We start from the raw sequence: 122,410 nt of genomic DNA, 5'->3' as shown, positions 1-122,410 counted from the left end.
TCTAGTTTATAAACTGGGTCAGTCCCCCACACAGACCATTTTTACATCTCAGGCATCACACTGACAGTAGAGCCTGCCTCTTTATCCACCTAAAAAGGTAAAACATCAGAGCATATGACCTGCACTAGATATTAGGGTGAGAAAAAAAAGCTTTCTAAGCTAAAGGAGAGGTGAGCATCATGACAGACTGCCCAGGGAGGTTTCTACAAGCAGGTTAGACACATATTCCTCAGGTAAAACTAATGGCAAATTGCCCCTGACCAGGAGCAGGGCAGACCAGATCCCAGACAAGGTATTTTCCCCTCTTGTGCCAAGGACTTTGTGCATATCCTTTGACAGCAACATGGTGAAAGGGTTTGCTTACAAAACATTTTCAGAAACAAAACTGTTCAATGTATAAAAACCTCTCTGAGGAAATGATTAAAAGGAAAGCAGCTTCTTCTGACAGCTGATTAGACATCAGAAGGGTTGAAGCCTGAGTCAGTGACTACTCCTAGTCTACTAAAACTAAGATATTTTTATTTAATTTACAGAGTGAGAAAGAGACATTTGCTCCTGCAAATGTCACCGGTCCTCCGTGAGCTAAAGACACCTTCCAGTACATAAGAAATTTAATGTTCCTGGTCCTCTTTCAGTGCTCACTGCCACAACCTATTGCACAGATGCGATGGATTTTTGAACACAAGATCTATTATGTTTCCTGCCAGAGGCTCGAATGCGAACAGGCATTGAAAACGTGTTGCCAGGTAGTTACTTTTTATACTGACTCAGTATTTGCTGGAAGTCGCTGCCAAGCATTACTTGACTCTTACCGATAGGTTGGAAAGTCAGCACTGCTAATTCTTCTTGTTATCTGAAAGATCATCTTTCCCCATCCCAGAGTAAAATTCGAGTGATTCTCACACTCAAAGACCTATCCCAAGGCAAATTCTTACCCCAAGGAATTTGTGATACCCAAGGCAGAACTGGCATTACCATTCTACATCCCTCCTGTCCTGCACAGCATTTGTTCTGCAAAATCCTGCTGGACTGGAGCTGCCTGATGGCCCCACAGGGGAATTCATCCCCTTATTGCCCCCACCTTGGAGAGCTTTCGACACTTTTCAGTCCAAGCACTCTCAGCACGACCTTGGGAAGGAAAATGGCACCGTCTCGTTCCCATCTTGTGCCAGCCAGGAAACCCAGCGCCTGCCAAGCGCCGGCCAGACACCGCAGAACATCACAAAGTGCAAGGGAAGTTCTTCCCTCCCAAAGCCAAAGCAGCCATTTGATAATTAACCACGGGGACCGAGCCAGACGAGCCCCGAGGCCGGGGTGAAGCTGGCGGGGCTCTCAGCAGGAGCTGCACCCCGCGGGGAGGCTGGGGCTGACCCCGGCCCCTGCTCCAGACACGGTGGCAGATGTGCCGGGCTTCCCCACGGTCTCCCCCTTGCCTGGCAGATGCCGGCCTCTCTGGGAAAGCGCTAAATGGATTCTGCTGAATCACTGCAGCAGATGGTTCGTAACACCACCTGGATAGCACAGAAGAGAGAGAGAGATAAAGAAGGTTGGGGAACAGAGAGTACCTAGTGTGTGGGCTGAGTTATCCCCAGGGATAAGTAACCTGTGGATAAGGTCGGCATTTGAACTTTTGTTTTCTCAAATTCCTGTGTTATTAAGATTGAGAACATCAATTTCCTAGAAATTCTATCCTGACATCTACAACGTATATTGTTTAAAACCTCCTTGGGAAAAGCCTTCAAAAGCCCCTGGGATGCCAGAGCCCAGCCTTTGCCACTGGGAAACCCTGGCAGCACTGCCTGGCCCAGGTTGATTTGCTGGTGGGAGCATCAGCCTTCATCCCTGCCTGTACCAAGCTCCTCTAGAGATGGGGTAGGGCACAGAGGAGACTGATGTGTTGGAGGCCAAAGAATATTAAGGATTTAGGAGAAGTTGTTGGATTTTCGTTGTTTGAAGGGTTTTTTAGAGCCAGGTTGGCAAATACTTCAGTTTTCTGCAACAGATCATTTTGAAAGGGTAGTGGAGCCAGCTGTGTACAGAAGCAAGCAGCTGTACAAAAGAGAACAACAAACAGGAAGCAGGTAACAATAACCAACGTGTTTGCTCACTCTCCTCCTGTTAAACAGCAATTTATTTATTTTTTTTTTAATTGGATGAAAAGAGCATGTGAGGAAGAATGGAGGGCTACAGCACATACACAGAGGGTGCCTGTTTGGAAAGCACTTGGCATCCCTCTGCAGTGTCATCCCACCTCTGAAAAGTAAGAACCTGGGATCCCTTGGTCTGATTGTTAGGAGACATCACTGCACAAAGCTGCTCAACCTGCAGCACTTCCAGCTGGGTGTCTCCGGCACAAAACACCAAGACATTTGAGATAAAGTGCTCTTCAGGCAGTCAGTCACAGCTCCACTCATGATTCCTCCTCCCAGGACAAGACGTTTTCACACACCAACTGCACTGTAGGCTTGACTCCATTTCAGTCGAGCCCAGCTTTGTCCTACATAGGCTGTTTTTGCTGGGTCACACCTGCCATTGATTCCCTCAGAAAACAGCTGCTGTTTCATGTTCTGCTGTTCACCTTGCTCAGCACAACAGTGCAGAAAGACACTCATGGGCAAAGCTCAGGGTGGCATGATCTGACCTCGAGCACAGTAGAACCTGGAAGGTGACAGCACTGCCAACCAGCTGGGCAATAATACAAAGATACCTCTCCCCCAATTACTTCGCATGGGGGACCTCCCTCATTAAATTCATGCAAGAATTTAATTAATTTAAGCAATAAGTAAGATCCATCCTCATAGTGCTTCCCCACAATGTAGAATCCAACAGCACCAGGGAAACTCTTATGGGTCAACACGAACTCTCCCCATGCTTTGGAGGCACTTGGTCCAAACCTAGACCCCATCACCTGAGCCAGTAAAAAGACATTTCTCTGTGGTCTTCAGCTGCAGGGCAGCATTTGGTGACATGTGGCCAGATGCCCCTGGAGAGCCACAGCCACCTCTGTGCCTATCAAGGCCAGACCACTTCCAGAAGGCACTCAGACTTCAAAACAAAAGCTAAAAATAAACAAAATCATTTCCCAACACTCATCCCAAGGAGAACCAGGCTTTGCAAGGATGGCACAAACCCAAGTTGCTGGCATGGGCATGGCTGACCCTTGCCAACCTAAGGAGCCCATGACGTGCTGTCATGGAAGATGACAGCATTTGCAGCATGGAATTAGGACAGCAGATGCTCCTGGGGGTCACCCCCTTTCCTGTAGGTCACAGGACCACTGGAAAGGGAATCCAGCCTAGAGCAACCCCATTGCTTATTTGGTACATACACAGCCTGCACACCCCCCTTCCCAGTATCCGCTTAGTGGCCTGGTTTCTTCTCAAAGCTTTTTATATTTCACATTCCTAAGATTTAATTATGTTATCAGAACAACAGGCATCGGGATTTGGAGTGCCAGAACTCACATTAGCAATTGCTATCAACAAAGAAAATGGGCACAGCATGCCCATGCCAGAGGAGATGTGGGCTGCTCTCCTCAATCTACTCACGGTTATTTATAGCCTGTTTGCAAGCCATCCACCTCCCAGGTTTAGCTTCAAGCTTGCTTCTTTCTCAGCACCCTCTCTCTCAAAGAAAAGCCTTTTGCCTCCTCCTTCCCCAGCACCACACTTAGATTTGGGCAAATTTATTTAATTTTTTGGGGGGGCAAAGGCGAGCTAAAACACCTTTGAATGTTCTTGCATACATCCACAACAGCAGAAAAGACTGGAAACAGAGTGCCACAAATAAGCAGCTGCAGGGATACCCAATTTTCAGCGGCAGAAATTAAAAAAAAAACACCAAAACTAAAAATATATATATATTTATAGTTTTTAACACTTCACCACATTGCAGCAGATCACCACGTATCTTCAGCAGCTTTCAGCCCTCCCCAGAGATGGGGATGCAGGCATAGGATCTCTAAGGAAGGACACATGTTCGAAGGCAAGAAAATACCCACCCATTTTGAGATGATTGTGAAGAAAGCACTACCTGGGAGCAGAAGGGGAGCGATAGCTGTGCCTCCACACCAGCATTAACTAAAACCTGCTCATCCTTTAGCCAGCACCACTTTGAGGCAGTCCCATTCTGCCAGGATCTTCTGCTTCCCAATAATTAACAAAGACAAGACACTGTGCTTATGGCACAGGTGCAAAGCTTCCCACCAGCTTACTGCCCTCCCCTGAGCAGCACCCTGCACGGACAGCTTGTGCCTTTTCCTCCCAGTCCCAGCTCCTGCTAAACTCAGCCCAAGAGCTGAGGCAGGTGTTAAGAGCAGTGGTCAGAGCTCAGCTCCCCAAGGCTGGGAGAGATCCTGCACTTAAACGAGAATCCTCATTCCAGTTAGCCAGCGCTGTGCTGGCTCAGCCCGAGGCTGCCAGGCTGTCCCTGCACACCACGTCACCCCTGTGCTCACAGGTTTGTCACCTGGCCACCGGCCCCTGCCTGTGGCTGCCACCAGCATCACTGGCCCACAGTTCCCCCAGGGAGCCCTAAGCTCCTGAAAACAGCCCCAAAACCCTGGTCAAAATGCAGAAGTGGCGCTGGGTTAGGTCCAGCCCAGTCACTAAGGAAATGCTCAGTCAGGCTCTGACTGAGACACGGCAGCTCCTTACATGCCTAAAATTCCAGATGGCCCTGAAAAAGAAAGGAATTATTAGAGGATATAGTAATAAAGTTTTTCAAAGCGGCAAATTATAAAATACTTGCAATTAAAGGAATCATTATTAATACATAATAAATCCCAAACACCACACCCCTTCTGCTAAAGGGGAGAGGAGGCTCAAGCTTACAATTCTAGCACGTTTTATTTCATGTAAATTTATAAAGACAACAATCCTAGTCACGATTGTCACATTGTACAGCACATACCAATACAGTTGCAAACAGAACTCCACGCAAAACTAAGCGCTAACAGTAGCCTGAATCACTCTTCCTGCGATTGTCAAATCTAGACTAACAGTATTACACTAACACTGAAGGAAAAATAGTTCACTATAAAACAGTGATAGAACATTTTTATAAAATATATTCCATTCCAATAGCTTTTCTACATACTGTATACTATAAAACTCTCCCACAAAAATTAGTGTCTTTAAATATACATATTTAATCTGAACTGCACCAAGATTAAAAACAATTAAAAATATCAATGATTTTTTTTTACATTAACTTCACAGTATTTGTTTGTAGTAGAAGACAAATCCAGTGTTTAAAACGCAGAGCAGGACTGTTCCCTATGGAGACAGCAATTGCCCCACCGAGAAATAGTTTATGAAGAGACAAGTGTTACGTGTGCCATGTTTTAGTACTTCTCTGTAGAGCCATGAACCATTTTGAAAACACGTTCCGAGCTATTGCAACTTAAAAATAAGAGACACACAGAGAAATAGCCAAAAAAAAAGTCACCTTAAGAAAAAAATAAGTGCAAACATTTCTTTACTTTAGAAATTCAAGCTAAGAGGAGTGGGAACACAAATACCAGACTATGAGAACAGTGTGTTCATGATGTAGTCAAGGATGAGAAAGTCTTTTTCTTTCCTTATTAAAAAAAAACCAAAACAAAAACAACTTTTGCCCCATATTCACTGCAGCACAGAGCATGCTCATAGCATCAGTTTAATGAATTATTTCTATTCTAAGATCAGACAAAATCTTGTTTCAACTTTTCCCTGCTCCATACGCTAATGATGTTCTTATGGCACATCCTATTTTATGATCTTCTAAAAAAAAATAAAAACAAACAATAATTGAAGACTGAAATGCAAACAGAAGTGTCACAAGAATACAAAATTAAGATTACCAGCTTCGGTAATGCTGACTCTACATTAAACTCTTTACATGTTGCTCAACATGCAAAACCCACTGTTATAAAATTTAAAGTGTAAATTAACTAGTTTTGAAATAGATTAACAGTAATAATTCCACTTCAAAAACAAAACAAAAAAATCTAATAAATACTATATCAAGTATCTTCAGGAGAAAAAAATAACTTAATTTTAGTAGAAAGAAAAATAACTTAATTTTACTAGATTTTGTTCAGTGCTATTTCCAATCACAGCAAAAATAAAAAAAGAAACAAAAAAGAAAAAACTGATTAAGTAGAATAAGACCACAGTACCAAAGCCACTTATGTTCAAGATACAGTACTCTCCCACAACTTTCATATGTAACAGGTTCAGCAAAAATATTTTACAGTTGAGAAATTAAACTGAAAACAAACCCCAAAACTATAAATAAAAGCAAAATTTCACATTACATGTACATTCATAGTTTAAGAGATGAATAATAAGAGGCTGTAACAAGTATATCCTGATTTTCTTTAAGGAGGAAGTACTTATTTAAAAAAAAAAAAGTCAATCCCATATTATTTATGTAGGTAGTGCTCAGTTTTTGGACCAGAGGGGGAAAGGCATTGGGAAGATTTTTCTTCATAAGATGCAATACAGTATTTTAAGCACAACTTTAAAAAATAATCTAACTCAGTGCTTCAAATTAATTTTAAAACACACGCTTAAGTTTCACCAAACAACTCCAGGAGTGTCATGAAAGCTGGTGAAGCAATGCTAATGCAGCAGAAGGACATTCACAGGCCTCAGATATTATTATCATATTTCAGTCCCATGTACATGTACCTTGAATGGGTAATTTGACTGGAAGGGAACAAAGTGATATCCACCGACATGCACAGACCAAATGATGCTCTAATAGGCAAGAAACTGAATCATGTGGAGTAAAACTGGCTATAGTTACAGGCAGCCTCAGTTTACAAATAAACAAACAAAAAATTACCCCAAGAACTTTCCCTGAAAAGGTGGGAATTGGGGAAAAAGTCAGGCCATGCTTTCCCTCCCAGCGGTTCACCTTTGTGCTGACTCTTGGGAACACCAGCAATTGCACACAATTCATCTCTGAGGGAATTGCCAACTTCATAAAAATAAAATAAAATATAATTTCACGCTGCTGGTTTTAGCATGGCAACAAACTTTTCAGGCAAGACAGCAGGGCATCTCCTAATGCACAAGGCATGAGTTACCTTGAACTACAAAACCCCAAAAACCTGATATCAGGAGGGGTATTTGGCCACTTTATAGCTGCTGTCCCCTCCAAGGGGGATGGGATCAGCCTCTGGATGTTGGTATGGGAATGAAAATATTCACACATTATACTATTTTTTTGTATGTCCTAGCGTGCATCCTTCAACATTTCGGGAGTGAATATGCTGCAGACAGAAAGTGTTTTTTCCATCCACATTTTATGCTCAAAAGCAGCTTTTCAGCAGGTCAGCCCAGTGAGGAGGATGGGTGTGAAGGAAAATTTAAGTCAAGTCCCAAGGCAAAAACTTCTCATTTAGACTTTAGGACCAACTGCAGAACAGTATTAATGGAATAAAGGGAATAAAAAATAACCAGTACCAAAGACAAAGCCAGGAATCCTCAACCCCTTAAAATTTGGGCCAATTCAATGTCTCAACTAGCTCTATAAAATAAAAGTATATCTGCCCACTCTGCAGCACGTGGACAGGTTTCTCTCCACCAAAATGTATTTAAATCATAGGTCATCTCTTCCAATGTTTCTCTGCAAAACACGCAGGGCATTTAGGGAGCTTAATGGAAGCCGAATTTTTCTCCAGAATTTGATGATAATCTTTCTTCAAAATAAAAAGGTTAAAAAAAAAAAAAGGAAAATAAAAACCAAGCCAACAAAACCCTGACCACAAAGCAAGTACTTCCAGTGTGAAAACTGACACTAAATCATTGCAAAATTACTTAAGATCATTTCACATTAATAATGTAACATGGGTGCACAAGAGAAGACCTAAAGGACTGTGCTAGGAAGGGAAGGTGGCAGGGGAAGGGGAGAGATGGAGAGGTGGAAGGAGTGCATTAGAAGGCCTCTGGAGTGTATACCGCTGCATCTTTTAAAGATTATATACCTGAAGTGAATATCACCAAAACAAAATAAAGGAAAGGGAGCAGAAAAACAAAACTAAAATTCAGATGCTGCCTTTTTTTTTTTTTTCCTGTTTTGTTTTAAAAGGGTTGGGGGGGGTTGTAGATATTTATAAAAAAAAAAAAAAAAAAAAAAAAAAACAACCAAACCAAACAAAACAAAAGTCACACGTCTCAAACAACCAAGGACTTTACAAGGCCACAATGAAATTTGCGGATATGTCTGTACAAATCCCCGGACTGCGTGAAGCGTCTCTCGCACCACTTGCACCCGTGGGGTTTCTCCCTGGTGTGCACGACCGCGTGGCGGCTCAGGTTGTGGGAATACTGGAAGCTCTTCCCACACTGGCCGCAGGTGTAGGGCTTCTCCCCCGAGTGAGTCCTCTCGTGCCTCTTTAGCGTGTACATGCAGGAAAAAGTCTTTCCGCAGAGGGTGCAAGTGGGGACCGACCCGTCGGGGGACAGGCGGGTCCGGGAGCCGTCCTTGTCACGGAAGTGAGAGCTCAGGTGCAGCTGAAGGATGTGCGGGCTCGGGAACACCTTGCTACAGAGGGGACAAATGCAGATATGCCCAGGAGGCACGAGGACACCCGAGGAGATGTCCGACGAATCCATGTCGTCCTCGCTCTCGTCTCGCTCTTGATCTATATCCTCCTCTCGGGCATGAGAGCTGCCATTCCCCGCGAACATGTGTCCTAACCCTGTCACTAGGCTTTTGGCTGAATTCCCAAAATGCTGACTCTCTGGACTCCTGGCTTCGCTGTCCTCCTGATCTGACAGCAAGTCTTGTTCATCTTTAACAAGTGGCTCGGTACCCTGCTGCTGGCTGTCGGAAGCCAGCTGTCCAAAGACATAGGAGGGGTGTAAGGAATCTCTCCCCGGCACGGGCTTGAAAGACAAATCCAGCGCGCAGTCCACATCACTCGAAGCCAGGGGATGGTTAACAGACCTTTGGGACAAAGGTCCTGTGGAACTATTGACATTAGCCTTTGTTTTTCCAGCTGCTGCGGCGCACGGTTCTGCCTCTGTCGGCACAGAGCTGACACTTATATGATCAGAGGACCAGGCGGGGTGACTGCTGACCTTTTCTTTGCCTGCTGCTCTCTCGTATTCTGCAACGCTGAATTTTTGTTTGTTTCCTGGGTCAAACTCGTGGACCAGGGGCACTCCGGCATCTAGAAAATGCTCCGCTTTCTCCAAACTAGCCGCCTCATCATTAATCTTCTCTTCCGAACATAATTCTTTATCTTTCAACTTGCCCTTGCAGACTTTCACAATGTCATACATGTGAAGGTAGCTCGCCGCAGCCAGCACATCTTCCACTGGGAGACTGTTGAATTCCAGCTTTCCCTCGTACATGAATTCGAGCAGCAGGCTGAAGGCAGGGGCTGTGACAATGTCACTGTTCAGATGCACAATATCCCTTTTGTCTAACTGGTCCCTGTAGAAAAGATGGAAGTACATACTGCAAGAGGCAAGAACGGCTCTGTGAGCTCTGAATTGAGCTTCTCCAACTAAAACAGTACAGTCACACAGGAAGCCCTGGTGACGCTGCTGACTCAGACACTGCAGCAACTGGCGGCTATGGTCTGGAAACTCCATTCTTCCTTCATAACCTGTTCAAAACAGGAAAAACTTGAATGCTACTGTAAACTAAAGCCTCCTAGCAGCTGTAACAAACAGATCGGCTTTTTGGTAACCCAAGCCAAAGAAACAGCCTTGGAGATAACATTTACTGTTAATTGTCTGTAATAGTTTTATTAAGGGGGGGGGGAAGAAAAAAAAAAACCCAACACAACATGCTTCTCATCCTTTCGCACCTGCTCCGAACAGGAAAAACTTGATTGTAAGTAAACAAAAGCTAGTAAAGCAGCAGCCCCTCCAACCTTTGTTTCTCCCACTAAGCACTTTAATAAAATTAAGCAGAGGAAAGCGCACGCACACCCCCGAAAAGAAAAAAAGCATCAACTCCCAGGTTGTCTTCCCAGCAACGCTAACTTGGGGCATCTTTTAATAAAGCATATTCCCCGCGTCACGCACGCACACACACACACGCACACACACACATTTAAACTTTATCCTCAGTCGTTATGCACCGAATCACAACAAAACAGCGGCGGCTGGCGCTGGGGGAGCGGCGGCTCTGCGGGGAGGGGGGCGCGGGGCAGAGGGGGGAGAGGCCCCGGCCCCCGCAAGCGAGAAGGGCGGGGGGGATCAAGGGGGGAGGAAAAAAAAAGTTTCCCTTGAAGTTATTAAAAGGGAAGGAGGAAAATAAGCGGCGGAAGGCTGGCGGGAGAGCAGGACTGAGGCTGCAGCCGGCTGCGTGCCGCGGCCGGGCGCTTACCTTGCGCGGGGCGCGGCGGGGCCGGCCGCGGGCGCGGAGCCGGGCGGGCAGGAGGGAGCGCGGTGCGAGTGCGACCGAGGCGCGGCGGGAGGGAGGGAGGGGGAGAGAGAGCGAGAGAGAGAGGCAGGCGGGAGGGAGGAGGAGGGAGGGAAGGAGGAGTGCTCGGTTTGCTAATTACACCGCAAGCTGGAGAGTCAGCTGCTCTGACTTCACTGCGATGGAAATGCTACCTCCAGCTGTGCGCCTTTTAATGCCATATGTTACTCCAAATCTCGCTACCAGCCAACCACAGCTTGCTGCCTTTTAAAGTTCCAGCAGCCCCATTTATAGCCCGCGATTAAATCCCACAAACTTGCCCCGAGCCCGCCCCCCCCCACGACACTCTCGCCACCACCAGCCCCCGGCCCGGACCCCACCTCCCGCCGCAAAGTTGCTCCCCGCAGCCCGCCGCGGTGACCTTCGCCGGTGCCCGGCTCCGCGCCGCGCTGGGGGGGCCGGCGGGGGGAAGCACCGCGGAGCCGCTTTCGGGATCTCCCCCCTGCACAGCCGCGCTCCCCAACTTTGCGGGGAGGACTTTCCCCTGCCGGGGTGTGGCGTGGCCGCGAGTTTCCCCCCGCGTTTCGGCGCTCCGCGGGTCTCCCCGCGCTACTCACCGGCGGGCGGCGGCGCTCGGCGTCCGCATGTGCGCGGCGGCGGCGCGGGCGCTCCGCGGGCGCGGCGCGGGGCTGTGGCGGAGCAGGTTGTTCGCCGGCCGCTCTCGCGATACTTTCGCTGCTGCGAGCCGCGGGTGCGGGCGAGGGTGCGGTAGCGAGCGGCCGTGTCCCCGTCTGGAGCACACAATGGCCCCGCCGCCCCGGCCAGCCCCGCCGCCGCCGGCCGGTGCGCGCTGCCGGCTGCGCCCTCCCCCTCGCCTCCTCCTCCTCCTCCTCCTCCTCCTCCTGCTGCTGCTGCCGCTGCCGCCCTCCCCTCCCGGCCGCTGCATTGGCAGCGCCGCCGTCCCGCTCCCAACTCCGCTGCGCCGCCGCGGACAGGGCGCGCCCGCCCGCCCGCTGCAGCCCGACGTGCCGCGGAGCCGGGGCCGGGGCAGCGCGGCCGCGGGAGCTGCGCGGGGCCGGCCCCGCCGGGAGATGGGGCGAGGGGCGCGGCGCTTCCCCCCCTACACACACGCACACACACGGGTTTATCTGTAGTTGCGCGCCAGCTGATAAATACCAAATGCCGACGGATTTTTCAAGATGACCTTTTCGATAGTTGATTTGAATTTTAAATTTTAATTAGCTGTAATCGCATCAAAAGTGAGCGCCCTGCGAGGAGCGGGGTTCCCGCCGGGGTTCCCACCCAGTTTGGACCCGGCAGACGCCGCCGAATCCCGCTGGGAAGCTGCGGCTGCCGGAGCCCCGGTGCCGCTCCGACCCCGCTGGAAACCGCCCGGGATTGTCGCTGCTCTGGGCTGTCCCAGAGCCTCGGGGCTGCAGCAGCGCCGGGAGGGGAGGCAGGGGGCTGTGGATTGAGGCTCCGGGTCGAGGGGGATGTTGAGATTTTTGAGGAATGAATATGAGAATGCTGGAGGGTAAGGGAGAGTGTAGGGTTAGCGGAGCACCGAGGGCACTTCAGAGCTCCCCTGCGAACACCCTGCGTGGTGCCAGCTGGAGTCTCCAGACTGTGCTTTAGCCTCCAACAAGTACAGCAGGGAAACTCCTTTCCCTTTCCTTCCTCTAGGTTGCCTTGCCCAGATTGTAATATCTGCAAAATAGCGACTTTTTAAAAATCTCTGTTCCCCCACATTTTTCTACAATGGTATCATTAGCACCTTAAAACATCAGGTTTAATTTGGATTTAATCTAACTTGATTTGGATCTCTGATATATTAAGGCTCTTTGTCACAGGAGCTGGGGTCTGCATCGCCAACACCACTTTTCTCCCAGGAGCCTCAACTGTTTAACTCCATTGGCAATGAATGCCAGGATATTTGGGTGGGTTTGAGCATTAATGATTGCATTGTCACAAAGCCCTTCAGTATTTGGTAATACTGTCAGCTGGAAGATTCAAATTGGAAAACTCCAGCCCAGAATGTGAAGATGCCCAGCTCCAGGAAAGAGTTAAAGGTCCTGGGGTTAAATCTGTCACCCTTCAGTAAAGCTGAGAGCTTTATCTATTTGTCCACCATGGCAGACAGGGCTGGGGAGCGCCGTCCTTTTAAAGACAGTGTCATCCTGCAGTCACAGCCTGCACAGGCCCTACCAAAAGTGGAGCAATTTCTTCCCCAAAGTGCAAGTGCAATCTCCATGAAGTTGCTCTACGGATCTGCTAACTTGTGGAGTTTTATTGTCTTTGAACATTGGAAATGTTAGGCAGAATCTTGTACTCATATGAATTAGGCTTCTTGGCAGAAATATCTTGTTTCGTGTAAGTAATAATTCACATTACCCTCTCCCCTTTAATAAATAAATTGAGAAAGAACAAGATTACAAAAAGAACCCAGGTTTTAATTCCTATTTGGGTGCTTTAAGTTAGGTATAATTGTCTACAATCTAGCAGCGTCTTATTTTTAGGAAGCCAATTACAATTTCACAGTAAGTCTGTGGTCATTATCGAGTTTGAAGTGTCAGAAAATACAACAGCATTCCCATTTCCTCTAAGTATCCATTTGGCATGTTGCTGGCTTGCTTTTTCAGGACTCAGAAATACTATACTCACCTTCACACCAAGGCAACGCTGGGTACAATGCAGGTGTTGTACTGATTTAGCTACGGTTGTATAAAATACTGGTAGTACAACTCACTAATGTAAACAAGCACAAAGTCATTACTGGAAGCAAGGCAACAGGAAGAACTGCCCCAGAAACTTTATTCCAAGAGCTCCTGCATTTCTGACAGCCCTCATGAGAGCACGACAGGGTGAGCAAACTATCTGCTGTCCTCTCCCTGGCCCCTGAGCCCTTCTCAGGCTGAGGGCTCCCCTCCCACCAAGCCCAGAGAAGGCTCCGTTTTCAGTCCTTCCTCAATGGAGCAGAGCCAGGCAGAGCTGCTTGGCCAATACAGAGCTTTGTGTCTGGTGCCTGTGCTCAGAGGAGGTCACAACCATCGTGCCACCAAACATCAGGATGGCTGAATATGGATGGGGGCTGATGGAAGCTGTTGGGAGTGACCATGCTGGGCATCCTTGTGCAGCTGCGTGCATTCCTGGGTCTGGCTAAAACCCTTCCGGGCTCCAACAAGCCTTTTGCTGCCTATAGAGCTTTCCAGAGTTGAGCAGAAAGCCTGGCTATAGGGCAAAGAGAGTAAAAATCAGTGGTGCTGGCAGGGCTTCCACTTGCCAGGCAAGGCTAGCCCTGCTCCTGGTTGTTTTTGCTGCCTGGACACCAGCCAAAGCCCACAGAAATTAGTAGAAAAACCAACTGGATCAGGTCCATAAAGCCTGAGGACTCGCTTCCATTCTTACCCCTTTGATCCAACAAGAGTAGGTATTTACTGAGTGGGGCCTCTCTAGCCCTCTTTGTTGGCCAGATGCAGAAGCGGTAGCAACAGGTTTTTCATGCGATTTAATCATTTTCTCTCTCACCGCATTGGGCAGAAGCCTCTTTGTGTTTGTTTCTACATGATTTCAGTGCTTTTATGTTCTTTTTTCTTAATAGGACATCTTCTTTGTGATAGTCCAGTTGCATTTCAGAGGGAGAGTCAGGGCCTGAGACTGTCTAATACTTGCAGAATTGAAGCTATTTTAAGTGCATTGGTCATAGTGAGGTTTATTTGCAGAAGTTCTTCCAAACTTTTTCAAAGGCTGTTTTATCCCTTGCAGACAGCAGTGAGCATTAGAAGGACTGAATGCTTCGTTCCCTCCTGTGAAACAGGGAGGAATTTAACCCCAAAAGATGCAGAGCTGGTGGTGGTAAGACAAGGAGCTGCCCTTGGCATCCACAGGACTTCCCCAATTAGCAATCTCCTCCAGCACTTACCCTGCAGTCAAATCCAAGGTCAGTGTTTGGGGGGTTGTTCAGTTTGCAGTCAAGTCATAAAAGTGGACACGACTTTCCCAAAGATCTTTTCAAGCATGTCATCCAAGACTCCAGAAAGCATTAACTTGCACTGCTGCCATTCCAGACATTAATCAGAGCATATATTGCAGACAGTCTCCTCAGCAGTGTGCTTATGTGAGTCGTATTTGTTTTATGGCTGTCCTGCTGATTTCTCCCCGATAACGAGACCCTGCGTGTGCTGCAGTATTTGTGAGTGTATATTGGAGCAGCCAGGGCCGTTGTCAAATCATCCTATCAAATGGAGAGGCTGGTGGCACTAAGCTGCATATATAAATTACATATTGTTCTATTTGCCATAACGTGGCTGTCAATAAGAGTGCATCAATCTAGCAACACGCATTAAAATCAAAAAGGACTCTGCAGAGGTACCACTGGCACAGGTCACATTTGACTCTGCAGTGAGAGCTTACAACATCCCTGTCCGAGCCAGCCCAGCATTTAATGTCACACCTGTACCTTGGCTCCCCTCTCAGCATCTGGGAGGCAGCTTTCACTTAGTTATTCATCTTCTGTAGTTTCACTCAGCTTGTCTAACCCTTAACTTTTGTTGTTTTTTTTTTTAAGTTTGCTATGTTCTGTTTTTCTAGAAATGGTACATGAAGGTACCTTTTCAGCCTTTATAAAGCCATTGGTTTTTCAGTAAAGAGAGCATGCTTTTTGCTTTGCAATGGTGAAGGAAATTTGCATGGCATTGACAAGGCACACTCTTCTTCCAAAATTTTTTTCCTCTTTCATTCTTGTTCATCACCCTGGCAGCTGTATTTTAACATTGCTTGGGTTTTCTTTGCCAAATTAATTTAAATGTTCAAATACAATTAAGCATGTTCCTTCCTTTTTAATATTTGTTTTATTTATTTATCAATGCCCAGGAAGGAACCTGAAAACCCACATTATAAAATAACAGGTGTATAGAAGTTCATAGCAGGATGTATAGAGAAGGACAGTGAAAGGCCTTAATACCAGTGGACAGTAAGGGACAAAACTGGTGTCTGCTTTGGGACCAGACATTAAATTTATCAGACCCAGACAAAAGTCTTTAAACCAGGAGCTGCTGTATCCTCAACAAGGGTCCAGTGTAGAGTTACTAATTTCTTATTAAAGGAGAGAATTTAATTGGCGTTGCTCTATTTGTAAGCAAATAATGCACTGTGTTAACAATGCAATTTATTTTGGTAACTCCCAGAAGAGACCTTAATACTGCAGAAGTGTTTTGCTAGATTAGGACTGAGAAATCTCAGGATGAAAACACTTGCTAAGCAAAAAATATAACCTGGAATAAAGGGCTTCATTCAAAAGATGTTCTCATACAACTTTTGCAGCAGTTCCTCAGAAAACACTTCATCCCAGGACAAATCAATATTACCTCAAACTACTGCCCTGAGCTTTGTAAGGCAGAGATCTGGCATATTTATCCACTATCTGCAAAAGGTCTCTTAAGCAGGATCCATTCCTCTCCTGGGACTTGTGGGGTTGGCTGAACGTGTTCTTAGAGCAAGTGTTGGGTTCCTCATTAGATAAATCAGCAATCTCAGGGCATAAAGGACACTGTCTTTTCTCGCATGTGGAATATATTATATCAGTCCTCTCTTTTACTTTTCCATGGGGTTTCCAAATCAACCTGGCCTGAGTACAAACAAACAAGTATCCCAGGTGCCTGTTAAAATAAGAAAATCCCAAACATCTCATTTTTTCTCCACTGCCCATACTAAAACCTCCCTGTGTTACACAGTTCAGACTGTCACTGCTACAATATCTATTGGTGGCCTCAGTGATATCCACTCCTGCCCTCCCAAACACGTCCCCATAGCTGCAGCAATCACCTCTACCATTCCTTTATCCTTTTATCAGGTACTGAATCAAAACCAAGCTGCCTGTTCCCACCTCCAAGACCCTCTGTAACTTGGAGTGCTCACACTGACATCATCTTCTAACCCTATTTCTTCCCCTCCTAGGATGTTTTCCTCTTCCCTCACCTTCGTATCCTTTTTGTGCTGGCCCCTTCAGCAAAGGCAACTCTTGCTCTTTGCCGTGCCTCAACCTTGCCTTGATGTTGCTCACAATGTAGTCAGAGGAGCTGGGGATGAAGATTTTGGTGCCACTGGAGAGGAAGGATTTTGGGGTGGCTTAGGGAGCTCTGTGCAGAGAAAAGCTGGGCTCAGTGGGCTGTCTCTGCTTAACTCCTTTGGGAGCCTGAATTCTAAACCCGTGCCTCTGAGAGCATCCCAGCCCCAGGTATGGAGAGAGAAATAGGAAGCTGGGGATGAGGAGAGCAAGACAGACTTTTTTCTAGTCAAAATGAGCTGCTTTTTTCTCAGGGCTGTACAGTAGCCATCACACTGGTTCCTCCACTTCCCTCTGATGTATTCCAGGTGCAGGGGAAGTCCAGAGAATGTCATGTAAGAAATGCAAATAAAAATGTCTTTCTAGACTTCCTTCTCTTGTATACTGTCTGCCAGAACCTTCTTTCCCTCTTTTACTGTTTTGCCTATGGATGCATTTTATGCTCTTATGTTGCTCTTCTGGTAAAAGAAGAATTACTTGCTGTGAGTTTACATAACTTGCCTTTTACTGCTCTGGAAATGAATGTGGGACTTCAGTCTTAATTAGACTTTCAGTGTAAGTCCTGCTTTAACGAATCACTGAAAGATGTGAATAACATTAAGCTTCAGAATGTGGCTGCAGATTTGGATACCTGAAGCTGGTCACCCGACTGGGTCTGTGGGAGGACCAGCAACTTAGTACCGAGGTGAAGGTGCAGTGAGGGGGAACAAACTCCCTGAAATCTGAGTGAGTTTGAATTTAGCTGCAGGTAGACCCCTGCCTATGGAAGAGTTTTGATTTCAGAGCCTGTACTCAACACTTTGCTCCTGCATCGTGGCTTCACAACAAAGCAGCAGACCTCACTGCATCAGGAAGTTCAGGCTGCAGATCCAGGCTATCACATTACCGAGTTCCTCTTGCAACACAGCGACCAGCCTGAGCTCCACCTGCACCCAGCAAGGAGAAGGATTTCAGTAGTTTACTCCTGGAAATAAAGAGGGGTGGTAGAGATGTCAGAAAATGTACAAAGCCTCTGGAAAAAAGCATTAAGCTGTACTCCCGATGCTTAAGGTGTCAGTCTGATCTGGTGAACCTGGTGACGCTAAAGAGCAAAAGACACTCAGCGCCACACTTAGCCTGGAGGCCAGCCCACACCAGTTACTAAGTGAAAGGAGCAACCTGGAATGGTGATCACCTGCCGGGGACCTGCGGGTGTCGCTGGTAGGATGTCACCTGGTCGCAGCAGAGCGGGATGAATGGAGCACTGTCCTGGAAATGGTGCTGGTGACTGTAGACAAAGGGGTTTTGTAGAAGCTGGCACCACAATGAAAGGCTGCTTTGCAGAAGACAAAGAAGGGGCCAAACTAAAAGTAAAACTAAATGGACTGGGAGAGTTGCAGAAGTAGCAGTGGGTCAAAACCCTGTGGTTTTTACATCTCCCTTTTTTATCTGACCTTCATGACCCGGACTTGATGATGTGCCTAGGGGTCTGTTGGGCTGGGGTGACTGTAGCACCCAAGGTTTTTGTAGCCAGCAGTGTACATGGTGTGATGTGCTGCTTGCTGCTCATGCCTGCCTTTAATTCCATAGTCCAAAAGGCTAAGTACTTATTCTCAGCCGAGGGAAGTAGAGATAGCCTCCAGCTCTAGTCCAGAGCAACGTTCAAACTACACCTTTGTAATCAGGATACTCTCAGGCTCTCTGCTGCATCTTAGTGATGAATATGGGAGACGATTTGTGGCTACGTGCATTTAGACCAGACTCCAAAGAAGGCAGGGACAGAAAAGGATAGGTCCTTTTAAGATCAGTTCTAACAAAAATTTAATTAAAGAGGAAATTTTTAAAAATCTGGTTATGGAGACTTATCTGAACTCCCCCAGCTCTTCCAGCACTGCATTTGATGCGGAGTCAATACTGAGAAGATCAGCTCTGATGCAGAAACTGAAATCCAAACAATTTCTCTCTACTAATTTGGAGATCAGATTGCCCATTTGATTCATATGTACAGGTAAGGTGAGCAAAAGTAGTAAAATTTATATAGAGCAGAGACGAGAAAGAAAGGAATTGCAAGGCAAATGATGTTTGGAATCATAGAGAACTCTGGGGAAATAAGCAAACGCCAAGGAACAGTGAAAGGATAAAAATGGCAAAAAAAATTAAATTTTATTTACTGGAAAAATAAGATGGGTAAAGGCTAAATCCCACAATCCTTTACTCATGCAAGGATTCCTGTCGACTTAAATACTTGTGTAGAAGTATTTCTCTGGGTAAAGGATTTGTTGGACTGTGTCCAAAACCGGGTTAAGGTTGACGTTTTCACAGAGGCAGCAGTCTTTCCTATGCCACCCTGGGCAGTAAAGGACAGTCATGGGACACGTCCTACAGGACACACCAAACAAATGAACAAGCAAGCAAAAAAAGCAACCTCTGCTGAAGTGCCTGGGAGGTTTGGGGTGGCGGGGGGCTGGCAGGAAGGTGACTCAGTGGCCTGGGAGGAAGGGTCGGGGGTGCCGGCGGCGAGCGCGGACCCTCGGCCGGAGGACGCGGCTGCCAGCACAAACTCACACAAGTTGTTCTGGCGCCTGGCCTAGAACAACACGGGGCTGTTTTTTCCCTTTTGTGCTCAACTCTGTTGCACTGGGACAATGTGAGATTTTTAATTTTATATGCAGAAGGAAGAAAGAATTCGACCTTTTCCTTTTTTCCTTTTTCCTCTTTTTTTTTTTTTTTTTTACTTTTCTGTTTCTCCACTGTACTTATCTTTATGTGTGGTGGTGTTACAAGGCCAGGTCAGCAAATACTTTATTCCAGTGACAAGTTTTTTGTGCAAAGGTCACAAGGGCTGGCTGTGAGTGATCAGGGCCTGTGTAATAGTCACAGACAGATGTGCTGCTCCCACCTTTAATTTTCTGCTTCTTCTGTGGGCTGCCAGGCCCAGCTGATGCAGAAAGAGGGAGAGAACGAGTAGAGCAGTAGAAGGGAGGAGTTTGGTGCTTAAAGCCTGACAGACAAATGAGATGAAAAGTCCTGTCTTCCTTGTGCCCTGCTCTTGGCACCAGTGACTCAGGGAGCCACATTTTAATCCTTGCACTTGTCCAAGTGTGCCTTGATGGAGATGCTGAACTCTGGCCAGCCACAGCTCTTCCCACATCTTCAGTAGAGCCATCAGAGTAAGCCTGCATGTACCTGCCCAGCAGCACCAGGAAAGGCTCCACTTTGCCAACAGGAGCCCTGAGGAAGAGCTGCTCATCACCCTTATCCTCCCCCAGGACTTTGCATTAGGTGCCATGAATATGCACAGCCCCGGTGTCATTGAGGCTTAACTCTAGGCAGGTGCTCCCTGGCCCAGGACCTAAATGGTTAATTTTCAAGTGGCTTCTTAGAGCAGATGTTCCCATGTGTATCCCCTCCTTCCTTCTTCTGACACATTTCCTACACAAACAGCAGATTGCATTGCTGCTGTCCTTTTGATCTGCGGGAGGGGGAGGAAAATCCCACACAAATGATATTAGTTCTCTTTTCAGGCAGGCTGGTGACGGTGGGTACGGGCATGTGCCTCCCTCCCACCTCACCCTGCCCAGATGCTTTTTCTGGGACTTTCTTCTTTAGTGCCTGCCCACTTCTGGAGCTGCTTTTAAGGTTGCTTACCTTAAAGTCTGGAAAGAAAGAGGAGTTAAGGTTGGGCAAATTGTGGAATATTTGTGGTTGCAAAACATTGCTATCTGTCTAAATATATCCAGAGGCTGGGTACCATGGCTGCTGCCATGCTGCTGGCTCTTGTGCCAGGCACTTGGCTACCTGCACTCCTGGTGGGCACTGATGAATTAAGCCACACTGCCTGGGTGAGGCTTAAGTTCTTACCAGTCACAAGACTCTCTTTGAGCTTGTGTCTAGATCATTCCCAATCCCAAACTTACTGTCCAGCCATGGCCACAAAGTCTCAGGCTGGTTGCAGAGGGACAGCTCTTGCAGCCTCTGGTGAGAGGTGACACAGGGTGGGGTGACAGGAGACAGGAGGATCAGATCATTATGAGGAGATCAGTCCTTCCCTCCTTCTTCCAGGATAAGAGCCAGGAACAGGAGACAAACTCGGCAAGATTGTGGGTTCAGGATGAATTAAAGAGGTAATTATGGGATTGTAGTTAAGGTATGCATCTGCTTGATACAGCACCTCCAGGGTGTCAAGACTGCAGGGTTTGGAAGACCATGAGAATTTCACGGTTAATGAATTCATCAAAAGGTGTTAAATGCAATGCATAGATCTGGGCTGATAAAGCCACACAGTGCTGACAGCATAAAGAATATTCTAGGGCAGCAACACTGATTGCTTACTCCATTCTTGCATTCATCTGACCACATCACTGCTGTTCTTTTTTGGAGAGAAGACACTTGATATACCTCTTGTCTGTCCCAGGATGGCTTTTTTTACATTATTATCATGAGACAGAGAAGAAAGCTTGCTGTCTCTCTGCTATGGGTAGCAGTTGCAGAAGCCCTCTAGATGTGTGATGGAATTGATGGAGTCAAGGTGTGGTGGCCGCTAATTTTTCTAGCATCATCCACCTGTGACTTGATTGGGGTGAAAAAGACAAACAGTTGTGCCTGAATTCCTTCCCAGAAAGACCAGAAATCGCTGGTCAAGAGGAGTCTCTGGAACGTCTGGGAGGCTTAACATTGCCAGTGTCCCTGGCCTTGCCACAGCAGCAATGTGGGTGCACTGACACAAGGCAGGATGCACATGTAAAGTAGCCTAGCACGGAGCTGCCTGCTGCTGAGACATCTAAAGGTAGCTGAGTTTTGGAAATCAGATATTTTTATTTAATTTTGTCTTTTTCCCCCTCCTTTAGCATCATCCTCATTTCTAACCCTCAGCAGTGGGCTTATAGCATCAGTGCTCTCTCCTGTTGTCTTTGGAGGCTTCCATAACAAACACCTGATTATAATGAGGATGATGTTTCTGGAGGCAGGCGATGGGAAGCCTCAAACGTGACACTGTGACCAGCCAAAACAGCAAGGCAGGGAGTGACTGATTGAAATGCTCTAAATAACAAATTCTTTTAAACCAAAACCAATTCCAAAGAGACTCAGCATATTTGCAGATGTTATTCATATAGAAGGAGAATCAAATATCATCAAATAACCCACTAAGCCTGACTTGCTCACTGGCTTAGATAGGATATGCCAAGCTTTGCATGTTACTTCACTATTTCTTGAGCTTGTAACCAGAACCAGGCAGTTTGCAGCATGTTCAATTCAGCTCCTTCTTCTGTAGCTAAATTTATTAAAATTGCCCAAGAATGTGCACTGAAGCCATCTCCACGTGGCTGTTCACTAGAATTTCGGCAGACACATGAAGTCCACCAGGATCCTGGAGGGTTGAGTGTGTGGGGGAGGGTGTGTGCAGCGATGGGGGCTGGCCCGGGCACTGCCAGCACCTCTGCTTTCCCGGAACATCTGGGAAAGCTCCAGAACATCTGCCCCTGGCACAGGCCACTGGCTTCAAGAAGTGCTGCTCTTGCAATTGCTCTCACAGCAACAGGCAGTAGAGGGGAAAGGGAAGAACAGACTCGTCACACTCCTGCAAGGAAAAGTGCAGGCTGCTTTTCTTTCATGGTGTTTCCCATGCAGCAGCTTTCACAGTTGCATTTGGGATGTTTCCTAGATGGTGTTTTATGGATATCTTTGAATTTCACAAACGTCTGATGTTTAGTGTTTCACACTGTCTGCAGGGAAAAAAATAACTTGCCCAGTTCTTTGTTTTCCTCATTTACATTTTTTCATTATTATTCCACTGCAACCCATCAAGTGAGCTCTCATTTCAAAAAGTATGGGGATAGAAAAGCTACAGTTTGCTGTATTTTCGTTTCCCTGAAACTTTTTTGAAGTTCATGAAATGATGAGAAGTTAGAGACTGCAAAGAAAAAGCAGCCAGAAAAATGGGGACAAGTGAATCCCTCCCACTCGTCACCCTGGCATCACCCCAACATCTTTCATTTTATTTTGTTCAGCAATAACAATAATAGGAAACAGACTTTTTTATCAAGTTATCAAGTGTCCTTTGTGAATACTCAAAAAGGTAACTGTTTTTTTAGTTTATTACCATAAGCATTTGGCTTCATTGCTCAACATTTGGAAATGGAAGAGCTAAAAAGAAAAGCAGGTCATGGTAGGCACAGTCCCAGACACCAGGGGCTCAGATTGAACATGGGAGACAAGGATTCCCCCACAAATATCAGAACCCTGAGGTCTCCACAGGCCATGAGGGTTCACTTGCTCTTAGACATTCCGTCCATCAGACCATATTGGCTCTATAATATCAGTAAAAGCTGAAAGCAATTTCTTTGTGCCTTTCCCAAAGTTGCCAGCATCCCTCGGTCCCACCCAGCATCTGTCCTGTGGTACAAGCTCTCCTTCTCTGATGCTTTCACAGGTTATCAGAGCTTAGGGCTTAGGTGGTTGCCCTTCACATCAGGAGATTGTATGATGCATTTCAGCACTTAAAAAGATAAATTTATCAGTTTCATTGCCTTGTGTGTAATATATGTTTAGGAAGAATGTGTCCATACAATTTCTACCACTAAATTTTCAACCCTGTGGCAGCCCTTAGTAGCCTTAGATGCAGCAAGAATCAAATTCTTTCCCTTTAACATCAAATTGTTCCTTATTGTGCGATTTATTCAAAGACTGCAGCGTGGAAAGTAAGAAATGCCCTTTGTTGCCAATAATATAATCACATGTGGGGCTTAATCCTGTAAACATGCACAAGGAAAGTTACTTATATATCTAAGTCTTTGGTGCAAGCAGCCATTTGAATAAACTCCTCAGCCTGAACATGCATCTGTACAGTATTTAACATGTAGGGTTTGAGCCAGCCTGGGGTCTTTGTGCTAAATATATAATAATTATTATAATGAGGGTATTAATGATTTGTTTGTGTGCTGTTCTTACATCTAGTGCCAAATATTATACAGAATGTGAATCTGGGAAGAATTTAGCCCTTCACATTTTATATCTGTAATAATCCATGACTGAATTGCTGGATTCCATCTCATTTGTATATGCCATATTTTTTCCAGAACATCTGTTTAAACCCACACTGGATAGCTGCCAGATTAGTGGAAAGGATATGGTATAAAGAAGACTTTTGTTTCCTCTGAGCAAAGAGAAAAAATAAGTTACAAGTTGGTGCATATTGCCGAGAAGAAGCAACTTTTTCTCTCCAGAAGCAGATGTCCTGTAGTGTTTGAAAATGAAATGTTTTTGTGTCTTGCAGGCAAAGGTTCTGTGCTTCAACAATATTGATTGTCAGTTAGTGCAGGCTGTCAGCCTGCCGTGGTTAACCTACCAGTTGTTGGAGAGACAATCATGAGCAATTAAGAATCACATTTTGCAGTTTCAAATGCATCCATATTGCTACTTTATTCAAAATCCCTTTTTTTTTTTTCATGTTGGAAAGTACATTGGTGAGAGAGAGAAGAGTTTTCTTTTTTCCTCCTGCCAACCATATTTTCATTGCTGGCCAAATTAAGAGAGATATATAATGCTCATAAAGTTGCTGCAGTTTCTTGATTAAAATCTTACATCCAGCACTCCTTTCAACATCAATCTATATTAATAAGGAGGGAGCACATTGCATTACATGTCTCCGTGTTGTGCCTTAGACACAAAGCACCAGGGAAGCATCAAGGAAAGATTCAGCTGCAGAACAAGCAGTAGACAAAGAGGAAAGAACTGTTCTTCATGAGGCCGGACCTTTGTGATTTGAAACATGAAAATGGATAGGAAGATTGAAACCAAGAAGAGCCAAGGGCTTAGCAGCTGAAATTACAACAGTGCTGGCTATGCAGCATTATGGGAATGGCTGATAGAGTCAAGGTAGCAAAGTGCTGAAGTCAGCCTGATACACTGAGAAAAACGGAGTACTACACATTCCCAAAATCAGCAGTGCCTGGAAAGCCTGTGGCTCTTGCCACCCCTCTGCCAAGCATCCTTCAGAGCTTTGGTAGCTGGTGGCCCTTTAAAGAGAAATATCAGAGGCACTGGGTCTGGGCACTCTCTTACCATAACTCAATTTGTCACAAAGCCTGTGCCAGGCACGATGCACATTATGTTGTGACAAATTGTGCATAGTGTTACCTTAGCTGGTGATTTCATTCCAAACACCTGGGAACCATCTCAACATCATAAACCAGCATGACTTAGAAGGACTTCAGGCAAAGACCAATCCTGCCTCCTTTTCCAGAACTTTTCCATACAAAATAATTTCCTAAAAGCAGAAAAAAATCCATCAGTTCTTCCAAGACAACACACCACACACAGCCTCAAAAGATGTTTCTGACCATCAGATGGCTCCCACCGTGGGATTCCTCTGCATCCCCAACCTCAGAAGCCCTTCTGAAGCCTCTGTAACCCACCTTTCATGAAAGCCATGTGTTGTGTACAATGCTTGGGGGAATGGGACTGAGAGCAGCACTTACAGCTTTTGTTGGTGAAAATATGCCCCTTGCAGACACATGGGGTTCTGCCTCATACATAGGGAGGGCAAGGAAATGTCAAGTTTTAAGCAAACCATATCATTCAGAGATTGTCAAGAGCAACCAGTAGAAAATGTCAGCACATGCTTCACAGCTCAGAGGATCAGAAAAACGAGTTGGCTGTGACCCTGTCCTTGGGAGGGCTTTTTCCCACCTTGCACTCACTTCCATCAGCATTACAAGCCCCCCCCCTCCCCAAACACAGAGCAGCATTGAAACAGATAAAACCAGCAATGGAATTGAGCTGAGTCCCACAGAGCTGCTGTGGCATTGCAGCACTGATGGACTAATCCACTGAAATCTTCATGGTTTAGGATCTCAGTAGAAGTATTTCAGAAAGGATGGGCAATTTGGGTCAGCAGTACTGCAAATGGGAGATGCTCAAACTGGGGAATCCAAAGAAAAAAGGGAAATTATGCAGCTGAATAATATTGAGAAATCATCTCCTACATGCAAATGTATACAGGTTCTGATACCAAGGCTGATATGAGTATAAAAAGTGAAGAGTTTCATCTTTAGTAAGACTTTGTCAATTCAAAACTTAGATTAAAGGGATTTCTGTGCAGTAGCTCTCTGACCATCTTCACCTCTTTGTACAAAACACAAGTTTGTGGTTTTACAATCACATTTTCCTATTTTTAAAACATGTTTTCTCTGCTGTCTTGCTCTGTGAGAAAGACATTGAAACTGCAAGAGAAACTGTCTCAACAGAGGAAACTGAAATGGTTTTGTGCATGACATGTGAACAAGGGAACAAAGTAAACACCGACGAAAATAGAAAGCAGTGCTTTCTCTCTGATCTTTCATTTTTAGGGGATATTTGTGATTACAGAGAACTTCCAACATTTCAGGCAAATGGGAAATTTTTAAACAACTGAGGTAATAGAGAGTTTAGGTGTTAGCATGCGATGAAACAATATCTTATTCTTACTGACAGCAGGATACAAAGATTGTTTGTATTTAGGACTCTTCCTGCACTGAGCAAGAACAGTGGATAAATGGCTTTATATGGACTGCAGATTTTCATAGCACACTCCATAACTCAGATAGCCCTGTATCTTTGATTCTTCTAGGGATAAGCATTCAAGAAAACTAAACATGATTTCCCCCCACTTCTTGTATGTCTGTCTTTGAGCTGAGAAAGAGTTTTCTATCAAGTGATTCAAGCTGTGGAAAAATACCCTGACCATCTCACTGTTATTTATGATCCCCAAAATCTTGCTTCTGGTACCAGAGATGAGAAACTTGGATGCACATTGAGAAAATCACTTGGTCTTATGCTAATCTCGATCAAACTGTTGACACTGACATTAAGCAAACATACTGGGGTGTAATTACATTTCACACTGATCTATGAAATATTCATGTAATAATAACGAATACATACATGCAATCATACAATATCATCATCATAAACTGTGGTCAAATACCTATGATATTTGCAATGCTTATACCTTGTTCATATAAATAAATATTCATTAGAACTGAAGCTAATTACTGCATGGTTGATGACAGCTGAGAATATTAAGCACCACTACTGAATTATGCCTTCAAAGGCAATGAAATGACATTCATTTTTAAGTTGGGTCAGTTTATTTGTCCAGCTATGATAATATTTTTTTTCCAATGGAAAGAATAATATTTATACTAATTGTCATGAGAATGTCTAAGCATTTTCTGTGACTAGTAATCAAATTAGGGAGCTGCAAGTGTCTGTAACTACACCAATGTTAGTCTATTTTCATATTTAAAATTGGCCTTTCCCACAGCTCATTCAAGTTTATGTTCTAGCCACATGTCCCACAGATAAATAAACAGATGCTCTATATAAAGAGTTAGATCATATTCTGAATGAGTGAGGAACATATGTCATCATTAAGGGAAGCTTCAGTGCCAACGCTGGCATTAAGGTAGAGGAAAGAAAACAAGGAAGAACTTGAAATAGAGCAACATAATCCCAAGGAAGTTGTCAAAACCAGAAGAGAGGTTATTTGTGCTAGAGTTGGCAAGAAAATGTTGTTCGGCAGTTTTTACTGAAAAACAAAAGAATAGCTAGAGGAAATTTTGATTTTTAATTAAAAAACATCCTCTGCTGTTGGTAGTTCTGGCCTGAAACCAAAGAGTATGTTTTTTACCTTAACAAGCCAAATCCTATGTTTTGTTTGCACTGAACTTTTTCTGCGGTGTTTGAGATGTCCAGTTTTCCAGTGAAAACAAAAAGCAAATAAAACTTAAATTTCCCAAGAATATTTCTCTTTGTTGGAAATTTAATTTTTTTTCAAGTGAGAAATTTTCATGTAAGTTTTTTTTTACATGCTGCTGATGAAAAGAGGATATCCAGATATAGCTGATGATAGATCTTTGCTGTCTGAATGCAACCAGATGACATTGCTTTTATTGTTACTGTAGTGTTGTGTGCTTCATAAATAGAGACTGGAAAGACAGTTCATGCCCAAGAGATCATTGTAATCTAAATATAAGTCTAGAGGCTTTATTTATAAAATGTACAGAATCAGGGGTTTTTAATTGCATGCAGAAATATTGTTCAGAGAAAAGTACTATGCACACATAAAAAGAATTTTAGTTCTGAAGTTTTGAGAAAATCGTAAGTGAAAACTCATGCTACAAGAGACAACAACAGAAAAAAAAAATTATCTGCAAATACCCTAAGGATTTAACTGGAATTCAATCATAGCAAATGAGCAGAGGACTGACACAGAAAACCTGGAAAAGACCAAAGATCTCCCTGAAGAACCAAAAGAGGGGGGTGAAGCCTGTGACGGGAAGAGATCACTGATGCAATCAGAGGGTTTATGCAGGATATTGATCCAGGTGATGGTTGATTTCCCTAAATAACAATCTTTCTAAGATATATCCAAAGGTGTGGTGAATAACAATGCACAAAGCATTGCAAGGACAGAGCTGCTGCTACTCCGATTTTTATTGCTAAATTCCCTAAAAGAGGGTTAATTTTTTGTAAGGAATCCACAAGAATTAGGGCATCCAAGGGTGGGAAGAGAGACACTGTCTAGAGGAAAAGGGAAGACCCAGTTCACTGCTACCAGCATAGCACGAGGAGATGAGGATCAGGAAATTGGGGGCCAGGCTGGGGAGCCTCTGGCTGATGGCACACGGGGAGGAGAGGAGGGACGTTCTGCATCTGCACATTGTGCACCACCTCCGGAGGAGGCTGCTGCATTTAGCAGCCACTTTTGGCTGCCAGTTGCATTGGTCAGTGGCAGAGTGTAAGGGTTTGGCAGTACACAGCCGGATCTGTGTGAGACTTGGCTGCCTGCACCATCTTTTTATGCACTTAATTTGAGAAATGAGTGCACGACAGAAATTTCTCATGGCCTGACGCGACAGAAAACATCCAGTGCTTTGTAAGCTGAAAACCTCCCATAAAGCCCCAGATCCAGGAAACACCCCGCCTGGCACTCTGGATTTGGAAAAGAAACTTTACAGGAAAGTTGTTGAAAGGCTGTTTGGAGCAGGATCATTCATACCAACAAGCTTTGTGCTATTTCTTATCCATGGCTGTGCAACTGCCCTTCTGTCCAGGTGTCCAGCATTGCCACTAAATGAGTCTGCACCAACCAGCCCCTGCTAACAGGTACTGAACTCCTGAAAAGGGAGTGAGGGAAAGGGCAGTCTAGAACAGGGTGGCCACTGTAAGTGTCTGTTCACAGTTGTTGTGGCCATCACCACCTGCTCTGGGTCCCTTGGATGGGCCAGTCCTCTGAGGCTGACTGGAAGAAGAGCAGAGCCATAGGTTGCCAAACACAGTCAGCAGGCACTGGCAGGCAGTTGGCAATCAGGTGTATTCCTACCTTGCTCCAGCTATTTCATTTATGCGACCATTTGGGGGAAACATCTGGCACAACATCTGACTGACACATATCCAGCTACAGAAAGCTGAGAAAAACCAAAGCAGCCATCAGAGATAACAAAATGCATTTTTATGCATCTTAAGTCTCATTCTCTTCTCTCAGCCACCAGGAGTGAGCCAGAAGTAACTCAGCTGAGGTCAGTGAAGGACAGGCTAAAGATGGTATGAGTTTTGGTTAAAATGTTCCCACCTGATGAGACAATCTCTTGAACCAAGCCATCCAAATTTCCCCATTTGTACCACCACTGATTTTGTGTAGGATCTGGGATAGTAATTTGTTATTCGCTCACCTCAGTTTCTCTCTAAATGAGGGAAACAAAAGGCTGCTGTGGTCACAAAGGTTGATATCTGCCAGTGCATTCTAGAAGAGTTAGACATAAGTACAGCCATTCTGGCTCCATTGATGATTGCATGTAACTTTTGATGAACATCTAACAACCAAAGGTAAAACAGGATCGGGAGCTGGAAAGTGAAACACTTGCAGTTTAGCCTGACTGTAAAAAGCATGTTTTCAGGACAAATGATGAACCACCACAACAGCTTCCCAGAAACCATGCTGGACTCTCCGTGCAGAGTATTTACAGGCTGCCTAACTTCTTTTCTGACATTAAAGATAGAGGATCTAGAAATGTGTTTTAGCATTTAGCTTTCCTGTACCCAACAGCTGTTGTCCTCCCTACTTTAAATTACAGCTCATACTACGATGTGAGGGAAGCCCAGGTCTCTGTGGGGCTCAGACGCACAATCCAGCTGCTGCGAGCGAACAAGCTATCTCATGTCAGCTGAGATGTGGTAACTCTGTGGGTGCTTGCTCCTACAAGCCATAACAATAGCTCCCTACAGCAACTGTAGTGTGCTGTCTCAGCCCTGCTTTCCCCACAAGCAAGTGCCATTCTGCTGCCTTTACGGGAGGCAAAGCGAGCCCATGGTCACGACAGTCGCCCCACTCGGTTGGGCTGACAGGCAGCAGCTTGTCAGACGGCAGGAACTCGATTGAGAGCTCTCCAGAGATGTGGTCATTCTTCAGACGTCTTAAAAGTGAATTGTGGCTGTGCAGTGGCAAAGTTCAAACAGGAAGCCCACAATCTTCTCCTCAGGTCTACGTGAAGTTCTACAGCTTCACAAGCAGTCACTGCTGCTGCTATCCAAAGTAAATGCTTAAAATACTTTTTGCTGTTGGAATACGCCAGAACAGCCCTCCTCCCACATCCAGCCCCCATATAGAACGATCTAAATGCAAAAGAAATTACTAAAAGAGTGTTTTTGGAAATAATTAGGTCAATTAGAATGTAACAAGGAGAGTGGTCTAGACATAGAGAGCATTTAAATTAGCAACAAACTGCTCCATTTGGGTTCTTCAGTTCAATCAGCTATTTAATCATCAATTCATCTATGTGAATTCCTAGCAAATTAGGGAATTTGCTAATTTAATGTACCCTCAAGGTGGTGACTAAATTATGTATCAATGTCACTGATGCCTGCTCTGTCTAAATCATGAGAAACACAGTCAAGCTCTTCAGAGTGGGGCTTTGGTGTCACACACTCTCCAGGGATCACGCAAACTGATGTGTTTTAGAAAGGTCTGTAAGGTTAAAAAAAACACTTTGGTTTTGCATTAGCCAATCTGAATTTAGTTTAATGTTTCCTTTCCCAAACCTTAAGCCTAAGCACAAAGCTGCTAATAAATGAGAGAGAACTGGAATGAATTTGTTTCCCAGCGTGTCCTGTACTCTAAAGTGGCAGGTGGCCATTTTTGAAGCCAAAGGTAATGAACAATAATCACTTTTACAACTGATACAGTATAAGCAGATCTAAAAGTGGAAGGTGATATAGGAAACCACAGCATCCTCTTACATGATATGTTAAGAAACGAGTCCTTTGGCATGTACAGCATGTCTCCCAGGCAATATAAAATGTCATCAGTCTCTCCTAGTGGAGCTAACCCTTACCTGGGTGAACCTGGCCCCTGTACAAAGCCACACAAGAGTTATCCATCACTCAGGTCACTCCTCTAATTGTAACTGACACATTAAAAACATCTGTTCTGACTCTGTAATTGATGCCCTGCCAGAAGCCAAAGTGTCCCTCCTCTGGGGCTCAGATGTGATCATCTCACATCCTTCTTCAGGGTTGACACTGGTATGGCTGAAATCAAACTCTGAAGAAAACAAGTGTGTGGTGTGTCTCTGAAAGGGACCTTTGCAGAAAACATGGATGGGGAGGAAATGGAAGATGAGGAAGTTGGATGGAAAGGAAAACAAAACTGGAATTTTTGAAAAATTTCATTTTGTGTTGCACGACCTGCATGTTTTACCCTCTTTGCCATTCCCCTTTCATTTAGACTCAGCAATTTGAGGAAGCCCCCACTGTGTAGTCAATAACAGACTGTGGATTCAATCTTGGGTCCTGCCTAGAGCAAAATGGATGCTATTGTTTGTCACACAGTAGCTCTGCTTAAACACCCTGTAGAAAAGGGCATGCTCGTGTCTCATGAGAGCAGGCTGACGGCCCCAGAGATCCTTTCTGGATGGAGTGGTACCTCTGCAGGTAAGAGGCAGCATCATTCCAGCACGAGGTGCTCTTTGTCAGACACTGTCATCTGCAGGGGTTCCTGAGAGGTTACATGGTGATGGGAAAACAGGTCGAACGTCACAGAGTTCAGATGTTTCTTGAGTGGTATCCAAATGCCTGGAGATAGAGGGATGGGTGCAGCCTTGGCAAGATTTTAAAAGCAAGATAAGGAGAAAGGAATAATTAGGCATCTTACTGGAGCTGAAAATTCACATCTCTCCTCAGGATTGGTGAACAGCTTTGGCTAAAATAAGATGCAATTTGAATCTCTGCCAGTTGCCTGTATTAAACTGAACCCTTCTTTTCTTTTTCTTTTTTTTTTTTCCTCCTTAAGATCAGAGATTGCTTTGTTCAATGTTGGAGCACGTCAGAAATTCTTCTGTGATCTTTGGAAGTCTAAGTGGGGGGGAGTGGAAAAGAAGGAGTTGCCATATTGCTGCATTTGGCACCTGGTGCAACCAAGTGAATGCTGCCTCCAGGTCTGAGTCTGGGATTCAGCAGGGATTTTGAGAAATTACAGAAGCTGCATAGATACAGTTACCCACTTTGCTACCTCTCTGTGCCTGTTTTTAGGACATTTGTCTTGGTTAAATATAAACTCCAAAGAGAGGGACCCTCTGCTCATGCTGGGGGTGACTGTTTTCAGAGAAGTTGTCTCTTCAGCCCAGGACCTTGCAGAGAGATCAGCTTCTTTCCAAAGCTATTTGCTGGCTTTAAAATGGCATGCATCCTTCCCAGATGGGCCTGAGATGGCATGGAGCTAGCCCCCCCACGTTCTTGGGATTCTGAAAGCTTGCAGGCACCATTACTCTGAAGCCCAGAGTAGATCCAGGAGAGGAATTTCAAGGAAAATACCCTTTGACTTCATCAGAAAGTGGGATTATTCAGGCAATAAATTAATACACCAAGTATAGATTAATGTGGCCAGATCTGAAATGAAAATAAAGACAATTTTAGCATTCCTTTACAGTACCCAATTGAAGAATTTGGTCACATGGCAGGAGAGAAGGTCACTGAAGAGAGTTCTTTTAACAGAGGCTCACTGGTATTTTAAACTGGTCACATGCCTTTTCATTTTTGTCTTCTCTGATGTGAATACCCTCTTCCTTCATCTTTATTTACGCTAATCTGTTTTCATAATTTGCTTTGAATTGCAAGCAGACTTTTCTCTACCAGCCAGTTTGAAGGGGCAGCACAGGCATTCCCCCAACTCCTGCTTGCCCTGTGTCCAAGAGGAATCGCTTCTCCTAACGAAAGGGCATCATGGCAATTGCTTTGACATGATGCATTTCATGCTGACTGGTCAAGATCAATTTTAGAAACAAACTGTAGCACGCAAGCGTTGCTACTCTTCCATTTGCCTCTGCAGTCAGGCTCACATCAAACACATTCCACGTCACGTCGCGGACCAGAAGAAAAGGTTTGCTGCTAAAACAGTGGAACTCACAGCTCACACTGTCAGAAGTGCTCCACAGTGATGGCACTGTGGCAAAACACAGATTTCTATCGGAGAAACATACATCATGCTCAGGAGGACAGCAGTGTTTGTAAAAGCATGCAGTACATAATGAGGAGAATTTCACCACGCACAGCAAGGAGATGTGTCGGCGGCTACAAAGCAATAGGTTTAATTCATACCTGCGAATAATTTGATCTTCAATTTTCCTCCACATTACTTTCTACACCCAAACAGCTTGTACAAGCTATCAACGGGCAGAAATTGTCAAGGAGTTATGGCTTTTTAAGATCTGACTTTCTCAGCAGTTGCAAATGCAAGAGCAGAATGCTGATTAGCCCTAAGATGACATATGCATAAAAAAAGGACCCCAGGAATATAATAATTCAAGGCTACTTAAAATGGAATGTGTTTTTGTAAACGCTACACAAATAGTGATTTGGGGAATCTGAGCCCGGAGCTGAAAGGCAGGCTGTATGCATTTCAAGGGAATATGCAGTTAGTACCTCGACTGTGCTAAGATTTCAATGAGCATTTTTGACTATTGCTAACTATACATTTGAGCTGTGTGGGTCAGCGTGGTGACTCAGCAATTAAAGTTACTTCATCCTGCTGCAGAGGACTGCAGCTTGGTTTTCGGCACCACATTTAGGATTTCCAGGGGGAGCAGGAGATGAGTCAGGGAATTAGAGCAACCTTGCATTACTTAACTAGTGCTTGTGGCTTGATCAATGGCACTGGGAAGGCTCTGCTGTAGGGAACCCCTGCAACAGTGTCGCAGTGTGCTCACTGCTACAGAGCGCTGTGGAGGCTGCCAGTGTACTCAGGAATGGGAGGGAAATAGAGAAGGCAAAAAATATACATACGGTCAGCATATAATGTGAAAAATTACTGTTGCATCACATGGCAAGTATTATTTACCTTACTCTGTGTGAACTGATGCATACTGTATCGCCAGGCAGACATAAAACTTCACATTGCATGGCTAAAAAATACTGTTATTTTCTGGTTATAGCAAATCCCTGGTAAAGTGGAATGTATACAGACCCCACAACATTCCTCGGAGCAGGAATGTGTCCTCACTGGTCACCTGCAACATTGGGCAGGTAATTAACAAATGCCTGGGTAAAAGGAGCAAGGTCTTGTTTATCAATCAACATCCTATTAATTAGCTCACATGTCAATTTTAATTGAAGCGATTTGTATTAATAATGGTCGTCTGTGCAAGTTGTGTGGCTTACCTGCAGGAATCTGGTTTTGCTCCTGGGCTTAAATTTTGGCAAATATTCCAACCTAGGAAATGCCTTCACAATTTCAGAACACTGATTTTTGAGAGCTAAATAGCTGTGTAACTGATAGCCATTTATTAATAGAACCTTTACATGGGAAACCATCATCTGATAACTACCTCTGAAGTGAAAACAGGGTAACAGTGTTATGTAAGAAACTCTCTAACTGAATCCATGTCATAAAAAAGCTCCAATGATACACATAAGGGGGTAACATTATTTGCAAATTATAATAATGGCTTTCCACATCTGTTCTCATGAAGAGGGAAAGCTGTGTGGCTGCTGGTATTTTATTTAAGGTTTGAATTCATCCCATATTGCTTAATATTTTGCAAAAACCCCACAAAACTATTACTCTTCTTCATTTTACCTTTCTTATTTTGTTAAAGGTGATGCTGTAGTTCAGGTTACTCGGAGGTTGTCACATCCCAGGATCAGGTCAAGCCTCTTCTGGAACTGAATTATCCCAGATGTGCTTTCAATTTAAAAATGACTCCGTGAGGACAAATATTAGGACAATCACAGCTGCTTCCGTGCTACTGCACATGATTGTTATTTTATCATTTATAGGCTTGCCAGAGCTCTCTGGTGCTGTGTGCTGTCCTCACACTTCAAAAGAGGCAATACCTGCCCCAAGGAACTTATAATCAAAAACTGCAGAATGGGCTGGGAGAAGGGAATTAATCAACGATTGACTTTCTCTGCATTAAATACAGGAGTGTCTGAGGTATGGAGATTCAATGACTTGGCTAGGTTATGCAGAGAGTCTATAAAAGAATTGGGAATTGAAAGTAGCCCTCTTCCATCTAAATCCAGACATGTTGAGTCATCAGTCAATAACAAGACTGATTTCCATGGCAGTAATGTTTGGAGGCTTTAATCAGGTTTCATGTCCTATTATGCTGGGTACTGTGTAAATATAGAATAACAGATACTCTCTGCAGGCATGTCCTTAAACAGATCCCTGCTGATTTCAGTGGAACTCTACACGTCCAGAAGGATACCCTGGGGTAGATCTGATTTTCTAAATAGGGATGAGGCACAGTAGGTGGGAATAAAACCTGCAGGATTTATGAAGAACATACCATTATAACTAATAGGTAGCAACTTCTTTGATCCCTTGTTTTGTTTTGAAAGAGGGTAAATGAACGAGAGAAAATCATAAAACTTTTTCAGTGCTAGTCTGGTACCTACGTGCTTCGAAGTATCTCCGTAGTGGTGCTTTACTGAAATGTAAAGTTTTTCTACCCAAGAATAAATCAAAACCGCGTAAAACAACTTTGGCAAAGCTCTTCTCCAGTTTTTAACACAGTCTTTAGCAAAAAGTAACCTCTTTGCTAGCTTAAAATGTGGGACTGTGAAAGGTAGATGGAAAATAAAGATGCTATAATGGGAGAACTGTGAGCACGTTTGGAGGACATCTGCTGAGATGTTATCGGTGGCAAAGAAGCCCTGCCCATTCGGTGACATCATTCCCTACAACTGCCAGCCTGTCCTGGCAGGCTCCGGGGCTGCAGCGGGAACGCTGTGTGAGAGCCAGGCTGGATGCGGCAGAGGAACACAGTGGGCTTGATTCCCTCTGGGCTGGCAGGGAATAAATGGCTGAGGAGTCGCTCCTCCAGCTGAATGCAGATGACAAGGCTGAGGGCAGCGAAGACCACAAGGCCAGTCAACAGATTGATTTCTTTCATGGTTGCCTTTATTATTTTAGAAGTTAGTATGTCAGATGAGCACTAAGAAGCTCCTGCAACGATCGTGCTCAGCACAGGACATGGACATGTGGAGAGGTGGGTCCTGTGCCACACAGCCTTGGAGGGATAATCCTGTCCTGACTTACACAGGCTCCTCTTGGATCCAGCTAATGCATGAGCCCTTCTGTTCAAGGCTGGGATGGGAAGCTCAGCAGGCAGGCAATGTCTGATGACTCGATGTCTAAGAAAACTGATGCTATTTGCCAAGTATGCTGAGAGGTGGGGTGGGCAACCAAATAGGTATTTGTTACATCAGCACGTGTGCAGGGGGTTTGTGCCTGAATTTTGCAGCGCATGTGTCTGATACTTACTCCCAATACCTTCTTGAACTTCTCCCGAATATCTACTTAACTTCTGGTTTCAATACCTTACTCTCTACTAGCATGCTTGAATCAGGACTGTGCTGTTGTGGCAGACCTCCAGATCACATTGATTTATTGCAGTTATGTTTGTATCACAGACCAGTCTGGGAGTGCATGAACTGAGTGCCCTTGCAGTGAACCTAAAGCAGTGTGAACCTCCAGAGCAATTCACATGAACTCTGGCCATCACTGGGTATATAGTCCATGGGACCCCATTAAAGCTAGCCCGAAGAACCCTGACTTCCCTGAAACACCTTTGGTTTGGAGATGGGGTCCTCCTCAACATTCAAAGAATCACTCCAGAAAACCACTCCTCCAGGGCCACTGCTGCTCATGCAGACCAAGTGCATTGCAGCTTATTGCTCTCAGGGAACCTGAGGCTGAGGGCAGAGGAAGAGGGTTTGGGCTTGGAGAAGAGCCCAGCCCCCCCAGAGCAGGATGGACATAACTCACTCTGGCCACAGAGCACAGCAGCCACAACCCTATCTGTAGGCACAATTTATAGGACTGCTTCTTGTATTACAAATAAAGCAGAATCTGAATATAAATGAAGACACCAGTAAGCACAATTTTGTGGCTGCAGTAGCCAGAGTGTCAGACCAGAATAATGCTGAAACAGTCACCTCTGCCCTTAAGTTTCCAAACTTTATAATTTTGAGCAGATGATTCAAAGCATAGCAGATTTTGCATGCATTCAGATGCTACTAAAAATACACTGAAGAAATTACAAGCAATATCCTCTCTTCTAGCATTATTATGTAAATAATAAAAACACTTGCAGGTCCACTGGGTAAATGTCACAGGTATATACACTTCAAAGGATATGGGAAGTCACCATAATGCTTAAAACTTTAAAATCTGGATTGCGACTCTTGATTGCAGATTAAGAAATTGTAAATGTCATGAGGAAGACTGAGCTGCACTGTGCTGGCTGTCACTTGCCAGAACCAGTGCTCCAAAAACCCACTGTTGTACCTGTGCCCTCATCCAGCAGCGTGGCTGTTGCTTCTTTCACAGAGATCTGCATGTGGGGATCTGCAGGGATAATCAATCACTGAAACAGGCCCCCAGTCAATATGCCCACATCATGCTTAGCTCTGTAATTTTAGGTGAAGAACATAATCAGCACTGGGTATAGGAGGGTTGGGAACCTGCAAGTTTTTACTTTTCTTTTAGTGTCTATAATGTCAGTATTTCAGTCTCAGAGGATTTGCCTATCTGACTATAGTTAAGATTGTGATGCTCTCTCACACAGATCATTGGAGTTTAGCTTTCTTGGGTATCTTTCCTGATCTAAGAATTCATGACGTGTCACTTTACAAGGAAAGGGGAAAAGCAGAGGTTTGAAGCAGACTTCAGTCCCTTCACATCAAAGCCCATGTCTTCTGATGTGCATCTACAGCACCTAACAGGGCCTAGTCCAGACTGAGACTTGTGGTTATTATTGTAACAACAAAAGTGACTGCAATGGGGTACGGCACACAACTGATATATTTGCTATTTTTGTATGTTTTAGTTAGTGCATTTTCTATGCACACCAATTCAGTTCCTGCTTGTGTATCAAACTCCCCACAGCATGCTTGCCCCTTGTCATGACTATCATTACTCCTGGTGAAGAAGACTATACTTCTCTCACTTTGGAGTTAACAGCATTGACACCCTGCCATCCCAGGGCTAGCTTAGCATCCCAGAAACAGAAGCAGGAAACAAAAGCTAGGTCTCCTGTCCAGTCTATTCCAGGACTTCTAGCAAGCCATGAGGAAGAGCAGCAAGGCCTCATTCAGTGCTGCTCTCCGAGTTACTAGCTCAGCTGACACTCAGTTTTGTAGGAAATTCATCGGAGAAGTACAAACGAACTCATACATCTATTTGGTCTCAAGATGAATTTCTATAAAGCAAATGCACGATGTTTCAGCATGACTATATTTATTATTTTTTCCAGAGAACCTGCTATTGTTTTGCTATTGAGAAGTACACCTTCAAACATTGGATTAGTTCAGTTTTAGAAGTGCAACTATGTTTATTATATTTGGCACTGTGAAAAGCACTTCTAATTTCTATTTTTATTGAGCTGGATTTTTCTCTGAGACCAAAACTGAGTTGTTTGTTTAAAAGATATTAATGCCTAGACTGAGATACCAGCTCTGTAATTCTAGTAAGATGTCATATAGTTTTTTCCTCTGAGTATGTCTGAGTACAGCTCATCTTTTAAAAAGGGAGGAACAAATTCACTGTTGGCCCACAGAGGTGCTGTCATTACTTGAAATCATGGAACAGAGCTTGTTCTACTGAGGGTTAATTCAGTAATTCCACTTTGTCTTACCATGCTAGTCTTTCTTCTTATGCCTGACGGGATAATTTTATCCAAAGCCTCATAATTTAAACATTTAGAAATAACTTTTAAAAGTGACACTGAATTAATTGCTACCTATATATATGTTAAAAATGGGTGGAAATGGGAGTGCCTGCACTTCTGGTGTGGTATCAGTACACTGTCTGGAAATCATCCATTCTTTGCCACTAACTCCCACATTCAGTATTTTCGGGTAATGTAATACCAAGGCTCAGTTGATGCACCTTATCCTGAAGCACTTAATAAACTAGAGTTAACAGATGTGAAATCTGAGGAAACGCTCAGGGAAATCTAGGGACTTCCCTGAAAATTAGGGTTTATAGACTATAATCCCACTGATGATAGCTGAGTGATAAAACCCACATTGTTTGTATTTATAACAATTCTTGAGTGATTTCATTGTTCTCAAAGAAAAAATAAAGCTGCTTTTGTTCATTGTTGATACAAAGTCACTCTTGTTGTTGCAGACCAGGCACTTCCTACTTTACCTGGGTATTTTTATCCACAGTACTTTGCTGTGTTTGAAAGATAAGCCCTTACTCCAGACTCTGAATCACACTTCCCCCTCAGATTTGGGGAATGTCATATCCAGATCGGGATCCAAACTTTCTAGTTCGGGCCTGTCTTTCATCATGGTAAATCAACAGTCGGCAAATCTAAACAATATGTTCATGTTGAAATCTGGAGGGGTTTTTTAAATTGTACTTCCTTTCTAGCAAACAACGGACGTTTATTTTCTTCTCTTCAGGACAGAAAACTGTTTACTCTATGATTTTATTTTTTAAACTGCTGCTTCATTTGCAGGGGGAAGTCCTAATGGCCTTGCTCACCATGCAGCCTGGGAGCTTATCAATTGGAAGAGGGTTTGTCAGGAAGGTGAGAAAGCTCTTCTGAAATCAGATCTATTACCAGAGATCCCCCTGCCTGGACAAAAGTATCTCACAGCCAGTGAACTCCTATACTTAACATGTACTCTTTACTTCTAGAGGTAACTACAGTTTGAAGGCTCAAAATTGGTTGATAAATTTAATTTTGTCCTTGTTTTTGTTAAGTAAAATACATAAAATATGTTCTCTAAGCCGTCTGCAAGTTTTGCACACTGATGATTAATTTAATTTTAAATACATCTTTAAGGACTACCTACAATTTAATCCACACTTAGTACTCTGTAAGTAATGCACGGTAGGTCAAAATGTGATCACAAACCCAGATTTTTCCTTTCTATTACCTTTACATCTTAGAGAGTTCCCACAGCCATTCCATTCTGCCCTGGGTAACTGGGCCAGTACCATGGGGCCTGCTTACTGTGCTAAAGTGCCTGAATGGTACATTTTTAAAACTGTGCTGAAATATGCCCCAGTAAACCTAAAGGTGATGCACAGAAAATCCCACGCTGGTGTAGCTGCTGTGCCAGCAGGAACTGCTCTCTATGTTGGTGGGAAAGGAGGCATTACTCTTTCTTCACCTTCCATGAAGAAGAGTGAAGCATTGTCTCCTCTGCCTCATTATTGGCTCCTCTAGCACACCAGTGTACCCAAAATCTAGGAATCCATTTTATGCTCAGGAAACCCTAATGACAGATATGATCAGTCAGACCTAGCTGATAAAAATGGAAGAAAGTGAATTTCAGTAAACGTTTACAATCATCAAAATGATGTGGTAAAAAACCTCTTATTATATCCAAGAGGTTTGTAAAGGCAGAACTGTATTCCCCAGATTTACTGCTGTAAATGCATTTTATGCACTTTTATGTTGCCAACAGTGCAAAGCTGTGGGAAGATGTGCTGTTTCCTAAATTCCAGCCAGCTTCCGATTGCAGAAATGTGATCATCAGTGATCGTATGTTTCTGAAGAAATCCAATCAGTTCTTACAACCCAGTTAACGTTTATGGCACTGTCAATTTGAGAATAAGCAAAATCCCTTAGTGAGCAAAGAATACAAATTTTGATAGTGAAAGGGTGGAAAAACATTAATCTGTCATAGGTATTTCCACAACATTGTTTTTTAGAGCAGAATGGCTCTCAAAAACCTTACCAAAAATATTGTCATGCTGTAAGCAATAATTGAAGCAATTTGTGATGTTTTGTTCCTGCTGTGAGAGCAGGATGGCCTCAAGCGCAACATCCGGAATCACTACCCCAGCCCCTCCACGGGCAACTCCTTAATGCAGCCTGTCCACTGTGGGAAGGGATATTGGAGCATCCTCCAAGGTACTGTGGTACCTCATTATTTAATCATCTGTATTTTATGGGAGTGTAAGGGAAAGCTCTGAGGGCAGAGAAGCAGCACTGTTTTTGGGGGAGCTTGCTGGAAGCACCCAAAGAGGTTTAAAGGAGCCTGGCCCTTCCTGGAGGCTGAAATGCTGGAGCTGCCTGGGCCTCTCACCTATGTGGAGTTAGGTCCCTCTTTTTTGGGGTTGCCCTTTGTCCAGAGAAGGGCAACTAATCTGTTGAAGGGTCTGGAGAGCAAGTCTTAAAAGGAATAGCTGAAGGAGCTGTGGGTGTTTAGCCTGGAAAAAAGGAGGCTCAAGGGGGACCTTATCACTCTCTAGAACTCCCTGGCAGGAGGGTGTAGCCAGGTGGAGCTCAGTCTCTTTTCCCAGGCAATCAGAGAACATAGTCTTATGCTGCACCAGGAAAGGTTTAGGTTGGACATTAGCAAGAAATTCTTCACAGGAAGGGTGCTTTGACATTGGAATGGGCTGCCCATTTCAATGGGAGGTGGTGGACTCCCTGTCCCTGGAGGTGTTTAAGGAAAGACTGGATGTGGTACTTAGTGCCATGGTGGTGTTCGGTCCTAGGTTGGACTCGATGACCTGTCTTTTCCAACCTAATTGATTTTGTGATTCTGTAAAATTGTCCATGCTCCAGGCAGCCGGTTCCTAGGCCGAGTCAGGAGAGGCCACATCCCTGCCGAGGCACAGCGTCCCCAGCGCCCCGGTCCAGGGCCAGGCCGCTGCCAGGGGAAGGGGGAACACCGGGCCGCCCGGGGCCAGGAAACACCGCCCCCGGGGCCTGGGGCCGGGCCGGCGGGTGGGCGGAGGGGGCCGGGCTGGCGGGCGCTGCTCCGCGGCGCTGTGGGAGCTCGGAGGGTGGCGGAGGCCACGAACCTCGTCCGGGGAGCGGCGCGGAACGGAGCGGGGCGGCCCCTCGACACGGGCGGGAAGCGGCGGCGGAACTCGGCGGCCGCTCCGCGGAGGGTGTGAGCGAGCGCCGCGGAGACGCGTGCGGGACGAGCCGGGCCCGGGCGGCGGGAGCGCGGCCCGGGGCTGCGGGGGGAGGCGGCGGCGGAGCGAGGCGAGGGGCGGCCTCGCAGGGCGGAGCGGCGGGGAAGGCGAGCCGGCAGCGGGAGCGGGCGTGCGAGCCCCACGGGCCGAGCGCCTGCGAGAGGGGGAGGAGGAGCCGCCCCGCCGCCCGGGGATGGTGAGGAGGAGGCGGCGGCTGCCGGGAGCCCAGTGAGGCCTTCGCTCGGCGCCCGCCGCAGAGCCCGCCCGCCTCGCCGGCCGCCCCCTTCCCCCGCTCGCTCGCTGGCTCGCTCCCTCCTTCCCTCCCCTTCCCCTGGCTCCCTTCCCCTACCGCCGCCGCCGCCTCCTCCCCGGGCTGCAGCCATGTAAGTGACCCGCTCCCCGGCTGGGAAGGGCTGGGGAAAGGAAGCGCCGGGGCCGGGGCCTGCTCGGCGCGGCCGCATTGTGCGGGGCCGGGAGGGAAGGGAAGGGACGGGAAAGGGGGCGGCCGCTCTCCCTTCGCCTTCCCCGGGCGTGGGCTGCCCCGCCGGCCCCCGGGCACGGCCGGGCGGGGTGGGGGGTGAGGAGGCCCGGGCTTAGGCGGCCTCGGCCGGTTGGTCCGTCCTGCTGGCGGGCCCGGAGCGGACAGGAAGCTGTTGGCTCCCCGGGGATGCGGTGGGTGAGAGGGCGGCGGGGCGGGGGTCTCCCCTCGGGCCTGCCCCCGCCCCGGCCCCTGCGCGAGCATCCCCCGGGAAAACGGCGGTGGGGGCGGCTGGGGGGTGGTTTGTGATATTTCTGGAACAGCGGAGACCGAAGTAGCCGAGGACCCCCCATTTTCCCAGCTCCCCCGCCCCCATTTTCTCCTCTTGTCTTCTGCGGCCGCGTTGTTCAGCCCAGCTCCGCTTTGCGGACCACTGAGTGTTTGCCGACGGGGGTGTGATTCTCTCCGTGGGCATTTGGCGTGTGTAGGTGGCTGTGCAGCGTTTGTGGACTTGTTTTTTTTGGTGTTTTTTTTTTTTTCCTGTTTGTTTTTTTTTTTGTTGTTTTTTTTTTTTTTTTTTTTTTGCAGTCGTGTTTTGCAGAGGTTTAGGGAGCTGTCTGCAGATCCCCCCCGCCCCCCAGGTGAAAATCTGCAGTTGCCGAAATGTATGTTCTTAGGGACTTGTAGGACTTGTGTCTGTTTCTTTGTAAAACACATAATCAAGCATATAAACATTCTGGTACTTTAAATATATTTTACTGACAGGACACTACTGATGCCAGCACAGTTTGCACCTTATCTGTGGTGTGTGTCCTCCCGCCCAGCCACCCCTGTGGGAAATATTTAACTGTTTTGCTTTGTTTTCCTACCACCTCTATCATGTAAGAAGCAAATACATATATTTATACCACAGAAGGGATGTACATTTCAAAATACAGTTATAAAAGAGAGTTACTAACACTTAATGCTGAAGAATATTTGTTTGCAGGTAAATAAATTTGACATACTGTATGACTAGTAATTACTTTCATGTAGTAGTTAGTTTCATGGTGACAGCCACAACATTTTTCTGAGTTAGCAGATTTAAAGACACTGTGGAACTACCTTTGATTTTTTTTAAATAGTAGGGTTTGTGTTGTGTGTGGTGTTTACAGAACTGTTTTTGGTGTGCAGAAGTGGTCAATCAAATTTAAGAATTGATCCAGTGTCCACAAGTCACTTTCAACTCCAATATTTACTTACAGTCTTATAAAAACGTCCTGTAAGTGCTTACGTTAACAATTAAATAGTTTCACAACTGTCTTGATTTCTTTGGAGACTGAACAAAACTTCTGCTACCAATACTTTAAAATGGAATTTGATTAAATATATATCAGGTTGGTACCAAAGTTCCGAGCAGCACAGTTCTTAAATTATACGAGCAAAAACTGTAAAAGGACTTTTTCTTGTTTGGGAACATAAAGAAGATTTTGTCTGGGTTGCAGAGGAGGTTATGAAGAAGTCGTTTTTCTGGCATCACTCAGTTTTGAAATAGGTAGTTTAGTTTGTCCTATCAAACTGTTGTTGTGTTTGCGGCATGGACAGTCCGATGTCGTAACTGTGGCCCCTCACCTGAACAGCATTAACCTCCTGTCTATTGATCAGCAAAGGCTGCAGAGCACAAATATTTCAAATTGCAGTTTTGTAAACCTAGATTAGGCTAACAGATTGGAAAAAAAAAAGAGGTGGGATATGGCTTTAGCGATTTTTGTTTTCTAGTTCCCATTTCTCCTGTAACTTAGTATCTGAGAATCCTTTGTGAACCTTGTCATCAGCTGCACTTGCTGCCATGAAATTCCAGTTTAGAAGTGGTGTCATTGGACACATAGTAGCAAATACTGGTGACCACACCTAAGTCGTGGCCCACAATGCCTTTTTGTAAGGGAAGCGAAGATGGTGGAACAACCTGGTCCTTCTAAGCTTCCTTGAAAGCTGTCTGCCCAGATTTGGTAACTGGGTCATGGTGCAAAGCTGCTGCAGGCTCAGAGGGCCTTGAGCACATTGGAATCACTGCTGCTGCCATGAAACAGCCAGAGCAGGATTTGCGTAACGCAGGAGATGTACTTCACTGGTCAAAGCCTGGTGGGAACATCTATCTGTATGCTCCACTTGAAATCTTGGCTGGAGCCCAACTTTGTTGTGTCTGTGCTGTTTAGGTGCAGTTGGCTGTCAGCTGGGAGCTTGCACTGGGAAGGGAGCGTAGGTTGCTCATGGCATCCCATGTAACGGGCCCGAACGCACCGCCCTGGCCCGGTCCAGTTCCAGTGTGCCTCGTCTGCTCTCATGACACTGTCATGTGGCTACACTAGGCAGACTTGGCAGCTAGATCCTGTTTTGCCTGGTGCTGCTGCTGTGCATTATGAGGATGTGTAAGGATGTGCAGGACGTTTGGGCTCAGGGTGTCCTGGCAGAATCAGGAATGTGCCACACCAGGGCAGTGGGCATTGGTAACTGGTGGTGTGACAGGGCAAAGTGTTAGCACAGGAGAATGCTTTTTTTGTAATCTGCTTTCTGATCTGGGCTAATGAGTGCAGCCCGAACACAGTCTGACATGCCAGGACTGAGGCTGGTGGGTCAGTCTCCCTTTAGTCCCTTGCTTACTCTCCCTCATGAAGATGAGGTGATTACCATAAGTGCTCCCACATCCCATAAGCTTAAGCTTCAGCAGTATGGAAGACTTCCTTTTCTTCCTGATCTGCTCTGGGGTGTGAGTGGAAACAAATACAAAACTTTTCATTGGAAAGAGGACAGGAAGTACAGATTAATATTTCTACTTTCTTAGAGAAAAAAAGGTGAGGATAATGTATAGAAGAGAACGAGAGAAGGAGCTCTAATGTGACTCTCCCAAACACGGAAAAGATGGTTCTGCTCCACCTTCTGTTGAATGGTTGGTTGGACTGACTCCTTAAAGCAGGTTTCACTGCTGCAGTGCCTAGGGAAGTGAGTTATCTCATTATTTATGAAGTTAATAACCTTTAAGGAATTAATATGTACGCAAAACCGGTGTCACCATGATACAGTGCTGATGTCATGCCATTCATGATTTACAGCACTTCAGCTGCGTGAGGACTATTCCAGTGTTTAAAAAAGTATTACAGAACTGCGTATTGAAAAACAAGCAAAGAGGAGACTAAGAGAAAGACCAAGTTGTTTAGCTTTTGACAGTATTCAGTCCTGTGCAGACACAGACTGGAGCAGCCAGGTCATACTTACCTCAGATGCCCTCTCTTCACTGGGAACCATTCCTAGATGGCCATAAATGAGGACTGTAATCATTCTTTTTTTTTTTTTTTTTCTTTTTCCCCTCTAAGGATTTTATGGAAAAGGAACTTTTTCTGGTTTACACATCTTCAGTAGTACATTGACCTGTAGTTAACTTGCTCTTCTATTCCGAGAAATCACTCTTGCTTGCTGCCACTGTCTTCAATAACGTCTCTTACTAAAATAGATGTATTAGGCACAGCTTGAATGTGTATTTTAAAATACAGTAGATAGAGCAGGTTTGCTGCTGCTGGAGCTGTGTCTCTGGACATCTTGTTAGACAGTGAGAGGGGATCCCCAGCTCTTCATATTGCAAAATAAAAATAGCTTAACTTTCTCCGTGTAAAGTAAGTGCTCTGACATGGCTGACTGAAGCACTGAGGTGGGACCCATGCTGCAGGCTGGTGTCAGGAAGTGTTTAATGTTTTTCTACTTTGTTGTGCCATGGCTTCTTTACAAAACTCTCCACCCCTTTCACCACCCCTCTCCCCTGAAAAGAGGTGGGCAGGTAAAGACACATCCTTGAGAGCACGGCTGTAACAGCAAGTGGGAAACGTTTCTTGGATAGAAATGGTAAGGAAAAGGCAGTCCAAGATGCTTGGACACCACAGAGAGGAGAAAAAGTAGTCCCTCTGAACTTTGTATATCTTTGTTGATGTGCTTTTTTTTGGCTCTGTTGTCACTCAAATTTGGATTATTAAATGACAGTTTAGCTGATGACAAGCAGGAAGCTGCCAAGTGGTAATCCTGGCAAGTGTTAACACAGGAAAACCTGGAGTAAGTTAGCTGCAGATTGGAGAATTCTGGTACTTCATGCTTTTTGATCTTTTTAATAATAGTATTTCCCTCTCTACAGCCTAGTTTGTCTTGTAATTTCCTTTTTTATGTATGGTTGTTGGAAAGGATATTGATTGCTCAATGCCTCTAAATGGTTGAATTCAGGATGCAGAGGTAGGATTGCACAGTCCCTGCACCCTGTATGACACAAAGTTAGAAGCGTTAACTTTCACACCTGGGTGCTGCATTTCCATACTCAAGCTGTGATAATCTTGGGGGTTTTGTTCAACACTTTGCAAATTGCTCAAGCCTCTATGTAAGGTCTAGTCTTCTCTTGACATCAGCAAGCAAGTCTAGCTTGCATGGCTGTTGTGCATTGTACATGGCCATTTTGAAAAGAAAAAGCCTGCTGTGTTTGTCAGGTTCTATCCTAATTGCTCTGGAGCTCAAGGAGTTTGTTCCAAGGTATCTCTGGCAGCTGTGGATTACTCGTCTCTATTCTGCAGCATAGGGTGTTCTCATATTTATTTATGAAATTAGGAATTCTTACATGTCACTTGTTCCAAGGTAATTTTTTGTGTGTCTTCCCTCCCTCAGGCAAACATCTGTTTTGTGGAGTTGATAATTCTAACTAGTGAGCTTGGCAGATTTGTAACTTGGAAAAAAAAACCAAACTCACCTTGTTTCTGGGGAGAACTTCAACATAAACTGTTAACTGGAAAAGCTGAGGAATAGTAACAAACAGTGTAGGTTTGTAGGCAGAGTGTCAGGGGAGTGACCTCCTTTCTCCGTCCATTTCTGCTGGCAGTGATGGAACTTGTTCAAATTCGAGCTTTGTGCTTTGAACGCTGCCTGTTTCAGATCACTCTGATGTGGTACAAAGCCCTCTGCCCCTGCTGGGGTTTCACTTCTAGGTAGGATTCATTTTGACCACCTGTTTTCTTCCATCCAGTGTTGTGCCTTAGTGAGTTATGGGGAATTAGTTGCTTTTTAATCTAGTTTCTGATGGATGGCTATCACCTGCATGCTCAGAGATAATTGATGCAGACGTGCCAAATGCATGCAGAGATGGTATATATTTGTCAGGTGGGAATGGAATGTCTCTGTGGTAGGTGAGAGACTCCAGTAAAAGCCAGCTCTTTGGTGGCAGTTTACAAATGCTGCTGGCTTTTGTTTTATTAAACTTATTGGTTACTGCTGGGATTTTGTCACCAATTAGATTTTTTGATCACTCAAGTAATACCAAATTGAATGGCAGCCTGGACACTTCGGAGAGCACAGAGGAATTAAAGGAAAAACAGGGAATATTTGTACTACAAGCAGAAAAATAATCAGATTCAATTTAGAAAAATAATAAAAGCTAATGCATTTGGGAAGAGATTACATTCAGTGAGGGACAGAAATGCACAGAATGTTTCTGTGGTAGTCAGCCATGAGCAAGGCACGTTCTCAATAAGAAATGGCAATCTTGAGCTATTGAGAGGGATTTTGTATCATAAAGCAGAGGGGTAAAAATCCCAAGTTGTGCTTGGGTATATTTCACTGTTATAAAGGCAGCAGCAAACTGCAGTGAAGGAAGAGAAATGAAATTGATCAGGGTGCTGTAAGGGCTGATTTGGGATCACAGTAAGGTATGTGAGCTTTTCTGTGGTTGTTTGTATACCTCTAGGAGAGGTAAAAGTTAGAAATACCAAAGGTGGAGAAGATACTTTTTGGAGAGTCAAGGAGATCTGAGTGGGATTAAGGGGATGATGCTGAAGGCAGGAAAATCTGAAGCAGGATAGGAATTTTACTGTCAGAGGTTTATCTCTAAGACACACTGTGTGCTGATTAATAGACTATTATCAGGCTGTAAAGAAACTTTCCAGGATATGTTCTGGAAGTCTTCTTTACCAGGAAACAATGAAAACTGTTTTTTGTGGTATTTCAGAATTTTTATTGTTGCAAAGAATGAGGTGGTGTTGCAGACATGAAGGTCTACTAGGTAAGGTCTTGAATCCACCTGTAATTCAGAAAGCACCAGGTAGTATTGTAAGTCTGCCCATGATCAGCCTACTCAGTGAAGAAGCAGGACTTTAGCAAGCCTGTATTTTGGCACCTCCACCTGCCAAGATAAATTCTTGTGGAGAGCTAAGCCCTTGTTTAAGATTTGTAATAATAATAGAACAGAAAAATCTCAAACCAGCAATGCAGCAATGAAAACTACTCCCTGTTGTATCCCTTGTACATCTACAGCATACTTTGAGATGATGGTGTACTCTTGTTTTGATTCTTTTAGAAATAGCTGGGAAGGAGGAAAACGGGACAAACCCTCATCCCTCTTGTGGAGCCTTCTCCTGGAGTTCAAGAATTTCAAAAGAGTGATCTTTTGCCATAAACTGTTTTTTCAAGAGACATTCCTGCCATTATGAATGAAGTAGCGATAGTGAAGGAAGGCTGGCTTCACAAACGAGGTAAGTGACTCTTCCTTTCTGGACAGTAAATTGACTCCATCCCTTTTTAATCTGGTGTTTAGCAGCATGTCTTGAAATAATCCATTATTTTCCTGTTCATCCTAGTGGGAAACAGCACATAGCACAACAGCATGTGCCTGACTTTTTTTCAAGCTTTAGAAAATGCACATATAAGGGGTTTTCTTGTGTGCGTGTAGATGTGTTCACCAAAAATTGGTGTCAACTGCTTTGAAAATGATGATAAAGGTAGCAAGTGAAGGAGATGCTACTTAGAGTATTAGAGGTTAAACTGTAGTAAATAATCTTGGTTTGTATGTAGGTCTGTAACTTTCCTTTTTGTGGTAGAAGGGGGAATTGAGATGAATGTTTTTGAACAGTGAAAAATATGCCTGTATTTTGTGAGCAATGCTGTGCTCTTGCAAAAACTTGCTAGAAAATGTGCTATTCTGTTTGTGTCTGAACTGCTCTGGGTACCAGTGTCCTGGACAGGAAGAATAGCCTTGAGTCTGTGCACCCTGTGCATTTTGGTTGTACCACCAATGACATTTGATTTTTTAAAAATTCTTTATTCTTGACTGAATGGCAAAACTGTAAAGATAGTCACATGTATTGTTAGGCTTTTTGCCTTCTTACATGTTTTCTTCCCAAAACAAAGGGTTTGTTCTTTTTTGGGGAGGTGTTCATTTTCAACTACCACAGCATTGATCTTATAGGGTATTTGACTTACCTGTTTCTTCGTATTCTACTATTGTTCCTTGGAAAGGAGAGAACGGTGTTAGGTACTTTCCATGATAGTTTCATTTTTGGACCAAAAACAGAATCTGTATGTTCCAGCAGTAGGGAAGCTTACATGGTTTTGCAGACTCAGGATTTTTTCTGGAGGGTTTGCAACAATTTGCCTGAACGTGCAAAGGTTTAGCATAATTATTTATGGAAGAAATTTGAAATTTGAAGGTTATCATTACCTTGGTGAAGGCTGGTGGTTCTTTGGCAACAGTAAGAATTTTTAGGCATTTAGAAAACATGTTGATAATGTGTATTTTAAGAGGGTGGAAATGTATATTTCTAACAATTGTATATGCAGTGTAGTTTAGCATATTGATGCTTGATGTACAAATGTTTTGTTCAAGTTTTTTTAGGGGAGTGTGTGGGATTTTTCTTTGTTCTGGTTTATTTCCGGTGGAAACACCTTTGCACTCATTAGCTTAACTAGCTCATTCAGTAATTCTGGTGTACCCAGGCTGCTTTGTTCTGACAAAGTATTTGAGAACTATTCTGTGTTTGGATTAAATAGAAGAAAGAAACACAGAGTTATACTTCTCATTATCATTTACCTAGAAACTCTTCAAATCAGAGATTTTTTTTTTTTTATTTTTTTTTTAGTGTTAAACAATGTTTTCAGGTGGTTTTTAACCATCTGTTTTAGCAGTTCTTCTTGCACTTACCTGTAATTTTTAAAAAAATTATTTTATTTTGAGGAGCACTGCACAAAAATCTGAGGGAGAAGCATTATTTTAAACAGTATGGAAAAGGCATTGTCAGGATGATTCAGAGGCGCATGTGTCTGAAACTTTTAAACAATCATGTTGTATTTCAGGTTTGTCTGTGTTCACTTTTGGGAACTGAATTTTTGTTGTTTCTAGGATTACAATAAAGCTACTTTCAAGTAAGGAGACCTCTGGAGGAGGTAGTAAAAGATGCCCAGATCTCCTGATCTGATTTTTTTTTTGTTGTTGTTTTAAAATTGCCTTAGAGAAACAGATTATTATCTCTCATGGTTTGCTGATAGTATTATGATTAGATTATGTGCTGAACACGTTCCCATTTTCAAAATATTATTCTGTATGTTCCGCATATTTGATGCTGCAAATTTGTGCCCAAACTCCTAAACTGTTAAACATACCTTGGCATTTTTTGGATGCCAGGTTTCATAATCTTTTTAACCTGCTTCCCAATGCCTTTTTGCCCTCTTCATATGTGCGGTGACACCTATTTCATTCCACAGCATTGACTTTGCAGCTGTTAATTCGACGTTGTCCTCGTGAGGAGGTTTTTAGAAAGCAATGCTCTATCTTCTCTTCAGCCTGCTGGTGTCAGCCCTGGGAATCTCTTGGTTTTTGTAGCTGTTCAGGGATAGGTTGACAAATTCAGTTCATTTGTCTCTGTCTTTGCTGGAGAGTAACTTATCCACTCTGTGTATTTTGTTCAGCATTTTTTTTTTTTAATAATCTACATTTATTGCCAGACACTATCAGTTTGCTGGCTCTGCTAGATCAAGTGCTTCAACCACAGGATGTTTCCAAAACTGATGTCTGATACGGTGAGCTTCTGAAGTCAAGGCATAAACAATAATTAGTGCAGGGAGGGACTCCTAAAGGGGGGATTTCAGATATAAGAGACATATATATATAACGAATACATATATATATAGTGTTTGTCTTTTAGATAATTTATAAAACCAAAGGTTGCACTGCATGTATTTTTTAAAGATCCTAGGGCTTTCCACACAAAAATATTTTAGGCAGTGACTGGCCAAAATCCAGATTGGGCAATGATGTTCTCTTAACCTAACGTTTTCCATAGCTTGGGTTGGGTTTGGTGTCTCTTACAGTTCCTGTCCCGAGCAGTTGAACAGCATGGCTGTGTGCAGTTGAACAGTTGCTACATCTCACCCCAGAAATCGCTTAATTTTGGTGGATTTAATGATTTGTGTGATAAATCAGGCTGCAAGGTGCTCTGGAGCCCTTCTGGATGGCAGGTGTAAGTAAGCATAAAGCCATCATTAGCAGGAGCAGGTGTTTTGGCCTGGCAGGGAAGTAGCAGGGCTTTCTGGAACCGTGGAGTTGTTTTCTTCTGTCAGCATGCTTTACGTTTATGTTTTTGTTTCCAAGATTAAAACTACAAATGGAGAAATGAAATTAAACATTGCTGCATGACTGAGAGCTCTTGGCAGTTCTCTAAGTCGGTCACTAAAGGAAGCTCTACTTCCAGTAGTGCAGATGTTTGTTTGTGCAGGGGGGCCAGTCATGTCCATGGCATGTCTAACCTCAACCAGGCAGAAATAGAAGAATTCATGAATGAACTTTCCCCTCCCCATCCCTTTCCCCACTGGCAGTGCTTGGTGCTGTTACTCAAATCCCAGCAAGGACAGACTCTTGTGACCACTCTTTGTATAACTTGGCTGGACTGTTGCAGCAGCAGGCTGGAGGTGTGGAGGAGCTCAGGCCTGGGGTTGGTGCACTGTGTGTGTACATCCAGTGTGTGCAGTGCTGGTTGTGTGACGCTGAAGGTTCTGTTCAGTGGGAAAGGATGGGGGAAATGATTCAACACAGAGGTGCTATAATTGTGATTGAATATGAGGGGAGAAGGAGAAAATTATCCGTGCAAATTGCTGCTTGTTGAGCTCTGAGATTATAGGTTTTCTGAATGTATATCATGAGGATCCTTAATTTTTGTTGTGTGTGGGGAACTTTTTGGAGAACAGAGGTGTGCCCAAGTGTATTTTACTTGCTTTACTGATCCATTTTAAAGATCTCATTGGATTTCTTGCATCGTTCTGTTCTGGTCCCTGTTTATAAAGGTCTTTCTATTGTTTTCAGTGTTCATCCTGTTTGTTTTTTTTTTTTTTAAGTCTTTCTGCATGGCTAACAAAGAGGGGATTGTGCGTTTTGATACTCTGTCATCTCTGTCCTCCCTAGTATGTCCGGTTTTCTTATTAGGGCATAAACTTGTATGAAAAAAAGGAGTCTTTTGGAGGCAGGGAAAGAGGGGGAGGGAAAAATATACACTGACATTTGAAAAAGGAATTGAAAATCTCCATTTCGCAGTCTGAGAAATCGGAAGCAATTATAAGAAGCTGGAGAGACCTGTGTATTTATCCATTAATATTTAGCAGGAAATGCAGAGCTATTTTGTTTTTTAAATAGTATGTTAACACCACATAGTAATTTTAATCATGAAAACCATCACATATCCTACAAATACAATTTTTTATGGACTTCAGGCAGGTAAAACTATTTGACTGATGGAGTCTCTGGCTTACAAGATGATCAAAACTGATAGAGACCCTTAAATGAGAAATAATACATAGGATACCTACTCTGCTTCTGGATATAATATCTTCTTTTTCTTTTGGTTAAAGAATTATTTCTGTAATGAATGGAGTGATACAGACAACCTAATAAATAACAAGTGGCCTGTTGTGATTTGTCTTAGTATAACTTCATTGTATAAAGTGGATGCAAGATCCATATGTAAAATACAAACCAGGACTAAAATGCTGATTGGTGCTCTTTTAACTTTCTCTAGCAGAATAGCACAGATGGTGAACTTTAGCTTTGTTATTTTGAGCACAGGTTCATATTTTCAGTATTCTGTTAGTGTGAATCAAAAGAGGATTTTGCAAGATATGACCAGGTATATTTTTAAGCCTGGGAGTCCCTGGTGTTGCTGTTTTTCTTCACCTCTTCTTTCTTCTCTCTTTTCTGTTCTCACCATGTTCCCTACCTCTTTTTCTGTGTGTGTGTGTTTTATTTTGGGGTGTTTTTTTTGTTCTTACCTTGGTTTCTGTCTGTCCCTGAGATGTAGTGATACACTGTCTTGGTGACCTGTGTAGTCAGAACCTTTGAGGTTCAGATTAGTTCAAGGATCGTCTGGCTTTCATGGTATTTCAAAGAATGGCTGTGGCACTTGATGCAAAGGATCCTAAGAGCCATCTGAACTCTGAAGATGCCAGCTATAGAGGGCACAGCTGCTTCAGAGGAAAAGCTGGGGGGAATGGAAAGGTAAGAAACAAGACAGGGACTGAACGAAGAATGGAGTGGGGAAGTTGTGACAGAGGGAAAGAAACTGATGCTGTTTCTAGAGCTGAAGGGTTGGGTTTATAGGGAAATCTGTTGCTCTTCTTGTTGGAAACAAAAGATAAGCTGTGTCAGTTTGTGGTTTTCCTTGTGTGTCTCTTTTTCAACACAAGGGGCAATAGTTTTGCAATTCTAGCTCTTGGTTGCTTTCATTTTGCTTGTCCTGTTCTGGGAAAAGGACACTGGGGAGGAACCAGGAAATTGTCAACCAGTAAATCTGACCTTGGTGGTAGGCAAGATGCTAGAAACATTAAGAAAGGATGAGATCACAAAACATCTGGAGAAATATGAGCTGATAATGGCTAGTCAGCTAGACTTTTGGAGGGTAATCTCATTTGATGGAATTATTTGTGGAGAGGTCACAGGAAACAGGCTCTATGCAGTGTACTGTAAAAAGTTTGCTCTGGATGACAGGGGAAGTCAGAAACTGGGGATCAGCTGGTGCAGTGTAACTGTACTGTACTTCATCTTTGAAAGAGCTGGTGTAGCCTAGAAATGGCTCATCTTCCTTTCACAGAGCAAACTACTTGTCTTTGAGTGTTTTTGTTAATTTCCAGCATCCTTTCAGAAAACTGTCTTCTAGAATGTTTTTGCATTAAAATCATTCTTTAATCCATAACTTCACCTTTTTGAAGTGTGGCATCCAAATGTTTATTTTTCCAGTAAAAATTACTCCCAAAAATTCTTTATTCCAACATTTTCACAAAATACTTTCAATTCTTTAGAGAAGTCATGCTGGGTTAGATGTATTTCTCATTGATTTTAAACTGACTGGAACTTACATGCAAGTGACACTGAACACTCTCGCTTTGAATGGCAAAGAGGAAGAGCTGGGATGTTGATGCCCACGTTATTTATGTCAGTCCTGGAAGTTTACTTTCATATTCTCTTTTATTGCACATCAGAATCGAAACAAACTAGGTCTCAAATTTATCTCTAAAAGTGGGGTAGCGTCATAAATTAATGTTACTTGTTATTAAAAGGGATTTGAGAATGAGGGATCTAGGACGTTGCAAGCCCTGTAAAAGCGAGCCTGGGAATACTTGATACAGTGGATCATGCAGAAAGTGCCTGTATTGGCTTTGATTTTCTTTTTCACGGTTCCTTCCTTTGCAAAAAGGGAATGGAAGGCCTCTGAAATAAAAAAGCTGTCGATGTTTTCTTTTCTTCTTTTCTCTCAGTAGGCATATTGAGAAGTCATCAGGTTTGGATGTAGGAAGAAAGAAGTACTGAGTGAGTATGCTATTTTGAGGTAAAGAGAGGAAGAGAATAAAGCTTGCTCGTTGTTCCTGCAGGGGTGGTTTTAGGCAAGGTGCTGTGCCATGCATTTAAAATTTGGCACCTCGTCCTCACTTGGAAATGTCTTCCCCTGCAGCCCCTGTGTGGATGCCAGAAGGTTCCTTCCCTTCCAACTGGTGCTGCTGCCACTGTGTAAGCACCATCAGTTGCACTCCTTGTCTGTGCCTGAGGCTTCCCCTGCCCAAACTTGCTCCTGGTTATCCCTCATAGCCTGTGACTTTGCCATATGAAAAAGCTGGTGAGGACTTTGATGCTCTTAGAGCAGTATGTGGTGACATGTGGTGTCTCTTCTTTCATACACTTTCTATGTTACAAATACTTCTCTTAAAAATTGGGGTAGTGGTTGGTGTCAGATTCATTTGGGAAACAGACCTTGATATCTATTGGGGAAAAAAAAGGATTTGCTTAATATCTCGACATTTAATTTTAATGTATTTTAAAAGAGAGAGCATTGTAAAAACCGAATACCTGTCAGCTGTGTGTGGTTGTTCCCCTTTTACATATTGGACTAGCTGATTTACTAAGAAAAAAAATCAGTTAAATCTTATTTAAAAGTCATCTCTCATGGGGGAAGACAGAGGAGGGATTATTATTTTCAGATGCATTATGTTGTAGGTACAATGTGCTTCTTAAAGAGGGAACAAAAACCAGGAAACTATGTGAGGAAAGAGGAAGAAAAAGAATGGAGAAAGAAAACCACCATATTAGGTGTGAAGTAGTGTGTTTTTGTGAGAAATATTTACTGCAGCTGAAAGGGGGAAATAATGAAGACTGACTTTGAGTGCAATTGGTAAGCATGCTACAGACCTCTGGGATTATTCTACCATCTCTTCAAGTTGAGCCAAACATATGAAAAAGATAGCTGGTCAAATAACATTGTGAAATTTGTCAGTTTATTCAAAAGTGCATGGTCATATTTGAGGACAGCCGAGGTAAACAATTATCACAGACTGTGGGCAAGTTAGTTACTGTTTCCCCGAGTCTCTTGGGTAAGTTGGGAGAGCATGTTTTGAAGTGCTGTCCAAACCCAGGCCTTTGGTGAACTGCATGTAGAAATACAATTTGGAGTCAGTGGTTCTGTGCATGGCTGCAATGGTATTTCATGCTCATACCGAGACTGAGTGCAGCATCTGAGAGTCATTTATGGGGCTGTCAAATCAGTCTCCTCTGCCTGTGCTTTACTAATGGACTCCTAATGAGAACCACAGGATGAGCATGCCAGAGAAGTGGGCTTTTTGTTGGTGGTGAACCACAGCCTTCACAGGAGATACCTGTTTTGGGAGGGAGCTCCAGCCTTAGAATGGTTTGGGTTGGAAGAGACTTTAAAGATATCTAGTCCAACCCCTGTGTCATAGGCAGGCAAACCTGCACTAACTAGACTGTGTTGCTCAAAGCCCTATCCAACATGGCCTTGGGCAGTTCTAGGGATAGGACATCCCCAGCTTCACTAGGCCACCTGTGCCAGTGCTTCACCACGTTCAGAGTGAAGAATTTCTTCCTTAAATATTATGTACTCTAAATCTACTCTCCTATATTTGAAAACCATAACCTGTCACAGTAGGCCCTGATAAAAAGCCTCTCCCAGTCTTTCTTTAAAGCCCTCATTATGTGTAAAACGTGAGCAGTAAGGTCTCTCCAGAGCCTTCTCTTTTCAGGCTGAACAGCCCCAAACTCTCAGCCTGTCTCCATAGGAGAAGTCTTCAAGACAAGCATTATTTGCTGATGGAGAGTCAAAAGGTTGACACTGGTGTGCCGTGAAGTGGACTTCAGGTGCTCATGGAGGTCAGGCTGCTTATAGCAATTGCTACTAATTCTCAAATTTGGAGTGCAGCCCTTATGTTTATGTTGGCTTTATACATCAGTTCCCACCTGTAGAAGTCACAAGATTTTTAAAGTTTTGCCTGTTTTTCTTCCTGAAGCAGAGAGGGTTGCTAGTCCTCATGATGTTGAGAAAAATTGGAAAAGATAAGCCAAGTACCTGCTTCATGGTTTACACTAAGCAGAACAAAAAGGCTGATTAATTACTCGTCACAAAAACCTTCAAAAAATAGAGGATTTGAAATAATTTGTAGTGTGTGTTTTTGTTTTTCTGGCCTCCTAGCCTTAGCAGTATTAGTACCCTGCTATTTCTGCAGTTGTGTCAGAGGGTCTGGGGATCACAGAACACATCCTAATTATTATCTGCAAGATGCTTGGCAGGTCTAATTGTTAATAGAAACATAGAAATGAAACTGTATTTGAACTGCTTTTTTATTTATCAAACTCCCCTGAAATAAATCTTAAGATTTAAGAGAAATAATACTTAGTTAAAATTTTTGCCACAGCTTCCCATACAAGGCTTTGTATGTGCCATATTACAAATGACAACATATTGCTGCTGCTTTGTGCAGAATGTAGTTAAACTGGTGTGGAAAATATTTGCACTAAGTAGGGTTTATGCCCAGAATGACAAGGCTACACAAAATTCTGTATATTTTTGGTTTTATGCCTACGCTAGGGTTTCTCAGTTGAAATATTAGTAAATAGTTACACCCTTGAACAACCTGTTAAGCAGCTCAAAATCCATTGCCAGGACTCTGCAGAGTGGGAATACAGCCTTTTATTTACTGGTTGCTTTTCAGGGGCTTCCAGGCATGGATTGTCTGGACTGGTGTTTTTACACTTTGTATGTATCCCTGCTCCTGTCTGTGGTCAATAAACCATTTATAAATAGCAATCATTTAACTAACTGAAAGTGTTTTCTTTGTAATGTAGATTTTTCTTTGTCTTGTTTTATTATGTTTAACTTTTCATCTTGCAGTCTCCTTGCCTTCCTATGCTCATTAAGTAAAATGAAAGTTTGGCAATACCAAGGAATAATTCAAGATTCAAATTCGTAGTTGCATAGATTTAGCTGTATTAAATGTTTATTATTCTACTGGCAGTTTATGCATGGAGCAGTCTGTAATCCAGTTGTGATTATCTGTGGTGACAGTGCTGGTTGTAGGATTTGGAAGTAGTTTTCTGGGTGGACTTTGATTTCTGTGCAGAGGATAGGTATCTTATGCCATTATAAATCCACTGATCCAATCGTTCTGTGTAAAATGCTCTCCATGTTGCTGGGGCAGTGTATTGAGAAAACCGCGCTTTAGATCATCACGGGCTTTTTTCCATAATTAAAAAAAAAAAAAATACTACCTTTCTCCATGGTTGTTACTAAAAAAATGGTTCATGTGCTTTAAGCATAAAATGGATTGAGTTGGAATGGACCTTAGAGATCATCTAGTTCAACCCCCCTGCCATGGACAGGGACACTTTCCACTAGATCAGATTGCTCAAAGCTCCATCCAAACTGGTCTTGAACACTTCTAGGGATGGGGTATTCACAGCCTCTCTGAGCAGCTTGTTCTAGCACCTCACCACCCTCAGCCTAAGGAATTTCTAACCTAATCTAATCTAAATCTTTTCTCTTAGTTTGAAACCATTCTCTGTTGTCCTTTCACTGTCTGCTTGTGTAAGATGTCACTCTCTATTTAATCCCTCTTAAAGGATGAAATCGGTGACTTTAATACTGTCTTTGGTGTAATTTTTCAGACAGTGAAAGAGTAGATACTATTTGACTTTTTCAATTGGAAATTTTGTTTGCATCAGGGATAGATGTAAATCTGGTCTTTTCTGATGTAGGTATGTTTTTACTATAGCAGGAATATTTGAAAGGTATATAACTGTTGTATCTCCTGTTGTAGAAGTCAAAGTTACCTTATCACTTGCATGATAAGAAAAGCATTTATTCTAAATAAGAATTAGGGGAAAATTGCATTTTCATTTGTGGAAAACCACTGCAAACTTGCAGGCAACAACCTCCAGCTGACTTCCAGTATCTCTGTAATGCCTATTGAACACTTTTGTGACAGCTTGTTTCTGTTGTTTCTGCTGAAGTTTAGCCTGTAAAGTCAAGATATCTTGATCTGAGAGATGGGAAGATGGTTAAATTACATCATCATGGAAGAATAGCAGCATACTTAGCTTTAAAGCCATTCACGACTACATTGGCACCCCTTTGTTATACAGTGTAGCTGAAAACGAACTGCAGCAATAATGAACCAATCCATCTAAATCACAGCAGCTGAACAACTGACTGTTCTATCTCAAAATGCAAATGCTTTGTGCAGAATGGATTTAATTGTAAATGTTTGCTTAGTAGGGAATATGAGCCTTTTAGTTTGTGACAATAATTGTGAATACAAAGACCCACAGAATTTTAGGGTTTACATAGCTTGTCCCTGTTCTCATAACAATATTTCAAAGTCACTTTTTTAAAATGTACCATTTGGCTTTTTTCTAGCCAGTGAATAGAACTCTAAATGCCCAATCTCCAAGTGGTGTTTTGGAAACTGAAGGATAAATTTAGCTCTATGTACTTAGATCGGGCAGAATTTTCTGTTATATTTCTTTCAAATCTATGTTAGGGCTTTTACGTAGTTCCAGATAATAAGAGGAAAAAAATGCTGACTTTCAGAGCTTGGATTTGTTTTGCTGTGCAGAAATGCCAAGTGTAACTTAGAGTATTAAGCATTTTCTTTGAGGTTCTAGTAAGGTGCCTCTCAAACAATTAAAAGGTTACTGTGAGGAATTTCTTTTATAGTCAAACTAACAAGCAAAACCCCTCCGTATTAAAATCTTCATTCTTTGTTAAATTCCTGAAGCTTGACCACTTGAGTGCAGCTCAAGAGGGTGAATCTCAGTGATTTGAATGAATTAAAATAAAGCGGCATTGTCATTTTGGGAAAGGAAAAAGCTCACCGAGCTTAATCAAAAAAAGTGAGAAAGCAGGAATACCTGCCTCCAGGCTGTTCTTAGGTATCTGTGAAAGGAAAAACAGATACAACTTGGAAAACAGAAACACACAAAATGTGCGTGTTTATGCTTCTGTTGGCATTTTGTGTGTTCTTTAATAGCCTTCACATGTGGATTAGTCCTTCTGAAAAAAAGGCAACCAAGCCCCCTGAAGAATAGGCCTTTGTGACACTGGAGAAGTTTACTGTGCCAAAGTTATGGTAAGAATTTGTAAATTTTGGCTGCTGAAGTACTTCCTTCCCCTGCTATGTTTTTATGTTGAAAACTTGTAAGTGTGGAATAGAGGATGTTTTTTGGTTTGGGTTTTTTTTTTAATGACAATGCAAACATTCATTTCACAAACTAAGCTGCCCGTTCACATGACGCTGCTGCTGTATATAAACACCCTGTTGATCTTGTTCTGCAGAAGTGTTTGTTGGGCTTCCTGAGTCACACGGAAATGCTCCACTGCTCTTCTTGGGGCTGTGCTGTGGACTTGGGCTGTATCTGCTCAGATATAGTTACCAGATTAATGTCCCTGAAAGACATGTTTTTACTTGGAACAGGGCCCTCGAAGTTGGGATACTTTTCTAAGCCTCATTTTCTCTGTGTTTAAAATTTTTCATTCTGCTATCTCGGGAATAGGTTTTGTCTTGGTTAAAGCTGAACCTATTGGGAAGATGTTTGGTGCTTCACAGTTCCAAACCTCTCTTCCTCTTACGTATGATGTTATTTCTTCACACAGATCTTAGTTTGTGGCAGGCAATAACTCAGGCTGAAAGAGCTGTGCAGAGCACACAGGCCCAAGAGGATGCTGGTGGCTGCACTGCCAGGTGAGCCTTCCCAGCAGCCTGGGATGCAGTGACGGTCTGGGCAACACAGTTGACTTCACAGGGGTTTTCTGGAGTAACCAAGGGCAGAATTAGAGTCCAAGGCTAGACTGTCATGGTGACAAAATATTTAGAAAACATTTTCTTGCTTGAAACAAAGGCCTGGATTATGCAACACAAAGTACTGTCCCAGTGTAATAAATGATGCTGTGTATTTTTAAAGGGTTCTCTGTGTTCCCTGTCAGCTCTTGCCAGATTCAGCACGTTCAGGTAAAATGAGGCATTTTTCCTCCAGACTGTTGCTTTACAAGCTGGGTTAATTCTCACCCTTTATGCAGTAGGGTTGCAAAGATGTGGCAGCCAAATGTGACCTCACATTTTGAACACAGTGGGACAGTCCTGTTAAAGACAGATGCAATGGAGCACTGTCTTCCCTTCAGCCATGGTGGCTCAGCTGCATTAAGAGCAGTTGCTTAAAACTTACACCTTGTAATTGGCATAGACTGATCTGATTTCTAGTGTGCTCTGTGACTGGACTTGGTGATTGCTTTTATTGGGTTAGAATGTGCTGTTCTTGCTGCAGTAGGAGCTTTTTGTTCTGTAGGTGTTTCATCCTTCCCTAATAACTCATGTAACTTTCTTTTTGTTAATGCCTGAGGTTTTGTGATGCCCTAGTCTTACCAATATCTACCCTCTGACTTAAACGGAAGCCACAAGTCTAAAGTGTCTGTAGAAGATTGTTCATTGACAATAATATAAAATGATTTTAAGATGAGCAAACCTATGAGAATAGAATGAAGCCATGTACAGTTCGGTTCAGCACACTGCACCATTTGAAATTAATACATACTTTTCCCAGTCTAGTCTGTGTTTCCTGGGTAATATCAGTTGTAATTCAGAGAAAGCATGATTTTACGTGTATCCCGCCTTCTCTGCTTAGAGCAGCAGGTGGCCAGATTTCTTTCTGAAAAATAGTGACTTGTCTCAGCTCTACAGCAGCTCTAAGCAGGTCAGCTGCAGAGACTTTTTTAATCTTCAAAGTTGATTTTTTCAAAGTTCCTGTAGTTGTTGGACTGTACTGTTATTCTTGAAAATGGAAAACAAAAGCAAAACATGGAGGAGGGGAATATACTTTTCTAAGGTTTGCATCATCTTGCATCTTTGTATGCTTGGCATGTAACCGTGTCCTATTCAGAGTGCTGCTCGTTCTCTAGGCTGCTGCTTTGTCCCTACCACTAGTTCCTCTGTTGCACTGAGCTACAAAACCAGCTGCTTTTGCTTTTCATACCTATTTTTACCATCTCTAATTTGCTATTAAGATGTTAACTTCTGCCTCCCGTTAGCCTAGCGTGTGTCTATACTGTGACTACAACGTAGAGGCAAGCAAGCACTTACGTGCTTTCTCTTGTGCTACCCTTTCACACTTGGGAAATGGTCCCTGTAAACAGCTGCAGTGCTGCTTTATTGTCCTCTTCAAAAGCTCTGGCTCCTTGTGTTGCTTATAAAAGGCCCCAATGAACTTGTAATGTGTGTGTACTGAGACTGCTGTTCCCAGCGATGCCCAGTATCGGTCCCCCTTTTTGTATGTGTCTGTGTCTGGCTTTCCATTGTCCCTGTCCTGTGACAGTCAGCTCTGCAGAACAGGGACTGCCTCATTGTTCCATGTGTACAGCAGGTGGCTCATATCCAGATGTGTATCTGAAGTTGCTGTGTACTGCAGTAACAAAAATCATTTTTATAGAAAAGCTGCATCTAAAATAGGGGGGAAAATTCAGATACACTGTAATAAGTTTTATGCACTTTTAAGGGTTGGGGTTTGGGTTTTTTTTTTATTAACTCTCTAGCATTGTTACGGGTAGGATTATGCAAAAAATGGATATATATGAAATTCTCTTCACATTTTAAGAAACCTTTGGCCAGAGGAAAGCTTTCTTCTCAGGATCTGCTCCAGGCTACTAGGAATGGGCTACTTCACAACAGCTCTTGTTGGTTTCTTGGAGAGATTTGTTTATTCCTGTGAATAGGGTGTGCTTATGGCAAAACCTCATGTTTCTGGAGACTTTCCTCTTTTCAGGCATTATTTTAGAAATGGAATGACACACAGCAGGATGTGTGGTTGTAGATACACATTCACGCTTCAGGGGCCATGCATACCTTTGTGACCATGTACAATCCTGTGCTTTTTCTCTCATCATTCATGTGGTGAGATAAACCATGGAGGGATGGTGGATTCATATCTCCTTTTTATGCCCAGAACACACAGAGAATGTATTGATACTTATCTTTCTGCTGACTTTTAAAATGCTCAGACCAGTTATTGGAGGTAAGGAGATAAAAATGAGGATATAGGGCCAAGCAGGCTTGAGATTTTATTCCTCAAATTTGATTGGAAAATTGCAGTTTGATAAAATTGCATTTGATCTGTTTCTTGTGTTTATGCGTTTTTTAATTCTGAATTATTTACATGCACTATGAGTGTTAGGAATTCTCTTACAGTTTTCTGAGTAGCCCCACTTTGGAAAGGGTGATCAGACTAGATCACCTCAAATGACTCCTTTTAATATATAATGTATTCTGTGATTCTTGTCCTGTTTAATACTGGGATATTGGGAATCTCATGCAAAGCCCATCTTGATTTTGAAGGAGAATAACAACCCCATTTGTAGAGGTGTATGTCTTTATTTTTCATATTCCTTGTGATAGCCATCAAACAGAAAATAAATAGCAGTTCTTCAGTTGTCAGCAGGCCTTTTCATTTTTCGGTGTTGACTGGTCTGTTCAAATACAGAAGTTGGGATTTTTCAAGGGAAAGGTTCAAAACTTATTTGCTTGTGCTTATTTGCTACTTTTTGTAAGTATTCTGCTTTCATTTATTTATTTGGCTCTTGTTGCTGTGATGCTTGCTGTCAGAAAGTAGAAATGTTTCTAACCTCATCTCAGCCTTTCTCATTCACTTTTTTATAGTCCTGGTATAAAAGAAAGATGAGAAATTTGGGGGTAGTAGGATGTGCAGTGGGACTAGCTCTGTTCTTTCTGGTCACCTTCAAGCAGGGCTTCTATTTTGTCACTGACAGAAGTTGAATTAGAGCAATTACAGCAACAACCTGTTGTAAAAGTTGAGGCCTGGGCCATGAGGTCCAGCTTATCAGCAGCAATTAATAGAGTAGTTCATGGATATCAGAGGTGACCTGGAAGTTCATCGTGGCTGATCTGGTGTCCTCAGCTACCACAAACTCACAAATTTCTTCCTTTGACTCCAGTCAGTGAGTGTCATTCATCAAGGCCTGTTTGTGATGATTTAGTAGCAGTCTTGTATTTTTTTGGCCATTGAGATGAGCAGTCACCTTCTGGAGTTAGATTCTATAAACGCGGTGATCCATAGTGTGTTAGATCTCTGCTGTTTGTTCCAGGGTAATAGTCACCTCAAACAGTTGACATTAAATGCTGCTTTATGAATGCCCTTAAGTTGTAGATTATTTCATAACAAGTTCTCTGGATGGTTGCAACTAAGAGTCCCAAAGGACAGAGTAAATTTTGGATCTGCTGTGCTATTTTACTTAGAAAAGAGAGCCTTTGAGGGCAGGGTTGAAGGCTGGCTCAGCCAGGAATGGGAAACCTTGAGCAGTGTGCAGCCTCTGGAATTTGTTTTATCTGAGACAATACTGTTGTGTGAAGTCTGGAGCCAAGGTCTCCATATGAAACTACGTTAGACCTGTGTTTGGATCTGTGTATGAAATGAGATAGCTGTAGTACCAAAGGGACTTTTTTTAATTCTTATTGTTGTATAACCCAAACTCTCTAGAACAGGGAGATTCTTGAAGGATGCATGTCTAATACCAGCTTCCTGTTAAACTTTCACTAATTATTTTAAATTATACTTAGAATCTGCTGTGGATGTTTTTAATTTTCTGCTTTGAAAACTTGATACTTCTTCCTTCCTTTCCCCACAATACCAGGATAGTGATAGTTATTTTGGAAATTTCCTTGTTCAGGTTTGGACTTCTAAATGCAAACAGCCCTTATGTCTGATACCCTCTTCCATTTTTCTGGGGCTGGAAATGCTGTTGCTAAAAGACCTATCCGTTGCCCTATTCCTTGTCGCCCAGGGGAGCTTTGTGGGTCAGTCAAATTGAAGGCAGAACATCTAGGAGCTGAAGAGGTATCTGGTACATGAGGGTACTGTCCTGGAACTGAGAATTGAAGCCAATCTTCCCCTGGTTTGCCACAAACTTCCTCCTTATACAATCACCTAGGACAGGGTTATTTTTCTCTCTCTGTGCCCCAGTTCCCTATCTGTAAAGTGGTGATAACAGCACTTCCTTACTTCATGGGGATGTTGTGAGGACAAATGCAGCTTAAGCTGTGGGGCTCTTGGATACTGTGGGAACTGGGAGCACAGATGGAAGAAGGGAAATGTTCCACATAAAAGCTTTCTTGTTCTTTGAGCCCAGTGGTAGATTATGAGCACTGATGTGAGTGTGACTTCCACTGAAGTCATGGCTTGACTGGTGCCATGTCTTCCCTTCAGAGATTTCCTTGCTCACTTCTGTGTGCTGACAGGGAAAGCCCTTAACATCTTTCTGAATGTGTTTGTTTGGGTCCTTGGCTGCAGTCTCTGTGAGCCCAAGAGCCTGGGTGAGTCTTGCTGTCTGTTTTCCAGTCTGGCCTGCTCACAATTACTGAATGTAGTGTGTACTTCTGGCACCAGCCACCCAGGACATTTCACAGACTAACTCACATCCTGGAAGGAGTTAAAAATACGTATGAATGGATTTTCACTTGCGAAATCCAGACTACTGTAGCAGTTACTCTGAGCAGGCCCTGGACTGCAGTGTGACCAGAAGAAAGCAATTGCCCCTGACATAACTGGTTAAATTTCTTAGAAACCACATCCTTTGTGTTGCCACTGACAACATAACATTCCTTAGTGCTTGATTTCAAGCAAAGCTTTATTACCCAGATGTACATGCAAGCATACTTTCTTCTAAAGAATTTCTGTCCAGCGTCACCATAGAGTGAAGCTCTTTCCACTTTAATGCGAACTTTATAGTCTTGTTTATATATAGTACAAGCAGGTAAGAGACAGGAAACCTATCTGCTTAATATGTACTTTGTGACATGTCTGAAGGGAAGGAGGCGGTGAGTTGAGTATTTGTTCAGTTGAATCTTACTCATGCAAATGAGTTTGGTTTTGGAAGCTTTTTGGGCCAGGAGGTAGACGTATACTTCATTTATTGCTTGCTCCTTGGAACATGGGGCTCATGTCATCTTTCTTGTTCACCTGCCTTGATAAATTCTATATTTAGTTGTCTCTGCCCATCCACTTAAACAGGACAAAAATAGCTTCAGTGTAATCCATCCTCTCAGTCCTTTCCTCTCCACCCCTTCCCTCCCCTTTCCTTTCCTGCTGCTAGGTTTAGGGCATTCAGTTGTTTGGGAAGTAGTGTTTGTTTTGCTTTGTTTCCTTACAAGTAGGGTTGGAGGGCAGGAGAAAACATTTATACACTGGCATAAAATTGTTGTGAAGAGTATGCAAACTGTCAGAAACACTTCCTCCTCTCTTACAACATTTGCTGAGGGGTCAGAGTGTGTGCAGAGTGTGTGGAGGGAGGTGGAGCAGAGAGGTTGGGAAATGACTTGCATGTGGCATACATCTGTCTGACAAAAAGCCAACCGTGCCAGGGGATAAATGGACAAACAAATAGTGTTTCAGTTCTGAACTCAGAGGTTCAGAACTTAAAGTCTGCGCAGAGCAACTCTTCAGATAAGTTTCCAAATTGGACCTTGACTCATGTTGTGCAAACACGTAGTAGCTAGCACAGAGAAGTCTGTCCTCTAAAACCCTGTATGGGAGAGGATCTGGGCATAGGCTGTGCTTTGCATGGCTTCTTCTGTGTCCCACAATGGGCACAGATATATATATATAGTAAAAATATATATTTATTAGTGTGTGTGTGCATATATACATAGTCTAACAGATGAATACTTTGCCAAAACCCCCAGAAGTATTTAAGCCTTAACCCCTTGCCTTTAGCTTGCATTAAGATTCCTGTGTACATTGGCTATTTTTGGATTGGATAAAGAATGTCCACTGAATTTACCAAAATGCTTGCTGTCTATGTTATCTGAAATATTATTGTCTTCCACTATTAAGCTGATAGGGGTTTAAGGGAAACGGTATTGTTTTGGTGAAACTGCTTTGAAATACAGCCTGCCAAGTTCTTGTATCTTGAGCTGAGTGTTGGGTATGTTGTTGTTCGTGACAGACACTTTGTCTGGAGATGTAGGGGGACTGATTGTTCCGACAAAAAATATTGTTTTTTGTAACTCAAGCATTTTTTAAAATTAAATATCTTAGAGGGTGATGTGGAGCAGAAAGATTGAGGGGAAACTCTTTAATTGATGCCTAATAAAATTCAAGGTGTTTTTTCATGAAATTTTTCATTTTAGTATCTGCTTTTAAAAAGAAAGTGAGGAGATCGTTTGGGTTTTTTTGCTTATTTTTGCATTCATAGAATTGCTGCAGGACAGAAGGAAGAAAGAGTTGGTTTTGAAAACTGGTCACACTTTTAAAGATCAAAATTCTTTGTTCTTCCTCCTCTTTTGCCTGTGTGCCAATAAAAGCCTGAGCCATGTGGCAGTATCAGAGTGGCAGTGCAGCCCCATTTTGACTTGTACCCTGAGTGATGCAAGTGGGAAGGATTGAAGGACAACTGATTGGAGGACATTGATCGTGTAGGGTCTTCCGTGGTGTGAACTGTGTTGGGCAGTACAGTGGAACTACTCACCAGACCTGGCTTGCATTCAGGAGCCAAAATCCTGGTTTGAACCTCCACACTGTGAATTTGTAACAGGGCTCACGACCAGAGCCCACCTCCCCTCTGTGTGGTGGTGTCCGATTGCCTTGGCCCCCATGCTCAGTCCTGCTTTTAAAGCAAAGGGCACTTGAGTTTCTAGGAATGTTAATTCCATACTTTGCAAGTGCAAATACGTGCTCTGAGTGTTTGGAAAGGAGAGGGCCCTGAATTTAGAGCTTACACTCCCAGGCACGGTGTAATCCTGTTAGGAGTCTGGGCTGCTGCGATGGTCCCGGGCAGGCCGTGCTGCCTCGCAGGCATCTGCTTCTCTGCCCATTGAGTCAAGTCAATATCCTCAAAACTGTAATTTACACTGTAATGATGGATTGCACTTGTCATGGTTTACAGCATTTTGTGTTGTGTGTTTAATAAAAGAAAACGCTTCTGATGCTTATTATTTCTGAAGTCCAACACGTCTGAACTAAAGCTCAGTGTATGCAAGGCAAACTATGCTTTAATTTTACAATTGTCTGATGGGACTTTGCGATTTATTTGTTGTTACTTCCTTAATGATGTTGCAGTCAGAGGCACTGTTTTGCTAAATGTTGTGTAAAAAGTAAATTGTAGCACAGCAGATGTTGGTATTTGGATGGATGTCGGTGCAATGGGGGGACAGCAACAGTCATCTCTGTCAGCTGTCTTCAGGCTCGGCAGGCCTGCTGCGTGGTTACTTTGGTGTGTAAAAACAGCTCGTTTTGCAACTGGGAAGTTTGGCATTACATTTGGCACTGAGCCATGTAGCTGGGTTAACACAAGTGTTTATCCAGTGATTTTCTCAAAATTGGTAACTTGGAGAGAATGTTATTGAACTTCAGTACAAAGAAAGGGGGGGATATGGATGGATCTCTTTCTAAAAGACATTGATGTTTATAATCCTAAATTCCTTTTTTAAAAAAAATCCTTTTTATTTCCCTCACCCCTGTCTTTTTTGCTTTTTCATCACCATCCTTTTTCCAGCTTACTGTTGACAGTTTCCTTTTTAAGGATTAAGACATGGAAGCATACCTAATGAAATGCCATAACCACCTTTTTCTCCATCCTGTGTGCTGTCATGAATTAGGTGCAAAGAATAGAGGACTGCAAATGAAGCTGTTTAATTGCCATCACCCAAAATTTGGTAGAAATTCCAACTGCTACGTGAAATGAGAACCTGCTTGTATATTATACATATCTGCAGAGCAGTTGGTTTCTGTATGGTAAATTACTGTAAATTTTATCTTTGAGTTAACTACAACAATCCTTGCAGATAATCTATCAAGATTTTTTTGTAGAACTCTTGTTAATATTGGATATATTTCTTTATAAAGGTAGCAATTTAGACTGTATTTTCAGTAAGGGCAGGAAGGAGCATGTGGTAGTTTTGCAGAGCAGCAGTTCCAATCAGATTTTATACCTGAAATTTGGAGCTTGTTGATTTAATGTTCATTGGGAAACTTTATCATAAAGGATTAATTTTTTGAAGCCATTTTAATCTTGTACTGCATCTGTGATTAAATAACTAGATGTCTTCATTACTTGAAAAGGCTTCCATTTCTTTTGAAATTGGGAAAATGATTAAACTAGGAAATTTGGATTCTCTGATGAGGGGAAGGAAAGTGCATAGAAAAACAGTTTCTCAAACCAGTGACAGCGACCCAGTAGTGGACTTGTGCTTAGTTAATCTTGTAGTTGAGCTGCAATTCTACCACCAAATAAAATACCAGGGCAGTAATTTTCATTTGTATCCTTTGTTCTTTTTGTTCTTTTTTTTTCCTCTTTTTTAAAAAAGAGGGTGTTACCTGTACTGTTCAATTTCTATAGCCAAATGTGTCTTCATTTAGAAAACCGTAATTTGCAATAAGTCTGCCCACAACCAAGGTTCATTTAGTATACTGTGGATAAATGAAAATTTTAAGTGTTCAGTGACTGCTTTTTGGAAACATTTTTGTCTCTTAGTTTGATACTCAGGCTGTAATACTGAAGTTAAAAAGGTTTTCTCACAGGGGATGGGGAAATAAATGTGCAAAAGCAGTAACAGGGAAATAATCTAAACCTTAGAGCTTCCTGAGACCAAGGAGTGGTACAGTGTTGGTGGCCACTGTGACATTGGAAGATTTTCCTCTGAGTGTTGGCTGTGCCTGTGAAAGAGCAGGGTCAGTGCAGGATCCTGTGCTCACAGCCAGGCTCCACATTAGCTCTGTGGAATGTACCTGCATGTCTGTGTGTATCAAAAGGATATAGCTTGGAGATTGCAACTTACTGGATTTGGCTGCGTGTCACCAACAAGGTCCTGAGTGGGAAGCATACTCTCCCCACAGACTGGGCACAACCTGTGCTTCCAGCTGCCTGCATTGGTGCTGGGACGGGAGCAGGAGAGGACTGGTGATGGCCACAGGCACAACTGGCATGGCCTGGGGTGAGGGTCGGGCTGTGGCCTCTCCCTGCCCTTCCCTTCTGCCCATCAGAGACCCAGCTTGTCCCTTTGTCAACACTGCTCTGATGCAGCTATTTCAGCCAGAATTGTAGCTGCATCTTAGCTCATATCTAGGACAGTTTTCTGCCTCTCAAAGATGACTCTATCCCTCCGTTTTTCTCTTCCTGCTCCCCTCCCACCTTACAGCCAGCAGTAGGGTTTGCCTGCCTTGACCCCTGGAGTGGCAGAGGAGCCCCAGCAGCTGCCACCTGAGCTGGAAACATCAGCTCAGAGAGCAGTGGCAGGGAATGCTGTAAAACAGAAAGTGTGCTAAGCATCGAGCAGTGCTTGCATGCAGGCTTTTCTGTACAGGTGTGTGTACCTTCCTTGCCAGAAGTCCCTGAGGCACGAGCATAGCCCCAGACGGCCTTCAGGAATGTTACCCCAGGTGACCTGTAGGGCCTTTTCTCTCTCCTTTAAAAAAAATATAAACAAAAAAAAAGCAAAAACCTGTCACATGAGTTTAAAGCTTTATTTATGGTTTTCTGACGTTCTCAAAATGTGGCAATCTGACTTTCCTGGACAGCTGTTGTAGTTGTTGCAAGTTCTACACCTGATGGGGAGCTGTAATGTGGTTAAGCAAGGGATGTGTTTTTGAGTTTGTTTTGCCTCTGTTCTTTGAGGACAGCCCAGTGAGAGTGGGAAGATGGAAGATGGAACTACAGAGAGTGGACTGTGCACAGTTATGGGATGGGGCTTTCAGGATTGGGGTGGATGAAGGAATGTGTGTGGTGAGGATCAGTTGTGTGGTGTACTGTTTGGAAAACCAGGTGTGGAGGAAAGGTGGGGCCGATGCAGCAGTCCCTGACCTCAGAAGATCCAGTGAGGCAAGTGCCAGATTTGATGCCCACAGAAACTACTCTGAGTTCAGGGCGGGCTGGAGGTGATGTTTGTTTTTCCACTGCTTATAGGAGCAGTTTGAAAAGAAAAGATTAGAATTTTTGCCATGTTTTCCCAAAACAAATGTAAGAGGCACCATAGACTGGAAACTGTAATTCAAGCTTCCATCTTCTGTGTCCATCTGCTTCCCACTTCTGTGTGGGATATACTGTTCATTTTTTAATGCTATTTTTAAAATGAAAAGTGACTTTAGTGTAGCAAGATGCTGTTGGTAACAAGGAAATTTATTTATGGTAGGTAGCAGTGTCAAGGTAGGTGGATCTTTATTGTGTCTTTTTTCATGTTGGTCTTTATTTCATTCATCCTTGTGTAAGAAACAGATCTTCATGTGAATGAAATGCATCTCTCCTGGAGCTTGGACCTGTTAAGGAGAAGTATAATGAACTTAATATCATAGATAACTTTGGGGTTAAAAAATACTTGTGATTATATGTACATGGTTTTAGTTGTATTTTAGACATGTTTCAATGTCACATGGTTAAATTGTGGTACCACTGAAATCCAGCAGGAATTTTGCTATTTGATTATATTAAGAGTCAACATTTTTACTGTCTAATATTAAAAAAAAGAAAGAGTTATAATAGTGTATCTGACTTGTAACCCTGTTAAGGCAGCAGTGTGGATTGTGCTCTGCTTTAGAGATGATGATGCACCTTAGTCCAAGGCACAGAAATCCTTGGCAGAGTTTCTTATGCCTGTGCAACTCAGCTGAGCTTAGCACCAGAGCTGTGGTGGCTGTTCTGCTTTTAAGCTACTCAGTGGTGAAGTTGCTTTAATAATTCTCAGCATGCAAATAAGTTACTTTGCAAAATTCCTCCAAAGTGAGGCAGCACTCCTGTTATCTGGAGGAGATTTTCATTGCTGAGTTTGGGGTAGTGACTCAGTAAAACTTATCTGTGGAATACTAAATTTGGAGGTGTAACCAGGAGGTTGCCATGATAACAAATATTAGGACTTGCTTTCTGGGAAGTGCTCCTAATTTTTCCATTGATGGCCATTAAATGCCTCAAGATAAATGAAACTTTTTATTAGAACTAATATGGTCTCCTTGTGCTCCTCCAGGATTTTGCTGACTTGCTAGTGACAAAATGAAGAAGGGAAGTCCTAATTACCCCCGGCCCTATAAGGACACCACCTCTTTTTAAATGTTGCTTCTTATTTTTTTCCGTTGAAATGTTTGCTTAACTTAGCTTTCATTCATCTTTTAACAAAATATTTATCAGTTTGTATAAACATGTTTAAAATTCTAAATTGATTTTATTTTCTTGGCACTTTTAAGAAATTTCCTGATGCACAGCATGATCACACAATTACTGGTAGAGCTTTTATTGTAAGTGACCGAAGACATCTCTGTGCATTTATGTTGAAAATTAGGACTCAAACCCAGAAGCTAAAGGATAACAATACAATGTGTTAATTTCTTTCTTTTCCGTAAATTGCTTATTTATTAAAATCCATGTTCTACAGCTTAGTTTTTACAAAGAGAGCTTTTTTCCCCCCCCTCTTCAAACTGCCTCTGAAGTTGGTTCATGTATATTTTAGAAATGCTGCTGTTTCCATAAATCTCCCCTAATGTCCTTTAGCCTTTTTTTCTCCATTTCTTTACAATTCCCTGAGGTTTTGATTCACTTTGTGAATGACACAATGATGCGGTAATGGGAGCCTAGAAGAGCAAGACAAGGACTCAAGGAGTGGTGGATGAAAACATCCTCAATGTGGATGTTTTCTGTTTTCTTCGTGGCTGTGTCTTGGTTTTTCACTCCCCTGCTCTTGCTTTCCCATAGGCTTCCACCCTCCAGCCTACCAGGTCCTCTTGCAGCCTCACCAACTTTGGGATTTTAATGAGGAACCTCTGCTGAATACTTTCCAGGTTTAATGTTCATAAAGCAAATAAACACATCATAAAAATCACTCTTGCCCAAGTCTTTGACTCACCTAATCTTTTTTTAATGGGGCAGAGTGAGGGAAGGAACCTAAAATAATTTTTGATCAATTAATGATGCTTTTCCTGAACATCCCCTATGTTTAGGTCGCTTGAGGAATACAAGTTAAAAAACTGTGATTTCAGTCTTAATTTGCTCTGGGAGAGCTTTGGTTTGTGTGTGTTTTTTGCTTTGTCCCCTCAGACATTCTGCCAGTCTCTAGATGGGATTTACTAAAGAATAAAAATTGGGGTTTTTGATATTCAAATCAGACGTGTTCAGATAAGTACAAGAGTCATGCCTAAGGATCCTTAGGTGAAAAGGTAAAATAACTCAAACGTTCAGATGCTGTCTAGAAAAGCCCATCCTTGTTCAAATACACCAGGGTGTGGTGTGTTTGGTGTTTCTGGTTTCGTTTTTATTTTTCTTTGTATTTGTAGTCGACATAAAATCTTTGGAAGACTAAGTCACACTGTTTTTATAAGTACATGAGGTATATTTAAGAGCTTGATTTGCAGAAATGTTGAATACCATGTTGAGATTGAGCTTGAGGAATAGTTGTAGCTACCTCCTTCCTCTAAGGGAAGATATTTAAAAACTTGCAGAGGCTTATTAGCTTAAGTGCCTTGTTAGCTGCTTGTGCTATTTTCCATCATAGTGTCAAGGTAAAAATTACTTGGGGAGAAATAATTGTTCTAAGTATGCTTAATTCAGTTCAGTGAATCTGACACCTCCTCTGTCATTTTTATTTATTTATAAAAATGGGAGAGAGTTGGGCACCTGTCAAAAGCAGAGAAATACACGATGGCACTTTCTGTTACAGGAATGTTTTATTTTGTTAAAATCCTATAGGTGCTTGCAAGTTTATTGCAGAAAAGATTTCTCTAATTGTATTGGACACCTAAGTAGTTTTAGGTCCTTTTGTTCGCACCATGAGTTAGTGAAGATGCAATTCGCTCTGAGATTTTTTTCAGTATAGCTTAAGAAATCACTCTATATTTTCCTGTAATTTATGTAGCTATCCTTAAAACTGCTGTTTTTAATGAAATTTCATTTACATCTTCTCCCACTGGAGACAGCTGTAGGTTAGGACTAGCCTGACTAAGCTGTGCCAAAGGTAGGAGTAAGGAGTTTTTTACATGCTGATTAATTCTCTTTTGCTCCTTTGGGAATATCTGGTATTGCTTAAATTGATTGCTGTAAGCAATATGGCAACATTTTTGACCTTCTAAACTGAAATTCAGCAAAAAAAAAATAATATAAACCTCCATGTTTCAGTTTTACATAACTATACAATTGAAGTATAGTGGTAAAAAATACAGAGGTGTCATCTTCTGCAGTGGTGGTGTTGGCTGGTTATGTCAAACCCTTTGGCAGAGATAGAATCTGAGAACGTGGTAGTTGTCCATCCCCTGCGCAGAGAAAGTATTGGGTGAAAATCTGTTTTTCTTTCTCTGTAATCTGGCTTCTCATCTCTCCCATGGCCAGCTTTGTGAATCAGAGCACCCATTGCCTTCCTTAGGTGTTTCCCACCTGCGCTGTTGTGTAACTAAAGACCTAAAGCCCTAAGCCAAGGCTACTTTCTGAAGTTAATTTGCAGATGTGGGGTGCTAGGTGACCAGGAGTTGTCCTTCCACAGCTCCCTTTGTCACTCGAGGGCCAGATGGCTCATCCATCACCCTTCGCCCCACCTCCGGTGCCCACCTCCCTCCCTTCTTCCCTCCTTCCCCATATTTCCCCAAGATATGATAATGGAACAGGTGCCCTGTATTGCAACTTTCCCTGAGCTTGAGAAACGGCAGGAGGTTTAGAAAAGCTGAAACCAAGGAGGAGGAGGCGGCACTGCTCCTGAACCTGTTGGCAGTCACGTCAGTCATGGCCAGGCACCCCACACTCGCACTGCCCGCAGGGGAAGAAAGTGGGGAACCGATTTGTCGTGCCCCGAATCAGCCCATTGGGACTGTGGGACCCCACGTTTGGGCCATGCCATGCACGGAGGAGCCGAGCCGTGCTGTGCTGGCCATGCACGGAGGAGCCGAGCCGTGCTGTGCTGGCCATGCACGGAGGAGCCGAGCCGTACAATGCTGGCCATGCACCGAGGAGCCGAGCCGTGCGGGGCCGTGGGCTGCGGGTGACCTCCCCGGCGGGGAGCAGCCCTGTCGGCAGGCCCAGCCACCTCATTGAGATTCCAGGCACAGGGAGCGCCTCTGCAGCTGTACGCTGGAGGCCATGGCCGAGGAGGCATCCAGAGAGGGGCCCAAAAAAACCATCAAAGAACCGGCCCCTTCGCTGCGCCTCTGAATAGGCAGACAAACCAGAGGTCCTCCTCTCTCCGCCAGCGTGTTGGGAAAGACATTAACATAACCTCTTTTTTCCCTTTTCTTTTTGACTTCCCCAAGCTATCGAAAATGTACTGTGTCTAAATATCTTGTTCTGACAGTTTGCTAAAGGGAGCGAAGAGTGGTGTACCAGCCTGGTGGGTGTCTGTGCAGCTATTTTTATAAAAAATAAAACATATTTGAGCTGAGAGTTTTCATTCGGGTCACCCTAGACTTAATTGTTTGGTGTCAGGTCGTTAAGATCCAGAATTAGCTCCCTGCACTTGGAAAGGGTTTGCTTCTGAGTGCTTTAGAAATGCAACGGCAAGTTTTCAAGTCCTGCTTTCTTTTTCCAAATCTGTTTTGATTTCAGCTGGTTTTGAAGCAAGTGGACACTTACTCAATTTACTCAAGCAGTAAGAATTAACTGTAAATCCCCATCCAACCCCTCAGCACGAACGAGATGGCAGCTTCTGAAAGCTTCACGTCTTTAAGGAAATTGGCATCTGTTTTCCGAGCCCTTATTAGGCCGACAGGATGCAGACCACTTCTCATGGCCATTGAGGCTCAGAAATGAGTCACTGGGCCTTTGATGGGTGGCACATTAGCGCTGCGATTGGCATAACTTTCATGTTCCCTCGGACAGGAACTGGGGCTGTACAAGCTGGGAGTGCCGTACATCAGAGCGTGTGGGAATGTGGAGAAGGCTTGCATAACTCAAAACCTCTCATTTTTTTTTAGTGGCATGCTTAAATGCAATTAAAGGTGCTACTTCTGATGCTCAGAGCAGAAAGTTTAATGCATTATTTATTGGTAGATTTGTGGTAGCCACTTGACGGCATTTCATATAACTGAGACTTTGTTTTCAGTCAGTGCTCCTGGGCTTATTACTTGGTTACTCTGGGCCATAAGAAAGTTAATAGTCGGTCGGGTGCTTTTGTAAATATCAAGGGTAGCATTGGATGCTGACTTGGTTAACCTAATGATTTTTTTTTTTAAACCATTTGTATGTATGAGTTGATTAAAACAAAAGTGGAGGCTTCTTAAATATAGTCTGTTCTGAATTAAAGGGTGTGGTGTTGGCTTTGAATGAGCTTAATGCAGCAACAAGCATGCAGCAGTTGGTAAATAAAGATGGATTTTCTTTTGTTCTGCTGGTGCTTGCTGCTCATTATTCTCCACTTACCCCGTGAGCTTCCCAGGGAGTGGCAGCTGTTTCTGATGTTAGACACTCTATCAGTGGTAGACAGCTCCAGATTCGGTGAGATACTGTTGTGGGGAGGAGAGGAAAATAATCTAACCCTGCATTATTGTAAATCCTCAGTAGAATTAACTTTTCATGAACCAAAGGAGTTTTGTGTTTAAGTTTTTCTGAAATATTCAGGCATAAGTGTGCTTTGCAGTATGTGTTACAGCGAAAAAGCTTTTCTGGCATGAGATGGATTTACATTCTGAGTGTGTGTTAAGTATTTTAATGTGCAGTGTGTGGGGGCAGACACAAGGCAATAAAGGGAAATCAGTCTATAGCAATCTTTGTGTATGTTTCCAGATATATACAGTTTGGGAATCTTTGCAATTTGGAAATTGCTTGGAGTAAACAGAATGGTACATAAAGATTTTAAATAATAAAGCTAGCAAGCTACAGAGGAGTCTGTTTGGTTCCAGGATTTTATATGTAGGATTTATAACCCATGCTTTTGCTTTCCTGTCTCTGCAGTGTTAGCATTCTGTTACTGAAAACAAAGAAGGCTCTGCCAGGGCATTACACAAGCAATGAATCACAGAGGAAAAAATGTTTTGCTTTGTAAATTGTTCACTTTTCCATGGTGGATCATTATTTTTTTTTAGTGTTGTCTGATAGAATTTGCCACACATGCTTGCATTTACTGTACTCGGTACAATTCTTTCTAGTGTGACTACACAACTGCTAATATTAGTGACTTCAAGTAACTTCTTCTTGTGATTCTTAAAAACAAAACCGCAACAGGAACAAAGAACACAGGGCAAAAAATTGAAACAGCTCAGTTCACTCTTGAGGCATGACAGCTTGCTGAGTATATCGGAGGAAGGAAAAGGTGTTGATGTTTTTTAGACAGCTTTGTCCCAGCAGTTCCACATAATTATTTTTTGTTTGTATTGACAAACTCCTTTTCTGCCTCCAGTACTCAGATTTGCTGTCACCTTTTGATGTGGTCCTCGTGGGCTGTAGGCCATTTATAGTCTTTTAGCTAATCATAAAAATATAAACTTGTTTCTTAATAATATGCACTTTGTACATCTTTTTCATGACTGTTGGTGAATCTGTGTGTCCAAGCTTCTGCAGAAGAACGATAGCTTGCTCAGGCTTGAATGTAAAATTATACTTGGAGATCATCTCTTTGGGAAGTCACACACCAGGCAGTGTCTTGCCACTTTTTTGCAGGATGCACAAGTACAACCTCAGTGTGCTATATAATAAAAATTTGTACCACAGATGTTGCGGTGTGCCTCATACTCTTCTTGGCAAGAACAATAATCAATAATATGTTTGATTGCCGTATCACAGTATTCATTAAGCTCCAGACATGTGGAAAAAATTGAAATAAAATCATATTACTTATTCGCAAATTAAAAAGGTGGGTCAGGAACCATAACCAGCTGCAGGAATGCTTAAAGGAAGATCCAAGTAGAATGATCCCTGCAGAAAGACTGGTGGTAATGAAATCCTTGATTTTTCATACAGAAGCAGTGAGTGTGGAGGAGGATGCTATATATGTAAGGAATGCACCATTTTAAAGACTGTGTGATTAATCCTGTTAGAGGATGTGTTTCTAACAGAGAAGCAGATCGGTGGGATAAAGCTGTAAGAAAGTATGAGAGCCAAACATAAGCTTCTAATCTCAGAGAAAGTCTTCTGTGACAGGGCCGTGTAAGTCTTTAAAATTAGGTATACTTCAGTGCAAATAACCAGATAATAATTTCAGAATCTGCAAAAAATTAATGTCCCCTCTGTAAATGCCAGTGGGGAAGATGTGCAGCATAAATTAAGGACTAAGGGAAGTAGAAACTCTCAGTCTTGTCTGTGTTCAGATATTTTTTGTCCCATCCAATCTGGATTTAGTCCTAAGTGCGGATAGGATAAGGGGTGTGTGGTGGTCATTAAGTCTCCTGGGTGTGCTTTATGCAAGAGAAGAAAATACCAACGAGTCAGGTAGGTAACAGCATGTTCCAAAATCCTGATAGTCTGGGCAGCTGCCTCCCCAGCCTGCTTACCTGGCAAACCTCTACTCAGGAGCTGGGCTGAGCGTGCCACGAATCTTGTTGTCCCTGTAGTCACATCTGTGGTGTAATAGTAATGAGATTGGAGTAATCTCACTGATGTGGGCCGAGTTGGACTGATAATTTAAATGTGAAAGGCTTCATAATCTCCTGCTGATCCCAGAAAGTTGTCAGCATTTAATTAAGGTCAGAATTAGATGACAACAAAACCTTCTACATTTACCTCCTTGCCTATAAATGTTAAACCATGACAGATGAGTTCTTCTGAAATTCCTGGAGTGATGATGGCACTTTTGTAAACGCCTTATAGCTTGGTATAATACTTGGAGCAGTAACAACAATCTCTAAAAGAAACAATGAGAAGGTTTGTGCTCATTTTCCTCTCCTCTTTCTTGCCCTATACTTCAGTTTCATCAGTTCAAATTGATGTTTTCTGCAGACATGACAACTGCAAAGGTGGCTCTGTGTGACTCCCTCTAACAGTTCAGTAGCTCTTATTTTTTTTCTTTAGATTAGAAATTTGAAATCCCAGTGAGGACTAAAGAGGTGAAAGCAGCTGGTGGGGGCTGTGCACACCCATGTCTGTTTTGTGTGGGTGTCGGGGTTGCTTCTGCTTCTGTGTGCAGGAGGGAGAAGGATGAGTGTGAACTGAGAAGTGGCACAGCTGGTGCCCAAAGCAGGTTGAAACTGCACCACAGACGGAGAGGAGGTCTGTGGGGAGAGGAAGGAGACAAAGCAGCTGCAAGGGAGTTCCTGGGGCAGGGTGCACTTTGCTGGGAGAGAAATCACCAGCGGAGGAAAACTGAGCAGCAGGAAAGTATGAGAGGAGCCTGGGAGAGCAAGAGAGCAGCAGAAGGTTGCCAGAGCCAATAAATCTGATGAGCCTTCTCCTCTCACTGTTCTTCGTTGTTTGAAGAACTTGCCAGCAGGTGAATCTGTGGGCATTGGGCACCAGCCACTCAGGGCAGCATTACAGGGTGCACAGGCGTGGTCCTGCTGTGACAGGCTGGAAAGGAGTTCAGCTCCTAGTGTGCTCCCTTATCTTCTCCCTAGCGTTAAAAAAAACAGTGAGAAACCATACAGAAGAGAGGAGGGTATGGTTGATGCACAGCTGTGGGTGCTTTGTAGTTGACCATTTGCTTTTAAAATTTTTAAATTGGTTGTTGGGGTGAGCAGAATTGAAAAGTGTGGCCAGTACTGTGTTTAGAATAACATCTTGAATGAGATTTTTGTGACTCAGTTGAGTAAAAACATTACTGCAGGACCTTGTAGGACTAGAGGTGCAGCTTGGCACTATGAAAAGCTATTTGGGATTCTTGAGAGACTGCATCAGAAAACAATGATCTGGTCAATAAGCAAAAACCTGAGGCATACTGACAGTCATCCAGAAGAGCCACTGGTGGGACTTCTGTCTTCTTTCCCTGAAGACCAACTGAATAAATCCAGTAAATAACTGAGGTTTTGATTAACTCTTTTCTTCTTACTCTCCTGCTGAACATCTTGAATATGGCTGTAACGCATTACACAAGTGTCACCTGTGCAGGTTACTCAGATGAGCAGTAGTGTGGTGTGAGCTATGGGTGTTTCCTCAGACAAAGAAAGGTGGCATATCTTTCAGAGTAGATGTTTGTTTTTGACTTTGTGGTGGCTATATATCATTCAGTGTTTTCCCCTTCGTATTGTGATATATCATCTTGTGTTTCATGCTTGAGATGTTGTGAGAGAAGTGAGTGATGTTATGTAACATAAGCAGAGAATTATCTTCTTATGGTCTGAAAGTGACTGTTGGTTTGATAAAGCAGTTGACTAATTAGTAAATTACCCATTGTTGTTTAAAATACTTGCGCTGCAAAATGTAAATGAAAAAAATTTCTCCACTTGTCAGTATGAAAAATGACAATAGCAAAAATAATACATAGGACATCTGCTCTGATTTTTTTAAAATTTAAAATGCATTTAAGGCAGATGTTGCAGAATTTGAATGAAAATCAAAGTAGATGGAAGAACAAAACAGAGCTGTTTACCTTTCATGAAGTCCCATTTTCATGGCTAACATCGCTATCAGTATGTGACTCAGTGCCTGTATTTTTCCGCTGTTTGTATCAGACTGAACTGAATGTTCTTAAAACTGCTGCTGTCAGGATGACATATAGTTCCAATATTAACAGAAATTATTGGTGTGTCAGTATTTTGGGGTGTTTCCTGATGTTGTTTCCCTTTGCCAATCCTCTCTTTCCAGGAGAATACATCAAGACATGGAGGCCGCGGTATTTTCTCTTGAAGAATGATGGCACCTTCATCGGCTACAAGGAACGGCCACAGGATGTTGACCAGCGGGAATCACCTTTAAATAACTTCTCAGTAGCTCGTAAGTGTTTGTAGCTGCTCCCTTGTCCAGTTGGGGGGTTGATGTCTTCTTGTAACATAGCTGGTAAGCTGCATCAGTAACATTCAGATCTGCCCAGAGTGGTGTATTTAAACACTAAGTGTGTTTATTTGAGCTGATAAATCCCACTGTGTTTCTCAGGAATGATTGTAATGTGGAAGTTTGATTCTCTGCTTGTTTTTCTTTTTTTTAAAGTTTTCTAGTAATTTACTGTTTCTGGTTATTGAGTAAAATCGGTTTATTTGTTAATATTTTGTATGTATGTTAGTCGGCAAATTGCTTTAAAGTGGAAATTCACCCAGGTGCATGTACTTGGTAGGTAGGTACAGCAGAAGCATTTCTGACACCAGATCTGGATTTCAGTGGTATTGACATAGGTCAGAGTTATTTAATTGTTAGCATAAGAGAATGCAGAGTGAGCACGTGTTTTAATGAAGCTCACTTGGATTTTCTTAATTTTGAACACAAACCCGTAGTTCTTCTATCAAAGCCAACAAAAGGGTTTAGAAATAATAACATCTCCTAACCTCTGCACTCTCTACTATGCAAACATTTCCGACTTTGCTCAGGTGCTGCAGCACAGGATGTGATAGAAGACTCTGGAGATAATTTCCTTTTCTTGCTCATGTTTTTAACCTTTTGCTGTATACTTCCAGCTTTTATTTTCTCCTGTTCTTAATCTTTCCTGTCTCATGATCTGCCTGTGTCTCATTCCACCACTTAAAAATAGATCATTGTGGCACCTGTTATTAACAATGATCTGTTCCATGTTCCTGGTGACTACTGGAAGCAAAACTCTGCAGAGAGAAGGGTAGGGGCTTTCCCTCTTCATTACAAGGTAGCTCAGAATACAGGGAGTTCATCTTCGTAGCTGATCATTAAACAGGTATTTATTTTGAAACCCCTGCTCCTGGAAGAGGGCTGGACAGCAGTAGGAATTAATGGAATTGTTCATTATTTTTTCCTCCAGTAGCGTCATATACCTGTTCTGAGTGATGATGGGAATAAATAATGGACAAGCTGTTGTTTGGTGCCTCTGTGCAGGATTCCAAGAGTGCTTTGAGGCTTTTTGTCTCGTTTGAGAGGCAAAATTGTCGTAGTGTTTTCATTGCAGTAATGACATGGTACTTTCCTCTTTAGACTGGTATCTTCTTACAGATCAAGAAGGTAAAGCAAAGCAGCAGAAAGCCATTAATTCAGTAGTTGGTCTATAGCCAGAGGCTTTTAACAAATGCACTTTCTGGAGGACACTTCCATCCTCTTGCTGCTAACTGCATTACTTGAGCAGCTCAGCGCTAAGGAGTAAAAATGTGTTCATCGCCTTTTTTTGTCCAAGTTGCCTTTAAAATGGGTTAACTTAAATCAGTTTTCATAACAGGAATATGGTGCTTTTTTGGCAGATCGAGCCCATCAGTCTCAGCATTTATAGATAAACAGGTTTGTTACCATGGCATCGGAACATTGTTGGAGAAGACACAGCACATGCCTATAGATGAGTTGTAGTCCCTATAAGAGGCATTGTGGGCTGGGTGGTGGCTGGGAGGATGTTCCTAGCAGTGGCTCTTGCCTGGTGGCAGGTCAGGAGGAAGGCCTTGAAGACTGGCGTGGGGCCTCCTTGCTAGAAGTCATTATTGTGGATTTGGGCCCACAGAAGGAGCTGTTTCCTCACCAGGATTTAATTTCTCATGTAAGCAGTAGCACAATGCTGCCAGCACTTCTGTCCCTTCTGAGTGCCCTCTACACTTTCACAGATTGACAGAATATTCTGAGTTGGACGAGACCCACAAGGATCATCGAGTCCAATTCTTCAAGTAAATGGCCCATATGGGGATTGAACCCACAAACTTGGTGTTATTAGCACCAGGCTCTAATCAGCTGAGCTCTTCTCAGGGATCACTGTTTGGATGTATTTTGCAGCACAGGCTTTCCCTTTGAACCTGCTTGCCTGATCCTTTCATTTAGGTTAACATGTCACGTTTGTGTGAATGAATTTGAGCTGTCTCTGGAGGAAGGCTCAGGCCAGAGCACAGGCCTCTAGAAGCCAGTGAAAGGTGGGGGGAATTTAGATTAAATATTTTGTAAAAATTAATCCTTCTATTTTCTTTTCCTCCAAGACACCATGATAGCCCTGACTTTTTTTTTGTTAATTAGTGAACCAGATTTTTTTTTTAATGAGATGGCAGGCTGTCTCTGTCAGTCTGTTCTTTGGAAGTGGTCCCATGTTTCTGATTAAAATCTTTACCCTCTTCGGCTGTACAAAAATGTAGACTTTTTTATCTTTGCAAGTAAAAGGAGGGTTTTTTTAAAAGGAGAATTTTATTACTGGTAGTGTAAAATTCATATGAGTGATTTTGTCAGCACATGAGAAGTGGGAAGTAATTCATGAGAGAGCTATGATAGAAGGTAACTAATGATCACCTATCTTTTCCTTTAACAGGTATGAAGAAAGTATTAGCAATAAATAATGTGTGATTTCCTTGTGCTTGTCAGCCTCTCTTTTTTTTCCTACACTAGCCTTTTGCTTTTGGTCTGTGAGGGTTTTGATCATACATTTTTGAAAACTTGTTTCTAAGCCCTTCTGGCTAAAGAGAGGCTTACTATTTATTTTAAACAACTTTTTCTCCATCTAATTTTCCTTTTAAAATAGCTATATACCAGTGTTAGCTGTGTTTAAGGAATTTATTTTCTCTGGAATTAACCTATTCATGATTTATTTAAAAAAACAAACAACAGCAACCAAACAAAAAACAAATAAAAAAGAACCCAAAGTAACACTCATGAAACATGGTGCCTGAGTGTTTAACTGAGATTTTTGAATCTTGTGTTTGTGTTCTGTACTTTAGTACTAATAGGGTAGAAGGAATAAAAAAAGTCTGTACCTAAAAGTTCTGCTCCAGAGCTCCTGCAGATGAATAACCAATAGAGCCTGAGTTGTAAATCTGTGAGATAAGTAGCCTTCATACTGATTGTAATCTCGGATTATCATGTATGTCTCCCTATTAGGTTATAAGCCTTTAAAACCATATAGCTGAGAGAAGCAGTATATTGTGAAAAACCACATGGAGAGAGAGGCTGCTCCTGTTAGAAAGGGATTATTTCTCCCGGCTGTCAAAAAGGAAGATGGACTGTGGTGGTTTTATTGTACTGCTGAAAACATAATTGCTCAACAATAAGAGAGCTCCTTTTGGGACAGGACTGTGTGTCTGCAGTCAAGCATTTTTCAGAGTGCACAGGCTGGCCAGATTAGTGGTTGGATTTTTTGTCTGCTGTTACTAAGAGCCACCTTTGTGCAGGTCTGTAACTTGGTGCTCCTGGCCCCTCACTTTTGCCATGCTGAACAGTTCAGAGTTGAATCTATCCAGTTGTGCTAGCAGAAAACGAACACTTCAACATAATATTACTGTTTGTCTTCAAAAAGTTTAATTTCTTCATCATTCTGTTTTCCTTATTTGCCTTTTTCCTTTTTTTTCTGTTTTCTTCTTTGTTTCTCCATACCCTTCCTTAAAGAAACCAAAGCAGGAATAGGAAGGCTTCTTCCTTGACATTATTGTTTTAAGTGTGATGTCATTATATAGGGAGCAGAGTTTGACACTTTCATCGAAAGTAATCTGCCTTTTAGCTTAAGTGCTGGGAAAGCAAATATTATGACATTTTAGAAAGTCACTGGGATAATACTAAGTGTCTTTCAAATACAAAATGGTAATTTACATTTGAATGCCTTGGTGTCTATTCCTGTTAGGAGCAATTTCTCTGTCCTACTTACTTTAAAAGACCAAACGCCAGGAAAGAATCAAAGGTTCTTTAGAGAAATTTAAATAATTTTTAACAGGCTGCTGTTTATAGTACTTACTTTGTTGCAAATGGGGAATACTTACATGTTTCACAGGAAAAACTTTCTTCAAAGTGGGTAGAGACCCTCGTCCCCTATTTGAAATTGAATGTTTTATAGCAGAATCACCAAGCATGCCATAAATCAGACCTAATACTACACAACATCTGTCTGTGCTCTGCTGGAGTGGTGCACGTTGCAATATTATATTGATGAACAGATAAGGTGGATTTGGTGCTGCTTCTCTAACTTCAACTACAGTGAAGAGCACACAATTGGGTTTAAAAGGAATAAAAAAAATACTTTTGTTTCATTGATGAAATCTATGTGATTATCATATATGGTGAGAAATAAGTGGTAGTTTCAAACTTTGTAGAACCTATGTGGTACAGCACTTTGGTAAAGCAATTTAAAAGTAAAGCCTTCTGTATTTCTTGATATGTGCTGTTATGATTGAGCAGCGTAATTAGACAGCATATTGTTCACTAAACAAAACAATTCTGGGTGACATTCTTGAATTATAGTGGTTATTAACTGACAAATCTCTATTATTCATCTTGCTGTATGCCTTAAAGATTGCTGGATCAGCAAGCTTAACAAATATCAATGGACAGTGCTGATTTAGGGGAAGAGTGACATGTAATTGGTCCCCATCTATGACATAAAAAAAACTTGTGTGGTTTATCATGCTGAAATTAAATGGTTAAATATAGAGTTCATGGCTAGTTTAAATATCTATGCAGCTACTTCAGAATATGAATCTAAAGTGTTTTTAAAATCTAAGCAAAACCTCTCTGTTTATTTCTTTATAATGTTGTACTTCGGGATAAGTATGGGAGAACAGCTCTGGATTAGCACAAGGTTAGGAAATAGCCTGATGTTGTTCTTCGAGTCTTCAGCCAGATTCAGTGTCTTAGGGCTGCATTGTGCAGGCTCCTAGGGGACAGCCCCAGCCTTAATCTAATCACATTAAGCAGATAGAAATGGGAGGCAGAACAAACAAACAACAAAAAACGAAGGGCAGCTAAAGGGAGGTGGGAGGTCTGGGAGCAGAAGCAGAATTTATCAGCACCAGGCTCACGGGGCTGTGCCAGCCTGGGCAGTTGTGTTTGGCTCTTGTTGCCATTCTGTGAGGGGACGGAGGTGGCTGGAAGGCCAAATCCAGCACGGCTGCATCGCTGCGTGGAAGTTGTTTAATCTGAATGAAGGAGTGCCGTTCACTGCGCTAAAGCCTTTGCGTGACTCATTAATAAACTTTCTCTTATCTAATTGGAGTGCTTTACTAGGATGCAGTATAACCTCAGCGTGCTAGTAAAGAAAAATTATATTTTCTTGTCATGAAAAATGCAGAGTTACTAATTGAAAAGCTTATAATTCCAGCAGCAAATGAGGCATGAAATATATTGCCAAAAACACAGCGCCCAAAAACACTGGCAGTAAATATTTTATCTTGGTGCTAATTAAGAGCTTGAACTTAAAACTGAGCATTCTAAATTTACACAATAATGAAATTAACCTAATGTTACCAGTGTAGCCTTAGTAATGCATACTGTTGTTCTCTTGGATTCTGTCCTCCACTTGCACGTTGCTGATGGTGGAGGAAGTTGATAGCTCTAGCAGTAAACAGAAATTTCTTCCTGTCTTCGTAGTGCCTTTTTATTTATTTAGAAGTCGATTTAGAAACTGGAGGCCAAGTAACAGCAAGCTTGTGGTTTCATTAACTGCAAGGAAAATAGTTAAATGGAAGAAAAAAACTCCCACAATTATATTTTCCCCCCTACTCGCTTAGTTTCTTGATTTGACTTTCCTCTAGCAGGATCTGTTTAATTAATTAGCTTTTCTATTAATGTTTTTCTAAAAAATATGATGGTTTGACTCCTGTTGTTATTTCAATTATTTTATTTTGTTTTTCTGATCTCTGATAGTAGAGCTAAAAGGTACTCTTTATCAGGGACATTTTCTGGCCTAAATTTGAAGAATAAACACTTGTAACATCCTAAGAAGCTTAAAGTAGTAGATGTGATTTAAAAAAAATTACACTCAGCTCTCAACAGACCATTTTGATGAAGGAAGTGGTGGCTTAGCATGTAGCTGTACTTCTGTCGCCTTTTTAGGCTGTGCTCAAACCCTGGCAGTGGTGGAGGCTGCTCACTGCGTGTCCGTGCAGCATCCGACTGCGGCAGCTCTCCCGAAGCCTTTGGAACGGGGTCTTCTCAGGGGGTGCCTCTGCAGTTTGATGTTCCCTCTAGTGTTTGAGGACTGGAAATGCTGAGTCTGATCTTCATCACATCACTGCAAAATGATCATATGTTCTCTTGCAGCTCCCTGGAACCCATGGAGGAGTTTTACGTGGGAAAGTCAATAGGAGGGAAGGTGGGGGCTTGACTTTCAGTAAATGTAATTGGTGCATTGTCAAATGACTTTGGCCATGTGCTGTGCTCTGGATGACCTTTACAGTATGGGACCTGAGTCTGAATGACTTCTGTGTTATCACATCACATTTCTGCTTACCTCTATGGGCAGACCAAATGTGGATCCTTTCAAAGCAGAATTTGATTTCAGAGCTGCTTAGATGGCTATCTCCCAAGCTATTTATTGGTTTCATCAACACAGTAAATTGTCTCAAGTCTCCTAAAGAAGTACTTACAGAGATTTCTATGGCTGATTAATTGCAACAGTTTGCTAGATAAGAATAAAGACAAATGATTATTTAAACCTGCTTATGTACCATGACTCTTTCTTCCTTGATTGTGGTAGAGTGCCAGCTGATGAAGACAGAGCGACCTAAACCAAACACATTTATCATTAGATGCCTCCAGTGGACCACAGTAATTGAAAGAACATTTCATGTGGAGACTCCAGAGGAGCGGTATGTTTCATTCATATTTAATGCATAAACTCCTTGCAAAAGCAGATGCAAGTGTTCAGCATTAATAGTGAGTCCTCTGCTGAAGCTCTTATTTATCAGATGATGTACGTCTGGACTGAAAAGTGACAAATAATTTTTGCCTCCGTTTTAGTGCATTTTCCAGTATAAAAGCAACCCTAAAGGCAAGTTTCAGAGAGTGGATTTTGAGCAGTGTTTGTAAGTGAAATGTTGCTAGGTTGGGTATCCAAAATGGACAGATGCAGGTGTGTACCAGCACACAGGTAGTTATTTCTGGAAATGTAAGGTTCATTTCTCACTGGAAATGTTGAGGTATGTAAAATGAAGGGTTTCTGACCTGGGAGTTTCTGGAAGGATGAGCACAAGTGAAATAGAGATTCAGGCAGAGTTAAATTGTATCAAAATAGTGACCTTTTAAAGTCTATTTAGACATTCTATTTCTAAAGGAAAAGTTAGTTATATCATTGCTGATTGCTAATGTTTTATGCAAATTAGATAATAAAGGTGATAGTTATCTGCTGCAGGTGCAGATTTCTGTTTCATGTTTTAGGAAACAAAGCTAAGAGCTACATCCTGTGCTCTCATCATTGCAGAATTGATCTCTTACCTCTAGAGAGAACAGTTTTGCAGCACAGCTATAACACAACTACTGAGTTTATTTATTTAAATATTTACTTGCTCTTCAGAAACTGAACTTAAATTATTCCCTAATCATTGCCCTAAGGGAGTGGGTATCTTAAAACCCTTGTCCTCCCTGGATATGATACTTACACATGTTTATTTTGAAGACCAGTAAATTCTACCCAGTATTACTCACTTATTTCTTTCATAGCCTTTGCATGCACTTTGCATGCTCCTTATTATTGCTTTTGATTCTGTTACAATGATCAGAAGAAGGTTAAGTCAAATTAAAAGCAAAGAATAAGAAACTGGTCCTTGTTTCTTTTAGGAACTTCGTGGTCAGTGACCCTAAAGGGAGTGAATAGCAGTTTCCACTTGGGGGAAGATTATGTTTCAGTCTTGTTTTGTTCCCTCCTAGCCAATTAAGTCAGCTTTGTGACACTTCAGGCTCAGAGTGTTAGTCACCTCTGTTGTGTACTCTTGAGACATAAAAGCTGAGGGTGAAATTCTGTTCTCCCAGAAATCAAAGATACTCACTTCAGGAGGGCTGAGATCTCAACCAAGTCAGTAACAAAAGAGATATGAAGGTCAATATGCCTTTAGCTTTCTATATGCCTTTAGAGCCAATGTTTGCTTTTTTGAGAGAAACGGAGAGAAAAAAGTGCAGAAGAAGTAGTTCTTTTTGTAATCATTTTGAATATAAAAATATGACTAGTAAATAAGGGAAATGTGTTAGTGATGGTGAATAGAGCAGTCTGTGCTGGGAGTATAGGGAGAATGTTCTCAATGTTTGGCATTACCTTGCTGCCCCAGACAGGGCTGGACGAATCATGCACAATTCAGGCAAAATCCAAAATAAAAAATGCACAAGGCAGGAAACACCTTACATGGTGCAGTTGTTATTAAATTTTTCTGTTGGATACTTTTTCCCATGGACTTGTCTTCCTCTGGGGAATGATTTGCCTGCTGCATCCATTATAAACAGAAATCCACATGTTCAGATATGATTTTTAAAAAAACAACTTCATAGGACCATTTAAAAATTGGACATTGATAAGGAGGGCACGACTGCACTGCAGATTGTGCACAGAGTTGTTCAGCATTGGCTGCTGCTGATCCTGCTGTAGTAGCAAAATATTTTACCTGGGATGTCCTTAGGAGAAGAATTTAACCAATCCCTAAAAAATACATCCTGTTCTCTGCATATACAAAAGACAGTAAACATGTTAAGTTCAGATAGTCCACTGGATGTGTCTTCAGTTCCTGTGTCTTTAAAGCCTGTCTCGAGACCCTGGAAACCCTTATGAGTTGTATTCTTTATGTTCAACAAATTTGCAGCAAAATCAAATAAAGGCCAAGAACTTTCACTTCAGTAGCTTCCAAAGGTGTGAAATCTCCCAAAGTACAGTGGAGTGGAAGTGGTCTCCATGGGAGTTGAAGGGGTCACTGTTAGAGCACTAGTTGCTGAAACAGCTGTGAAAACTTTATCATAACCAAGACCTGTGCCTAAGATGAAATGTCACTGCTTTTGCTGACATTCTGCTAAAGTTTACACAGCAATTGCTGTATTAATGTCATCATCTTTACAACAGAAGAATAACCTAAATGTCCTGAGCTTTAATACCTTCTCCAAGAACATCCCTTGCCACTACAGCCACTAAAATTTGGGATATGTGTGCGAAGAGGTGCTATAGCCTTACCAGAAGTTGGATGTGTGTTTCAGTGCACCATAAAAATGTAGAAGCTGTCTTTAATTGCTTTGTGCTTCATGTAAGCCTTTTGGTTTTTGGTTTTGGCAAGTCTTTTTTTGGTTATATAAATCTCTGTATCAGCAGATCATATCCTGAGGTGTTGACTGAATGCCCATTAGAAATTGTTATCCAAAAAGCCTTGTATTATGTCCAGACTGGAAGGACTTCAGTTGTCTCTTGTTTCTAGTATGAATAATAAAGACTTTTAAAATGCATTTTTATAGTGCTTGAAAATGCACATAATTCATTGTATCTTCCATTGATTCATTAGAGAGTATTAGTGGCTCTGTATTCCTTGGTGATCCTTGCCATAGCAGATGGTAATCTAAGGCCACTAGTAATTAATGTCTTTGCCTATATTTTGCCAGGGAAGAATGGACAAAAGCCATCCAAACAGTAGCAGACAGCCTCAAGAAACAGGAGGAAGAGATGATGGATTTTAGATCTGGCTCTCCCAGTGATAATTCAGGTGCCGAAGAAATGGAAGTTTCTATGACAAAGCCAAAACACAAAGTGGTAAGTGGGGATAGCAGGAATGACTTTTTTAGGTCTCCTCAAATAGAGACAAGAAATGGCCATCAAGCCGTGTCTGTTCCCCTGCCAATTCCATGACTGGCTGTAGATACAGCTTCTGGAGGAAACAATTGTCTCAGCTGAGCAGAGCCTGTCTGGGTCTGCCAGAGTTCTGAGTTCACATGTTAGATGGATTTCAAGGCCAGCTCGGGTCTGGGTTTGGTTTGCCTGTTTTCCTGTGGTACATAGCCTGAAACCAAAGCTCCTGCTGGGCCTTGTGACTCTGTAAACTCCTTGCAGGCTGGTGCAAAGGTATTCTGGTGGATTTGCAGTATTTAGAGTGGGTCTGTGGATTTAATCGCTCTGGATTAGGGGTTTAGGCTAACTCCAGCCAGCCACTGCAGTATCTGTCCATAGTGCTCCTAAAACCCCAAGTTTTAGGCGCTACACAGTCTGAAAGGGACCAGCTAAGGAATGGCCTTCCATGACATGAGTATGTGCCAGAGGAGATCTTTGCCCTGTTGAGCCTTTTTAGGCATCTGTCTACAACTTCCTTTATTTCTTTCTATCCCATTGTGTTCTTCTCTTCATATTTCTGTTTTCCAAAGTGTTCACACCTCTTCCTGCAGGAGGGAATTGATAAAACTTTTCCCCATGCAAATGCATTGTCTGTGGATTTTAGGTGGGCACTTCCTTGTGTCTTCATCTCACGATTGTCATCCTCACCCACTTTTATAAGTTTGTTTCAGTTTCAGGAAAGCTGATGAAGTTTTTCTATAAAAAGATAGCCATCCACCAGGACATTCACTAAGCTTCTGTGTTACTCTTGTGTCATGTCAGTGGTTTCAGAGTGACGTGCGTGGCTACTTCCATGCCACTCTGAGTCAGAGCTTTCCAGTAGGCTTCTGGGTTTTTGGCTGAACAGTTCCTGCTCTTGCTGAGCTGTCCGTCATAGAAATGCAAGAACCACCTCATTCATCAAGTGGATACAGTCTTCTGTAACAGTGACTGTCTCTTCCTGGACATGTTAGTGAGGATAACCAAAATGATTATTGGGGTCCTGGCATCAACTGTATTGAGCAATTTAGCAGAAAATGTCCTCAGACAGCTCTAGGGAAGAATATGGAAGTCTGCTGTTGGAGACGTCTTAAAATTTTTCTCCAGCAAAAGCTGCAGCAGCCTTTTTTTCCATGTGTCTTGTAGCCATGTTGCAAATGGTCCTTGATCTGACGGTGCAGAGGCTCTGCTCAGCCTCCAACACATGCTGATTCCTCCAACGCTTTCCCTCATGGTGAAACAAATAAGTGAATGGCTGATCTATGAGGCAGTGTCAGGGAATGGAAAGATGTGACATCTCGAGACATTTTTGGGGTGCATGTGTCTGGGATAAGGGGCAGGCCAGACGTTGCCCTGGTGAGACAGTGAACTGCCCCACAGCTCCCTAGAGCCTGTATCCCAGCCTGGCAGAGCTGCCAGTCACTGACACATCAGGGGCAGTGCTCCATTCTCCCCTCACCCACCTCCTGATTGGCCAAATTACCACAAGTCCCACCTGGGGGAAGGACCCATGAATACCAAGGGATATTTAGGGCCAAACACAAGTCCATCACCTTATCTGGACCCTACTTCTTGGAGTTTCTATCTGAACACTGCTGGAATCCAGGAGCTGGTAGCGGTATGTGTGTTTTTCTATATGTTTTCTGTCTTTTTTTTTTTAATTCCCTCTTGTTGGAATATTTTGAGTAATTTACCATTGAATGGATTTGAAGTTTGCTAGGGTGAATGGTCCAAATTAATGCTGTGAGAAATGTTTTATGTTGATTGGATGTTGTAGTAAGCCTTTAGCCAAAGTTTCCTGATTTTTCTAAAGCTTGCAGTAAACTTGTGTGTTGTTTCGACCTCATGAGAATATCTGGTTGGTATTTCTCCCATGTGTCTAACTCAGAATAAGGAGAAAGTAGTTTTTGGTCAAAACCAGTGTTTTCTGGCAAAAAGGTCCTGGAATCCCGGTATAGAAGCTTAATCAAACACAAACAAGTGGTCTGAGAAAAACTGGCAGAAAACCCAGGTACTTGTGGAGAATATTGGTACTTTGTCAAAAGAAGGGAAAAAAACACCTGGTAGTGGTTCCACTTCCGAGTCTTTATTAGCAGCCCTGAAAGATAAAGAAGCACGAGTTGGAAGAGCCAGAGAAAGAGCTGATGAAATTGCAAATTGCCTTGGAGGCTGAAACAATAGCTCGCCTCAGGGCGGAGTGAGAATTAACAGCCCAAAAGCAACTAGCCCCAAACCTGAGAAACCTGTTAAACAACTTTGTGCAGAACCAAAGAGCTTTAGAGTTGCAAATAAACACCGTTGAGAAAGGTGTGGAGGATGAACCAGGGTCTTCCAGCCTGGGGGAGGAGTTGAACCTCCCTGAAGGAGATTTCAACTCCTTCAGCTCTTCGGAGGAGTTTGATCCAACAAAGCCAAACCCTTCACCGAACCATAAACTCCGCCCATCGGTAAAAAATAAGGAGGTGGGACTCCTTGACATGATGTCACTGATGTCACCTCCCTCCACTCCTTGGAGGAGGGATTTGACCCCACTCCAAGCCCTGCTGTCAAGAGGCAGAGCCAATATATCACTATATCAATATATCGTGATATCACGCTCTGCAACAGAATTGGTTCATTTGCAAGGGAAAATTAGTCATCTTAAAAAAAATAAAACTGAGAATGTTTTGAAAATTTCAATGATGGGGAGTAAAATAAAACTTTCTGAGGAGGGAGCGACCTATTATGTGAAAAGCTTAAACCTGTTGGAGGAGGAAAAGCTCATCCCTCTCCCCACTCCAACATGTGGTGAAATTACTGGGAGAATATGGCAGGCAGTGGGCTTCCAACCAATGCATGGGAAACAGCTGGTGTGCCCTGTTGGCCTTCTCCAATGTTACTGTTATTTATTGCAAAATTTAAGGATCAAGATCGAGACAAAAAGCTCTCTGCACCAGCTCCAAAAAGTGGGAGAGAGTGGTGAATTCAAATACCCTCAAAGTTTCCCTGTATTTGTGATTAAGCTTTTCAATCTCCTCCTACTCTGTCTCCTCCTGGCAGCAGCGGGTATTGAGCCTTGCCTGTCACTAGAGGCCAGAGGTGGAACTGCTGCAGAATCCGTAACCTCTTGGGGAAAAAATACTTTTATCATTGTACAAGTTTGTTGTTTTAGTCTTGGTAATAACTATCCATGTTCAAGTGTATCCTGACCAGCCAGAAGATTGGGTGTATGTCTGGAAGTGGAATAAAGAGCCGCTTAAGCAGAAGTGGAAAGGACTTTAAGTGTACACACAGCTGTGAGATCTGCAGCTGGAGGCATCTAAATTACGTGAATAAAGTCAGCTCTGGACAAAGAGGAGCACAGAGGAACCATATTGGACAATATAGTAAACAGTAAATCCGTTGGAGATAAAGCTGCAATGAAATCTGAAATCTAAAATGAAATACGTTAAATGGTTTATATTTTATATTTTCAGAACAGTGTCCCCAGTATGCTGGCACAGATTTTTGCTCCCAGATTAGTCGGCCATCCTAGCAGGACCTTGTACCTAACAATTGTAGTAACAAGTATGGTTTCAAAGGGGTGAGCAAGAAAGAAAAGAGTGGTATCTTTTTTCCCTGAGAACCACTCTAACATCACACAAATAGAACAAATATATTATTGGTTAGCTTTCGGACTGGAGTCCAAATTTGCAAAATTTGATGTAACAGAATATGTAGATCAAATGAAAACTGTTTTGTCTAAAGTGAAAAGGTCTCCAAAGGACGTCTGGCTACTCTAACTCAAGTTGACTTACATGGTGCTAAGAGTGATCATCAATATTGTTAAGGTACTAGATAACTTCAGTTTTATTAGTGATGGTTGCATTTTTGATGTGTTCTGAGATTATTTTCACAGACTGTTAATTATTGAATGAAACTTTCTATAGCAGAGAACACAAAAGATTGCCAAAAGTACCACACAAAAGTAGTACTTTTTGAAGAAATTTTGGGATGCATGTGTGTGGGAAAATGGGACAGGTCAGGTCTTGCTCTGATGAGACAGTGAACTGACCCACAGCCCCTAGAGCCTGTATCCCAGCCTGGCAGAGCTGCCAGTCACTGACACACCAGGGGCAGTGCTCCATTCTCCCCTCACCCAGCTCCTGAATGGCCAAATGACCACAAGTCCACCTGGGGGAAGGACCCATGAAGGCCAAGGGCCTCACAAGGCCATCACCTCATTTCTTGGTGTTTCTATCTGAACACAGCTGGAATCCAGGAGTTGGTAGCTGTATGTGTGCTTTTCTGTATATTTTCTGTTTTTCTTGTAATTCCCTCTTGTTGGAATATTTTGAGTAATTTACCGTTGAATGGATTTAAAGTTTGATAAGGTGAATGATCCCAGTTAATGCTGTGAGAAATGTTTTATGTTGATTGGATGTCATAGTGAACCTTTAGCCAAAGTTTCCTGATTTTTCTAAAGTTTGCCAGCAAACTTGTGTGTTGTTTTGACCTCATGAGAATATTTGGTTGGTATTTCTCCCGTGTGTCCAACTCAGAGTGCCTGAACCACTGTAAAGCCCTTTCAAAAGTCACATTGAGTGAGTAGCTAGAGACCTTACAGGGAGTCATTTTGTCTCTGGTTTTTGGTGCTGTTCAATGAAGCACAAGAAAATTGGTCTCCTAGAGAGGTGGGGAAGATCAGAAAAAAGGTATGGGTTTAATCCCTAGGATCAGAGCAGCATGTGCCTTTTAATGAATATCTGCACTGGCCAAGAGGTCAAAATGGCTATGGATAAATACGTTCAGTGTTACTCGTACAGTGGAGTGTTGAGTCATGCAGAAGAGTGTTCAGTTAATTGAAAGCTTATGGTTTTCTGTAAATAGTTTGATTGATTATCTTTGGGAGTGCACTGGCATTCATTTTTGTGGAAGAATCATTTCTGCTCCTGAATTTTGCTAAACAAAAGGATTAAAAAGGCCACATGTGCAACATATGCGATGGGTTCTCATGTGAATGAGAAATTCTGGTCTGAGAATAATACACTTCTTGTTAGATCATGTAATTCAGTTCTTCTTTATCTGTATCGTTAACAGACCATGAATGAGTTTGAATACCTTAAGCTACTGGGAAAAGGCACTTTTGGAAAGGTCATTTTAGTTAAAGAAAAAGCAACTGGACGGTATTACGCTATGAAAATTCTGAAGAAGGAAGTTATTGTAGCAAAGGTGAGTAGATGGGAAACTTAGGGATGTGGTTTACCCCTGCTACAGCCTTTGTCAAAGTCATGGGAAGGATTCTCAGAGTAGTTGTAAATAATTGCTCTGTTAGTGTTTGAAATGGACCCCTGATCTGGAGGATCACTTTGCTGATTTCCTTCTGCTTGCCTTTCAGGATGAAGTAGCACACACGCTGACAGAAAACCGAGTTTTACAGAACTCTCGGCATCCGTTCCTAACAGTAAGCATTTCTCCCTCTGCACAGTAACTTGACATCACCACCACCAAGGCTTTCCTTATTTTTTGTTACTTACGTAATGCATCTGAGATCTGTATTTACAGAGTGGCTGTGTAGTTTTGTACCCTTCCATTTTAGGGATGCACAGATGAAAATACTTTTTCAAGTTTTGTGATTCTTGCAGGGCAGGTCCTCAGCACCTCTTGAAGACACGTTTCAGGGTGTGGTTTGACATTAGGGCTCACCCATTTAATCACTTGCTATCTCTGAGAGGAGTATCTGCTTTCCTTGCTCTTCAAATGTTTGGTCTCCCCTTTGTAGCAGAGATCGGGGTGACTCTGATCTTGTGACAAACAAATTCAGGAAGATGCACTAGGGAGAAAAACCTTTGATTTTGTCTTTGTTGTTTTTTTAAGCTCCCAGAAACAGTTCACTGTGGAATAAGAGCACTGGTAGTGCCAGCCAAAGGATAGTGGTAGGAGCATGTGGAATGAGGAGGGGAAGAGCAGGACTGTGCTTTATCTGCTGCTTTCTTTTTGAATTGTAAAGTCAATCCATACTCTCATTTTAGACCTCCAGTGCCAGCAGTCTCTCTGGGCTGAGTTCAGATATCCAAGTTCTATATCAAGATTTTGTTTCTGATATTTATTACAAGTTGTCTCTGAATTGTTTACAACTGCTTAAAACCTCTAAGAGACTGTGTAGGATCCTGCTTGTTTCATTTGGCCAGGTACAGGGGCTTAGCTGGAACTCAGACATTTTAAGCATGACCTCTGGAAGTAAATATTGCCTGTATTAAGTAAAGTCAATAATGTTGACATGTCTAAAACTTGGTCCTGTCTAAAACCTGGTCCTTCATTTTTCTGGAAAAAAATACGATTGGTTTAAAAGTGCCATGCTTTGTAATGAAAACAACAATATCATATGCAGTATCTTCTTTTTAATGCTTTTATAAACCCAAATATCCAGAATAAGGGCTGTCTTGAGACATTAGCTACAAGACTGGGTTTTGCTTGGGTACTAGGAAAAGGAATACATGTGACAAGACTATACACAGGCACCTTGTGACTCTCCATCACAGCCCCCATCTGGTCTGTTTTTGTGAATTGCTCACAAATTGGTATTGCCAGTGTTGTGGCCAATCCCCTGGTGGGCTGTCAGCAGGGAGCAGGGCAGAAGCCAGGGGTCTGGTGTGTGAAAATACTTGTGTGTTTCGTATAAGAGGTCTTGTAGCCAGTGTGGTGAAACTTTGTGCTCCGGAGTTTGGTTGTGGCCTCATATCTGTCAGTTGAACCTGTGGCCAGAGCAGGAAACTTCACAGCCACTGTGGGTACACCTTGAGTGCCTGTTAATGGACTTTGTTTTGTAGCGTTTTAGGTGATGATAGCTTCTGCAAGGAATTTGTTTAATGTTTTATTAAATTTATTTAATGAAATGAGTTGTTGGTGAATCAGTCCTCAGCTGCAACAGGAAAACACAAGTATTATATAAGATTTAAGGACAAAACCTTCACTAAAATAGAAAATTTCATGTCTGCTTCTGAAAATCTATTAAAATACTTTTCTAACTGTCACTATGATCTGTCTTCTAAGTTTTGGCTTAAATCTCTTTCAGGCTTTAAAGTATTCCTTTCAGACACATGATCGCTTGTGTTTTGTTATGGAGTATGCTAATGGAGGGGAGGTAAGGGAAATACAATGTTTAATACTTTAAGATTTTCCTGTTCTACTACTAATTTTGCTTGACATTATTCAGCTAAGGTCCATTTTTGCAATTCTAATTAATCCAAGTTGTCCCAATTAAACAGAGCTGTTCACAGGTTTAACTAACACAAAGAAGTAAGACTTAATTTTTTCAACTCCATTTTTAGAACGTAGAGGTTTTGGGCATAGCTTCATATTTTACATGACAGCAATATATTGTAAACTGACATTCAGAAGTTCAAGAAGGCAAGGTTTCTTTCTAGTTGCTCTAGTTGCCAGACAAGTTTTAACACTTAAATTAATATTGTGAACATACTTGGAGGGAGAACTAGAAACTGCTAACTACTATTGCAGTCAGGAAGGGAAAGTTGAAATATTAACATTTCTCTAAATCATGCATTAGGCTGTAGTTTTAATATGTAATTGTAGTACAGTCAAAAACAGTTCTATAATTTTCTGAACCTGTAAGACTGTAGTACATGAACTGGTTATCAGTGTGCATCTGTGAATAGGAGACATAATTATCTAATCATTTAATTTATGATGCTTTTTAACACATTTTGGAATGCAGCTGGTGAGGGTGGGAAGGGGTTTTCTCTTAGATAATAGCACCTTTTAAGCAGGATGGCTTGTGGACTGCAAGACATCATTCAGAAGCATTTAAAGTTAACAAATTATTGTTCTTGTAGTTGTTTTTCCATCTGTCAAGAGAGCGTGTCTTCTCTGAAGACCGAGCTCGGTTTTATGGGGCTGAGATTGTTTCAGCGCTGGATTACCTGCATTCAGAGAAGAATGTGGTTTATAGAGATTTGAAGGTATGTAGAAAAATAATTTTCAGGCTTTTGGGGTTTGGCTTTTTGTTTGTTGTTGAAAAAAGCAAATGATCCTGAACTATTAAGAAATCCTTTCCTAACTGAACTTTATCCAAACTGTTGTTGCAGCTGTTGGGCTGGACTTTACAGGATGTCTAAACCCTTTGATAGTCCAAGAAGCTGCATAAGGCGTTTATTGTGACTCTGGCAGCATTTCAGAGAACATGAAGGGTTACTGGGCTACAGGGGTTTCATTTTCACTTGCCTGCTTATGTTCTGAGAGAAACTTTGCTGGTGCTTCTGCATGGTTGAACATTATCCTGGTCTTACCAGAGAGATGGAAATTCACACTGCATGGATGTTGTGCTTCCTAGCAGTGTGCTCATATCATCTTGATAGTAGCAGCTTGCAGTTAGGAAACTGCCTAAGTTTCAAGTTACTCATTTGTTTGGGGAGCACAGAAGTGGAAAAGAAACCCTAACCAAACTGGGCAAATAAACTTGAGAAATTCTTGAGGAAACTGCAACAATAACATTTTTTTTCTTCCTGAGAAGAGTTTTCAGGACAGGGTGAAGGGATCCTGGTGGTTTATTTAGCAGCAGTCTGAAATGAAGCATGCTCTGTAATGTTTTCAGACTATGTCAGAGTGATTTTGGGATCTCTGCTGGGATTTTTCTCTCCCATATCACAGTGATTCCCCTGTAATGTACTTCACTGATACACTGAGGAAACTGTCCTAATGCCTCAGTGACTTTCTCAAAAATTAGGGGCTCAGGGTGGGATGAATACCATGTGCTGAGTAAATGTATATAGTGATTCTCACTTAGAGGGTTTCTTTGGAAGTGGTTCCTTAATCTTAATGCATATGATTTCTGTTTTACTTATTTTATGCTATTACTGACTGATTTCTATTACATATGCTATTTCTGATTATTTCATGAAATGTAGAAGCCTAAATATAATGTTCATGTTTCTGTGTTCTTTCTGTATATATGGTTGGTTACCCCAAGACTTAGAAATTAAGTTACTTAATGTTCCCTAAAGAACTGAGGAAAATGTTGCAAATGTGTATTTACATTTTACATGCTCTGGCAGCTGCCGTGGCTCTGACCCCAGTGAGGATGAGATTCAAAACTGTTCAGCAAAATTCATGTCTTTCATTATCCTGCTCAGGACCAGTGTATGTTACAGGCAATCATGTCTTTTAATTTGGCTTTTCTTCCCAGTTGGAAAATCTTATGCTGGATAAAGATGGACACATAAAAATAACAGACTTTGGACTGTGTAAAGAAGGCATCAAGGATGGAGCAACAATGAAGACTTTCTGTGGCACTCCAGAGTATCTTGCACCAGAGGTATGTTTATTTTGGCTGTTGTGTTAAATTGCCTTCTTACATGCCTTCCATGGTAGCAGTAGGAGTACAGAATAATTCCTGTGCCATGGTGTGCTCATGCACTAACTGCTGTTATATAATTACACATCCTGAGACTCCTTTATTCATCATGATCTGAAACACATCTTTAGCATAATGATACATGATAATTTTTTGGCGGGGTAGTTTCTTCCACTTGACAGCATATGTACATTTTACTGGAACAGTGCTTGTTTCATCTATCAGCTGGATAATTAAAAATAACCCCTCTTTTGATCACTTCCAATATTTCATGATAGGTTACCTTTTTTGCAACTTGCTATGTGTTGTCCTATTTGAAAGGTATCAATAGGACTTCACTTAAGAAGTAAAAGTATTGTCCAATTCTTTTACTAGAAAAGCACAAGATATTTCTCAGTGTTGATTTGAGCACTCCAGTTTCAGAGGAAATAAATCCAGGTAGGGTATCCCAGTCCCCAAACATTATGTTTCAGGGAATTTTTTTTTGTGCAAATTTTTCTTTTTTCCCTATTCAAGTGCAAAATGCAAATGTGTGTTTGCAGGTTTGTTCCTGGAAACACTCTGAGTTGTGCAACAGAGGTGGTGTTACAGCTGGGACTGAGTTAGGGGCAGATGAGAAGTGAAGTCAGGCTGTAGGGGATGCGTGTACACTCGGTGCTCCACAGGCTGGTGCTGGTTTCTCTGCCCACACTCTGAGCTGTGTGGAAGCAAACTCCTGGATTTGGGAGTTTAGGGCACGGAGCCTGAGCCAGCATGGTATGCCTTGCACAAGAGCTGCTTCCCTTGCAGTGGGCTTTGCTTCCCATGGCATTTACATTTCCATCAGCTCAGAGCTCACACAGAAGCGGCCCTTGGGTTGCTGGCAGGTTGTAGACTGTTGGCACAGCTTTCCTCTGATTTGGGAGACTTGAGCATTGCAAACCTGCCTTGAATTGAACTGTGCAAAAGTAACAAAGGATGGAAAACCAGCGTGGAGAAGGAATATTTCTGCTGGGAGCTGATGCCTTTGCTGATCAGCGCTTTTGTGCTCCCTGCTTTCATAGTGGTGGCAGCATGCTCTTGGGTTTTGTTTGGTTTTTGTTTTGTTTTTTTTTTCAACTCCCAGCTGCTTTCAAGGGCCTCCAGTCCTTTGTAATAATGAAGAACATGGGCACCTGTCGAAGTAGCTTGCAGCAAAGAGGCGGAGCCCGTCTCATGATGCCTGCCAGCTTTTCCATGGATCACCAGAAGTCTTCAGTGAATCTAAATGGGGGTCCATGCACCACAATTTGAGATTTACTGATGCAGAGAGTAATTAGCAGTATGATGGAGTGTTTATTATTCATAAACATGGCTTTTATTTTAGCTTCCCTCTTAAAATCAATTGCTGAACTTCAGTTTCTCATCAAGGATTTTATGAGGACGCTGAAAATATTTATTGTTTTGGTTTTTCCTAACTTGGAATGTGGGGATTCCCTGTGCAGGCAGTTAGGCTGTTCTTTCTATTCCGTTATTTGTTGTTTTTTGTTTTTTTAAATATTTATGATGAGTTGGCTCATCTGAAAACCCTGAAGGACAAATCCTTTTGATTAACTCAGTTTTCTCCCTTACTTGCAAATCCCATCTGTGAGTTGGAGTGTTAAATTCTGGTTGTCATCTGGCTGATAGCATACAAAAAAATCTAGAAATTGTGTGCAAGTGATCTTCCACATGTTTAAGGTCATACGTCCTTAAAAGCAGGGGTGTTGATGCTCCTGTCTGCCTTTGTAACTCGAGTCCAGCACAGCAGTGTGTCTGTACAGTTGTTGCATCGTTGTTTTTAGGTTCATACTGGAATCTCATGCATGGATGACAGTGACTGAACCATGTCAACTTTGATGTGTCAGATGCATCAATGGCTGTGATGTTTACAGCTGTTCTGCCTTCTCTTTCGAATTCCATCTCACAACAGTCTAGAGCTGTTCGTTAGGAAATGATGATCCCTTAATTTAAGTGAAATGACCTTGTTACTTTACTGCTCTTCAGCTATCCAGTGTGTTACAATAAATCATGGATGGGTGCAATATCTTTTTTTTTTTTGTGGTGCAATTTTGATACTCACACCATTGCTCTCTTCTGTGCAATCCCTAATGTGATGATATGCTCATTGTGCTAAAGAGCTTTGAAGAAATAAGCATTTTATATTCTGTTTAAAATTCATGGAGGTGAAGGAGATCGTTGTAGTTAGTAATCCAGCTTATAATACAGAGTATTAATCCAATATTTCAAGTAACATCTGAAGTGTTCACTGCATTTCAAAAGCACCTGTAACATTAACTACATGCACAACAAAGGCCTCTGTGGTTTTCTTTTTCTTTCAGTCTCTCCTATTGCATCTCTTGCAGCAGTTTAAAAAATAAAAACACAGATCGGAGGCCGTGTGAGTGTTTTATTTTAGGTGAGCCGAGTGTAGGGGAGTGTGAACAGGAAGCGCTGGTTGAGCAGGGTGACTCAGAGCGGGAACTGCATTGTCACACAAGCTCGGTGAGCCTCGGCAAGGACGGGCCGGCCCCTGGAATGCCGGCCTGCCGGCAGCTGTGCCGGCCGGGCCCATGGAGGGGGCAGCTGCACAGCCAGCTGTCGTTTGGTGTGAATCATACGGCCCGGGATGCTGTAAATAGACCGACGTGGGGTAATCCAATACCTGGCAGCCTTTTGATTTTTACTGCAGGCCCTCTCCCTCGTTCAGATAATTAAGGGGAATAATTAGCGAATAAAGAGAGGCACAGTGCAAACAGTTGTTAGTGAAGTGCCTCAATGCTTCTTTTTTATGTGCAAAACTGTTATATCAAGATTTACAAGAGGTTAAGATCTTGCTTTTGTTAAACTTGCACTGACTTTGCACTGGCTCTTTTACTTTTTTTATTTTGAGTATTAAGTATTCTGAATTGCAGGAATGGAAAGCTTACACAGACACTGTGCAACAAGAAAACAGGAGGGTGGTGCAGTTGTGGTTTGTGCTCCCTAGCAAGAGTAAGCAGCTCAGTGCAGGCCCATGCAAGGAGTAAAGATGATAACTAAAACCTGAGGACAGGGTCTGGAACATGAGATGTTGGTGTCAGCTACAGACAACTGCATAGGAGACATAAAGTCTAGAGAAGTCCTTGTAACATCCACTGCACAAGCCACAAAACTCTCCCCACTCCCTTCAGCAACCCACTGTACAGAAGATCATAAATGCACTGGAGCAGGCAGGAGAGGTGGAGAGCACTGCTGAGGTCCTGGGTCCCTGCACCAGCTGCTGCTTTGCTAGGTAGAAGTGCCCAGGGGAAAGGAAGAATGAACTGTGCTGGGCTCCTTTTGCTGTGAGACCTGGCAGAAATCCACCCCACTGACTATTCCCGTGTTTGCAGCCATCTAAGCAGAGGCAGGAGTGCCTTTGGAGCAGGGCAAAAGGTTGGAGGAGAAACATTTCCAGACAATTTGGCTGCTGTTTTACCGCCTTAGAGCCAGTCAAATGTTAGGAATGGTGTTCTGGCTCTTAGTGTTTAATGTAGATTAGTCATTGAGTATTTGTGGGTGGTCTTCTGAGATGTGCAGAGGCACCCCTTTGGGATGCAGGTTGATAAGATGATGATGGATATGTTTGGCTTTTTGCATGTGAAGGAATAGGCTGATGGCCTTTTCTCCCTGTACTGGCTCCTTGGTGGGTTGGAGTTTTTCTAAAAACTTGGATCCCATTTGGAACAAATGTGATAAATAAGTGAGAGTTTAACAGCTGGCTCTGTAATTTGAGAACAGTTCTTGGCCTTTGGACTTTCAAAGGTTGTGCTTATCATGACCATGATGTGAGGGAGGATGGGAGAAGGAAGACAAGGAGACTGCTCTAACAAACGTGCTGTCTCCTTTTCCCCCTCTGCTCACCTAGGCTGAGCATGGATGCCAGTTCTTTTCACATGGTTCTTCTGCAAATTTGGCTGTGTTGTGAAAGATGGACTTGCTGGGGTAAATTTTGCTTCTTGAGTTTTGTGTTCATGCCTGGTTTGGGAGGATCTTCTAAAGCCTTTTCCTTACATTCTGCAGGTTCTGGAGGATAATGACTATGGCCGTGCAGTGGACTGGTGGGGTTTAGGAGTTGTGATGTATGAAATGATGTGTGGCCGGCTCCCTTTCTACAATCAGGACCACGAAAAGCTTTTCGAACTCATCCTTATGGAGGAGATCAGATTTCCACGCACATTGTCACCTGAAGCAAAATCCCTCTTGTCAGGTTTGCTGAAGAAAGATCCTAAGCAAAGGTGAGCCTATTGCTTAATATAGTTGCACTTTTTTTAAGGTATTTGAGAGAAAGTTGTAATTTAATTTTTAATCTGTTCAAAATGATTATCCAAGAAGATGCAGCAAGTGGATTTACTCCTTTATTTTTAACTTTTTGTATGAGTTGACAGTGTAAATAGTAACATGAAGCTGCTTTGGTGCTGAACGTGAGAGTATGGTGGCTGCCATTAAAACAAAACCACAACCTAGGAAAAAGCAAGTTAGCCCCTACCTTTGGCCCTAATCAATCCAGTGGCTGCTGTGAGTTGTAAGATGCTCTACACCAAATGCTTTTACCTTCTGTTGGCAGTTGAGACTGGTGTCCCTTTCCTGAATTTTTGTCTAGATCTGTGCCAGTGATTTAGCATCCTGGTTTGGACAGTAGGTGGGGGTGTTTGTACCATCTTTGTGGTGGAGTTTATACCATGCTCAATTGACTTTTCCTATTTCCTCCTTTTGTTTTTGTTTTCTTTTATTGCTGTATTTAAAAAAAAATAACCGTTGATTTAGAAACAGAAAAAAACAGAAAAAGAGCCTCTAATAGCTAACAAACAGAAAATAGAACGAGATCCAGAAAGGATGTTGACCTTCACACAGAGATAAATATCAGTTTAAAAATCTGCCATCTTGTAAACCCAGACATTTTTAAAACAAATAATATTGTGACTCTGCCCTGATCTCCTGTCCTGAGCCTTCCACTGTTAATGGGCCCCAAAGAGGAAACCTTTCATGTGAGGTGCAAGCAGAGAATTCCGGTTTGCTTTCTGGTGTTTGTTTAGTCTCCGCGCGTCTGTGTGCACATAGCAGGAAAAAGGGGTTTGCCACTACCTGGATACTTGTAGCAAGGATTTCTGTCATCACTGTAGGCTATTTCCATCACTATTTTTTGACGGAAAATTCTGTTGGGAGGCCTCGTAATGCAAATCCAGAGTTTGTAATATTGGAGGATTCACCTTGGTGGTGCTGTGGGGAGCAGGGCACGGCTGCAGCCGGAACGTGGCCAGCCCTGTACAAGATGGCAACAGCTGCAGCCCCTCCTGAAGCCGGCGCCTGTGAGGGGACCTCCAGGAGGAGGTTGTGTAATTGATGAGCAGCCCCCAGGCTCTCTGCTCTGTGAGCCTGGCTGCAGCCCCTGCCAACAGCATTCCTGTCCGGTAAAGCGCTGGGTTAAATGCAATTGTGACCCTTTCATAGCTTATTCAGGTGGGGCCTTTCAATCACTGGGAACACAAGCAGCATCTGCTGCAGTTTGTTCTTAAAGGAGCATCTCTGATGAACCAAAATGCAATTTGTTTACAAACAAAGAACACCCACTCATTTCTAATTACAAGATTTTCCCAATGCCAATAATTACTCCACAATATGCTCACTTTATACAAATAGCCACTTCTTCACATGTATCTTCTGCAGGCTTGGAAGCAGCACTGCTCTGATCTGGTGGACAGATGATTTTCATGCTGCTGATAGAAATAACTGTTGACTAGACAAGCTTGCACAAATGCCCTATTGTAATTACGCCTAATTACACTGGTGCTTCCCAAGCTTTTTTGGATCATGGACTGTTCTTAAATACTGGTTTCTCCCCAGTCCCTGTTCCCATAACTTCTAACTGAAGTTGTGGTTCAGCGAATCCCCTGCACTTTGTGACGTTTCAGGCAGCATGGAGAACTGATCTGGAAGCACTAGAGGTAGAAGTCCTGCATCCTGCCCTTGTAGTGTTATGTCTTTTTTTCTGGGTGGTCTGGGTGCTGGGGTGGGCATCTGGCATACTTGGGAGTTGACTCACAGTGAGCTCATGGAGCCATATGGACAAAAAACGGAGTAGCCAGAGAGCAACTGAAATACATTCACTGAAAAGTTATGTAATGTGTGATAGTCTGGTGCTTTGGGGAGCCACTGAAATCAGAATTCAACAGAAATCCCCTCTTCCATAAAGCCCAGTGGTGGACAGAAGTTGGTATCACTATAATACTTGTGGCAGAAAACATCAGAATTTGCAGCGTAACTTTGGATGAACTTCAGAGGATGAGATGGAGGAGGCAGCCAAAACCATGAGAAAAAGGAAACTGGGAGATGTTGTCACTTCCCCTAAAATAAATAAAAGCAACCAACCCAACAATACTGCTGGATATAACAAAGCTCAGTGCCAAGGATAGTTTAAGTTAAATATCAAGGAGCTAGGGAATTGTGATCTGTGTCAGTGAATTAAATCTGAAAAATGACCTGTTGAACCTGAGCTGGGTTTAGAGAAGCAATGTTAGCACTCTGTGTTCAGTAATATCAGTTCAGTCTCAAGCTCACAGGCATATGGAGAAAATGTGAAGAACAATAAATTACATTCTGCTTTTAATCATGGCTGTTTTCTAAATTTGGTCATATGAAATCCATTTTGTAAGAGAAAAGGAATTTTGAAGTTTCTTTTGGGATTGATAGAAGTTTATTAATCTTGTAATGTGAGCCCTAATTTTCCTAAGAAGGAAAAAATCTATTCTGTAAATATTTCCTGTTAATGTGACTTAATATTCCCCTTTGCTTCTTTGTGACATGGATCAAATGAAAGAAGGTAATCAGAGTTTTCATACATGAAACAACAAAGTTTTTACCTTTTATTATTCTTCCTCTGGCTGTGGAAACTGCAACCTGTGAAGGTGAGCATGGATCAGAGCACCCCATGTAAATGGGCTGAGTTTAGATGGGTGGTGGGGTTTGTAATGAGTGTCTTGCAAGCTCTGAGAGAACTTGAGAGAACTTCAGGATGGTTTAATCTGAGTTTTGATTGTCAGATTTCACTACGTGCCTTAGTCCCTGTCATAGGCCAGGGTTTTTCAGCGTCTCTCAAGTGAGGTTTGTCACAGGTTGCTTCACCTGCCTCTGTGGTGCTGTTGGACCTTGCCATTCAGCAAGAATGAGAGGAAGATAATGCAGCATTTCAAAAACACCTGTTCAAAGATCTGATGACTTCACAGAGTTGTGGTTGTGGCTTTGGAGAGCTGAAGATGCTCCCTGGGACGTGGTGGTCAGTTCTTGCAGTCACATGGAGATCTGGTACTTCATTCTTCCCTAGCCATGATGGCTCTTTCCATAACCACACAAAACTTTGGTCACAGATGTTCAGGAATGTCAGAGTCAATCAAGCCCTTACTTGTACGAAAACCAAACTCCTTGGTTTTTTCCCCCAGTGAAAGGAGGAGATTTGTAGTTAAGCTGTGTGCCTGTGTCCTCCATGCTGCTCTGCTGCAAGGTTAGATGGCTCTTGAGCTCCCTGGCTCTCAGGCACAGGGAGATCTGCAGCCCTCACAGCCACTGCTGGTGTTGGAAGAGTTAGAGATGACACTTGTAGGGACTTCAGGGGCCTGGAGGTGGTCCCAGCTGGCTGGTGGCCAGCGGGAGGAGATAACCTTGAAGAGCTGGTCCTCTTGGACAGCACATTTGAAGGCCTTGTGAACATGCAGAGTTTTGGAGCCACACATGACAGGTGACTGGTGACTTCAAAACGTGTGTGCCTTGAGTAGGAGGATGCTTCTGTCTCAAGACAACTCCAGTGTCAGTGTATCAGCTGAAGTGCAAAATGCTCAAGTCTTCATGGTTCACCACAGGTGCTTTGAGACAGGCTGAGATTTAGCTGTTGTGTATGATAATTTTAGTCTAAATCAGTTCTGTCCACAGCAATTTAGACAAATCAGTCTAAAACTCAAACAATTCACCCACAGAGATCTAAAGTGAAGCTGAGAAAAACATAAAAGGCAAGTTTAAAGAATTTTTTCTCCCTGCTTTCCAGAAACCACTACTTTAGAGACTTCCCAAGCTTCAGCAACCTCAAACAGGACTCCTCTCGATTACTTACATTGCAAAGTGGGAGCTTTTTCAGTACTTTTTGGATCTACCATGTTTGTGTCACATGCACGTGGCTAATGAAGAAGTGAGGAAGTAAAGCTCAGCAAAGAGCTGGGAGTTAGCTGCATTAGGCTTTCCAAAAGTTTTAATCTCTGAGCAGGAAAGCACCCAAAGATTGTGTACAGGGCTTTGGGAAGCACGTGGCCTTTTCTTTCCAAATCAGGAGTCTTCAAATCATGCTGTTCTCAAAGCCAGACAGAGCTTCTCTGTGCTGATAGTGCCAGTCACAGGGAACTGATGTGGATGCAGCTCCCAAATCCTTCCTGTGGCTTACCTCTGAAGGTAAGGACCATCATAAAATAAGTTACTGGTCTCCATCTTGACTGTGTCAGAGAAGGAGAAATGAGAGTGTGCTTGGAGCTGGTGAACACCAACAGCGTTTGCTGGGCTGTTGTTCTTGAGCTTGGTGTGGATGTTGGTGCTGTTGTAGAACCAGATTTGGGGGCAGGGGTGACTCAGAGAAATCATATGAAGACAGGGCTGGAAAACTAGAAGTGTGCAGGTTTCTTTTTAAAGAGCTGGGAATTGACCTGGGAGTTGAGCACTGTTTACCTCTACATGGGCAAATAGAGATACATAATTTTTCATGTGATACACTAATAGCAATCTTCCTATGTGTTTATAAACTATGGGTTTTTTACATGATGTATTTGTGGAATGATGGTTGATTGCCCTGTTTATGGAGCATAAACATTCACCATTAAATGGGTAAAGGGACTTAAAAGCAATATGCAGTTTCATAAAAATTTAAAATGTGAAAATTATTTCATTTTAATATTGATGTTGTACTTTATTAATAATTTTCACTTTTGGATTTAACTAAAATAAGAAAGTCTCTCAAGTGTAGATAGAAATTGAATGAGTAACCAGAATTGTTTGGCAGTTAGGTTTCGAGGGATGTTTTCTCTTGTTTTTCTTTTAATTGCTTTTTGGCCTCTACACTTTTTATTATATTTCTTTGTATACTGTGAATTTCTATAGATTTTGCTTTTCAAGTCCTATATATACTATCTTTTGTTCTGTCTGAAGACTTAAATGTGCAGAATTCAACTTTATTATCCAGGAATCTCTTCAGAGCTCTTAGTTCTGCTGTATTTTTCTTTATTTATTGCATGTCCCTATGAAAGACAAACCTGTGCTCTTTACAGTCTCACTGCTGCTTAACCATGATTTTTGCTTTAGTTGCCAATTTAATTTTGTTCCTTGAGAGGGATCTTTCATAACAATTCTGGAAAACAAAACTGTATTTTGGAATAAATCCATATCCAAAATACGAGGTTTCTGTTGTTTCACCATTCACTTTGAGTGGATTTGTGTAATTTTTAAAAGGTAAGTAAAGCATCTGGAGTCTTTCTTGGCGTTTCCCTGAATATGTGTTTGCCCTTCACGGAACACAGGCTCATATTAGATAACATATTCTGCAAAGCACTTGTACATGGCTGCAGCCAGCCAGCCTTCCTGCCTGCTTCTGCAGAACACCATTCAGGTGCTGCTGAGCTCCTGTGCAGTCTGTTGACATCTGTGGATAGAGGATTGACTCCACCCTCCTCATTGGCCATCAGCATTGTGCTGTGGAAGCAACAAGGAGTCTGGTAGAGACTTGGCAAAGCGACTAGACCTGGGGGGAACCAGCCCAGAAATGATTACTCACAGAGTTTGTTTCTGTTCCCAGGCTGCCCTGGAGTTTGTCTCTGTTCCAGGCTGCTCTGCAGCTGTAGAAAGTGCTGCCAGGCAGATGGGAGAGCCCTGGTCCAGCTTGGTTTGGGCTCTAGGGTGACTTGGGTTGGTCTTAGAGCTCACCTGGGGAGGACAGAGTCACCCACACACTGGGAGGCTGGGGAGCTGTTCCACTGCACATTTCCCAAAGGATGATAAAGCCACTGTGGCACTGTAATGGAAGAGGGCAAGGAAGCAAGCACAGCCTCTGGACTGTCAGGCACCTCTGCTGCTAGTTGTCTCTGGTACAGCTGTGGCCTCTGCCTTCTCTGCAGATGGTGCTCAGGTATGGCTGAGGGGTTGAATGCATCAGGATCCATCCCCAGTCAGCACTGAGAACAGTGCACAGTATTTGACTTTTCCATGCTGAACTGTCATCCAGTGCTGTCCCAACAGCATTTTGCTTTCATGCTGCATTCCAGAGCATGCAGTCTCAAGCTGTAAAAATACCACTTCAATGGGTTTTAGCACAGCCTTCATATTTTCTCTGATATTTTGAACCAAGACCCTCCCCTCTATCCCCAGATAATCATGAAGTGGGGCATGGGGTTACCCCACATGGCCCTGTGGACATTCAGGGCCAGATGTTGTGCAGCAATGGATGAAGTCTTGGCTTCAGGCCCAGAGAACAGGCCTTGTCCCTGATGTCTGTAGCAGTATAACTCTGGCCTGGGTCTTGTAGAGGAATTGCTTCAAGCTCTTGAAATGGGGTCAGTATCTCAGTTTGCCAGTGGCACTAGGCATGGGAGAACAGGCAGATCCTAGAGATCAGCCTGGGTGAACGTGGTAACACCTGAGTGTTGTTTTAACCTTGTTACTTGAGTCTCCTGCTGATTACCCAGTATCTGTTTTGTTTTCTCAGTGCCTGCCTTTTCTTGCAGATGTGGTTCAGTCTTTTAGAGAACATTTTAACCTCCACAGCAAAATTTAAGCATCAGTTAGCTAAACACTGCAGCTAAACTGATTGCATCTATAAGCTGTGTGGACAGTTTTATTTTGGAATAAAAGTGCTTTATCTTGATATACCTCAAGTCAATAAAACACCCTTTGTGCTTTCCCGAAGCCAAGGAGGAGGAAAGTTTTGCATATGCTGTGATATTATCACTGCAGTTGTCAACTGTTTTCTTTAATGGAAATTTGAATCAGGTTGCATAAATCAGTTTGCCTTAAAAAGCCTTGTCTCTCTCTTTCACTTCAAATTCGGTTTTACTGTTGGCATCACTGTGCTCTAGAAAACTCCAAGGGGTAGTTGCATGTTAATGCAGAGAGAAGGATCTGTGGCTCAGACCTTTTATTTTACAGAATATGCTGTGGTCCCCAGGTCAGCATCCTTCCTGAAGGGCAGATCTTTGGAATTGTGGTTATTATTTTTTTTCTTTGTCTAAGAGAGACATTTTTTCTAATTCTGTTAGTTAGCCTGTTTTTAAATCTTTTAGTGGAACTGTGTTGAAGCCTAAAATAGGCCTTGCACAAAACACAAAACACATAGCAAATGCTAGAACTGCTCCCAAATGCATTATATAAACTCAGAATTTCTTCAGTATACTGCAATAAAAATTGTATTGGAAAAAATAACTGTACTCAAACATTTAATTACTTGTTTTGCCTCCTACAGGTTAGGTGGTGGTCCTGATGATGCCAAGGAGATTATGCAGCACAAATTCTTTGCTGGCATTGTTTGGCAAGATGTATACGAGAAAAAGGTATTTATACAACTGTTCTCCCAAGGTGAATTGTAGCTGTGGATATATCAAATGTTTCAAATTTTGTTGCTCTCTAAAGGTACACAGAAACCTTCCACAGAAAAGCTTTGTAGTTGTTTTTAGCAACAACTTAAAATACTGTAATCAGATTACTTCTGGATTTTTATTTTGCAATGATAGGAGTATCTCTTAATGAGATACATGGTTTTATGGCTGAAAAGATGGGATGTAATCAAAATAGCTTCAAAATTTAGAGAGTATATAAGCTTTTTAAAATGGCTTTTCCTTTGAACTCTTGCTGCTGTTTCTTGATGTGGACAGATGCATCCCTTGCAAACCCAGAGTTACTGCTTGTTCCTGAGCATCTGAAGCCAAACTTCCTAGAAGCAGTAGTAGAAGATGGGCTCTTCTTTCCCATTGCATTTTTCCTTCCTTTTCAATCTAATGTCAGCATTCAAGACAAGTCCAGACAAGTGTAGGCTCTTACATCAATCCAAGCCTAATACTGTATTTTGTGTGTGGCAAAGGACTGATACAAAGTGTCTGCACTTAAAGGTATTTCTCTTGGGTTTTCCTTGAGACCCACTGGGTTTGTTGGCTTTTCAGTGGGAGCCACTGAAGTCAAAGAGCCCAGCCCAGCCCTTCCTGTAAGAATGTGTTTCATCCGTTGCCTGTGCCTCACTGCCCTTTCCTTCTCAGAGAATTGTTTCAATCCTCCAAGATGCCCTGCTTTGTGCCCTAAGGGTGGTGTACTCTTGTCCTCTCACGTTCAATTCTCAACAGCCACATTTTCATAACACTCTGAAATGCAGCCAACTAAATGTGGGTGTGCTGGTTCAAGGCTCCCATCTACTGGTGCCACATGATCTCACTCAGTCCCAGCTTTCCTGATTTCCCTCCTTCCCCCAGCAGTCCCTTGTGGTATCAGATCTCATTTGATCTTTAAATACAGCTTGGTTGTCACTCCAGTTGGTGGGAGCAGGTAAGAAACTTTACAGAAACTGAGTTCCCATACTGTAGTGAGAGCATTGTCCAGTGCCTGTATACAGCTACAGAGAGGGCTCTGTTTCCTTCTCTTCTTTCACTTCCTCGCTGATCTGTGTGACTAAAGGAACTGAAAAATCATGAAACAAGTTTTTGTGCCTTGAAAGTGTGGATAAGATGCTAGACCTCAGCCCTTTCAAAGTATCCCTTGAGGGAGAGCTGCATGCAGTCATGAGAGCAGGAGAGAGTTCCATGGACTTCATTCAGTATAACTTGAAAAGTAGATCTGAATTCCTATTCTGAACAGGAAGTTGTCCCCATTTTCACCCAGCTGACAAGCTGAATGCTTGAGGGTTTGCTGGTTTTATGCAGTTTAAGCTAAAAAGCTGACAATGGGGCTCAAATGTTTTGAGTAAAGTTATTTGTCATTTGGTAGTAGTCTCAGTTCCCTGAACAGAAGAGGAATCACACAAACTGGAGGCAATGTTTTATTTATCCATAGGACTGAGAAAGCCTTCATGAATTGTCCCATAGTGCTAATTCAGATCTAATCTAATCCAGATCTAATTCAGATTATTCTAAAAACTATCAGGAAATTCCAAATATTCCAATCTTTTAGAGAAAACTGTGTGCTAATTGAGACTATTCCTGACCTTGACCTATCCAAGAAGTCTAGACCCTGGCTTTGCTCATGTCCCATTAGTGTTTGCATCTGAGGTAGGCAGGCTGTGCAAATGGAGAGTCTGTGAGTAATTGCTGCCTACATTCTGGATGGTCCAAAGAGGGTCTTGCAGCATTTACCTGAAGTGCAGTCCCATGGATTAAAGCTGGATTTTGTCAGCTGCTGAGAGGTGTTTGTGTGCTAAGTTTGGTTCCTCACCATCTCCAGTAATGCTGGATATGTGTTTGAATATGGGCTTGGCTAATCCAGAACATTTGCTTTGTAATTAAGCTTTTTGGAAACATAGCTTTGCTTTAAATTATAAGGACCTTTGAATAACCGAGGATATCCCCCAGATTTAAAATGCTTATTAGGCTCACTTGGAAGAGTGCTGTCTGTCTCTGGTGCAGAGAAAGGTGCAGTTTAATTTGCAGTATTTTGCCCACCCACAAGCAAAACATATGCAAAGAGATTTTAATCACATGGGGTTTTTTTCTGGTCCTTATTCTCTCTTAAACCAGCATGAGCCTGTGGGTACCAGTGCTGGTCTGCAGCCGTGGGAGGCTACAGGTGGCACCTCCCTGCCAGTTGAACTGCAGAGCTATTGCAGTGACAGCTTTTCAGTAAAGTGACATATTTGCTTGTTAAAGCCAGCGTTGGAGCTTTCTGTGGCTTCCCCTCTGTTTCCAGCTTAGCGCTCAGAATTTGACAGCTAAGGGGAAAAGATGTCTTGTGGGTGCATCATAATCTGTCTCAAATTGCTTTTAACAGATACTAAAATAAAAAGGAAAATGATACAGGCAGCGCTGGCCCATTCCACATGTGTGCTGGCTTGGGCTTGCTGCTCTGAGTCGCCCCAATGTGCTCAGTTCAGGTGTCTGCTGCAGTGCCCAAGTCCTAAATCACTCCGTGCTGTGCACAGCAAGCAGAGCAACTGGGGGCACTGTGAGTGCCAAAACCACCATTAGCTTAAAAGGACAGATAGAGCTTCACACACACATGCACAGCCTGTCAAAAACAAACCCAGGGTTGCTTTGGGAAGTAGGCAGAAACTGCTACAAGGAGAGAGAGAATAGAGTTACATGAGGAAGAATCTTCATGCTCCACAGGGCTTTTATATGTCATATGTTGGTGTGATTTGATTGAGAAGGGTTATTAACATTATGTGAAGCATTCCCTCTTCAGTAGTTTCAGGGGACTGCAAGGCTCAGAGTGACTCCTAAGTTTGGGATATTCTATTTCCTTTTCCTTCTTAAATTCAGGATATAAAGATTGCTTCTAATGACCTAATATATTTTTAGGCAAGGGTAATGTACCCAGCTCCTTTAAGCCATTCTTGGGCACAGAGAATTGTGAGTAATAACAGAGCTTTTATGCCCCTAAATTTTTAAAGATTGATATTAAACAGTAAATGCTTCTTTGTATGTTGTAATGCTGCCATATGTATACATTACATTTCTTACAGTCTTTACATTAAAAATGAACACATTTGATTGATGTTTGTAAGACAGGACACTGCTGGGTGCTCTTAGATCAGAAAGACCATCCTGGTGATGGGGAAACCAGTGTTTTTCTTATTTGCCAACTTGACAAACAAAATGATTCTTCACATCCAAGCAGGAGGCAAAGTCGGGTGGAGAAGAGGTGTTTATGTATTCAAGATTTGCTGATGTTTTCCAAGTAGAGATTTCTGTCGGTGTCATTCTTGTTTGTACAAGTGCAGAAGTGCATGTCTTGGGGTCACTGCATAATTCCAGTTGGAGCAATTTACCATCCACCTTGCTAAACCTCTCCCTGCAGTTCTGGATTGGAAGCTCAACACTTCCTCAGTCACGCTCCTAAATTGCTGCCCGGTGTGGCTGTGCGCTATTAAAAGATGGCCACGTGTAACCCCGGTGGTGGGCGAGCGGGATCCCGGCGCTGCTCCCTGTGCTCGGCAGGGCTCAGAGCCGTGTTTACATCCTGGTTCTGCCATTCCGTGCAGGGGAAGGTGAGCAGGGTCTGAATCCCAGCTCCGTGTCCCTGCAGAGCTGTCCGTGTTCCAAGTGTGTGCATCTGTATGCAGCCGGCTCCCCATGCCGCTTCCCAGGCGCGCTCCTCCTCCAGCCCCAGCCAGGCAGCTCTGCTCCATCTGGAGCTGCTCTTGCCAGAGCTTGCCTAGGTACACATGGATGATTTCCAGCCTGTCTGCCCAAGCGAGTCTCAGGAATAAACCCCAACGAGTGCAGCTCCTGGTGTAGCAAGAGGAGGATGTTCACTGCTGACTGGGCTCAGGTTTTTGTAAGCACTCCAGGTTTTCCAAGTTCCGAGTTGACATCAAACTGCTTTTGGGGACCAGGAGTATTAAAACTTACTGTTGCTGCTGCCTCGGCCTAGATTCTGCTGGGTTGGTCAGACCTCCAGTGTGAGCTGCATGGGCACAGTAGCATTGTAGCTGAAACTTTTTGGTTAATATTACAGCCCTTGTGGTGATACACAGGGTTAGCTGATAAGTTTTGTATCACTGAGCATCTTAATTATTTTCATCCTGCTCAAATCTGACTAGATGAGGTTGACAATTTCCATATAATTATGAGGGGATCTAGTATGTGTTGTTATTTTTAAACATTGGTCAGCATGTTATTACTTGAAGAAATTTCAGGATTCTAAGTTTTTTCCTAGGGGAAAAAATGTCTTAAGTGCCCCATAAATAGGAAGTGCACTCCTAAGTAAGTATTTTTTACTGCATATGCTTCCTTTTTTGTGAACTGGTGTTTTTTAGACATTTTAGGAATGTAGAAAAAGGCATTGTAGCTTATAACTATATCAAAATTCTTCTTACTTTAAACAGCACTGCAAGAACCTGTAAATGGACACTTTTTTTTTCTTTCCTTAGCTTGTACCTCCATTCAAGCCACAAGTTACATCTGAAACAGATACAAGATACTTTGATGAAGAATTTACAGCACAGATGATAACAATCACTCCTCCTGACCAAGGTAAAGTTTTTCCAAATGTTTCCCACTGTGTTCTCCACACTACCAGAAATAATTTGCTATGATAGGTCTCTTCAGCCCATATGAAAAAGCATCAGTTTAAACTTGAGGGTTTTCCATATGTTTTTTACCAAAAAGTTGGTAAATTGATGCGAAACTTACCACATCTTTCCAGTTTTGGAAATGAAAAACCCGTTTAATAAGAGTGAAATTATTTGTACTGTTGTCTTTTCCAAATCTGCACATTCCCACTGGAGGTCAGTTATAATAATGACTTTTGCTCGTGTCCATATCCACATGCACTGTGTATATGCAAGCACTCAGTTGAGCATGGACTACTGTCCATATTCAATCAAAATAGAGTGTTTTTGTGATAACTGAACGTATCTGATGCTCTCAAATAGCAATTGCCAGAAATTCAGAACAGCAAATGTGGATTTAAGCAATGCATCTCCTAGCAATTTTAAATGGACATCTGAACAACTCTTTTCTGAAATAACTTCACCATGTATTATCTTATTGTTGATTTGCTGAAAATAAAAAAGGTATCAAATGTTACCTAATGTTTTTTTTGTCTCTTTCAGATGACAGCATGGATTGTGTAGATAACGAGAGAAGACCTCATTTTCCTCAGTTCTCCTACTCAGCCAGTGGAACCGCTTAATGTTTTGCCATTCAGAAACAAAAGAGACTGCATTTTGGGGACCTTACTTCAATGGACACTAGAGAACTTTCTATATTATCGAGTTACAAACTGTGTTTGTATTACGACTTAGATGAATTTGTAGGAAGCCTCACAGATTCTGTATTTAAAACAATTCTTTGATGCATTTTTGAGAAGGAGAACAAATCCATTCTTTAAGTATTATGTCAAGGCTTTTATGCTGAATGACCATAGGTTTTTAAGAATATACACCAAAACTGTTTACTTTAGAAATAATTAAGGTATTCAACATATCAGCAACTCTGACCAGAAAATCCCCTTATTTTATTTATTTCATACAGTTCATTATCTAAATACAGAATCTGCACTCTGAACAATTAGATTTATATAGGAAGATATAAGACTTTAGTAGCTAGTGCAATAATATAAGCAACAAAGTGAACAAACTCTGGAGGGTTAAGGTTCAAACTCATTTTGGACAGCAGTGAAGTGTCATCCAACTCCAGAAAACCAACTATAGGAACAGCATTAATGGCCTCAGTGAGGTAAATCAAAAAGCAAAAGTTATTTTTGTTATAACATCTGCTACAAGACATTACATATCAAACTGAATCCGGTGGGATTGCCACGCCGTACAGATGAGTATTTCATTCTAGACAGTGCATTTTAATTATTCCATTTGCATAGAATTTAGGAATACTTCATAGGATTGGCTTCTCAGAACCTAGAAAACGCTTGATTTACCAATCTAATATGAAAGGCAACAACACAAAATCACCCACTTCCACCACTGTACAGAAATACCACACAGGTTTAAGTGAGAAATCATCCTCATGAGCGAGTCAGCCAGACACGAGTACATTTGGCACTGAAGTAATGACTTGTTGCCACTTTTTTTTTTATGAAAAGATATATGAATATATATAAACACTTAATGAATTTTTGCATCATGCCAGATCATTTCTTCTTTCTTGAGTGTGCGTTAAAGGTATCAACCAACAGTTCATGGTGCCTTCTCACTCTTGAAGATTCAGTTTAACAGTGTTTCCCATGTATAAAAAAAAACTAGGTTGAAACTTCATATGTGTTTGAATAATAATGGTGTTCAAAAAGTGAACTTTTTTTTTTTGTTTTTCATTTTTAATCTTAGTGGGAAATTCCCCACACCCTATTTTTGTTGTATCATGTTTCTTTGTAATTTTCATAAAAGCAGTCTTATTCTGTCTCTGCTGCAAATAAAGTTATTCCATTGTAGGTTGCGTTCTTTAAATTGCGCTTTTTTTGGTTTGTTTTTTTATTCTCTTAACTGTATAAAAAATATGACATGTATTCCAGTTAAGTAGCGTTTAATATTTTTATTTGAAAGGAATTTTATATTATGAAAACCCTCTCTTCCCCTCTCCATCAGACACTGCTGTGCTTGCACAGAGAGCCCATCATCTTGATGTTTTTTAACGACATTCAACTCTACTATTTTTACTCATTATATGAAAGTTTCCCTCCAAATACTTAAATAAAATTGCTTTAACAAGTTAGGTTCTTATTTCTCGTCCTAGGAGCCTTCTGAATTTGTAGAAATGCAACAACTGCTCCAGTTTCTCAAGTTTGATGTGTGTATCATTGAGGAATTCAGGTTGTTCTGTTCCTCCTCAGTTGTTTCATCTCTGTGCTGATCATTATGCAAAGATAATTTTGGAAAACGCTTGTTCAGAGAAATGCACCCTGTGCCAGGAATAAATTGTCTTGAGGTGAATGAGGACTGGCCTTGTTTTGCTGCCCTCCTGGTGCCAGCAAAAGGTCCTGATCTGCAAAGGTATTTCTGTTCCACCATGGGGCCAGGCTGTGCTGCACAGTCTCTAACGCTCTCCAGGCACTAATGTTAATCACAGCTGGGAGGTGGTTACAGAAGGCTGGAATGTCGTTTTTCAAACAAGAATACAAAGAACAAGATATGAACATCCAGGAACAACTGCAGTGTGCTTCAGACTAAGCAAAAGGAGTTGCAACCGTGGTAAGCCATTAAACATCCAGCACATTTTTTTGGTTCACAGAATGAGCTGTAATTCCCAGTGCATGTTTATGCAAGGAGGGAAGGGGGAAGAGGAGATCTGTGTCTCTGTAGAGACTGATGCTGGACAGCCTGTCCCGTTCAGCAAATCTGATCTAACTGCTCTTCCTTTGCTTCCAAGCTTCATCTGTTTCTCCAGCCAGCCCAGGGACGAAGTTCAAGGAAACTCTTTTCCAAGTTTACAAGTCTTGACAAGTTCTGAACTAACACAACTTCTTGCATCCAAATATAGGCAACACGAGTGAGCAAAGGTTACCATAATCTGCCCCAGGAAAATCTGCTCTGTCAAGTGCAGGAGCAGGCATGGATCAAGTTGTTTTGTTCAGGCTGATTATGTCTCAGTATTTTTCTGCCAGTTGTTCCTAATGGATTGTTTTAATTCCCTTATATAAAATGGAACTCAGAAAAAAAAAACTGCCAAAAATCTCTGAATCTTGGTATTGTTAGCAACTGAGAGCTGTGAGGGCCACACCTGAATGCTGGGTCTTCTGGACACATTCCCTCATTTTGCCTGTGATTGTCCTAAATAGCTTACTTGTCATAACTGAATGGTTATGTTACAGCTGTCTATCTGCAAACATAAAATGTGTTATTTACATTTTGATTTAGCACAGAATATCCTATTGCAGAAACCTGTGACCTGAGTGTCATTCACCTCAGATGCTTTCTGTACCATATATGCAGAGACTGCTTAAATCTTGCATATTTCTTTAGCTCTTTGATTTGAAACCTCAGAACTTTTCTAACAATCTCTACAGCCAAAATCTCCCCATTCTTCCTTCTGGCATTGAAAAATGTCATCTTGCAGCAAAGATGTGCATCCCAGGTTCTGAACACCAGTAGTGGATCTGTGTTACCGTCCAGGAACTTCGTTGTAAATTCGGACTTAGAGAAAAACAGGAAAAAAAGCCCTTGGCAAGAGCACATGAGTAAATTCTCGGTGTGCCTGTGACTGCAGTCTGGAATTGAGGTCAGCTGGGCAGTGGTTGAAACAGATACAATGCTCTGAGTGCTGCACGGGGTTGAGACATGGGCTGGAGCCAGGTAATTCTGCAAATTCCATTTCATATTCCCTGGTGTAGCTAAAACATCCAGTACAATCCCATTAGGATATGACAGGCTGTTCTCCCTTTAAAGTGGATGAAGATAAGTGTGGTTCATAGCATTCCAAACTTTGTACAAACTGTGACCTCTACCACCCCCCCAGTACAAGAAGCAGCTTTTTCTTCATTTTCTTTCTGCACCTTCATTCCTCCATCTGCTCTCCAGCTCTCATACTGGCCTCGAGTCCTAGCTGCTTTTTTAATTAATTCAGTTTTCCACCTCAGAAACAAATGATGATATTTTTTGGAGGTTTGAGGGCAAAAACTTGGCTGGATTGTTTGAATTGGACAGTCCTTGCCTTAACTAGTGGGAAATTTTGTCTGCTGCTTTGGATTGTGCCCATGTCTTGAAGTGCTCAGTACACCAGCACTGTGTTCTCATATTCCTGAGTGTTTGTGGGGCCTTCTCGATCTTTGTCAGAGAAAATACCCTTTGCTTCTTAGAGAGCACATGCCAAACCAGATTTTTATCTGCAGTAGTTGGCTGTAGGATGGTGGTCTCAGATCAGAGGTCACAGCCCACAGTGGGAGTGCACACTCCGAGGAGACAGAGGTGCAGAAGAGGAGCCCACACAAGAAAAGTGCCTGTGCAAGCTGTACAGATCTGCCTGAGAAGTTTGGGAAATGATAATTTAGCAGGTCCGGTTTATTTCACTGTATCTAGAAGAGCTTCAGAGGTAAAAACACAGTTGAAGGAACAGGTGAATGTAAAGGATCTTGTTTCTTCAGCGTTGCAAATAAGTGTCTTTCACTTCGAGCTCAATTTTTTTAATAACAGGGAGGTTAATTGCCACGAGGGGTAACAGGCAAGGAACACACAGTGCCTATAGCGAGCAGGAGCTTATTATCACCCTGCAGCTGAGTGTGCAGACGTGTGCCCGCTGTCTGCTGCAGCATATGCTGCATTCTAATCAGGTGATGACTGCTTGCTCTCTGTCCAAAATCATTTTAAACAAATGCAATTTGTTACAGTAGTTCCTGCTTGACACTTCTTAAAATTTCTGTAACTGATGGTCACCACCCTGGTTTTGTGACCGTGGTGGGTTCTTAGGGACCAAATCAAGGTCTTCATATGTAAAAACTCTAGTTCCCTCTGTGGTTTTTCAGCCTGCACATAGCTCAGTTTTGTTTCCCCTTTGCTGAAGTACTGCTTCACATGGGGGTTTTTTTGCCTGTAACTGTTTTTTTGTGCCTCCCCCCCAAAGATTGGAGGTCAATGTTTTAACTTTGTGTTAAATGTAACCGTATTTTCCCCACTTTCTTCATGTCTTCTGTCAGGTTACTGTAACTGCTTGTATGTTGCATTTCACTGGGGCTTTGAGTTTGTTTCAAGAAGATAAATGGCCAGCACAGACAGCATTTGCTGTATTTTCTGGATTCCGTAGGTCTCTCAAATTCTCTACATATTAATACATTCACCCTGCAGAATATAATTATTATGCTGGAGTGAAAAGTCTTCACACACACCCAAACACTGTGATCTTCAGTTATTGGTAAACTCCCTGTATCTATTCCTCTGTGTGGCTGTGTCCTTACAGTACCTATGCTGTTAGCCAGGAAATTGTGTAGTACTGAAATAATCTATATCAGAACAAGAAATAGTGATTGTGATCTTCAGCAGAGTGCCTGAGAGTTCATTGAAATTGGATTAAAATGAGCATGAAAGCCATTCTTAAACATGCTGGGCTCGATGGTCCTTGTGGGTCCCTTTCCAGCTCAGCTATTTCTGTGGTTCTGTGATCCTGCTCTGCATTAGGACTTGCTGCACTTTAGAGGCTTCTTACTCTGAAATTGGCTATTTTAATTTACTGGGGCACAGATCTGACTTCAGAGAACAATTCTAACACAACACCTTCTCCCACACACAGGGCTGGAGTTCATACAGTATTTCTGTGATTTTTTTTTTTTTCTAAGTAGCTAATGAACTTTTCTCACATATTCTATAAATTGCTGCAGTGAGTTTTAAAGGCTTTATGGATGTGCAGAAAGATCAAAACATAAGCCCTTCAATGAACTTCAAGAACAAAAAATGGAGTGCTATTATTGGGATGGTTGCAGCACATAGTAAGTTTTGTGCATGATATGTTTAGCTGCTGTGCCTGTTCCTTATTCTGATATTATTGGGAGAAATCAAACTAAACAGGAAGATAGGAATACCTAGTGCCCATCCAGTAATGAGTGTAGAATGAAAATGAGTAAAAAGCAGAGACAACAAAGTCTCCTGGAGCAACTGCAGACTGGAAAGTTGTAGAGGAAAGGAAGTAGAAGAAAGCGGAACAAAATGTACTTATTTACGCAGGTGAGGTCATAAATTTAATGTGTAACTAAGATAAAGGGATTAAACTTAGTATCTCCCTTTACTTGATTGTAAAACTTAGAATCAGGTTACTTCTCCGAAGTTCTGCTTTCTGTGGTGATTGGTTCGACATGAAGGAAGTGCAGATCGAGGTGGCTGCTTGGTATTTTAAATGATTTTTTTTTTTTTTTAATTCCCATAAGCAGCAAAGGGAGCTGTAATGAGGGCGATGCTTCCTGGACTGCCCAGTGTTTTTCAGGTAACTTCGAGAAAGGAAACTGTCATAGCTGTGCCTTGCTTGAGGTAGGAGAGGCATGCCAGCAATGCAGGAAAGCACC

General features: G+C 42.5%; 2 protein-coding genes across 6 annotated transcripts; one reads left to right on the top strand and one right to left on the bottom strand.

The window, feature by feature from the left end:
• Positions 1 to 4,828: 4,828 nt before the first annotated feature.
• On the bottom strand, positions 4,829 to 11,070 carry ZBTB42 (zinc finger and BTB domain containing 42). 2 transcript variants are annotated; one of them, XM_014871856.2, is made up of 2 exons: positions 10,989 to 11,070; positions 4,829 to 9,607 (listed from the first exon to the last, which is right to left on the bottom strand). In XM_014871856.2, exon 2 carries the CDS (start codon positions 9,591 to 9,593, stop codon positions 8,166 to 8,168), a length of 1,428 nt encoding a protein of 475 aa, XP_014727342.1. In that variant the 5' UTR covers positions 9,594 to 9,607; positions 10,989 to 11,070; the 3' UTR covers positions 4,829 to 8,165. The 2 variants fall into 2 exon arrangements, with proteins under 2 accessions (XP_014727342.1, XP_088022425.1); XM_088166299.1 differs by lacking the exon at positions 10,989 to 11,070 and adding an exon at positions 10,336 to 10,392.
• Positions 11,071 to 41,642: 30,572 nt separating this feature from the next.
• AKT1 (AKT serine/threonine kinase 1) lies at positions 41,643 to 117,859 on the top strand. 4 transcript variants are annotated; one of them, XM_088166301.1, is made up of 14 exons: positions 41,643 to 41,818; positions 48,677 to 48,851; positions 80,601 to 80,729; positions 87,334 to 87,445; positions 90,204 to 90,351; positions 95,464 to 95,595; positions 95,762 to 95,827; positions 97,439 to 97,507; positions 98,217 to 98,342; positions 99,566 to 99,694; positions 103,775 to 103,989; positions 111,234 to 111,321; positions 115,842 to 115,944; positions 116,526 to 117,859. In XM_088166301.1, exons 2-14 carry the CDS (start codon positions 48,806 to 48,808, stop codon positions 116,603 to 116,605), a joined length of 1,443 nt encoding a protein of 480 aa, XP_088022427.1. In that variant the 5' UTR covers positions 41,643 to 41,818; positions 48,677 to 48,805; the 3' UTR covers positions 116,606 to 117,859. The 4 variants fall into 4 exon arrangements, with proteins under 4 accessions (XP_088022427.1, XP_088022426.1, XP_088022428.1 ...); XM_088166300.1 differs by lacking the exon at positions 41,643 to 41,818 and adding an exon at positions 42,019 to 42,226; XM_088166302.1 differs by lacking the exon at positions 41,643 to 41,818 and adding an exon at positions 42,493 to 42,515.
• Positions 117,860 to 122,410: the final 4,551 nt, after the last annotated feature.

This window comes from Sturnus vulgaris, chromosome 6 (assembly GCF_052056855.1).
Source record: "Sturnus vulgaris isolate bStuVul1 chromosome 6, bStuVul1.hap1, whole genome shotgun sequence".
NCBI lineage: Eukaryota > Metazoa > Chordata > Aves > Passeriformes > Sturnidae > Sturnus > Sturnus vulgaris.
Note: the sequence above shows the minus strand (reverse complement) of the source record. Positions and strands in the feature narration are given on the sequence as shown.

Coding starts and splice junctions, on each gene's coding strand:
- AKT1 (XM_088166301.1), top strand. CDS start 48,806: ATGAATGAAGTAGCGATAGTGAAGGAAGGCTGGCTTCACAAACGAG. Junction 48,852..80,600: donor AGGCTGGCTTCACAAACGAG/GTAAGTGACTCT, acceptor CTCTCTTTCCAG/GAGAATACATCAAGACATGG. Junction 95,828..97,438: donor CTCGGCATCCGTTCCTAACA/GTAAGCATTTCT, acceptor AATCTCTTTCAG/GCTTTAAAGTATTCCTTTCA.
- ZBTB42 (XM_014871856.2), bottom strand. CDS start 9,593: ATGGAGTTTCCAGACCATAGCCGCCAGTTGCTGCAGTGTCTGAGTCAG.